General features: G+C 47.1%; 2 protein-coding genes, 3 long non-coding RNA genes and 1 other non-coding gene across 7 annotated transcripts; 5 read left to right on the forward strand and 1 right to left on the reverse strand.

Annotated features, from left to right (window-relative positions):
- The first annotated feature begins 1,532 nt into the window (after positions 1–1,532).
- LOC144311887 (uncharacterized) lies at positions 1,533–4,646 on the forward strand. Its single transcript, XR_013377375.1, has 2 exons — positions 1,533–2,111; positions 2,893–4,646. It is a non-coding gene; the product is annotated as an uncharacterized LOC144311887 (long non-coding RNA).
- Positions 4,647–8,900: 4,254 nt separating this feature from the next.
- Positions 8,901–26,959, forward strand: LOC144311888 (uncharacterized). Its single transcript, XR_013377376.1, has 3 exons — positions 8,901–9,038; positions 23,595–23,728; positions 25,174–26,959. It is a non-coding gene; the product is annotated as an uncharacterized LOC144311888 (long non-coding RNA).
- Positions 26,960–31,341: 4,382 nt separating this feature from the next.
- Positions 31,342–87,365, forward strand: CCNJL (cyclin J like). Of its 2 annotated transcripts, none has more exons than XM_077895667.1 (6): positions 31,342–31,360; positions 32,186–32,300; positions 59,073–59,286; positions 81,086–81,388; positions 83,012–83,171; positions 85,210–87,365. In XM_077895667.1, the coding sequence occupies exons 2-6, from the start codon at positions 32,238–32,240 to the stop codon at positions 85,640–85,642; spliced, it is 1,173 nt and encodes a 390-aa protein (XP_077751793.1). In that variant the 5' UTR covers positions 31,342–31,360; positions 32,186–32,237; the 3' UTR covers positions 85,643–87,365. The 2 variants fall into 2 exon arrangements, with proteins under 2 accessions (XP_077751793.1, XP_077751792.1); XM_077895666.1 differs by lacking the exon at positions 31,342–31,360 and adding an exon at positions 31,687–31,798.
- A 7,810-nt stretch (positions 87,366–95,175) lies between these two features.
- On the reverse strand, positions 95,176–101,135 carry FABP6 (fatty acid binding protein 6). The gene is made up of 4 exons (XM_077895668.1): positions 100,911–101,135; positions 99,638–99,813; positions 97,886–97,975; positions 95,176–95,292 (listed from the first exon to the last, which is right to left on the reverse strand). The coding sequence occupies exons 1-4, from the start codon at positions 100,975–100,977 to the stop codon at positions 95,239–95,241; spliced, it is 387 nt and encodes a 128-aa protein (XP_077751794.1). The 5' UTR covers positions 100,978–101,135; the 3' UTR covers positions 95,176–95,238.
- LOC144312717 (uncharacterized) lies at positions 97,000–103,925 on the forward strand. The gene is made up of 3 exons (XR_013378285.1): positions 97,000–98,405; positions 100,190–100,304; positions 100,662–103,925. It is a non-coding gene; the product is annotated as an uncharacterized LOC144312717 (long non-coding RNA).
- Positions 103,926–113,913: 9,988 nt separating this feature from the next.
- Positions 113,914–114,060, forward strand: LOC144313125 (U4 spliceosomal RNA). The gene has a single exon (XR_013378848.1). It is a non-coding gene; the product is annotated as a U4 spliceosomal RNA (small nuclear RNA).
- The last annotated feature ends 6,066 nt before the right edge of the window (positions 114,061–120,126 follow it).

Below are 120,126 nucleotides of genomic sequence, written 5' to 3' on the forward strand. Positions count from 1 at the left end.
CGGGAACGGAGGGCCCTGATTCGGAAGCGCTCCTGAGTGGTGGAGGGCCTGGGCCCCGCACTTCCCTCCCACAAAGCAGGATGGTGTCTAATGAGGGATCCCGCAGACATCTCCGGAGTTCTTGCCGGGCAAGGCTGGGGAAGGCAGCAGTGGCTCCCAAGTCAGTCAAGGAGTCAGAAGCAACCAGGGCAGGGAGGGGGTGCGGGAGGGGCAGGCAGCTGTACTGCCTCCCAGTCCTCAGTTTCCCTGGTGGGGCCCGCAGGGGGGCATGAGCGGGCTCTGGCAGGTGAACAAGCTCCCGGGCTGATGCTAAGGCGCAGCCTGCTTTGCCCTGCCCGCGGCTGAGGGAAACGCTGCAGCACGAAAGGCTCTGATTCTGCTCTTTAATGGGAGACGTTCCTTTCTCTTCATTTGCCCCTTTGTCCGGGCCACTTCCGCAGCCGTCCTTAGGCTCGGCTGGAGGGTGACTGTCAGGCTCTGAGGAGCCGGAAGGCCTGACTTGCTACCCACGGTGCCGAGGGCTGAGGGCCGAGCTGAGCGAGGGGCTTGCTGGCTCCGGGTGACGTGGCCCGGCCCCTCGCCTTGTCGCGCTTCAGAGACAGAAACCTAGAAAAAACTTCTCTGAAAAGGCACAGAGATGCTTCTTGGCAAGTTGCTTTTTTTTTTTTTTTTCCTTTTGGCAACATTCTTCCCCTCCTTTATTATTTTCCCTCGGATTGGCCCTGATTAAAAATGAAAACGAGGAGTTCACCTTCATCTCTGGGTTTTATTTTCGCTGGTGCCCTTGTAAACTAGCCACCCCCAGTCATGCCAGTCCCTTGCAGTCTTCAAGTTGAGGCTGACAATGACCTAAGGTGGCCTCCCCGTGGAAAAAGTCCATGTTCCACTTGGGGCTCCTGTATCGAATAAAAACCATTTAAGATATGAGCTTAATGACGTGGAGATCCAGGCCTCAGAAGTGAAAGGCTAACAAGGGCATTAAATCTGGAACCATTTCTCAGCTGCCCCATCAGGCAGCAGAACTGTATGGGCGAATCACTCCTGAAAAGCTTCCCGTCCTCTAGTTTTTGTCCCATTCAGGCACCATGCAACCAGAACCTACCCAGGGCGGGATGCACAGGGTCTGGAGGAGCCACCTTCTATGAGGAACAGAGAGGAGAGGAGAACAGGAGTCCTGATGGTGCCTGCCCACCCCTGCATAAATAGAATAAAGAATAAAAGCAAAAGGGTCCTGGGGTCAAGGGTGCAGACCGCTGACTTAGGAACTGGAATACTGGGAGGAGCAAAACACAGATATGGTCTCTGTCTTCCCTGGAGCTCAGAGTCTAGCACAGGTGACAGATGTTGGACAAATGACTACCAAATAAACGTAAAGCGTCAGCTGTGACATAGTGCTATGGGAGTGCCATAGTGAGGATTTGCCCTGATAAGAGGTCAAGAGAGCTTTGCTAGTGGAAGGAAGCCAAAGCTGAGAGCTACAGGGTGAATTAGCCTGGGGGTAGGGGTGGGGGGCCGCAGGGAGGGGAAGGCATTCTAGGGAGGAGCATCTCATTCGAAGGTCCTGTGGTGTGAGAAAGCATGGCAGTTGGAGGCAATCAAAAAAGCCCCCTCCCCAGATCATGGAGGGAAAGGGTATAAGATATGATTGGCAGAGCCTAGATCATAAAGGCTGGTAGGTCAAACTGAAGTCTTTTGTCTTGACCCTGCGAATGACGGAAAACCACAGAACGATTTTAAGTGGGCGGGTGAGAGAAGCAAACTTGTGTTTTGAGAAGATCACTCCTGCAGCCATAAAAACATTTAAACTTAACCTAAAGAACAGCCTTCTGATGAATGCCTGACTTTGGGAAAGTAATAACAATAAACACATTTATTGGCCTCTTACATAGAATGAAGCACTGCCTCATGTGCTTTTCATGGATTAGTACCTTTGGCCTTGAGAATAGCATATAAGACAGGTGTATTACTATGATGCCCTTTTTACAGATGAGGAAATAGAGGCCTGGAAAGTTGGTTGTGGTCACTCAGTGGGAGAAGTTGCAGAGCAAGAGCTAGATCCAAGTCTGTGTGATGGCAGAGGCTCTGCTATATTCACAGCAGCGCTAAGCGCTGTAAGTAACCATAGCCCTGGTCCTCAACCTTGGTTGCACGTTGGCATTACCTGGGTGGGGTGTTAAAAATTGGAGATTTTGTTACAATCAACCTGGACATTGGGAATTTTTGCAAACTCCTCAGGTAGGTTTGCAGATTGTGAGGCCCAGCAGAGACCGCCTGCCTTCAGCCTAGGCAAACACTTGGGAAGCTGGTGCAGCTCCCAGCCAGGTCCTGGCTGAACACTGTGGTCTCAGAGTCCCCTGCCAGCTCAGATAGTCTATGATTTCATGATCCACCAGCTGTGTTGCCAGAAGTCTTTCTCCCAAGGTGAATGGGTTTCTGGAACTGACAGATGGAGGCCGAGGGACCTTGGTAGCACGGCATTGGCTGTAATGGCTAGGCAGCAAGAGCCAAATCCTCAAGGCTGCATCTTGAACCCTGCCAGCTACCTTCCCTCTGGCCCAGACCCAGACTATTGGCAAGCTGAGACAAGAAAACAACAACAACAAAAAAAAAGGTCAGCTAGTCCCAGGTGGGAGTGGCCAGAGCTGGATATTCCTGGCTGTTGGCCCCATTACTGGGGACTGATCTACCCCTTTGAAAGCACCTGGAGCCTTGGGAGGTAGGGGGATCCCTCCAAAGCCAAGGTTTCCCAGAGGTCAGAGGTGACCGTGCCTGAGGGCTGGGTGGTGAAAAGAACTGGGGAACATCCCTCACCTGCCCCCATGGGGCTTCTGGGCTTCTTGGAAGTGCTGCTGCCTGGATGGATATTTGACCTCTTCCCCTTCCTCTCTCCAGCCAGACTGGCCTGCTACCAGTTGAACCTGCCAAGTTTGTTCTCCTATCTACACCCTGCATTTGCTGATCCCTGGGCTTAGCATACCTTCCTCCAGCTATTCCTTTGGCAACTCTGGACCTGAAACCCAGGCCTGGCCACTTGGCAGAGGTTTGAGAGCAGACTCTGAGTTGAGGAGCCCATAGACAGGCCATGCCTGAGCCCCTTGCTCCCCCCAGATGCCTCTTCCCTAACATCTGGGGTGAACCTTCATCTGCCCTCAGGGAGGCCAGGCCCTCCTGAACCACCATCACTTAGCAGTCTGAAGATTCAAGTCACAAATGCTCACCTGACCCTCTCTGAGCCCAGGGACTGCACAACCATGGGAGTTTGGGGCAGCAAAGAATAAAACCACTACTTCACATCTTTGGGCTGCTTTCTGGCTTTTCCAGGCTCTCCTGGACCTATTATCTCATCTATAGACATGGAATCTGACAGCCTCATGGCAACCACATATGTCCCCCTCATAATACAAATAAGAAACTTAGAGGACCAGAGACTTTATGGCTGGTACAAAGTCATGCAGCTTAAACTCTAACCCGAGCCAAATTAGATTCACCTTTCATTTTCAAGATAACTCTGCAAGATCGTCAAAGCAGTACCATCAGCCCATTTGACAGATAAGGAAACAGGGGAGCAGAAATGAATCAGTCTGCCCAAGGTCACACTGGATGTCACTGGCAAACAGAGACCCGAAATCTGCGCTCTGGGCCCCTGATGCCATTATACCGCAGAGCCCTGCTTCAGTGAAGAACAGCGAGAAGGCAGGTGGGAAACAAATGATACCAACTAAAGTGAGTTCTGAGTGGAAAAGTTGCTCTTAGGACTGTGAATTTGTAACTCTTCAGAACTAGAGTTTGCCAGAAAGGTCAAGCTCAGCCCAATATTTTTCCTTCATGTCTCTGAGTCTCAGTGTTTTCACTTATTAAATGACAATAAGCAATAATTCTTACTTCATAGGGTTGTCATGAAGATTCAATGAGATAAAAGCCCCCAAAATGTAGAATCTGTATTTGAGAGACAGTAAAGAATAGTTGCTATTTTTATTTTAATTCCCATTATTATAATTTCCATTATAATCGTAACCATTCTGGAAAACAAACCATCCAGACAGCTTCCTACAGTGATGGGGCCTCACTTCCAAGCTTCTGGGCTCCTAGCTGGCAAAATCACCCCAAAGGGAATCTGACCCTCTTTGCCCTTCCTTTTCTCTTCCTCGAAATAAAGTGGTATGCTGGAGCCAACTTGTACTGGCTTCAGAGGGCCTCTTGTTAAATCTTTAAGAATTTTGTGAGCTAGTAGTTAAACACAGCCATTATTAAAATTAAATTATAGAAACTGTTGGGAGCCAATTCTTCATGGGTCTCTTTCATTTTAGCTGGTCTCTCAAGTGGAGGCGCTTGACTCCTCATTCTGGACTTCTCATTCTCAAAGTTGTTTATACAGTTGTTTCCCTCCAGAACAAAGGACAGATTTGCTTATTATCCAGAATAATAAAAATAATGCCTACCTCTGAGCATGCCAAAAGATGGTAACTTATCTTATAAAAGATTCAGGCCCCTAAGCTCCAGCTTCCTCTGCTATGTTCAACCTGCTGCTCCTGCAAGTGCCACTTTGCAACCCCCCGTTGGAATCGGGGCTCAGGGAACTAGTGCAAGATAATGCTGACACTCTGATTACTGCAGCTGCTGTGAGTAATAAAGGCCTTTGTCTCTGACCTGGGAGTCTCATGTCTTTTGCTGGCACCTGTGAAACTGACAATTTGTTAGCTTATAAGCAGGGTAAACTCTTAGAATTACTAAAGTTATTAATATAAAATTAAACAAATTACACTAAGGACAAAGGTAATAAATATTCCAAACTCCTACTACATTTTTAAATTATCTATACTGCATCTATGTAAGCATGGAAATACTACATATTGGTCTGCCTCTGAGCATCTCTTCCTAATGCTCCATTCAGTGGTATAATGCAGGTAGCTTGAAATCAGCCAGGAAGGTTGTATTTATACCGCAAATTGCCCTTCCCCATCTGGAGCCACTTGTGAAACATTTACCATCACATCACTGTTGAAATCCCACAAATCTCTCCCCAGCAATTCTCAAACCTTCACGTTCCTGAGGAGCTTGTTAAAATGCAGACTTAGAGTGCCTGGGTGGCTCAGTTGGTTATGTGGTTACACATCTGCCTTGAGCTCAGGTCATGATCCCAGGTCCTAGGATAGAGCCCTGTCTCAGGCTCTCTGCTTCTCGGGGAGCCTGCTTCTCCCTCTCCCTCTGTGCTCCCCCTGCTTGTATATTTGCTCTCTCTCTCTCTCTCATAAATAAAGTCTTTTTTTTTTTTTTAAATGCAGACTCTACCTTATACAGAAACTAACCCAAAACTGATCACAGATTTAATTGTAAAACCTTAAAACTTCTAGGAAAAAAGTGTAGGAGAAAATCTTTAGGATCTGGCTAGTGAAAGAATTCTTAGACTTGACATGTAACCATGATCTATATGAGGAAAAAGTGAAAACTCAAAACTAAAAACTTTTATTCTATGAAATATCCCATTAAGAGGATGAGAAAACAGCCTGTAGAGTAGGAGAAAATATTGCAAACCACAATTGAGACAAAGGACTCAATTATTATACTGAAGAAATTCTTTTTTTTTTTTTAAGATTTTATTTATTTATTCATGAGACACACAGAGAGAGAGGCAGACACAGGCAGAGGCAGAGGGAGAAGCAGGCTCCATACAGGGAGCCGGATGTGGGACTCGATCCCAGGTCTCCCGGATCACGCCCTGGACTAAAGGCGGCGCTAAACCACTGAGCAACCAGGGCTGCCCCGAAATTCTTTTTTTAAAGATATTTATTTATTTATTTATTTATTTATTTATTTATTTATTTATTCATGAGAGACAGAGAGAGAGGCAGACACACAGACAGAGGGAGAAGCAGGCTCCATGTAGGGAGCCCAACGTGGGACTCGATCCAGGGACTTGAGGATCACACCCTAAGCTGAAGGCAGACGCTCAACCACTGAGCCACTCAGGCGTCCCTTATTTGTTTATTTAAGAGAGAGAGTGTGCTGAGGAGCAGGGGAGGGGGGAAGGGACAAGCAGATTCCACACTAAGCAGGGAGCCGGACAGGGGGCTCCATCTCATGACTTTGAGATCACGACCTGAACCAAAATCAAGAATCAGACACTTAACTGACAATCACCTAGGGACCCCTATATTGAAGAAATTATTAAAACTCAATAGTAAGAAAGCAAGTGATTCATTTAGACCATGGCCAAAAGACTTTGAGAGATATTTCACCAAAAATAAACAGATGGTATATAAACACACACAAAAAATGATGTTCAAGATCACTAGCTATTAGAGAAGTGCAAATTAAACCCACAATATCAGGGGCACCTGTGGCTCAGTCAGTTAAGGTGTCTGCTTTTAGCTCAAGTCATGATCCCAGAGTCCTGGGGCTGAGCCCCACATCAGGCTCCCTGCTGAGTGAGGAGTCTGCTTCTCCCTCTCCCTCTGCCTACTACTCCTTCTGCTTGTGCTCTCTCTCTTTCTGTGTCAAACAAATAAAATCTTTAAAAAATATAAAGTCAATCACTAAGCGCCTATCAAAACGGCTAAAATAAAAAATAGTGACGATACCAAATTCTGGCAAAGATGCAGAGAAATGATCACTCTTTCATTACTGGTAATGTAAAATGGCACAGTCCCTCTGGAAAACAGTTTGGCAGTTTCTTTTGAAAAGTAAATATAGAACTTCCATACAAGCCAGCAATTGAGCTCATTGGCATTTATCGCAGAAAAGTGAAGATTTGTGTTCACAAGCACATGATTGCCTGTACTTGATGCTTTATGGCAACTTTATTCATAATAGCTCCCAAATGGAAATAGCCCAGATGTCCTTCAATGAGGGAAGGGTTGAACAAACTGTGATACATCCATCCCTTGGAATACTACTCAGCGATAAAAGGTAACAAGCCATTGATACATACAACAACTGAGCAGAAGAACTGTAAAGAAAATACTTCAGTCCTTTGGCCCAGTAGTCCTAACTTGAAGAAGGGGGATGCTAAACATAGAAAGATTAGTTATGTAAATAAATACTTACTAAGTACTTACATGTGCCAGGCTCTGTTCTGGACACTGGGGATAAAACAACAAACAGAATAAAGATTCCTGCCTTCATGCAACTTCCATTCTGATAGAGAGATAGGCAATAAAGCAGGTAAGTAGATGCAATTGTGTGTTGGACACCTCAGAGTACTATTGAGAGAAAATAAAGTGGAGAAGAAAATACGAAGTTGCTTCGAGGGTGGGTTGCAACTTTGGTAAGGTGTTCAGAAAAGGTGTTACTGCAAAAATGACATTTAGTCAAGGCTTTTTATTTATTTATTTTTATTTATTTATTTATTTTTTTAGTCAAGGCCTTTTAGTAGGTGATATGTGAATATCTGAGGGTGTTGTGGGGGAGGGGGACATTCAGGAAGAGGACACAATAAATGCAAAGGCCTGAAACAGTAGCATTCACAGTGTGTATGGCCAAGAAGCCACTGTGGCTAGAATGGAGGGTCAAGCAAATAATGGTGGCACAGATCACGTATGGCATCACGGACAACTGACCTGACATTGGCTTTTACATGGACACGGACAGCCAGCTGGAATGTTTTGAACAGAAGTTTTACATAATGATTTACATGTAAACAAGAAATAAATGTAGGTCCCAACTCCCCCGGCAGAGTGCTGACTGGGTGGGCCAAATCTGACAGTGTTCTCAAGTACGTTTCATAGTGACCAACAAAAAGAAGGGAGTAGGGTAGAAATCAGCTCCAGAGAAATGCAAGTCCTTGAGCCTAGTTACAACACATTACAGATAAGAAATAATCCCACGGAGGAGGAGGGAAGGGATGCTCTCCCTCTCCTTTCTCTTGCTGTGCTCTGCTAGGCTTTGGCTCTGCTGAAGTGACATGAAATCCTCACAGCACGTGGGACAGGGAGGTGGGATGTTAGCAGGCTGCAGCTGCCCCTCCCCACCTCATCTCGACCCCAGGTCCAGACACCCCTACACACCTAAATGCCTTGCATACGACTTCTCATTTCCACTGATGGACGGGTGGATGGATGGATGGCTTTTATTTTTAAGTAGTCTGTATACCCAATGTGAGACTCAGTTCCACTACTTTAATCCTCACAACAACCTCATGAGCCAGGTCCTGTCTGCTTCCTTACGTTTTAAATCGACACAGAGAAAAATAATTCCCTTCCATTTTACACGTTTTCCATTTAAAGATAAGCACTACCTCTTCAAATGGGCCAATTTTAAAACATATTCTCAATACCAGAAATATTTAAAAATGAATGATTAGAATTGAGGAAATTTAGAATTATCACCTCTACTCTGCAGATAAATAAAGTTGAGGCTCCTCCACTTAGAAGTATAAAATCAGGGGGCGTATTAAAAAAAAAAATCAGGGGGGAAGAGGGGAAAGCAGCATGAAATCAGAGACTTGAACACACAACCATTGGCCCTGGCTCCAGTTCCCTCATTTTAGTAACTTACAACCCCATCCACCTAGGTGCTTAGCTCAGAAATGTTGGGAGCATTCCCTCTACCACAGTGCTGACAAGGAGGGTTCAACTTAATCCTAAATTAGCGGGACCCTGGCTTGGCAGATGGAGCCTCCTACCACAACTACCATCTGTTGAATTTTTTGCTCTGTGGCCCAGCTCCTAAATTTTGCTGATATGCTTTAACCTTTAAAATATATGTGACTCTGACATTCTACTTATGAACATCTCTCTATCTGCACAAACATAGAAATAAAATGTTTTCCTTAGCCAAATTTTTAAATACCGTTGAAACTTGAAGGAAAATGGGCCATGGCCTTGGGCACCCAGAACACATTGATAAAGTTGATCCATTTGGTTGTGTGTTTCCAATTACTCAACCACAGCTTGCCGCCTGGCAGATATGGGTAACAGATGAAAAGGCACTTTCTATGTCAGCATTAATGTCTCCCTGAAAGCAAGTCAGTAACGATTTGTAAGATGAGGCCTACATCAAAGAGAATGCCACCATATCATCAGGCTAAAAACTCTTTCAGGGTAAGCAAGGCTTTATGTATTTAAATTGAAGGATGTGTTTGGATGTGTTTTTGGCAGGCTGCTCATTATGAATTCTTAGTGTTGAAAGCAGTTATGACTTTTCACTCTGGCAGTGGTGAACTCAAAAATATACTTTTTATTTACGTATTAAATATATTAAAATAAATTTATTATATATGTATTAAAATATATAATTATATATATTATATATATAAAATATAAAATTAGGTACTTATACCTAAGATACAGGTATACTTGTTAATTATCTTTGTCTTGAATTTAATTGCTCTATTTTCAAAGCTATCTCTTATTTATAGGGACTTAGGTTTAATCACAAATACTGCAGCAGAGTATAGTACTGCAGTTAATTTTGCCAGGTCTTGGGACGCTTGGGTGGCTCAGTGGTTGAGGGTCTGCCTTTGGCTCAGGGTGTGATCCCAGGGCCCCAGGATCGAGTCCCACACTGGGCTCCCTGCGAGGAGTATGCTTCTCCCTCTGCCCCTCTCTCTCTCTCTCATGAATAAATAAATAAATAAAATCTTTTAAAAAAATAATTTTGCCAGGTCTTTCTTAGGTTTTACCATACTTAGGATAAAGACTTGTGGTGATACTAGCTTTTGCTTACTGAGCCCTAACAATGCGTCGGGTCTTATAGTAAGTGCATCCTATTCATCATCTAATCTAATTTCTTCCTATCCAGGTTTGATTTCATGGTCGACAGTATAATCACTCCCTTCCATAAATGGCCTTAATGTCCATATCTTCTCTTCCTATTACTCTTCCTCAGCAAAACTTTACCTGGCCACGCCCAAACCTCTTCTTTCTCCATCCACTTATTCCCAACTGAACGTTGAAGAGACAAAACTGTGACAATCGGTCTCACATTATTATTTTCTTTTTCATTTGGTCTCACTTTAAATTCATGTGTTCAAATCTCAAATAGCACAAAATGCAGCCCAGCACTTCTATGAGCTTCCCTCCCAGACCCTCAGCATTCTCAGTGAAAAGTTCCTGAGGTGGGAAACAACACAGTTGGTTCAAGGAGCCAAGTGATGGGAGGGAGAGGGGTGGGGGGTGATAGAGAGGTTACAGGGGCCCAGATCGTGTAGGCTCTTGTAAGACCTTGGGTTTTTTGTTTGCTTTTGTTTTTGTTCTCTTGTAGGACCTTGTAAAGACTTGGCTTTTATGTTGAGTGAGCTGGAGGACCACTGGAGGGTTTCAAGCAGAGGAGCAGCAAAGTCCGACTTAGATTTTAACAGCATCCCTCCAGTTACTGTTTTGAGAACAGACCATAAGGAGCAAGGACAAAATCAGAGAGATGGAAGATGATTGCAAAAACCCAAGCAAGAGATGATCGTGGCTTGGCTGCAGGTGGTTGCAGGGAAGGAGGTCAGAAGTGACCTGATTTGTTTGATGCTGTCTTTAAAGGTAGAACCAACAGGATTTGCTGATGATATGAATATAGGTTGTGGTAGAAAGTGAAAGGTTTGGCCTGAGCAACTGTAAAGACTAGAATTGCCCTTTTCTGAGGTGGCAGAGGCAGTGTGGGAGGAACAGGTTCAGAGGGTGAGGGGGTGGGAAGGGAAGACTTTGTTCCGGATACATCAAATTGGAGATGTCTATTAGACATCTCTATTAGTTCCATAGGACTGCTATAACAAATTACCACAAACTTGGTGACTTAAAAGAACAGAAATTGGCTCTCTCACAGTTCTGGAGGTCAGAAGTCTGAATATAAGTGTCAGCAAAGCCATGCTCCCTCTGAAATCTCTGGGAGGATCTGCTCTCTGTCTTTTCTAGCTTCTGGTGGCTGGTGGCATTCTTTGCCTTAAGGCCATATTGCCTGTCTCCCATAGAGGCAGAAGAGAACCAATGGACTATGATGCTGGAAGCCAAGTGTCTTAGTCCATTCAGACTACTGTGACCAGGTATCATACGTCAGGTATGTCATAACATAAACAACAGAAATTTTTATCTCATGGTTCTGGAATCTGGAAACCCAAAGATTGAGGTGCCAGCAGATTCAGTGTCTGGTGAGAGCCCACTTCTTGGTTCATAGCCATCTTCCTGCTATGTCCTCACAGAGTAGAAGGGGCAAGGAGCTATTTGGGGTCTCTGTCATAGGGTACTAATCTCAAGTTCATGAGGGCTCCACACTCATGACCTAATCACTTCCCAAAGGCCCCACCTCCAAATACCATCACACTGGGGATTAGGTTTCAACATATGAACTTGAGGGGGGGGATACATTCAGTCTGTAGCACCAAGTGAAGACGCTATTACAAAAAGGAAGACTTGATCAACCATGTCAGATGATGCAACAGGAAAAGTAGGATGAGGACCAAGTGTTGACCATTGGTTTTAGCAAGATGGAGCTCAGGGGAAATTTCAGAAAGAGTCATTTGGGAGGAGGAGCCATTAGAGGCAAAACATGGTTGAAAAAGATTCAAGAGACAACAGGAGGCTGCACCTTTGCTGAATTTCTTGATTAGTTCTAGTAGCTTTCTTGTGGAGTCTTTGGGATTTCCTCTACATAGGAAAAGATTTGCAAACAGTGTTGTGATGGTTGCATAACAGTGTGGATATGATTAATGCCATTGGATCATACACACTAATATATTTATACACTTAAAATATTTAAAAGGGCATATTCTGTGTTACCTATATTTTATCACAATAAAATGTTAAAAAATAAAAGTGATGCTAGGTAAAAAATTACAAGCAGTGACTATTTTGAGAAGTTTTGTTGAGAAAGATTTTGTTGAAAACCAAGAGAGGTAGCAAAGAGAGAGACTTGAAATTTTTTTCCCTAAGATGGAAGAAGTTATAGCATGTTTCTATACTGATGGGGGTGTCCTGGCAGCGAGACAGCTTGTCTATAACAACAGGAGAGAAAGCAACAGATAGGCTAGGAGGAAAACTTGTGCAAGTTCTCTTCTGATGACTCCTGTTTTCCCAGTGAGGTTAGGAGGCCAGGTCAGCATAGCGGTCAAGAGTGAGGATGGGGACAAGGTGTTAGAGGTTGGGAAAAGGTGGGAAATGATGGCCATGGTCCTCACAAGGGTCTTCAGACCAGCAGAGTAGCCTCATCTGGGCACTGTTAGAAATGCAAATGATCCAGCCCACCCCTTCTTATCAGGGATTCAGAACCCCAGGGAATGGGGCCAGTCATCTGTGTTTAACAAGCCCTCCTGGTGCATCTGAAGCCTGGTCTGTCTGGTCTGGTCTGAGACGGCCTGGCCTACTGAAAGGTGGTGATTGCTGTGCATTAGCGGCCCTGTGAAGCGCACAGACCTGAGAGGCCAGTGAAGTAGTTTTGAGTGTGGAGTCTCAAGCTGAACTGCCGGGGTTCCATGATAATTCTTCCACTTGGTTGTGTGATCCTGGGCCAGTCCCTTGATCTTTCTCTGCCACAGTTTCCTCAACTTGAAAATGCAGATGATAATCATTCCCACGAGGATTAAATGACTTATTCTATGGAAACCACTTATACTGGTACCTTTCCATAGAGAGCAGAAAGAATATAGCTTTTATTATCAATTTAAAGTGAGGGTTTCATGAGCTGCCTGGGTGGCTCAGTCAGTTAAAGCATCCAACCCTTGACTTGGGCCCAGGTCATGATCTCAGGGTTGTGAGATCGAGCACCAAGTTGCACTCGGCAGAAGTAGGAAGTCTGCTTGAGATTCTTTCCCTTTGCTCCTCCCTCTGCTCTCTCTCTCTTTCTCTCTCTCAATAAATCTTTAAAGTGAGGTCTTCAGCATGGTTCTTTGTTTTTTATTGCAACATCTAGTTGCCCAGGGGCCGAGTAGATGACAGTTGCATTCTCTGCAAGACTGGAATTTTGCCAGGGGGAAGTCATGAAGTGAGAAAGAGCAGCAGAGTTGAGTGTCTGAACAACAAATAGGCTTAATGATAAGCTGTGGAGTCTGCTGTGTGCAGAAACAAGCATGGGCCTGATAGTGGGTGTGTGGGACAATGAAAAGGTCAATGGATGGAGGGCCCACTGAGATAGAATGGTTGTTGGAGTTGAGGAGCCAGAGGGGAGAGCTGGAAAGATAGGTGGGCAGTTACAGTGTATGATGCCTGAAATGGATGGTTTATGGTTATTAGAAATAACAAAGTCAGGGTCTGGGCTGAGTGTAGAAGATGGGATCATTGGAGAAGATCTCAGGAACTGAGAGTCTTGGGTCTTGGATAATAACCCACAATAATTAAATCAGCAAGAATTATGATAAGGCAGTGGTCAGAATAGTGAGACAGTGAGGCATGGCCTCACGTCCTCAAGAAATGAGGGGAAATGCCCTTGGGCCACAGGACATTGGGACAAGATGGTTTAGTCCAATGATGTGAATTTCTAAGCAGTAGGGGTTTACGGAGGAAGGAATCAGAATGATTCACCTACCCTTTGGTATAAGGGGATTGGAATAGAAAACAAATCCAATCTAAGGAGAAGAAAAATCCAATGTAAGGGAGCTACAGTGGAAGAACATTCTCAGAAAGGAGCCAGGTTTTAGGTAAAGGGTAAACAAGAATACTCAAAGAAATTGATGGGATTAGCTCACTTTCTGTGCCAAACACTCAGCTGGGCACTGAGACAGTGAAAAAAAAAGTGTAAAATATCATGTCCTCACAGACTTTATGTCCCACCTGGGGAGACAGAGTAAACAAGGTTGAAAAAGTCAAATATATAGTCTATCAGTAGTAAATATTAGGAGAAAAAAAAAAAAAAAGCAGTGGAGAGAGATTAAAGTGTCAGTAACTGGGAATTGAAACTATAATAGATGGCCAAGAAAGGCTCCCTGAGAAGGTGAATTGAGTAATGACTTGAAGGATATGGAAAGCTGACCAGATATCTGGGAACAAGAAGAACAGCAAGTGCAAAGGCCCTGAGGTGGGGGTATACCCAGAATGTCTGAGGAAAATGAGGAGGCCCCGTGTGGTAGTAGCAGATGGAGGGAGGGGGAGCATCATGCAGAGGAGACAAGATCAAAGGGGGAAACAGAGAGGTGGGCAAATCATGTAGAGCCTATGAGTATAGGTAGAATTTGGCCTCTACTCTGAGTGAGATGGGGAGCCACTGAAGGTTTTGAGCAAAGGAGAGCTGTGAATTGCCTTTTGATGAGAAGATTCTGGCTGCTGTGTGGATGCAAAGTGGTGGAGCAAGGGCTGATGTAAGGAGACTAGTTGGGAAACTTTCGCCAAAATCCAGCCAAGAGTTAGTGGTGGCTTGAACCAGGGGCAGTGACTGGGCCATGGTCTCAAGAGCCCACACAGGTCTCTGCATCCTTACAAGAGAGAGCAGTTAGGGTGTGGGGACACAGGATCAGTAAGAGGGGACAGAGGTGTGTTGTGGAAGTTCCTGTGATTTCCTCTGGTTCTCAGTGAATAAGAAAGCAAATTGCATGTAAGGTGGGGGAGGAAGTATCATGCCTTTGCAGGAAGAAGACAAAGTATAGTCATCGAGGGAGTGGGAGAGAAGATGGACTCAAGCCTTGGCTCTTAAACTTGAGCACCCACAGCAGACTCACCTGGAGGGCTGCTGATGCAGACCGCTGCCCTACTCCGCTGCCCCAGAGTTTCTGATCCAGTAGGTCTGGGGCGGGGCCTGAGAATTGCATTTCTGACAAGCTCCCAAGTAATGCTGATGCTGTCATCCAGGAACCACCCTTGAGAACCACCCGACAAGCCCAGTACATGCAGGTGGATTTAACTGGGGTTGAAAATTAGCCAAATGGAGGCTACAAATCATGAGAAAGGCAATTGTGTTAAAGATAGATGCAATGGAGTGGTCTGACCGATTGAGTTTGGAACTGAATGTGGACAAGGTGAGAAGAGAGGACATGAGACCGTGGAGAGGTGGCAGGATCCAGGACTTCGAGGATCCCTGGAGGCTGAGTCCTAGAGGGAGTGAACTAGAAGTTGAGGTTATTGGTAGGGTAGGACTCTAGCAAGGGGTGGCCAAGGTAGGGTGGAAGACAGGGTGATCGGAGGACAGAAGATCATAGAATGAGAGTCTTGGAGCAGACATCTGTCTTCTTGGGTGTTGAAAACACCAAGACTTCAAACAGGACCTGGTTAGGAAAGTGACAGTGAGCCAGGAGCTAAGATCCTCAAGCAACAAGGCAGAGACCTGGTGGCAGGTGATGACTGCAAGAAGGAGAGGTGGGGAGAGCTGTACTCTGATGACAGGAGGCTTAAAGCCAGAGGGTTTCATGAATGATGATGGAAAAAGGTCTGGGCAGTGACAAGGGGGAGCAAGGAGGAGCCCCCCACTGCAGGTCCATGGGGCAGAGGCAGGAATGGCAGTGCCATCACTAGAGAGAGCAGCTGGGGAAACTGAGCTCCTGGCAGAGCCAAAGTGTGTCCGTGGTTCTCGAGGTGCAAATTAGAAACAGCTGGCGACTTGGGAGACCAGAGCAGCACCTGGACCCTCTGAGATTTTAATTTATTTAGTCTGGTGAGGTGCCTGGAGTTTGATGTGTTTTCAAGCCCCGGAAGTGATTTTTTTTTAAGATTTTATTTTTTTATTCATATGAGAGAGAGAGGTAGAGACACAGGCAGAGGGAGAAGCAGGCTCCATGCAGGGAGCGCAACATGGGATTCGATCCCAGGTCCCCAGGATCACCCCCTGGGCCGAGGGCGGCGCTAAACCGCTGAGCCACCCGGGCTGCCCGTTGCCCAGAAGTGATTTGAATGTACAGCACAGAAATGACAGCAAGAAGGTGAAGGGGACACTGAGGAGTCTGAGGATGTGTGGGGATCTTGCCCATGACTGGGCAAGGGCCCTGCAGGAGATGGAGAGAGGATTGGGGAGGAGCTGGCATGAGGATCTGAGTCTGGGAAGGGAGGGGACGCCCAGGCTGAAGAGGGCTTAAGTCCTGATGTGGTCCAAGGCAGATCACGATGGTGATGAGGCCGTGAATGTTGGGGAGAGGAGGGATGGAGTCTTGCCTGGAGCACAGAGAGGTCAGTGGCCCCCTCTTCACCAGCAGTGGGGGTCTGGAGGCTGGAGGGACAGGCAGTCCTAACAGAACACCTGAAGCTCTGGGGGCCTGCTGCACTCCAAGCTTCCTCCTCGCCACATCCAATGCCTCAGTGGGCTCCTGTGCATCAGTTAGAGCCTAGCCTGTGGAGCCAGATGGTCTTGGTTCAAATCTTTGGTCTAGGTGACCTTAGACAAGTCACAGTCTTCCTGTGCCTCAGTCTCCCTATCTGTAAAATGGGGCTAAGAATAGTACCCATCTACCCGGGATTTTGTGAACACTGAATTAATTTGTAGAGGGTTGCTAGAAGAGTGTCTGGCAAACAGTAGGCACTATTTGTGTTTGCCATTGTTCTTTGTAAAATGTATCCCAAATTTACTAGTCCAAGCCACCGTCAGCACCCACCATCATGGTTGGGAGTCCTGTTTTCAATCCCTCCCCCCCGACCCCCTCTCTCACAAAACGGCAGATCAATCTGTGTCACTCCTTTGCTTAAAATCTTCCTATGACCTCTCATCCATGGCATTTAGAATAATGTTCCTGGATTATGAGGTCCCTTACCATCTGGCCTCCTCTCCACCTCATTTCCTCACCCACTAAATTCCTAGTTCACTCACCTTCTTCTTTAACAGGCCAAGCACACTTCTGCGTCGGGCTTCTGTACCAGCTGTTCCTTCCATCCCAGATTATTCTTTCTCCTAGACCACGCATGGCTGGATTCTTCTTGTCCTTCAGGTCTCAGCTGAGGCCTTCCATGACCCCAACGTCATGTGGCCTCTGATGACTTCTTTTGTACTGCATGATACTCACTACCTTCTTGTATTTTTTCTTTCTTCTTTTTTTAAAACGTCTGTTCTACTTTGAATTTCCCTGAAAGCCGGGAGTGTGCAACAGGAAAGTGCAAAGTCAGCGTGAGAATGTTAGCCTGACTACTGAGGGGAGGGGTGGGTTCCCACCAGGACTGTGGGAAGCATATGGAATACCTCAGAGTTGTTCTGCTGAAAGGTGGGAGGCTGAAGCCTCCATTAACAGGCTCTCATCCCCATTGGTGGAGGGCTGCCTTTGGAGCATGAACTCCCTGACTGCCAGGTTCTGGAACCTGGCTGCTTTGGGGGCCTGGCAGCCAGGGGCCAGTCAGCACTTCCCAACACAGCTGTGGCTAAACTCAGAGGTGGGCTGCACCACAGGCCCCGAGGTCTGCTGCCTGACCCATTTTCCCCTCTAGACTGTAAGTTCTTGGTGAGTGGAGACTGTCCTTTCTGTTCCCTCTTGCATCCCAAAAGCCCAGCACAGGGCCAGACAGAGAGTAGGTATTAGTAAATACTAGTTGAAGGAATTTAATTCATCCTTTCTCCATTCCAGGGGTAGTTACAGTCATTATCCTCATTTTTAATTTTTTTAAAGAGATTTTATTTATTTATTTATTTATTTATTTATTTATTTATTTATTTATTTATTTGAGAAAGAGAGCACACACACACACACACACACACACACACACACACACGAGCAGGTGGAGGGAGAGAGGGAGAGGGACAAGCAGACTCCCTGCTGAGCAGAGAGCCATACATGGCTCCATCCTGAGATCCAGAGATCATGACTTGAGCTGAAGTCAGATGCTTAACCCACTGAGTGACCAAGGCGCCCGTAAATTTAAAGTAACCTCTATGCCCAACTTGGGGCTTGAGCTCACAACCCTCACAACCCTGACATCAAGAGTCACATGCCCTACAGACTGAGCCAGCCGACTGCCTGTGGTCTGCACTTGTAGGTGAGGAAAGTCAAACTCAGTCTTGCTTATTGGGGTCACCCAGCTCACTGGGGGTACAGCTGGAATATCAACCCTGGGCACATCGGACTTTGGCCCCTAAGCTTTGAACTGCAAGAACTTACTTTATCAGTAGCCTAGTTACTGAGGAATACTCTTAGTCTTGATCATCAAATTTAGTGTTGGCAATGTAATGTTTTTAGGTACTTTTTTTTTTTTTTGAGATCTTATGTATTTATTTAAGAGACAGAGTGAGAGAAAGAGAGCACGAGTAGTTGGGGGGGCAGAGGGAGAAGCAGACTCCCTGCTCAGTGGGAGCCCAATACTGGATCATGACCTGAGCCAAAGGCAGATGCTTCACTGACTGAGCCACCCAGGCACCCTCTAGGTATGTTTTAGAGATTGCCTTGCTTATATGGCATAATGGTTTTCACACCGTGTAGGGTATGATTTAGAGGTTTAATAAGAATGAAAAATGCAATGGTTCAAAAGCCTTAGAGGGTAAGATAAATACTTGCAACTGCCCAGGTTTGATCTAAGGGTGAGTAGTGGATGTCCTGGCAGAAACTGGAGAGTGAGCCATTTAAAGGGAGCCTCAGGGCACCTGGGTGGCTCAGAGATTTAGCATCTGCCTTGTCTGCCTTCGGCTCAGGGCGTGATCCTGGGGTCCTGGGATCGAGTTCCGCATCAGGCTCCTCACGGAGAGCCTGCTTCTCCCTCTACCTCCATCTCTGCCCCTCTCTGTCTTTCATGAATAAATAAATAATTTTTTTTAAAAGGTAGCCTCTATAGTGGCCCACAGTTGGTGCCTTACAGTAGGGTTTAGCAAACCTTTTGTGTAAAAGACCTGATAGTAAATAGGCTTTGTGAGCTATGTCATCTCTGTGGCAGCTACTCACCTCTGCCATTGTGTAGCATAAAAATAGCCACAGAGAATACATACATGAGTGAGTGTGGCTGTGTTCCAATAAAACTTTATTATATAAACAAATGACAGGCCAGATTTGGCCTTTGGACTGTAGTTTGCTGATCCCTGCTCCATAGGACTGTAATCCAAATCTTTTGATTTTTCAAGAGAAATGGAGTTGGGATTTTTATTTTTAAGATTTTTTTTTTTGGGATCCCTGGGTGGCGCAGCGGTTTGGCGCCTGCCTTTGGCCCAGGGCGCGATCCTGGAGACCTGGGATCGAATCCCACGTCGGGCTCCCGGTGCATGGAGCCTGCTTCTCCCTCTGCCTGTGTCTCTGCCTCTCTTTCTCTCTCTGTGACTATCATAAATAAATAAATAAAAAATTAAAAAAAAAAGATTTTTTTTTTAATTCATGAGAGACACACACACAGAGATAGAGAGAGGCAGAGACACAGGCAGAGGGAGAAATAGGCTCCATGCAGGGAGCCCCATGTGGGACTCGATCCCGGGTCTCCAGGATCAGGCCCTGGACTGAAGGCGGCGCTAAACCGCTGAGCCACCCAGGCTGCCCTGGAGTTGGGATTTTATGTGAAATTTCCCAATTCTAAAAATACTATATGGGCTGCCAGTCTGCACTCACTAATTTAGTGGCTGTCATATATTGCCTGGGAAGTTTGTGTGCTTCTGTTCAGGAACTGAGACCTGATATCAATAATCATAATACACATACATGTGGCAGGTGAAAAATACTGTAGTTCAAGAGAGAAAATTTCCTCTGGACCAGGAAATAATTGTTAAAGTCTTTAAGGAGGAGCCGGTGTTTAACTGGAGTTTAAAAGGTAATATTTTTCTATGTAAAATTTATACTGTGGGAGCATTCCCAGCAAAGGCAATGGTATGAGCAAAAATATTTAGAGAACCACAAATATTCATTTGACAGAAAGCACCAGGTGATAAGGCTGGGAAGCAGAAAAGGAGATCAAGGACTACCAAGGAGATGGGGTCCAGCCCAGGGAAGGTTGATGTTAGCAGTACCCATTTAAGATGGGAGCCTGAGGGCACCTGGGTGGCTCAGTGGGTGGAGTGTTTGCCTTCGGCTCAGGTCATGATCTCGGGGTCCTGGGATCCAGCCCCATATTGGGCTCCCTGCTCAGCCGGGAGTCTGCTTTTCCCCCTCCCTCTGCACCTCCCCCCTACCCGTGCTCTCTCAAATAAATAAATAACATCTTTTAAAAAAGTTAAGATTGGAGACTGGAGGGATCAAAAATGGAAAACCAATTTAGACACTGCTCTAGGGCAGCCCTGGTGGCTCAGCAGTTTAGTGCCACCTTTGGCCTAGGGTGTGATCCTAGAGACCCAGGATTGAGTCCCACATCAGGCTCCCTGCATGGAGCCTGCTTCTCCCTCTGCCTGTGTCTCTGCCTCTCTCTCTCTCTCTCTCTCTCTCTCTCGAATAAATAAATAAAATCTTAAAAAAAAAAAAAAGACACTGCTATAGGCTGAACACTTGTATCCTCCCCCAAAATTCATGTGTTAAAGTCCCAATCCCAATGTGATGGTGTTTAGATGTGGGGCCTTTGGGAAGTAATTGAGTTTGAATGAGGTCATAGAAGTGGAGCCCCCATGATGAGATTGGTGCTCTTTTAAGGGGATGAAGAGATCAGAGCTCTCTCTCTCTCTGTACCATGTGAAGATATAGAAAGAAAATAGCTATCTAAAAACCGGGAAGAGAACTCTCAAGAACCCAACCATGATGGCACCCTAATCTCAAACTTCCAGCCTCCAGAGCTGTGAGAAATAAATATCCGTTGTCTGAGGCCCCTAGTCTATGATAATTTGTCACAGAAGCCCAAGACAGAGACTGCTGTAATAGGCAGTAAAGGTTTCTTGCAGTTCTGAGTTCAGAATCAAATTCTAGCTCTAAACCTACAATCATAGAATGCCAGAGCTGGGAGGGATCTCAGAGGTCTAACCGTAACAACCACCCCCCTACACACACGCACACACACACACACACACACACACACACACACACATCATTGAAGCTATGATCTGAAAGGAGATGTCACTTGCCTATGGTCATGCTAGGGCAGAGGCTGGCCTGCAATTGGATTCCCAGGTGCCTTTGAACACGTATACCAACGTGTTCTGGAAGCCTATCTCTCAGGAAGGAAAAAGAGGTTTGACTATACATGTCCTGTAAGTTATAAAAACCCAACATAAAATATAAAGAAAGCAGGAAAAACATTTGCAATAAATCCGACAGACTAATCCTTGTTAGCTTTAGTATATAGCAAAACTTGAATATGCCAACAGAAAGAGAGATAAAGAACAGTTTGCAGAAAAAATACAAATGACAGATAATCACGTTTTTAAATTCCAGTCTCACTGGAAAGCGAAGAAATGTGAACTAAAACAATATATTCAATTTCATAATCAATTTGAAGGAAAATCTAATATATATTTCTTTCCTTGTTTTGTTTGGTTAATGGTGACTTTGTTTTGGTGAGGGGTCATGGAAGCCGTCACTTTCTAACACTGTATTGACAGGAATGTGTTTTGATAGAATCTTCCTGGAAGTTAATTTATAACGTACTTCAGAAGCCATAAAACTGTCTATACCCTTTATCACAGCAATTTCACTTCAAGGAGTATATCCTCAAGATATAACTAGAGAAGCATAAAGAAAGTATGTTTTTAGGATTTTTAACTCAGTGCTGTTCATAACACATGAACACACAGAGAAAAACCGGAAGCGATGTCAGAGTTACCAATAGCTCTTGTTCAGAGTTTAAAATATCCAACAATAAAAGACTGGTTAAATAAATAATGATTTATCCAGATGATAGCATATTATACAGCCATTACAAATATTTTTGAAAGATATTTTTAAGGTATCTCATGAAAAATGCTCATAAGACGATTTGGGGCTTAGAAAGAGCAGGACACACACTATGTATACATGTGATTACAACTTAATAACAAAATAGTAATTTTGGCTCACACTTGTTCAGTGCCCTGTACACACCAGACATTGTATGTACCACTTGATCTTCATATAGCTCTACAAAGGAGGTGCTGTCATTATTCTCATTTTGCTGATGAGGAACCTGGTGTTGAGTCACTGGCTGAGAGCAACAACTAAAAAGAAGTAAGGCCAAGTATAAGGCCAACAGCAGAACTTTTGTGGTGCTGGGATTGAGGTCCTTGTATCAATAAACAAACACTTCAGACTTTAGGTGCTCAGGTTGAAAATCTTGAAGGCCTTCCTGGTTCCCCTCTTTCACACCCCACATCTGGTCTAATAGGCAGGGCCTCCTATTAGCCTTCACTTCGAAATATGTTCCGAACCTGGCCTCTTCTCACCTCCTCCACCACGGCCACCTGGAGTCTCTGATCTGGTTTTCCTTGCCCTCCCAGGCTATGTGCACCCTCCCGCCCCCCCCCCAAGTATATCAACCATGTGATATCACACTGCTGCCTGGTGCTGGGAGGAGGCTGGGGTTGTTGAGGGCCTAAGTAATATTTTAATCATGCTTAGGAGGAGAGTGAAACTTGTGTAATCAAAAAATTTTTAAATAGAAGATGGCCCAGCCTCCCCTCCCCTCCTACCCTCTGGCCTCAGGATCTCCAGGTGAGTGGCTGCTAACCTCATTCTTGGCCCTTCCCCCTGAGCTCTCTGCCCACCTGGAAGCTTAGGAAGCACCTCACAGAAGGTGACCTCCTGGCGCCCTGCTGCTGGCAGCCAGGACCTTCCCATCTTGAAGGCCCCACCTGCAGGCCTCAACAAGCTCGCCTGGTTGCTTTTTACTGTCCCTGGTCTCAGTTTCCTTCCTGCTCATTGTCTGTCAGAGGAGGGGGGTCTGGCAGGCTCAGGGGCTTTGAAGTTAATGGCTGCTTTTATTTCCTCCTCCTGAAGTCTGGGTTGTTCTGAGGGTCTTGCTCCATTGTCCCCCACAGACTCCTAGTCAGTCTGGGGGGCTCCTTACCACACACTCATTCCTGAGTTCACAAACTAGGGCTGATGCCAGGTGTGGCCACATGGCTTTTTTTTTTTTTTTTTTTCCTTTTTTAAAGCCAATGTTGTAAAAATTAAGGGGCATCTCAATTTCTTCTTTCTCTTGAAAAATCTTACAGTCTGGCAATACTAGGCCCAGATACTAGAACTAGAACAATCAGAGGATATTGAAAGGGCTTCTTGGTTTGGATGTGCCACAGGCTCTGTCTTCACAGCAATCCCCCACTCTCTACTGCTTCCCTGCCTCACCCTGGCACCTCAGCCCCTGGCCCTCACAGAGAAAAATAATTCTCGATCCCTATCTCTCTTTCCAAGCATGTCAGGGGTGAGAGGTCAGGGGAGGTAGACCAGGAGAGCTGTGAGACTTTGCTTCTCCTCAGCAAGCTTCTCTCACTTAAGTGTCTTGATCTCGTTAAGCCTTGAGGTCTGTGTTCTTCACCGACCATCCCATTCCATCCCTTCCTTTGATAGGAGAAACTGAGGACCATGGGAAGAAGGCGGCTCACCACATCCCCACAGTTAGTTTACACAGAGCTTCAAGCTCTAAAGAGCAACATTCTAGGAAGTTTCTAGCATGTTTGCTGTTATTCTGAATGACAAACATTAGCAAGCAGTCTGTACTTTCCTTCGTGTTTCTTCTTTTCACAGCCACGACAGTTTTAAGGAAAGAGTAGTTCCTCCCTTTTGCTAATAGGAACAATAGGTTCAAAGAGCATAAATGTCCACAGTCACACAGCTTCCTGGGTCTCACATGAAAAACGGGGATTTACCAACCTGAAGTCTCAGGCCTCATTAGCTCTGCTATCTATATGTCCCTCATTTATATGCTAGCGCAGTAAACCTGTATTGACCACCTCTTTTTTTTTCTTTTTTAAAGATTTTATTTATTTATTCATGAGAGACAGAGAGAGAGAGAGGCAGAGACACAGGCAGAGGGAGAAGCAGGCTCCATGCAGGGAGCCCAACGTGGGACTCGATCCCAGGACTCCAGGATCACGCTCTGAACCAAAGGTAGACGCTTAACTGCTGAGCCACCCAGGCGTCCCAGTCCACCTCCTTTATTTGAGAGAAGGCACAAGCAGCAGTGGGGGGAGTGGTTGGGGTGGCAGAGAGGAAAGGGTAGAGGGAGGGGAAGGGGCTCACTGCCCGCTGAGCAAGGAGCCCTGGGCCTCAATCTCAGGACCCTGAGATCATGACCAGAGCCAAAGGCAAATGAGCCACCCAGGCACTCCAACCATCTCGTTTATTTTATTTATGTATTCATTCATTCATTCATTCATTCATTCATGAGAGACACAGAGAGAGGCAGACACACAGGGAGAGAGAGAAGCAGGCTCCCTGTGGGGAGCCTAATGGGGACTCGATCCCAGGACCCCAGGATCAAAACCTGAGCCAAAGGCAGACAGATGCTCAACCACTGAGCCACTGAGGTACTCCCCAATCACCTCCTTTAAATCAGGCACTGTGCTTGTTGTATTCAAGGAGCCTACACTATATGACGGTAAACAATAATGTTGGGGAGAAATAGGGAAAATTTTCCCTCAAATGTTGCCCATGGAGAGGGAGGGGTGAGTTCAGATTAAATGATAAGCATAGAATATGTTCGGGAGGAAATATAAATGAGTATTTTAGTCCATTTGGGGTGCTCTAACAAATACCACAGACTGGGTCACTTACAAATGATAGGAATTTATTTCTCACAAGTTCTGGAGGCTAGGAACACAGATCAAGATGGTACCAGTATGGTCATGTTCTGTTGAGAGTCTACTTCCTGATTCATAGCCAGCACCTTCTCACTGTGTCTTCACATGGTGGAAGAGGCTAGGGATCTCTCTGGGGTCTCTGATCCCATTCATGAGGGCTCCAGCCTCATGACCTAATCACCAAAGACCCCACCTCCTAATATCATCACTGTTGGGTGTAAGGGTTTCAATATACGAATTGGGGGGTACACAAATATTCAGACCATAGCAGTGGATTTCCTCTGGAGTAGACTTCAGAGGGGTCAGGGGTGGGAGCTAGGTCAACTACACAATTTGCAGTACCCCGTGTAAAATGAAAATAGGGGGCCCCTGCTCAGAAAGCAGGGAAATGTACTACTAAAGGCAGTAAAATATGAAGGTTTCTCCTTTCTCCTGCCATCTCTCAACTTGTCATAGATTTTCTTAGTTGCCAGTTAATGTTCTAAACAAAGAAAAATGTAAACTATTAGCATGAGTTTTACTATTCATCTTTATACGGGCAATGTCACTTTTCAATGCAAAAATAATAGTATTTAATTTATATGCAGATCCCTGAAATTATACAATTCATGTTTCATAGCTTATGTGCACTCATGTGTATTTAGTTCCTACAATAACAGTAGAAATGCTGCAGAAAGTTAACTTAACGGTTCCTAATTTCACTGCATTTGTTCTTGTTTGACTACAATCACAGTATTACACTTTTTTTCTAAGGTCTTATTTATTTATTCATGAGAGACACAGAGAGACAGAGAGAGGCAGAGACACAGGCAGAGGGAGAAGCAGGCTCCATGCAGGGAGCCCGACGTGGGACTTGATCCCGGGCTCCAGGATCACGCCCTGAGCCTCTCGCAGAAGGCCCTGAGCTTCACGGATTCGTTCCTTAAGGACATCTTCGAGCGCATCCGTCGAGGCCTCTCGCCTGGCCTGCTCCACCAAGCGCTCCACCATCACCCTCAGGGAGACCCAGACCGCTGTGCACCTGCTGCTGCCGGGGGTGCGGGGCCGGGGGGGGGGGGCGCGAGGGATTAGCAAACACACCGTGTCCCAGGCCTCCAAGGCCATCATCCGGTACACTGGATGCCAATGAACAGCTGCCTCAGGGCCCTCTGACCACCCCATAAACCAAAGGCTCTTTTCAGAGCTACCTCATTTGGTGGGAAAAGACCTGTAGCTCCCCACAGTGCCACGTACTCCCGCGTTTGGCCCTATGCCATTCTGCCCATCCTTAAAGCATGTTTACCATGTATTAAACATTACCAAATGTAAAAAAAAAAAAAAGAAAGAAAGAAAAAAAAATAAAAGAAAAGTGACTTCTCCAGAAGCAGAGAGAATACATTTTTGTTGTTTTAGGCCACCTTGTTTGTGTACTTTGTTACAGCAGCCCTAGGAAACTGGTATACTTTCTTTCTGTGTTCAGAGCAAGTTCTAGTTCAAGTGGAAAGCATGGCCTCTGGGGGTTGCCTCCAGGAACTCCCATGCCTCGTAGGTCCACTGGAATTCTGTGCTCTGGGACACAGAGAGCATCGTATGTGAAGGGCAGCAAGGAACAGCAGTCTCCTCGGGCTCGTGTGCATGCTCCACTGTCCACTCACGCTTCATTTACAAACAGGGCTTTGAAGGTAAAACTTAAGAATTTCCAGTGGTGATGGTAGAGCATTAAACCAAGCACAAGCCCTTCTGAGCACAGGCCTGTACGACCGCATAGGTCACACACATGTGAACTGGTCTCCAGTAGGAGAGGGATTCATTTCATTTTTTACTTTTTCATCTTCTCCCTTTCCTTTTTAGTTAAAAGCAGTGATATGGGCCAGCTTTACAAATGTCCTAGGTTTTGAGCTCTGTTTGCAAAATGCTGCCTTTTATTCTTCCTGCCTGGTTCTCAGGCCTAATCTGTAGAACTGTATCTCAAGAATTTCTAGTCAAAAAATCAAAAACAAACAAACAAACAAAAAAGAATTTCTAGTCAAGGAACATAAAGGATTTAGCCAATGTTCTTCTGACTATGTACAGCACACAGCTAGAACCAGTCTGAAGGTGTTGGCATGGTTTCTGGTAAAAGACCAGCGTGGTAAGTAAACACGGCTTATGTCTCTAGGTTTATGGTCCAGATGTCTTCCTTCTGTCCCTATAAACAGAGCCAGCCTTCATGAGTTAGGTCCTAAATGGAGCAAAGCACACCATTAAGTCCCAAAGGAAACACTACTCAAAGTATATGCTTATCTGCCCCTGAAAAGCTGAGTACTTCAAGAATTTATATCACTGACTCCCCTGCCACTGCAGGGTGGTCATGGCAGCAAAAGGCTGGAAACAACCTAAATGCCCAGGAGAAGATTGGTTACATATCTTATGATGGATCCATTCTCTGGGACATGGGATAACTGTGCAGCTCTGTGGCCACAGCCATGGAACCAAAAGGAAATAACAAGGTGTAGAAGGATGTGTACCATATGGTGTCATTTGTGTACAAGGAAAAAGGCAGAAATGCCTATGTTAATAAATGCACAGATCACTTGTGGAAAGAACCATAAGGCTCCAGTTTTCCTTGGGGAAGAGAATGAGCCCTGGAACCAGAGTGAGAAGATGTTCAATTCACCATATATACTTGTAATGTGAGAGCTTGTATCCTATGGAAAAAAGAGAGAGAGAAAGAAAAGTTAAAGTGAGCACTTGATAATATTAGATTGACTTGTCCTCTGAGGAAGATGGAAAATGTCAGAGAAATTTTCTTTTTCCTTATTTTATACCTGGGCAAGTTGTAGGTAGACGATAGTCTTGCCCTGAATATCTGGGTCCCAGCCTGTGAGCTTCAGAGATTCGGGAAGATAGGGCCTTTTTTTTTTTTTTTTTTTTAAGATTTTATTTATTTATGCATGAAAGACACAGAGAAAGGCAGAGACTTAGGCAGAAGGAAAAGCAGGCTCCCTGCGGGGAGCCCAATGTGGGACTCCATTCCAGGACCCTGGGATCACACCCTGAGCCGAAGATAAGCGCTCAACCACTGAGCAACCCAGGTGTCCTGGGATGAGAAGGTCTTAATTGGCTCAGAGTAAAGCCCTTGATGAAAGTTTGGTTTTGAATGAATGAATGAATGAATGAATGAACAAATGAATCCTTCTTGGCATGGGTGGGGTGTGGTGGCGGGAAGAGAACATTCCAGTAGCATTGCTCCCCTGCCAGGCACCAGAGGGGGGCACTGACACCATTTCTACCTGTGGACAGTGACTCACCACCCAAACCATCAGTGCAATGTCTCTTTATTCTTCAGAGATCCTGGGAAAACGAGAGTCTCCTGAGGATGATACACCAAGGAGAGCAGAGTATGCATGCTTTTTTAGAGTCCTCTTAAAATTGTTCCTGGAGAAAAGCCAAGCTTCTACTTCCCTCTGTCTCATCTATCTGAACTCCTGGTAAGCGAGAGCTAAAGTTTAGGAAAAGAGGAGTCCAAATTAGTGAAGAAGAAAGGCCTTTATTCTTTCACTGGACCCTGCATAGAGAGGTGATAACACCGCTATGCAGAACAGTAACAGCAACAAAAAAGCAGCACAGTACTGTGAGTTGTTACTCAATGGAAGGTCACTCTCGGAAGTAAGTATATAATGCGACGTAAAAAAATAAAATAACATTGGCTTCTTTTTTTGATTATAAAAGGAATGCACATTTCTTACAGAAAACTTAGAAAATACAGATATCCTAGAATAACAAGTAACAGAAAATTTCCCATAATCCTACCACTCTGATGACACAGTTAATACTTTTATGGATAGTCTTCAGTTTCTTTTACATGTGTGTTGAACCAGTCCATTCTGATAGTTCACTATAATAAAAAGGCATTGTGATGAAACCCCCTACAAATAAATCTTTCTTTGTACTCATCTGCTTATTTTTTAAAATAAATTTCCAGAAGTGGAATAGTTAGATCAAAGGATACATTTAAAATTTTTTTTCAGTTACATCTTTTAGTAAGATGGTATTAATTTATACTCCCAACAACACTTAAATTTATCAAGCTTGCGTATTGTGTTTTTAAAAATCCTCAACAAGGATGTTCTTTTCTTTTCTTTTTTGATGTTACTTATTTGAGAGTAAAAGCGAGGGTGAGAGAGAGAGCTTCAGTAGGGGAGGGGAGGAGGGGCAGAGAGAAAAGCAGACTCCTAGCTGAGCAGGGAGCCCGACAGCCCAAAATGGAGCTTGATCTCATGACCCAAGCCAAAGGCAAATGCTTAACTGAGCCACCCAGGAGCCCCATACTGCACTATTTCTAAAATAATAATAATAATAATAATAATAATAATAATAATAATACTGTCTTTGCTAGCTAGTATGAATATTTTCAAAATGATACTAATCCATTTGAATTTCTTCTTTCATGGCATGCCTGTTCATCCATTTCTGAATTTTGGTGTTGGTGTCTTATGTAGTATTGATTTATAAGAGATCCAGATAGGGGCAGCCTGGGTGGCTCAGCGGTTTAGCACCGCCTTCCGCCCAGGATGTGATCCTGGAGACCTGGGATCGAGTCCCACAAGGGCTCCCTGCATGGAGCCTGCTTCTCCCTCTGCCCGTGTCTCTCTCTTTCTCTCTCTCTCTCTCTCTCTCTCTCTCTCTCTGTGTGTGTGTCTCATGAATAAATAGAGCAAATCTTTTAAAAAAAAAAAAAGAGGTCCAGATAGTAGGATCAACCTTTCGTCACATTTGTTAAAAACATTTTCTCCAAATTGTCATTTGCCTTTTCGATGATACTCGATATGTCTAAGTCTTGTACATTTACTCAAACATAGATACTCATCCTTTGGTTTCTTCCTGTGCTTTGTATCTGGGCTTTCTCCTCTGAAATAATTCACCTATATTTTCCTATATTGTCTTGTGATTTTGTTGTTGCTGTTGTTTGTTTGTAGTAGTTCTTTGGGCTTGATAAAAACTAATGTATAGCTAGGAACTCATAACATGGACGCCACCTTAGTAGCCTGTCCCACACCACAAATCTAAACCTAAGTCAGCCTGTACTTTTCTGGAAACACTTGGCAAGGAAACCTAACATACACCAATCACAAATCTCCAAATTAGCTTTAGCTAGTTTACCTTACCTTAGAAAATAGGACCTGCTAGTCTTGTAAGGAAATTCCTAACCTCCAACTAGCCAGTCATGCTCTCTTCTGCATTGCCTTTTTTAACATTCTAGAAAACTTCCTCTTGTCCAAAATCCCTCTGGAATAGAGCTCCACTGCTGAGACCCTGTATTCCCCCAATCCATGGACTGTCTTCCCTTGAATAAGGGATATCAGACTTGTTACTAAATTGTTCTGCCATTTAACAGGTTCTCATATTTATATTGGTGATGGTTTAAATAAATATCTAGTTTTACTTGTTCCTCCAATTAATTAATTTCCCCAGCCTAATTTATTGAAGAATTTATTCTTTTTCCCTCAAAAGTGAAATACCACATTTATCCTAAGGTTAATTTTTAAGTATCTTGTATAGATATCTAGACCTCAATTATTCCACTGATGCTTATCCATTCATTTTTTTATCAGCGTCACACTGTTATAATTACAGCTTGGCAATATGTTTTTTAAGATTTGGTAATGCAACTCTATTCTCCATTTTTAAAATATAAAAATCTTAGGTTTTCTCACAGATACTCTTCCATTTGAATGTTAACAAAAAGTGTTGTGTGTCATCCCTCACCCACCCCTATCTATCTGCAATCATTAGAATTTTATTACAAGAGCCAATTTGAGGGGCGCCTGAGTGGCTGGCTCAGTTGATTGACCATCAGACGCTTGGTCTCAGCTCAGGCCTTCATCTCAGGGTTCTGAGTTCAAGCACCGAGTATGGAGCCTACTTAAAAAAAAAAGTTAATTTGAGTAAAGTTGGTATTTTCACCTCCTTCTATTTCTTCAAGCCTTTCTTATGTTTTAACTTTGTAACTTCTTTATTAAGAACCTGCACTTATCAGTAAGTTTTTTCCTAGGTATTTCATTCTTTTACAAGAGCATATGGATACACACACACACACACACACACACACAATTCTTTCAACATTAAAATTTCTCTCTGTAAGCTCCAGTTGAAACTTATGAAAGCTGACTTTTACATTTTTTTTCCAGGTGGGCATGTGTTTGGAGGATATCAGTCAGAAACTAAAGGTTCCTTAGTAGTGGTTATTTATTGTTTTTTTTTTTTTTATATATACCTGCCACTTCGATTATCCCTTTACACGAATTATCTTATTTAATGATACACCATCTCCAGCAGGCTGGTGCCATTTTTATCCCCATTTACACAAGGAGGTTCCCAGTCTGAGAGTGTGTGAGGAACTTGGCAAAAATCACGTAGTTTGTAGGTGGATTTGAAACAGGTCTGTGATCTCCAAAAGTATCAGGGGGGGGGGAAACCAATCTGCCAGGAGGAGAGCCCACCAGTGTGCCAATAGATCAGCTGATTCAAGGGAGTGCCTTTCCTAAAACAATCAGCTGCACTGAAATGATCATGCTTTCCACCCACCGTACCCTTCAAAAAGACTGGTTTTCCGCCAACCTGGGACGCAGATCTACAATCTGCAGGAACACAATAAATACCAGTTTTATTCCCTCGATCCTCTTTTAGAATTAATGAGTCGTGGATAACCAGGGCGGCTCTTCTGGAGCTTTCGTGGGAATTGGAGACCCACCTCCCCAACGCAGGACAAGTTTAAAAAAAAGAAGAAAGAAAGAAAAAAACAAAAAAACAGGTGGAACCTACGTGGGACAGGCTCCGGCTGCGCGGGCGGGAGACCGGACTTGGGGGAGCCGCGCGCCTCCCGCGTGGTGCGCGCAGGTGGCGCCACGGGGCCTGCGCTCCCGCCCGCCGCCCGCCCGCCCGCCGCGCGCCCGGGAGGCCACCCCGAGTCCCCGCGAAGGTGAGAGGAGGCTTTCCACCCGGGCGGGGGAGGAGGGCGGGCAGGAAGCCGAGCCAGCGCCGGCGAAAGAAAAGACTCCAGTTCCCAGCCCCCCGCCCCCCGCCCCGCGGGGTGCGGGCCGGCGGCGCATGCGCGGCGCCCGGCCCCCAATTCCCCCAGCGAGGGAGGGAGGCCCCCGGCGGCCGGGAGGCTGCGAGCCGCGGCGGGACCCGGGCGCACGGGCAGGGGCGCGGCGGCGGCGGCGGCGGCGGGAGCGGGGAGCGGGGAGCGGGGAGCGGGGAGCGCCCGGTTCGCGCGCGGACGCGTGCGGGCGGCGGAGGGCTCCGAGGGCTCCGCGGGCTCCCCGGGCTCCGCAGGCTCCGCAGGCTCCGCAGGCTCCGCAGGCTCGGCCCTCCCGGGGCCCGCGCGCCCCCGCCCCCCACGCCCGGAGAGGGATGCGTGAGTCTCGCCCCGGCTCCGGGGCAGGATGTGGGAGCAGGACAAAGGCTGGGCGGCGGGGGAGGAGCTGGGGACGGCGAGCCGGTGGCCGCGGCCGGAGCCCCGGGCTCGGGCGGACCTAGCGCGGTCCACAACTTTCGCGGCAACTTTTGCGAAAAGGGAGATAGAAATTCCGCCAAGTTGCTGCACGGCGCCGGGTCGGCCCGGCTCCCGCGGGCGGAGGGCAGAGGGCAGAGGGGACCCGCAGCTCCGCGCGCCGGCCGGGGCCCCGGGGCCGAGCCCGGGTAGGGACGCGGGGGGTGGGCGCCCGGGGGCCGGGCTGCGGCTGCGGCTGCGGCTGCGGCTGCGGCTGCGGCTGCGGCTGCTCAAGTTGCCGTGTCCACGCAGGGAGCGCCCCGAGAGCCCGGTAGCGTCGGCTCGCGGCGCCGCGTCCCCGAGGATGGATGAGCCGTGGTGGGAAGGGCGCGTCGCCTCGGACGTCCATTGCACCCTGCGTGAGAAGGTCAGTTCCTCCCGCCGCGGTCCTGGGGCGCGTCCTTAGTGGGGTCTGGATCCGATGTCCGCGTAGGCACTGGACACTCCCGGCGCCTCGCTTTCTTGCAGCCCTTACCTCTCTCCCCGAGTGTCGGGGTGGGGTGCGGGGAGGGGGGCAAACCGGAGACTGGGAGTGCTTTAACTGGTTTTAGGAACCCAGACCTCTACACGGAGATGGTCACTGTACTCCCTAAAGCCGTATTTCCCGCAGTATTGACACCTGAGATGATTTTAAATAGTACATTTTTTTAAAAAAAAGTGATTGTGCGTTTATTTTTAATGTGAAACTTAAAAATGCATACCTAGCAAGTTCTGCATAGGATAAATCATGCTGATTCCCACCGACTATAAAGATGTAGCAGTTTCTTTTAAGATAATAAAAGTTGTGACTCGGTAGAAAGACGTGTGGTAAGTGACAGTGTAAGGTATGTACAGTTATGCCCCCCCCTCAAAAAAAGAAATCTCTAGGATGGAACTGAATACAGTTTAAGAAACACTAGTCTAAATGAGAGGCTATGAAACTGGGAGGAAGTGGGGAGAAAACAAACTCTCCCCTGCCCCTGCCAGTGTGTCTCTGGGGACAGCTGAAATGTGATCCCTGCACTCACTCCCCTCACTTAAAGGAAAAGGAAAATGTGCCGATGGGCACTGCGGAAGGTAGATACCCCCAAGCGGATTGGTGACATGGCCTTTGTGTCTTGCCTTCTGCCTCTGGACTGAGACTGGGAAGGGTGGTTTGAGAAACAGGTGTGATATTAAGGAGTGTATTGGTTTTCTAGGGCTACTGTGACAAGGGGACTTAAGAACACCCGAAATGGGTTCTCTCACAATTGTGAAGGCCAGGCGTCCAAAATCAAGGTGTTGGCAGGGCCACCCTAATCTTTGCTGCTCCTTGGCTTCTAGATGCCTCATTCCGACCCTGGCTTGGTTGTCACAGGGCATTCTATCTGCGTGTCTGTTTTCTCTCCATTTAAGGACACTAGTCATTGGAATAGGATCTACTTTAATCACATATGATCTCTTGTTAACTAATTACATCTGAAAAGACCCTATTTCCAGGTAAGGTCTCCTTCAGAGATTCTAGGTAGACATGAATTGGCACTGGGCTAGGTGGGGGATGGATATTATTCAGCCCAACATAGGGAGGGAGACGTCTTCCTGGTGGGATACCGGGGTCCCTACACCAACAGGTCCCGCATCCAGTGCATTTGTATCCAGTGTCTATGGAGTTCTGCTTAAAAAGTCACCAGCTATCCAGGCTTTTTTTTTTTTTTTAAGATTTTTATTTATTTATTCATGATGAGACACAGAGAGAGAGGCAGAGACATAGGCAGAGGGAGAAGCAGGCTCACTGCAAGGAGCCTGATGTGGGACCCGATTCCGGAATCCCGGGACAACACCCTGAGCCAAAGGTAGATGCTCAATCGCTGAGCCACCCAGGCATCCCATATCCAGAGTTTTCCACCCCCTCATCAGGGAGTAGCTGTCTTCCAGCCAAATTATGTTTTCTTTTTTTCTGTACCTCCTAGTCTACCTCTGTCTTGCGTTGGTTACCGCGCTGTAGCTTTTTTCTGCTTCCTTTGGTCTTCTTCTTGGAACAGAATGGCCAAGGCACAGCTCATTCTGGGCATCTGGAGAAGAAATCAAAGTCTTGGTGTGAAGTTAGAAAGCAGGGATAGTGGGTTGGTAGACCAGGCAGTGTAGTCTTGGTCCTTTTCTGGAGGTGGTGGCTAAGTGAAGTAGTGAGAACTGCCATGGAACCTGGGCTTCCGTGTTTATGGTGCTTGTCAGTTCTGCTCTTAGGTTAGCAGCAATGACTTTGACCTAATTTGTCCCTTTGTAGCAGGAAGGATTTCTGAGAGCAGTATAAACTAAATCAGCTCAGTCACCTGAGAATCCCCAATCTTTATGAGTCTCCCAGCCACTCAGGAGCAGGGGCAGGCAGTCCCCCGTTGTGTCTCACCATGCCAGAGCGCTTAGTTTCCTCTGGGCTGCCCACCTCAGAGGGAGGGCAGCTTTGTCCAGGGTTTACAGATTAGAAATAAAAACCTCACCCAGGGCTTGATGCCCAGGGTCATCTGTGGTCTTGAAGTTAATCTTATAAGGGGAAATCCCATGTTCCTTTGGCTATAGTGTCCCGCCTTCCCAATATGTTAACTATTTTTCTTCTTTATTTCCTGTCTCTGTTCAAAGAAGCAGATAGTTTGAGACAATTTGGCTTCATGGAGAGTTTGCAGAGAAATGTGTGGACAGGGGGAAGCTGGTATCCATACCAGCCTCACCTCTCTTAAGGATTGAGGGCTGGCCTTTTATTTTTCCCAGAGCAGTATTTTAGTAAATATCTGTTAGGCTCACTCGATTAACGCAGGAAACAAGGCTGGATCACAGAGAGAATGGGAGCCGCACTTTGTCAGATGTGCGATTCCAGAATAGCATTATACTACCGAATGTAAAATGCGACACGTGGAAATGAACTGTGGTGTTGAACGCAAACTAGTTACGGGGATCAAACTCTGAGCTGGTTGTTTAAACTCTCTGAAATTCTTTGAACCTGGTGCCCCCATTGTCCATTCTTCCCACTAATACTGGAACTTAGATCGTGTCAGTTCCCTGCTTAAAGACCTCCAGTGTCATCCCATTGCACTCACAGTTACTTCTACCTGTAATACCTGACACAGTTGGGCCCTGGCCTGCTCTCCTACCTTGCCTCCCACTCTTTCCTCCTTTCTCTTACCTGAATGAGTCAAGCTCATTTTGTGTCTCAGGGCCTTTGCACTGGCTGTTCCCTCTATTTGAAGTCTGCTTTTCTCTATTACTATTCCTTTGTGTCTCTCTTATCAACTCATCCTGTCTTGTTTTCTTGATAGTATTTACCAGTATCTGGAATTATTTTCTGCTTATCATCTTTCCCCCATGCTAGAATGTGTGCTCTGTAAGAACAGGCCTGTGTCTGTCTTGTTCAGTGCCAGGTGTCAGTGTCCAGAATAGAGTCCTCTGATCTGAGTGGAGTGGTGAAAAGAATGAATCTTCTTTAGTTTTCTCTTCTGTAACGGGGGGGGGGGGGGGGGGGGTGTAGTTGATAGGAAGATAGGAATGTTAGGAGGGAGTGAGAGGACTGGAGGACTATGGGAGATTCGTGGTAGGCACGTGACAGGCATTGTGCCTCTTCCACTTAACGATTGTTAAATGTGAGGCCGAATGTGAAACCGACAGTCACTTTCATGTAGCGTGTGGTTAGAGTAAGGCTTGGGGTTTGTGACCACCCTTAGAAGGCTTCACAAGTGCGACAGGTAGTCCTTGTGAAGAAAGGCATCATTATCCCATTGGGCTATTGGATCGTGAGGGTTTTGAGGCTGGGAAAGGCATCAGTTTGCCTAAAGTCACGCACCTGGGACCCAGCAGCTAGACACCCATCAGCAAAATCTAAGCAGCTAGTCTCAAGCATCCTGACTGTGAAGCAACCCTCCTCCTACCCATTAGGCTCTGAAGAACGGTCTCCTTCTCAAGCTGCCTTTACTCCATGCTCAGCCTTCAGTTGCCCCCTTTGTCATCCTTCCTGGTCGTATTGCTTCTGTTGAAACTGACCTAGAACCCCTTTCTCCAGCTACTTTCTGGGGCCAGGGGCTACCAACCAATACAGTGGGGTTAGGTTTCTTACTTGTAACACCTGTGCCCTTGAACTCCTTCAGTGAACCTGAGGGGAGGAACAGATCCTTCAGTGAACCTGAGGGGAGGAACAGATCCTCACTGCCAGTGGTGACAGTGAGGCTGTTGGTGGTGTTTCCTCGGTAACCAGTTGCATGTCCCCATGAGTATTCAGATTAAAGCTGAGAGTCACCTTTTCTTTCTTCCCCCCAAAGAGGAACGCACCTTAAGTTTAAAGTGAGCTTTAGAACTAGTTTAAAATTTAAGATCCTGGGTGCTGGGTTGGCTCAGTGGTTGAGCGTCTGCTTTCGGCTCAGGTCGCGATCCCGGGGTCCTGTGATCGAGTCCTGCATCGGGCTCTCTGCAGGGAGCCTGCTTCTCCCTCTGCCTATGTCTCTGCCTCTCTCTCTGTGCCTCTCATGAATAAATAAATAAAATCTTAAATAAAATAAAATTAAACTAAATTTAATATCCCATCCTCCCAAAGTCATGTCGACAAGCCCTACTTGGCATAATCTGGTAGCTTTATCTTCAGGAGTCCTGGGGAGCCTGTGTGCCAGATGTTCTCTCCTTCATCCTATTCGCCTCCTCCTGGAATCGGGTGTCACATGATACCTTGGGGGTCTTCTTGCCCTGCCCCAGATCTGCAGAGCAATCAGCCTACTTCTGAAGCTTGCTTCGTTGCACTCTTAGAGAACTTTAGCTACGTAAGACCATGTTTCTTAAACCAGTAGACTGATAAAGGACATTTTTATTGATTTGTGGCTGAATTTATACAAAGATCTTCCTAAATACCATCAACAGATGACATTTAGTGATGATAACGTTGGCAGCTACTGTCTATTGAGCAATTACTGTTGCAGGCGGTGTGCCAAGCATGCCCCCCATGTGCTGTCTCATTTACATCTCATATCTGCCCTAGTGCTGGCATTGACCTTGTTTTATGGATGGGAAACTAGAAGACTCGGGGGGTGTAGGTAACTGTGGAGAGCAACCAGATCATTGGATCAGAGCTTGAACATAAATTCATTTGCAAAAACACCCATTTTAACAAAGATTGGAAACGAGTGTCAGGAGACAATCAAGGCTCTGCCGTCTAGAGCACTGAAGGCTCTGCGGTTTAATCTATGTTACAACGGCTCTCTTGGATTTTCTAGAAACCACCCTGAGAAGCTAGCAGTCCTGGGCTCTGGCCTGACTCTGGGCATTGGAAGGGCTGAGTGCCTGGCCAGGGCCTTCCTTATTGAGTTCTGGTACCTCACCTGTGTGTGGTGCTTCTCAGCCTCAAGTGATGTGGCCTCTCCTATTGCCTGTCCCTGGGGTGGACATGATGGTGTTCTCACTTCTCAGAGCAGGGGAGGGGACACCTCCAGGCCTCCTTCTCTTACCTGAGCCCTGACAGCCGCAGGTGGTAGGATCTCACCCCAGCTCGGTCCCCTGCCCCTGGGTTAAGGCCACACCATTTTCTAGTGGCTTCTAAAGCTTTCATATCCTTTTATTTATCCCTTCCAATATCAATGTTTTTTTTCTTCTCACTCTTCTCCCGAAATTCCTTTAACTTCCCTACTGCAAGGCTGAACATTTATACAAAGTGCTGATCTAAGTCCATGCTTCACACCGTAATTGGTTTTCTATTTCCTTCCCCTCCTTTTGGGTTTCTGCATACTCAGGAGACAGTTGTTCCCAAATCATGCAGACAAAACTGGATCTGCCAATAAGAAAATGCTCTAAGGGCACCTGTGTGGCTCAGTAAGTTAAGTGTCTGCATTGAGCTCAGGTCGTGATCCTAGGGTCCTGGGATCGAGCCCTGTGTTGGGCTCTGGGGCTCCCTACTCAGCAGGCAGTCTGCTTTTCCCTCTACCCTTTCCCCTCCTGCTCTAGCTCATTTGTGTCCTCTCTCTCTCTCTCTCTCTAGTAAATAAAATCTTTACCAAGAGATGTAGCAGTGGCCTAGACTTACAGAACAAGGAGGGAGGGAGGGAGGGAGGGAGGGAGGAAGGAAGGAAGGAAGGAAGGAAGGAAGGAAGGAAGTGGGGAGGGAGGGAGAAGAAGGAAGGAGGGAAGGAAAGAAAAAGAAAATGCTCTAGACACTAGTGATGGGATATGTCTGCCCGGCTTAATTCCAGAAAGGTGTCCTTTAAGCCTTTCAGACCCCAGTTGCTGGTTTTGACATGCCCTTACCTGTCAACAGGGCTGCTTTCTGGTTATGGTCTTCAAGGGAGACCTGATGCTGCTGGGGAAAGTGAGGCTTTTTTGTCTCAGCAGGGTTTCCCACAGGCCTGTTTGCAAGCCTGATCTGGGCTGCCCCCAGGGGTTGTATAGTGAGGATGGAAGGTGGGTTGGTTGTATAGTGAGGATGGAAGGTGGGTTGGGAAATGGGGTGGGGTGGGGAGCTTGGTGAGACGTCCTTCATAGAGGCCTCAGCTCTGAGGCTCTGTGACACCAGCACCCCCACCTGTTTTCTGAAGGGAGCCAGGGACAAAACTGAATCAGAACTCCTGCTTTCTCCGGAGCCGCCCTGGTCTTAGATGACAGAAGCGCTCAGTGTGCCCACAGCACCCACTTGAGACTTGGTCTCCGTGCATCTTACCAGTGGAAGAAGCAAATTATCTTGGAGCCTTCCTTTCATCTGCACCTCAAGGGAGTGCGATCCCTGCTGCACCTGTCTCTCAGGTGTCCCGGGGGGAATGCATGGGTATGGGCCTCCTTGGGCAGCCTTTGGGACCTCTGGATTTGGGGGTGGGGTGGAGGGTTGGCGGGCACCCCTGTTGGCTTGGGAAGCCTCTGCTGAGTGAGGGGAGGATGTTTAAGGCTTTGAGCTGGCCCTGTGCCTTTGCCCTTGACTTGTTCTTTGTCTTCCTAAACCACATAGCCCCTTGGGGAAAGGGAGTGCAGCCAACGATTCTCTGGTGTATCTGGGCACCTGGCAGAAAGAGGTGACACTGTGGGTCTGCTGTTTTCTCTCTTCTCGGTTTTTTTTTTTTTAAGTTATTAAACATACACATACACACAAAGTAGGGTGGGGTTGTATTTTGTTTTGGGGGTTTTTTTGCTTGTTTGTTTAGGAGACTGCAAAAATAAATACAAGCAAACAGAAGAAAGTAAAATTCCTCCTACAGTCCCAGCACTTGGAAGTAATCTCTGTTGATATTTTGGGTTAGATTCTTCTGTTCCTTTGTCTGCATGCCATCATGATACATTTTTATTTTGGTTTTTGGTTTTTGGTTTTTTTTTTAGTAAAAATGGAAAATATCTTGTCTCAAAACACTCTGCTCATTTCACAGTATATCATGCACACACTTCTGCATTATTGTTCTGCACCCAATTCCTGGTTATTGGACATGAGCAAAAAAAAAAAATGAGAAACAAGCAATTGTGCTTATTTAGAATGAGTAATATGAAAACATGATTAAAAACTAAGCTATATAAAAAGGTAGATGGTGAATAGGTTTCCTTCCACCCTGTTCCATGCCCCTAGCTTCCCATCCTAAAAGATACCACTGAGTTCAGCTTCTCGTGAATCCTTCCAGTTATTCTATGCATAAGCAAACACACATGTGTATGTGTGTTCTAACACAAGTGTAGTATAATTTATACTTTCTTGTACCATTTGATTTTTTAAATATGTTTAGGAATTTAAATATTTCCTGTGAGGCCAGTGAACAGAATCTCCATGACCAGAAGGAATTTTTTTTGGTCTTTTCTGCTCATTGTAACTATAAAGGTATATAGTAGATACTCAAATTTTTACTGAACAAATGGATGGAATATTCCTTCTTGGTCATTTTTTACCTAAATATATATATTTTTATCTTACAAAATGCTATTGTAGTATGTATATTATAGTTAGGAAAAAAAGTATAGTTATAGTATAGGTAAGAAAAAAAGTACATACTATTGTACTATAAAAAAAGTACTATACTATAGTATATTAAGAAAAAAAAGTACAAAAAAAAGAGAAAAAGTACATACTATTGTAGTATGTATATATAGTTTTTAAAAAGCTATCTATAGCTTTTATAGTTATATCATTTACTATTTTTCTACAATATCATGTATCATGTTTTATTGTGTGGACATACCAGGATTTAATTGGCTCATCTCCTTGTTGGATATTTAAGTAGGTCTGCTTATTCCTTTTTTAAAATTGTATGATGTAGAGATCTTAAGTGTGCATACAGTTTACAGTGCACAGTGAGTTTTGATAAATGTATGCACTCATGTAACTACCACCATATTCAAGATATGAAACATTGCCATAGTACCTGGTTGGCTCAGTTGGTAGAGCAAGTGACTCTTGATTTTTCTGGGTCATGAGTTCAAGCCTCACTTTGGGTACAGAGATTGCTTGAATAAATAAACTTGAAAAAAGATCTTAAAAAAAGTTACAGGACATTGCCATCAACCTAGAAAGCTCCCCTGTGCTCCATCCTGCTCCCAACCCCAGGCAAGGATCTGCTATTTGTGGACTGTATTTGTCTTTTCTGGAGTTTCATATAAGTAGAGTTACCCATATGTACTCTTTTTCTGTCTGCCTTTTTATACTTCACATAATGTGTTTGAAATTTGTCCATGTTGTTGTGTCTATTAGGAGTTCTTTTTCCTGCTGAGTAGTAGTCCATTTGCTTATGTATATAACACAGCTCTTTCATCCATTTCTCTCTTGTCCTCTGAGGCATTTCTAGTGTACCGTTTGATTTTAAATTGCACCGTGGTAGTGACTCTAGTCTGTCTGTGAGTGTGGTTGTGGGAATAAATTCCTAAAATGAAATTGTTGTTCACAACAATTTCAGAAGAACTTTGCATATCACCAGTTAATAAATTCCTGAAAGGTTGCATCTGCTTGTACTTCCACTAATGGTGTGGGAGAGTGCCTGCTTCCCAGCAGCTTTGCTAGGCCTAGATATTGCTTAAAAAAAAAAAAAAAATCAGTGGCCTTTAGATAGGTCAAAATGGCATCTCCTGACTGTGTTTGAAAGGAATCAGAACCCAGAGTGGGAACAGCACTGGAGGCTGGAGGGGTATGAGAAGGGAACTCTCAGTATCTTCCAGGACCTGGGGAGCCCCATCTGCAGCAGGGATCTAGCCTGGGATGCATGTCAGGCTGGATGAGGGCTGTGGGGGTAATCTTCCACTCTGACCAGAAAACTCCCAATGCTCTCTCTTAGCCCCCTCAGCTTGGGCTGCTCCCTACCCTCAAGTGGCACGTACTTAGAAACTGAATCCTTGGGGCACCTGGGTGGCTGGGTGGCTGCCTTTGGCCCAGGTCATGATCCCAGGGTCCTGGGATCGAGCCCCACGTCGGGCTCTTGGCTCAGTGGAGAGTCTCCTCCCTCTGCTTCTCCTGTTCATGCCCTCTCTCTCTCTCTCAAATAAATAAAATCTTTTTTTTAAAAAAAGAAACTGGGGGATCCCTGGGTGGCTCAGCGGTTTAGCGCCTGCCTTTGGCCCAGGGTGTGATCCTGGAGTCCCGGGATCGAGTCCCACGTCGGGCTCCCGGCATGGCGCCTGCTTCTCCCTCCTCCTGTGTCTCTGCCTCTCTCTTTCTCTCTCTGTCTATCATAAATAAATAAATAAATCTTTAAAAAAAAAAAAAAAAAAAAGAAACTGAATCCTTCTTGAAGCTCAGGACATTTGATTGTCCTGAGACATCGGCTCCCTTGGAGGTCACAGGAGCAGGTGGTGCCAGAGCCTAGGCATTCTTTGTGATGGAGACATCCTCACTGGTACCATGAGCTACTTAGTCCAGAACTTGACCATCCAGTGACTTGGGTAGGGGGCTGGGGGTTACGAGAATGGGGGGGAGGGTCATTAGAAGAATCAGGAACTAGATTCAATAACTAAGGAAAAGTTGGAAAGAACCTAAATGACCATCAGAAGGGAATTGGTTTTGTTGTGGTTCATCTAATACACTAAAATATGTTGGACCTATTAGATCTAATGCTGTGAAAGACAGCTTTGCACATAATGGCTATTGATTTTTCTGGTCATTGTGAAAAACCCAGACAACTACGTGCACGTCTGACTCTGGAGCATATCTCTGTCTTTTTAACTTTTTATGATAGAAATTTTTAAAGATACACAAAAATAGTAAAACGAATCCCTATGTATCTTCCACCAAGCATAGTACTTATTCCCTCTATTTCCCAGACAGCGTGTCATTTTACCTATAAATACTGCTAACAGATCTTTTTTTTAATATAACAACTATGCCATTATCACATCTCGCAAAATTAATAATTCATTAATATCTATTTTTGTCCAGTCCATATATAGCTTCTCCACTTGTCTCAAAAATGGCTTTTATCATTGGTTTATTCAAAACATTATCCAGATAAGGTCCACATACTACATTTCTTTAAAAATTATTCTTGAGGCACCTGGGTGGCTCAGTCGGTTGAACGTCTGACTCTTGAGTTTGGCTCAAGTCATGATCACAGGATTGTGGGATCAAGCCATGCATTGGGCTCCACACTCAGTGGTGAGTCTGCTTGGGATTCTCTCTCCCTCTGTGCCCCCCTAAATAAATAAATAAATACATACATACATACATACATACATACATACATATTTTTTAAAAATTACTTTTAAGTGTTTTATTCTCTGGTAGTGTTCCTGCCCCCTCACCAGTGGCCTCACCATTCCCTTACATTTTTTACCCATAACATTGATTTTTTTTGGAGAAGCCAGGTCATTTGTTCTGATAAATGTCCCCTACCCTTGATTTGGCCTGTTACTTCCTCATGGTATTATTTGCCTTGAGTTCGCTGTCAACAATTTGTTTTCTATACTTCCCTACTCTTGTGGGATTTTAATATGCTCTAACCTACTTATTGTCGAGCTGACTGTGCAAACATCATTTCCTCAGAGAAGCCTTCCCTTACTCCCAGACAAGGTCAGGCCTGGGACCATTGTTATGTTCTCAGACCCGCCCCCTGTTATTCCTTCAGCACTCGGCACAATTTGTAATTATACACTTATTAAAGGGATTATTTGATTTAGAACTGGCTTCCCCCTCGTAAAGGGTAGGCTGGGGCTGTGCCTCTTCAGTTCCAAGCAGGATGGCTACTGCACATCACGGACACCTTATCTGGAGTCTGTGCCCCACAGCCCACACATTGCCTTCCTGAACTTGGCTGTTGAAACGGGCTTATAGGGTGGGCCATGGGCTTATGGGGTAGGGCGCGTGGCTCCCAGTAACTCCATCCTGCTGCTGGGAGCTTAAATGCTTGGCCAGAGTTTCCCTATTCAGTGGGAGAGGTGGGGCTTTAAAGCCCTGTGATCTGCTGTCCAGAGTCTTACTTAGGACAAGCAGAAGAGTTGCAGCCAGCCTTGAAGTTGGTGATGGTGAAACACACTTCCCCTGAGTGACGTGAGAAGGCAGGAGTTAGTGATACAAAGCTGTTGGCTCGCAGTTGATCTCTCTTGATAGTCTCTCCTTTTGTGCTCACTTTCTGTTTTGAAATAATATCAGACTTACAGAAGAGTTGCCAGCATGGTACACAATTGTGATCATTTTATTTTTTTTTTAAGATTTTTATTTATTTATTCATGAGAATAAATAGACACGGGCAGAGGGAGAAGCAGAGGCTCCATGCAGGGAGCCCGACCTGGGACTCGAGGGTCTCCAGGATCAGGCCCTGGGCTGAAGGTGGTGCTAAACCACTGAAGCTCCCAGGCTGCCCGGTTGTGAACATTTTAATGCATTTGCATTATTGTTCTCTTCTTCCATCTTTATTCATTTTTTTTTTTCCTGGAACCAATTTGCAGGCATAATACCCCATTATCCCTCAACACTTCAGGGTTTATTTTGCATGGTTACTTTTGAGATTGGCCATGAAGTGGTTTCAGGGGGTAATTTTTGTCAGACCCCTAGGGACATCTTCTCAGGTGTTAGGAACTTCCCTTGGAGGCCTGTTTGGGAAGGAAGGGATTTTAGCATTCTGGGGAGAAAGGAGGAAGCCTAGTGGCCACAGACAGCCTTTCTAAACCTTGAGTCTGGGCAAGGCAAAATTCTGGCTCATTTCCTTGGACCATCTCCAGTGGCCTCATTGGCAGACAGCCTCTTTATCCACCACTTACTCAGCCCCAAGTATAACCTGACTTTGGGGGGGCACTGTGAGCAGTGTGGACTCAACCATGCCCTGGGGACCCTCAGCAGTAGTAACAAGAGTCCACATTACTGTACATTAATGGGTGCTTGCTTGACAAACATTCCCTTCCATGATTGTAGTCCTCAGGCAGCCCCCTCTAGTATGTACTGTACTTATCCCCATTTTACAGATGGAGACATCCTCAGGTTTAGATAGTTAAATGACTTACCTAAGGCCATACAGCTAAGAAGGTGGCAGAGCCAGGATTTGAAGTCAAGCAGCCTGGCACCAAAACTCACGTTGTTAACCACTGTACAGATGGTGACACCTTGTTGCCTAGAGATGTGTGAAAAGCTTCAAAGAGGAGGTGTGGTTTGGGCTGGGTTCAAAGGATAAGCAGAAGCTTGCTAGGCAGAGAGAAGTGTGGAGGAAGTTCATCTCCCGGGGTCCAGGGCATCGTGTGATGGCCACGCTGTGATGGCTATGCTGTGATGGCCACACTGTGATAGCCACGTGGTGAGCTGCGAAGGGCTGACCGGTGAGTGAGGGAGGGGAGGGAGAGGACCCAGGAGCATTGGCTCTGGGGATGTGGGGCTCCCAAATGTGTACCTGTATCCTGTGAGCATAGGGAGTACTAGGAGGAGGGAGTGCTGGATCACTGGAAATGACCTTGGCAACCTGTGTCTTCAGTGTTGGTGGTTTTATCCAAAGAAATGGCATCTGAACGAGGGTGGGAAGTTGGGAGACTTGAGAGTTTAGGAAATAGAGTCAAAGGACCAGATAACAAAGGAGGGAAGGGCTTCAGGTTTCTTCCTAGTTGGAATAAAGTAAATTTCTATTGCTGAGCACAATTGGCTTTTTTCATGGTGAACATGGTTCTTAGAAAACTCCTCCTAGCATGTGCTGGTTTCTGTGTTCTCTTTAAAGACTCCCGCTAAGTTAAGGGATTTGATGTTTATTGGGTGCCTGTAAGAGGCCAGATGATGTTAAATGCGTGATGTATATTATGTCATTGATTATTAATGTTGCTCTAAAAAAAGGACAAGTTAGTTGTCCCGACCTAGGCACTGGTAATTCTTGAATGTTGGTGCACATTCATTCTTGCATTCAACATATGTGTGTGTGTGTGTGTGGGTGTGTGTATTAAAGATTTTATTTATTTATTTGACAGAGAGAGAGAGAGAGAGAGAGAGAGCAAGCACAAGAAGGGGGAGCGGCAGGGAGCCCAGGGCAGGGCTCAATCCCAGGATCCTGGGAGCATGACCTTAGCTGAAGGTAGATACGCCTAACCAACTGAGCCACCTTGGTGCCCCTAACATATTTTTTTAAAAGCTGACCACATGGCAAGCACTGCCAGCTGCTGGGAATAGAAGTGTGAACAAAACAAAGTCTCTGCCTTCATGGAGCATATAGTCAGGCATCAGGCTCAAATGAAGCACATGGAAGACACAGATGGGCGCCCAGCTGCATCCCCAGGAAGTCTGATACAGTAAGTCTGCATCTGGGGAATGTAGAAGACAGCTAGGGCTGCCTCCAATTGGGTGGCTTAAAACAGAATTTTATATTCTCGCAGTTCTGGAGGCTAGAAGTTCAAAATCAAGGTGTCTGCAGGGCTGTGCTCCTTCCAGAGGTTCTTAGGGGAGGATCCCACCTTGCTTCTTCCTTGGCGCTCCTTGGCTTGTAGCTGCTTTAGACCATTCTCTGTCTCACTTTCACCTGGTCTTCTTCCTGTGTCCATCTATACCTTGTCTTTCCTCTATGTCTGTCGTGTTTCTGTTTTCTGTTCCCATGAAGATGCCAGTCATTGGTTCAGGGCCCACCCTAATCCAGTACAACCTCACTGTACCTTGATAATATCTGTAAAGACCCAATTTCCAAAAAAAAAAAAAAAAGTCACATTCTGAGGTTCTGAGTAGATATGGATTTTGGGGAGACATTATCCAACTCAGCACAGGAGGAGGCCTTGATTTTTCTGTGAATTCTCAGAAGATTCCAGTGCCCATGATCAGCTAAGTACAGTTGCAGAAACCCTGAACTATAAATCCTCAGGGGAAATGGAGTCCCAGCTGGAGAGACTCAGGGGTAGTGGGAGTGGCTCCCCTACTGACCTGTGTCAGGCTGCGTGGTGGGGTCAGGGTGCCCAGGTGTGAGGGATGTGGTCACATCAGGAAGTGCCGAAATGAGCTTGGGGACAGTTTTTTAAAAGCCTGTGAGGGTTGTCTGTGGGGGCGTTGGGAGGTCTCAGGGGGCAGGGGGGTAGGAAGGGACCACGGAGAGGTAGGCACACATGTCTTTGACCACAGTTGGATGCCCAGCAGCTGTGGCCGGGCCTGTCACAGAGTATACCCTGAAGGGCAGTGGCTCCTGGGAATGAGGACGAATGTGTCCAGAGCTGGCCCTTTCCTGAGTTCAAGGGGCCAGTGAGAGATGTGGTGGCTTGAGGTGACCTTTCTGTCCTCTAGAAATAAACTACAAGCTTACGGGTCAACAGGAGGGGATGTCACCGACATTGTTGGCTCCCTGTGCCGCAAGACACCCCCTCCTGAGTGTTGAAATAGTATTCTCGCCGAGATGTTGGTTGTTTACCGAAAATACCTCCTAGGGCTTTATGAAGCAATTGGGGCAGAGAGGGGAAGGAGGGTGATCTTCGAGCCTCGCAGGGCCTCTCAGGTCAGTGGTGTGTTCTCCTGAGGCCTCTGAAGAACCAACCTACGCCCCTCCCCTTTCTTTCTCCCTTTTAATTTGCAAGTCTCCACTTCCTGTTGGTCACCTTGGTTACACATGGTGTTTCTTCATGTCTTGCTACTCTTTGTTCTCAGGCAGACACGATCCTTCAAGCTGTTTCCCAACCAGCTGGCCCAGTGCCTGGAGGCCCAGCCTCCCTAGGGAGGCAGCAGTTGGCAGCCCTGAGCATGGTGGGAAGCACAGAGGAGACCGGTGTGGTTTTCCTTCAGTGGTTGGTGTGGGGGAGCAGCTCAGCCCTGCTTTTGCACCTTGGGCCATTCATGAAGTGGTTGTCACACTCGGTGCAGTGTCACAGCCCACGCCCAGCCAGTTCCTCTGATGTCTAAGTCCAAGATTTGCCACTTAGGTGCAGCATGGCTTCAGTTCTCTGGGTGCCAACCAGTACCGGTGGTGGTCCCACTGACTGTGTCCACCTCAACAGAGTGAGTGCTGGGCTGGAGAGCCCAGAAGGAGTTACAGTTGTCAGGAGGGTGATCAGATGATGGGAGAGAGAACTGGGGGCATGTGTGTGTGTGGAGAAACGAGACTGGAGGGGCATATACCCACCTGTGTAGCTGTTCACATTTACCTCTCAGTGGTGGGATTCCTGCTGAATTTAATTTTCTTTGTACTCATATATGTGTTTTCTATAATTCCTATAGTAATCAGATATTTTATAATCAGTTAAATATGACATTACTTTGGAAGGAAAACACAAACCTAAACTATCCCATGGAAGCTACAGAACAGCATTAGAAGCATGGAGTCAGAAAGGCCAGATTCAGATCCATCCATCACTTATTAATGGGGTGAGGTGACCGTAAGCAAGTTGCATAGCCTCTCTGAGCTGTCCTTGTCTGGAATACTGGGACGAAGATAATCTCCACCTTGTCGGCCTGTTGGAGGATGAGAGGACAATGCATGGGACACAGTACCTGGCAAATGAGATACATATGTATTTAAAATTATGTATATAACACATGCATATAAAATGGGAGGTTGTATAGAGTTGTTCATCACAATGGGTGATTCTAGATATGCAGGAAGACCAGAGAGGAGGTATATAAGCCTGGGGATGCTGAATTCTAGGGAAAAGAGAAAGCTCTGTCCTTGCCTTGGGGTGGTGGCATGTGCCTCAGTCTACCCAATGTAATAGATGGTTTCCAAGTGTTTGCAGAGGGTTGGGAGTTGCCAAAATTGTTAAATAAATACGTATATATTTATATATATTACATATATATGTATTTAGGAATTTATATATATTTTTTCCAGGAAAAAAAAATATAATATATGAGGTAGGGCAGTTGTAAGGAGGATTTAATTTGGAGCCCAGTCCCTAGACCTCACAAGGCAGGGCACTCAGCTCCTGGCTGCCTGGGTGAGCTGGCATCTGTACCCTCTTGTGCCATTCCTAGGCTCCTAATACCATAGCTGTGTGGAAATTCTTACCAGGGCAATTCTGCAGGTGGAAGCAGTGGTTTTTTTGTTTGTTTGTTTTCTTTTTTTTCTTATCTCCATGAGCTTTTCAGTAAATCTTTTGCTTCACATCATCAACTTGGAGTTGAGCCAGGGATTTTCTCTGGAGTTTCACCTTGCAGACACATTGGGGTTTGATGTTCCCAGAATACCAGTGCCCAGCTGCCAGCACCCTAAAGTACCTCTCCCAGAATGTGCTCTCTGGGATGTTACTCTGCACTTCCCCCCGGCCCCCACCACCAAAAGTGATGGTGGTGATGGTGATCTGTGGTTAAACAGATTTAACCTTGAGTTTCCTAAAACTATGTTTTTTCCTGAACATGTTTCAGGGCTTCCAGTGAGCTGATAAATGATTCCTTTTAGGAAGGAACAAAGTAGTACGCAGTATATAGTATGGCTCGAAGATCCCTTCGAGCGAACCTTGGGTCTGGGATGTCACAGAACACACATTGGGAAACATTGCCTCTGAAATATCTGAGTATAGAGTGTATAATTTATCACTTTGAAGTTCCCAGTCCCTTGTAAAACACTACCGGCTTCCTCTCTGTTCACTCTCTATTGCTATTGGGTAGACTGAGGCACATGCCACCACCCCAAGGCAAGGACAGAGCTTTCTGTCACCCCTAGAATTCAGTATCCCCAGGCTTTTATACCTCCTCTCTGGTCTCCATGAGTATTTGGAATTGTACGCTATGATCGTTTCATTCAATCTAAGATCAGGAACAACTTATTTTTACTTACCTTTTCATTTCAAGTATTTGCCTTTGTCCAAATTGGAACATTTTGGTAATTATAAAGTGTCTCTTTTGTGTCAAGTAGTGGGGTCACAGAGTTGAGCAAAATGAACCCATCCCTTTCTTCCTGATTGTTTACAGTTGAGGAGTGAAAAAAGACACTAAAAGTGAACGGATGGATGGATGGACGGACGGATGGAGCAAAGTTCTAGATGCTTAGAGAATATGTGACAGGGGCATGACCAGGAAACACTTTTCAGAAGTGACTTCTCAGCTAGATCTGAAGGAAGAGTGGGTTAACAATGAGAAGTAGAACCATAAGGCAGTTAGAGAACAACACAGTGCAGGACACCAGGGGTTAAAACGAAGACTTCCCTTCCTCCCTTAATAGTAGAAAACAGGGGTGACTGGCTGAGCTTTTACAGTGCACGTGACCTCCAAACTCCTCTGAGGTTAGCCTCAAAATGCCGGCAGAACCTGTGTGTGAAGAGCACAGGCTGAATTTTCTCCCCCATCTGTCTGTCCTGCAGCAGTGACAGGCCAGGGTCCTTGCCCAGCTGTCCTGGCCATGGGCTGGGGCCTGTTGAACTGCACTTCAGCCTGGCCTCACTGGTTCTCCGGGGCATATCTGAGCCCAGCCAGGTGGAGAGTGTTTGCTGCCTCTGGCAAGGTCACTGCCTCTGTGGGGGAGGGGAGACACAGGCCTGCAGGCTTCCGAAGCCTGTCCAGGCAGCCCGCTGCCTCTGCGTGCGTCCCAGCTTGGGCTTTGCAGGCCTTGTGATTCACTTGTCCTTGGCCTTTCTCGGAGCACTATCCTTCTCAGATAATCCTCTTTCAGCTTTGGAACCCCCAGACAGAGCTCTTGGTCAGCAAGCAGAGTGGTTTCTAAAGCCTTTCTGGACGTGTACCACCTTCCTTTCCCCCAGAATGGTGCCTCTAGTCATAGAAGTGTCCCTCATCACAGCGGAGTTTCCCACTCAGGGCAGTCCCCGCGACACACTCCTCATTAGTCCCCCCAGGAAAGATACAGGACTGGACAAGGGTGTCAGGGGTGGGGCTGGGATGGCCACAGGCAAAGAAAGCATTCCTCCAGCAGGTGTTGGCTGGGGTCACACCTGTATTCATCACGAAGAACACTCCATTCCATTCGTGTGTTCATATATTCATTCACTCATTCGGTAGGTATTCATTAACCCTTTCTGTGTGCCACATGCCGGGGGTACAGCCGAGACCTGGAGAGAAAAGTGGCTCCTTCTCTCACAGAGATCACTTTCTGCAGGTGGAAGGAGGAGGACAGTTAATAAGCAGGTAGACCGTTTACTTGACAGCCACTGTGCAGTGTGGGAACACGTGGGCTGCTGTGGCATGGAGGGAGGTCAGGGAAGGCCTGTCTGATGAGTTCCAGAACAGACCCTGCAAGGAAGAGAAATGGCCCAAATGTCCAGAATGGAGGTCTGGTGGAGTCACAACACAACCTTACTAGGATGAAAGGCTCAGCTGCTATTCATGGTTTCCATGCCATCTGAAAGGGGAAGTGGATTATGATCCACTTGTAGATTATGATTCCACTTTGTGGAAGTTTGCACAGAGAAAAACAGCCGAATAAGACCTCTCTGTGCATGAGAGATCAGTAGTGATATTTGTTATTTTTTTCTACGTTCAAAAATTTGTCAGTGAATATATAATTTATGACTAGTAAAAAGCAAAAAAAAAAAAAAAGAAAAGAGAAAGAACACTACTGAGTTGGACCTGAGTGAGACCTTGCATCTTGTAAGGACAAGGTGGGAGATTTAGCACGGGGCTCGCATGGGGCATGTTCTTAGAAACGGTGATTTTCTCATGGTGATGATGTGGGGTTGCCCAGGCATCCTTGGGGATACATTGTGAGCTGGGCCTTAATATGGTAAGTATCCAGGCCCTCCCTGCTTTTCTTTTCAGACTGGAAACACAGTAATTAAAAATTCATATCGGTTACACATTGAATGTTTTTTTAAGTTTCAGTCTTTTCTTTTTAATGTTATTTACTTTTTTTTTTAAGATTTTATTTATTTGAGAGAGAGCATGTGCGAGAGAGCACAAGCAAGGGGAAGAGCAGAGGGAGAGGGAGAAACAGACTGCCTGTTAAGTAGGGAGCCTGACATGGGCCTTGACGTGGGGCTCAATCCCAGGACCTTGGGATCATGACCTGAACCGAACCGAAGGCAGACGCTTAACTGACTGAGCCATCCAGGCACCCTAATTTGTTTTTATTAAAAAATAATTGACATGCAATGTTATATTAGTTTCAGGTGTCTAACATGGTCATTAGACAATTCTATACATTAAGCTGTGCTCACCATAAATATAGTTACCATATGTCACCATGCAGTGTTATTACAGTATAGTGACTGTATTCCCCATGCTCTAGTTTTCATCCCTGAAACAATCTATTTTTTAATTGACGTAACATTATATTAGTTTCAGGTGTACAACATAAGGATTGAATATTTTTATACATTGGGAAATGATCACCACATCAAGTGTAGTTATTAGCATTTTCACTTCACAGTTACATTTTTTTTCTTGTGATGAGAACTTTTAAGATCAACTTTCAGCAACTTTCAAATGTACTACAATACCGTATTCCTAACTATAGGCACCACGCTGCACGTTACCCCCCAGCATTCATTTACTTTATACTTGTAAGTTTGTACCTTTTGACTGTCTTCACCCATTTCGCCCATCTCCCACCTCGGACACTCCTCTGACACCTCTGACACCTCTGACACCTCTGACAACTCCGACAACTCCCAGTCTGTTCTTTGAGTTTGTTTACTTTGGGTGTTTTTTAAAAAATCCACAAAGTCGAAAGCATGAAAATAAAAATCACACAAGATCCGAGCCCTCCAAGATACCGCTGTTAACATTTTGTTGTATATATAACAATTTTTTCTTGTCTGTTGTTACTGTTTTGTTTTTGTTTTTGTTTTTGTTTTTTACTATTACTCTTTTTAAAAACCAAAATGAACTACTTTGATAACATAAGCAGTTTTCTGTAGGGCAGATTCCACCCCCACAGCTGAACTGCATCATGGCCACCTGTCCCCGTGTCCCTGGATGGCTCCTGTCCAGATGTAGCAGAGGAGCCGTTTTCTCCCGTCAGGTCCAGGTGATAAAGGGCCAGTGGCTTGGGAGAGAGTTTCTGGAAGCCTCTGCCTGTGCCGCTGCCTCTAGTCATCGGTGCCCCCCCCCCCTTTCTGATGTTGCCCCTGCCCTGCTGGGAGGAAGGTCACTGCCTGGCCCGGTTCCTGCCCCTTCCCGCCCACACTGGCTGCTGAGCGCCTGCCAAGTGCCTGCCTAATCCGGGAGGGCTTTATAGGCCGCCCCTCGCAGGCTGCTCTTTTGTTTCTGGAATCCAGGCCCCTGGATAGGAGGGGTGGCTTCGTTCACCCCGGCTGCTGCTGGCTGCCTAGGACTTTAAGCCGACTTAGGTCAAAAGTGTTTGGGGAGGAATGCGGATCTTTAGAGCAAAGCCTTTATAATGAAGGCCTTTCCCCCCCTAATTGGGTTACAGAAGGATTCAGCCGGGCTCTCAAACTAAACACGGTAGGTAGGCGTGCTGGCGTTCCACGTTGTTGGTTTGCGAAGGAATCACCCTTCTCAGCACCAGAAGCTGAGGCCGGGAGCCCCTCATTCCATTTGGCTTGGGGGTTCTCTGAAGACCTGGGCTGGGTAGGTTTCCTTTCCTGCGGAAGCCCTCGGGCCCAGCTGTGAACCCTCAGGTAGAAAGCTTCAGTCCACCCAACAAAACGTGTTCCTTTGAGAGTCCAAAGAGCTTTTGACAGAGGCAGATAAGCTCAGTTTATCTCAAGTTTGATTGCCTAGCTTGAGGAAGAGGCCACTAAAGCTTGCTGATTGCTATTAAGTGCCAAATACTTTACAGTTGTGGCAGCGTGACCCCCGATTTTCAGATGAGGGCACCGAGGTTCAGAATTCACATGGCCAAGGTTAATAAATAGTGGAGTTCAGATTCCGTCCCGGAGCTGCCTAACGTAAGTCTGTGCCAAGCCGCTCCCCAGTATGTGGAGAGAGGAGTGTATTTGGTACAGGGAGTATATTACTGCATTCATTCTTTTTTTTTAAGTGACTGTTTTAGAGCAGTATCACAGCAGTATCTTTTTTAAAAGATTTTGTTTATTTGACAGAGCAAGAGTGTACAAGCAGGGGGAGCAGCAGAGGGAGAAGGAGAAGCAGGCTCCCCACTGAGCAGGGACCCTCCTGCCACCCATATGGGGCTCGATCCCAGGACCCAGGATCGTGACCTGAGCCAAAGGCAGACGCTTAGCTAACTGAGCCACTCAGGCACCCCTTGGTTCACAGCAACATTGAGCAGAAGGTACAGAGATATATAATATACCACCATATATATCCATATACCACCTGCTCCCACATTTGCACAGCCTCCCTCGTATCCACGTGCCCCACCACACCACAGTGGTACATTGGTTACAATTGATGAACCTCAGTGACACATCATTGTCACCTCAAGGTCTGCATTAGGGTTCAGTCTTGCTGTACATTCTGTGGGTTTTGACAAATGTATAATGACACGTATCCACCATTGTAATATTATACAGAGAAGTTTCGTTGCCCTGAAAATCTTCTGTCCCTCACCCACCCAACCCCCCGGCAACCACCACTCTTTTTACCCTCTCCATTGTTTTGCCTTTTTCAGAATGTCCTAGAGTTGGAATCATATAATATGAAGCCTTTTCAGATTGGCTTCTTGCACATAGTAATTTAAGGTTCCTCCTGCCTTTTCCTGACTACTCATTCTTTTTTCACCCGCACACATAGTTCTTGAGCACCTGCCCCTGTGTCAGGCACACACTGGGCATGGGGTAAATGGTGCAGGCAAAACGGACACGGCCCCCACCCTCAGGAGCAAGAGTCAGTACGAAGACACACATAAATAAGTAAATATTTGGCCATGAGGAACAGCTTGCTATGAGAACCAGGGGGACCTGATGTGAAATGATGAGGGGTCAGAGAAAACCTCTTTTAGGAAATGACGTTGAAACCAGTATCTGAGCAATGAGCAGAAATGGGGATGGAGAAACGGGGATAAACAGCCGTTCTAGCTTTCAGAATCCTGGCCACTTCTGACGCCAGCGTCTTCTGGGAAGCCCTATCTGCTTACTCCTCCTTGACATGTATTGTTGCCCGTTCCAAAGGTCCATAACTTTTTTATTTCTTTTATGCACGAATTCTTCCTTTGAGAATCGGCTCAAGCCAGTGGTTCCTTTTCCCAGAGAAGTATACAGAGGGAAGAACTACAGTGTGTTGCTTTGAGCACTCTTCTCCCAATTAACCCAAGAGAAATGTCCAGAAGCATTAAGTTTGGCTGAGTTGAGCAGGGAGGGAAGTTAGGACTTTGCATATCTTCCTTGTTGTGTTTTGGGACTTTGAACTGCCCTGATGAGGGCCAGGCAGCCTGGGACAAAGGTTAGTTGTCTGATTTCCGGCAGCTGCTGCCTTGGAACACCAAGGATCTGTGATTGTGATTGCTTCTTGTCAACAGCCTCTGAGCCCTCTGTCAAGAAGAAATACCCCAGTAGCCTGCAAGCTTGTGGGGGCTGCTGGAGGGTGGAAAGGGAGGCTGCTTTTGGAGCTATAGCTGCCCCACTGGCCGCAGCTACCAGCTGTCTGGCCATAGTCTTAGAGGATCCCAGCTGAGAGGTCTTCATGTATAGCCACCCTGCCTTTGTTGATGCCCTGCTCTAAGCCCTTCAGCGGCTCTCTCTGTTGCCCTTAGGGCAGGCTAGATATCTTAGCAGGACACGCAAGATAGGACTGTGCCCACCACCCCCACCTGCCCTGTCCAGGGACACCCTACCTGTCTCTGTAGAGTGCTCCAGATTCCCTGGGGGGAACACCTGGGTAACTTTGCAAGTGCTGTCTTTACTGCTGAGCTTCTTTACTTCCTGCATCTTCAACAGGTCAATTCCTAGACATCCTTCCAAATCTTGCCTGGATACATCTCTCCTTTTTTTTTTTTTTTTTTTTAAAAAAAGATTTTATTTATTTATTCATGAGAGACAGAGAGAGAGGCAGAGACATAGACAGAGGGAGAAGCAGGCTCCCTGCAGGGAGCCTGATGCAGAACTCTATCCCAGGACCCAGGGATCACAATCTGAGCCAAAGGCAGATACTCAACCACTGAGCCACGGGCCACCCAGGTGTCCCACATCTCTCCTTCTTGATGTTCCCACTGACCACTCCTCTAGACCAGTGGGGCCAGGGCATTCGCTACTCACTACCAGGACCAGGATGCAGTTCCTCTTTCCATCCCCGTCCTCCCCATCCCTGTTGTCATTTCTTCCACAACTGGTTATTGGGCACCTGACAATGTTCCCTAGTCACCCTAGGGTGCTGACCAAATGGTAAGGAGCCAATCAGACCCAAACCCTGCCCATAAGGACTTTGAGATCCTACGTTGACCACATAAATTCATCAAACACTGGAGATAAATAATACACAGAGAAGTCAAGGTTCTTCTTTAAAGAAGTTAAACTGACGATAAAAGATCTTCTCCATGATTTAAACAACAACAAAAAATCAGGGGAGACTGGCTGGCCCAGTTGTTGCATCTTGTGACTCATGATGTCCAGGTTGTGAGTTCAAGCCCCATATTGGGTGTAGAGGTTACTTAAAATGAAGGGTTGAGAAAGTCTTGTGGTCTCAGATCAGTTGCACTTAAGTAAAGCCTGGGGTCTCGAGACTTTTTCAAACTCAGTTTCTTTATATGTAAACAAAAGGGAGAGGCAGTAATTTATTCACCATGGAGTACCTTCCATGAGCAAAGCTCTAGGGTTACCAAGAGAGCCATCCTGGCCTCCATAGGGGAATAAGCCAGAAGAGAAGAGATCCCAGCAGGAAATCTCAGGTCAGCCTTCACTTCCCCAGAGAAGGCCTCACTCTCACTCCCTCTAAGATGCGGTGCTTTCACTGCATGTAGCCTTCCTTTGTAGTGTTGATCACAGTTTGGACTTGTGTAATTGCCTTATTATTTGATTTCTAGCTCTCTTACTGGGCCATAAACTCTGTGTGAATGGGTGATGTGTCCATCTTATTGTTTTTACAACAGCTTTATTGAGATATAATTCATATGCCATAAAATCACTCTTTTAAAGGATACAGTTCAGTTGCCTTTAGTGCATTCAGAGTTGTGCAGCCATTAACACTATCTAATTTCAGAATATTTTCATGATCCCAAAGAGAAACCCCGTATCCATTAGCAGTCACCCCCCATTAACCTCCACCCAGCCCTAGCTCCCAGCAACCACTAACGTTATTTTCTGTTTGTGTGGATTTGCCTATACCAGACATTTCATATAAATAGGATCACAATATGTGGCCTTTTATGACTGGCTTTTCTTCACATAGCATGTTTGCAAGGATCATGTTCATGTCCTTTCTTTTTTATGGCCAAATAATATTGTGTTGTATGGATATGCTACATTTTGTTTATCCCTTGATTCCCTGATGCACGTTTGGGTTGTTTCCGTTTGGAGGCTGTTATTGATGCAGACTAGCTGGGTCCAAGGACCCAGAAGGGGTCCTGCAGAGCCAGCCAAGAGGGTCCTTGGCTTCTCACAGGATAGAAATTAAATGTGAGCCAAGAGGAAGTGAGAGCAGTTTGTTGAAGACAGAGCAGATACAGACAGAGCATCTGGGAGGCTCAGAAAGGAAAGAAGAGTGAGTCTCCTCTTTGCTTGGGGCCTGGGGTTTTTATTGACGATGGTGGTCTGGTGCAGTGTCTTCTCAGGCATCCAGGAACAAAGAGGGGTGTTTAGGTGTCCATAAGTCATTATGCCCTGAGGCCAGGGGTCTTGGTGAGTCATTGGTCTTGAAAAATGTTCATGATGACCCTGCCCCATCACTCCTTAGATGTTATCTGTTGGGCTCAAAGATTCCAAAGAGATTATTAACTCCTCGATCTTTACAAGAAGGACAAATGTTATCTGTACCATAATGCGTCCGTAGGGCAGGAGTGTAGGTCCTAGGAAGGATAGAGACAACAAAAAAGTAGTCTCTCTTGGGATCTCTTCAGTGTCTCTGTCCTGTGAGGGATAATGCTGCCAGAAACATTCTTATACATGTTTTGTGTGGGCATATTGTGGAATTTGTTCGCATCCTCACCAACACTTGTTTATTTTCTGATTTTGTTTTTATAATGGCCATTGTAATGGATGTGAGGTGGTATCTCATGGTGGTTTTGATTTGCATTTCCTAGTGATTAAGTGTTGCACATCTTTTCATGTGCTTATTGGCCATTTCTGTGTCATCTTTGCAGAAATACCTAGTCAGTCCTCTGCCCATTTTTAAATTGGGTTGTCTTTTTATTGTTGAGTTGTAAGAGTTCTTTATATATTCTGGATACCGCCTCTTACTGATACATGATTTCCGAACATTTTCTCCCATTCTGTGGGTTGTCTTTTCACTCTCTTGAAGTCTTTTGAAGCATGAAGATTTTAAGTTTTGAAGTCCTTTGGGACACCTGGGTGGCTCAGTGGTTGGGCGTCTGCCTTCAGCTCAGGACCTGATCCCAGGATCCAGGATTGACTCCCACATCGGGCTCCCTGCATGGAGCCTGCTTCTCCCTCTGCCTGTGTTTCTCCCTTTCTCTCTGTGTGTTTCTCATGAATAAATAAATAAATCTTTAAAAAAATAAGTTTTGAAGTCCAATTTAGATTTTTTTGTTGTTGTTTCGACTTTTGTGTCATATCAAAACCATTGCCTAAGCCATAAAGATTTGTTTTTGTTTTCTTCTAAGAGTCTTACAGTCTTAATCTTACAACTAGGTCTGTGTCTGTCTTTTACTAGATTATATCCTCAGTGCCTGGAATAATGTCTGATATACAGAAGGTACTCGATACTGAGTTAAATGAATGAATTGATATCTCTTGAATGAATGAATGAATGAATGAATGAACAGATATCACTTGTCCCAGAACTGTTGCTACCTAAGTAGAGCCCAGGGCTGTGAAAGTAGCATTGTACAGACAAGGGACTCCAGTTTGTTTTACTCTCACCCCCGTGAACCTACCATGAGCGAGCTCCCACAGTTATTTTTCTGCCAGATCTTTGTTTCCAGTTTTTCCTCGATTTTGCGTCTCTTTAGTTTATGTACTCGCCCGAATGTAGCTATGGCATTTCCTAAATTAACCATGTTGGGCCTACTTTGGTTCAATTGCAAATAGAATAGATATATAAGAAAATCTTTCCTGTCATAAAAATCTTGGTTGGTTTGATATTTCTCTTGTTGGCTTTTCTTGTGTTAGAGAAATAAATTGGGATAACGTGGCAGTACACAAATTACAAAGTGAAAGTTGCTTCCTGGTGGAGAAGTATGTTTGGAATTTACTTTTAGGAAAAAAGTGTACATGTAAGCAGAGAGCGGAAAGGTAAAATGAAAGCCAAGGAATCTGGATGAAGGTTATTTTAGGAATTCTTTATACTATTATTTTAACAGCTTTTTGTACCTTAAATATTTTTTAAAAATCATCTCTCGCAGTCTCACCTACAGAGAAAATTAAGCTGGGGACCCTGAGAGGTGCCTGTGTGCTGGTGTTTACATTCATCTTTCATTTAATCCTCAACCGTTGAAAAGTGACAAAAGTGAAGGCAGGTGACCAGGCTGGCACAACTTGGTTGATAGTACAACCGGAATTTGGATGCTGGTCTCTGACCTCCAGTCCTGTGCTCCTGTACATGCTAATCTTTTCCCCAGGGAATGACTGGGGTCGTTGGCACCTGTTACCTCCTTCACCTGCCTCTGCCATCCTATCCTTGACACTTCATAAACCTGTGCTCATTGAGGGCAGATGGGAGATGGTCCGGGAGTTTCTGGAATGGGGGCGCGGGACTACCATCCTGGGACTGGAAGGAAAACAAACAGGGTGTGGAGGGAATCTCTGCCCTTTAACCAGCCAGCAGATAGGCCCCCCCGTGTCTTGCTTTCCTGGGGCATCTGAGGCTCTCGAGGGGCAGCCCTGACCCCCTCCTTCTGTCCTGCCTGTCCTCCAGGAGCTGAAGCTGCCCGCCTTCCGAGCCCACTCCCCACTCTTGAAGAGCCGCCGGTTCTTTGTCGACATCTTGACCCTGCTGAGCAGCCACTGCCAGCTGTGCCCCGCGGCCCGGCACCTGGCCGTCTACCTGCTGGACCACTTCCTCGACCGCTATAACATCACCACCTCCAAGCAGCTGTACGCCGTGGCGGTCTCCTGCCTCCTGCTTGCAAGTATGTGCACTCACTGCTTCCTGCTGCCCCCCTCCTTGGAGCCTGGGTGCTCCCGAGTCATTTTACATTTCTGAGGTCTTTGCACGTCTTCTGTGTCCATCCTTTGCTGAGTGCGAACTATAGTGGTAATAATCAACATTTTCTTTAGCATTGGTTATGTACCAGGCTAAGTGATGAGGATTTTAGCCACTTGGTCTTAATAAATCCGCACCGTAACCCTAGGAGATGGACATTTGATGGTACCCCCATTTAACCGAGGCACGGAGAGATTAAGAAGCTTGCCTTGGGTCATCTAGCTTAGTAGATAGCAGGTAAAATTTGAACCCAGAACTGCGAGAGCCAGAACCTGTGCTCTTTTGGTCCGTGTTACCTGTTTCCTTGCATGAGGCCTCTGAACGTGCTAGAAGGAGAATCTCTGTTCTTCGGGGTATTTGGAAATGTGACTGCTTGACTGGGGCCAAGCAGGGCCCACTGTGTTGTCACCAGGCCTGGACACTGGCCTCCTAGGGTTTGCATCTTCCAGCAAGGCCTCACAAAACACACAACATACCTTTGACAGTCCGTCTACCTGCCTTGGTAGAGACTACCACATGACTATGCTGCTCAGGGGATGTGCTTAAAACACGGTTCTGTCCTGTCATCCTACCATCCTGCCGCTTAGAATCCACCCCCTGGTTTACTGGCAGTCTGAGGGTAGGGATCAGCTGTCAAGGTCCTGTCTCTCTGACCTGGTGCATCTCTAGCCAAGCCCCCTGCTGTCACAGAACTTTGCATGCACTGTCTCTTCTGCCTGGAGAACTTCCCTATCCCACCCCACCCCACCTGTCTGGTCCTAGTTAAATGTCACCCAGGCCCTGCATCCCTGAGAAAGCCTTCCCCCGTTGCCCTAGGCAGGTGAGGTCTCCCTGATAACACATTTCCATGGCATCCTGTATTTTAATTAACATCCATCTCCAGGGCAGCCCCAGTGGCGCAGTGGTTTAGCACCGCCTGCAGCCTGGGGTGTGATCCTGGAGACCCAGCATCGAGTCCCACGTCGGGCTCCCTGCATGGAGCCTGCTTCTCCCTCTGCCTGTGTCTCTGCCTCTCTCTCTCTCTCTCTCTCTCTCTCCCTGTGTCGCTCATGAATAAATAAATAAAATCTTTAAAAAAAAAAAAAAACCATCCATCTCCCCCACTAAACAGTGAGTTTAAGGAAAAGTAGGGAACCTAGTACATAATAAGACCTCAGAAAAAATATTGGTGGAATAAAGGAATGAATGAAGCTAGGGCCCCGCACTTCTCCAAGGCGCCTTGACGCAGAGGGGCAATATGCCCCAAAGTGGCTAGCTGTAGTCATGACATTTCCTTGACATCTCTTTCTTTCTCCTTAAAATTCAGCCAGAGTTGATATTCCCCTCCACAATAAGTTGCTGTCCTGTTTTATTAAATCGGCTCCTCCCCAGTCCTTGAGTCTCACAGGTGCTGCGAGGAGATGGTACCCACTTTCTCCTGTGGCTTTGTCTGCTCTTGGCACGCTGCCATGAACCCCTATGGGCACGATCACCTAGTTCTAGAAGCATGGCTTTTGAGTTTTAAACACTCTGTATTGTTTTCCACCATGGCACCATCCACCTGCTGTGGTGTGTAATCCCTTTCACTGCTTAGAGTTTACAGCCGCCCAGTTTGTCATTTGCTCTACGTTGGGCCAGCTGGATTTCCTGTGTTCTACAGAGAAAGCAGTCTTGCTGGGCGGGAATCCAGCCTGCCTAGTACTTCAAAGTCCCAAATCAACACGCAGCTCTCTTCCGTCTTAGGCTCACAAGACATCCCCATCAGCTTCAGCCGAGGGCAGAATGGGCATCGCGTTTCAGGCGGCCCAGGAGAAGTCTGCACCGTGGCCTTTGGCCTGCTGCTGTCTGTGATCTATGGGCTGCATCGAGGCCCCATGGGGGCAGGGGACTTAGATTTCCATGGGGCCATGGAGGCTGTCCCCCAGCATCTGTCTGGGGAGCCGGGACGTGAGGCGCACACTGGAGACGCCTTTGTGCAGCTGCCGCCATGGCAGAGGGAAGGGGGCCTTGCAGACGGGGCGGCAGACGCCCTCACCCACATGTCTGAGGGCAGCAGCCAGCCTGGGGCGGCAGGAACGGATTTTTCAGGACACCTGCCATATGCTCAGAGGCCTCAGGAAAGAAAAGTTTCCATGACAGCCTGAAATCCTATTGAATGCTCCTTCCCCTCTCCCCAAGCTGACTGTAAGCCACAAGGGGGGTCACCTTGCCTCAGAAAGCTTTGAGTTCTGCTAATTCAGTACCAAATAATTCCTCAATAAGAAGAGCTACAGTTCTTGCCCCCACCTGTCAGGTCTTCAGGCTTTAGAGCTTCCTCCAGATAAAGGCCTTTGCACAGATGCAACCTTGTACCTATGTACAGCCCCTCTGCCCCTTCAAAGTAAGGGTCAGTCAAGGGGTCTGTGTACAGGCCAATGGAAAAGGCGGGGGGGGGGGGAGCAAGAACTTATAGGTTGTTCCGTGGTGGACAAGTGGCAAAGCCACCCCTTGGTCTTCCAATGACTGAGTTAACTGTCTGCATTTCCTACACAGGATGGCATCCTACTCTAAATATAGTCTAGATATAAATATACTATAAGAATAGGAGAGCCACTCTCTCTACCCTCTGCTCCATCTTCTACAGCTTCCCTCCCCCTCTGTCTTTTTGCAGTTGTAGTAGTTGCTTAATTGAAAGGATAATTTGGCAGGATGGAGACCTTACAACTCCCAGGTGAGTTGGCTTTGACAGTGTGCCATGCCTGTCATCCCTGCAGCAACAGCTTTGTTACTTACTGGTCCCTCTCTGTGCACCCAGCCCTGTGCCAGGAACTTAACACTCATGTCATGTGGAATCCTCTCAACCAGCTTATGTACTTGAGCTGTCATCTGCCCATTCTGTAGGCTCAGAGAGGCTGAGTAACTTGCCGAGGGTCACACAGCTCAGAGTTTTGTTTATTTTTAATTGCAGTAAAATTCCTATCACAACATGAAATTTACCATTGTAACCAATGTAAAGCGTACAGTTTCAGGGCATGTAGTACATTCACACTGGTGTACAACCATCCCCTCTCTAGTTCCAGAACATTTTCATCACCTTAAAAGGTACCCTTGTATCCATTAAGTGGCCACTTCCCATTCCTTCCCACTCCTAGCCCTGGCAACCACTAATCTATATGGATTTGCCTATTCTGGATATTTCATATGAAAGAGTCACATAATAGTGAGCTTTAGTGTCTGGTTTCTTTTACTTAACATTTTCAAAGCTTATCCAAGTTGTAGCACACGTGAGTACTCCCTTCCTTGTCAAGGCCGAATGACGTCCTGTTGTATGGATATACCACAATTTGTTTAGCCTTTGTCTTTTGATGGACATTTGGGTTGTTTCTGCCATTTGGCTATTATGATCAGTGGTGCTATGAACATTCACCACCAGCTTTGTTTGGACACCTGTTTTCAGTTCTCTTAGGTATAAACCTGAGAGTGGAATTGCTGATTAGAATTGGCTCTTCGGGATCCCTGGGTGGCGCAGCGGTTTAGCGCCTGCCTTTGTCCCAGGGCGCGATCCTGGAGACCCGGGATCAAATCCCACGTCAGGCTCCCGGTGCATGGAGCCTGCTTCTCCCTCTGCCTGTGTCTCTGCCTCTCTCTCTCTCTCTCTCTCACTGTGTGCCTATCATAAATAAATAAAAAAAATTTAAAAAAAAAAAAAAAAGAATTGGCTCTTCAGTGCAGCCCAGGTGGCTCAGTGGTTTAGCGCCGCCTTCAGCTCAGGGCATGATCCTGGAGGCCCCGGATCGAGTCCCATGTCGGGCTCCCTGCATGGAGCCTGCTTCTCCCTCTGCCTGTGTCTCTCATGAATAAATAAATAAAATCTTAAAAAAAAAAATTGGCTCTTCAACGTTGAACTTTTTAAGGAAACTCAAGAGTTTTGCTGTTGCCTGGCTGTTGCTGCTCAGAGATGACTGGGTGTTGACTCCTTGGCCCCAGGACAAGGAGCAAACTGAGGCAGGAGGAAGGGTGGGAGGGGCGCCTGGGTGACTCCGTCGGTTAAGCCACTGACTATTGATTTCAGCTCCGATCATGATCTCAGGGTCCTGGGATCAAGCCCTGCCATGGCTATGTACTGATTGTGGAGCCTGCTTAAGATCCTCTCTCTCTCTTCCTGTTCCTCTCCCCCTCCACACTCATCTGTGTGCTTTCTCTCTCTAAAAAAATATTTTTTTTAAAGGAGAGAGTGTGGGAAAGAAAACCAGAAAGGCCAGAGGCATGACCAGGATGGTCTTTTTGCTAGGGCAGCATGGCCTTAAATGCAAGACATTGTTATTATGATAAAAAAAAAAAGTATGAAATACATTTTTATTGTTAAAAAATCCAAATGAGGGGCACCTGGGTGGCTCAGTGGTTGAGTGTCTGCCTTTGGCTCAGGTTGTGATCCCAGGGTCCTGGTATCTAGTCCCACATCAGGCTCCCTGTAGAGAGCCTGCTTCTGCCTCTCCTGCCGTGTCTCTCATGAAGAAATAAATAAAATCTAAAAAAAAAAAAAAAAAAAAAAAATCCACATGAGTAGCACTTATATAAAAAAAAATTTCTTTCCCCCAAACCTGTGGTCCTTTTGCTACAGTTTGATCTGTATACTTCCAGACCCAGACTTATTTATGTGTTTTCATAATTGGGAAAATAAATCTATTTTCATTTATAAGGAGGAAAAATGAATCCTATATTATACCCATATGAACTGCCCAGTAAACAAAATTGTAAGATTCTCCCCTTCCCCCTGCCTTTTTTATTTTCTCTTCCTCTCTCTCTATAGAGATATAGATGAAATAGATTAGATAGATAGATAGATAGATAGATAGATAGATAGATAGATAGGTAGGTATAGATATAGATATAGATATAGATAACCCCAGCTCCATCATACTTTCTCTTCTGGACTGTAAGTCCTATCCTGTCCTTCACTGATTGCTTCTGGTACATGAAAGGCAGGAAAAGCTAAGGGTGACAAGTCTGTTTCTTGGGCGTAAAGTCCTGACTTTCAGGTTTTCGTAGGTGAGGCTGAGTCCTCTGCTAGCCTTCATCTCAGCTCTCCTCCTCCTCCAGGAGAGGGGAGCATCAAGCAGGGGGTGGTCACATGGCCTTTCTGCAAGGCACTGGCCCTCTAGCAGGCCAGGATCCTTTAGCCCAGAGTGAATCTGTCATGTTCTGCTGCATGTACTTGGAGAAAGGCTCATCTTCCTACTGTATATTTTTTATTTTTACTTATTTCTTTTTTCTTTTTTTTTTTTTTTACTTATTTTTTTTTTAAAGATTTTACTATTAGAGACAGAGAGAGCACGCACACAGGAGTGAGGGAGGAGCTAGGGGAAGAGCAGAGGGAAAACTAATCTCCAACAGACTCCACACACTGAACACAGGACTCAACGTGGGGCTCAATCCCACGACCCCAAGATCACGACCCAAGCTGAAACCAATAGTTGGACACTTAACCTTCTGAGCCACCCAGGTGCCCCCCTCCCGTAGATTTTTAAAACTAGAAATGGTATACTCACTTGGATAGTGAGATTCAGAGGATAAAGGAGAAAATCCGCTACCCATCCCATGTGTCAAAGATAGCTTCTGGCAGTAGTTTCTTACATCTTTTTCCCAAATTGACCTGTATTTTCTAGAAATGTTCTGTGCATATAGAGACATAGAGTTAATCCTCATAATTCAAGGATTCTGTACTTGCAAATTGACCCATTCACTAAAATGTATCTGCAACCTCAAAATCAGCACCCACCGAACTTTGGCGGTCATTCACGGACTCTGCAGAGTCACTCCCTGTGCATTTCCCGGCTGAGGTGGAACAAGGCAACCCTGTGCCTTCTTGTTTTCAGAAGAAAACAAAGGTCCTTAAAAAGGGTCGTGCTTAAAAACAAGGGTTCTTTGCTTAGTCTCTTTAGCGCCACATTTTCTCATTTTTCTGCTTTTGGCAGTTTACTGTTTAAAATGGCCCTCAAGGGGTGCCTGGTTGGCTCGGTCAGTTGAGCATCCAAGTGTTGTTTTCAGCTGAAGTCATGATCTCAGGGTTCTCAGATCGAGCCCCCACCTGCTCCGCATCTCTCCTCCTCGCTCGTCCTCTGCCCCCCCCCACGCAGGTGCGCTTATGTGCTCTCCCTCTCTCCCCACCCCCCCAAATAAATATATCTTTTTAAAAAGTAAATGAAACAGTTCTCATACTGAAGTACTGTCTCACGTTCCTGAGCACAAGGCTGTGATGTGCCATAGAAAGAAAATACGTGTGCTGGGTGAGGTTTATTCAGGCATGAGTTCTCACGCTGCTGGCTGGGAGTTTGGTGATAATGAATTGACAGTATGTTGAACAGAAACTCACAGGTTTTGTATTGACCGATTAAGGAAAACGTGACCAGAGGCTCACAGGAACCTAACCCCATACTTCCCCCCTAGGAATATGGTTCTGTGTCTACTTGTTCAGTGTCCCCAGTGACTTTATAGAACATAGCTTCTGCAGAATGACCAGAATCAACTGTGTATTTACATAGGTGGGTTCATACCAAAAGTGCTTCCTTCGTAGTACACCAGGGACCATCTTTCCTGTCAGTCTGCAGGGTTTTACCTTACTCTGTATTGATGGTAGAGTTCACCATATCATAAACACTGCCGTCTGTTTGACGACTCCTCAATCAGTGGGCATCTAGATTGCCATCGGGTTTTTTTCATTACTGTAAATAATATGACAACAACTATCCTTTTTGCACACGTAAGTATGTCTGTGAGAAAAATGCCCAGAGGTGGAGTTGCTTTGGTCAAAGGTGTGTGCATTTAAGATTTTGAGAGGTAGCAGTAAATTGCTTTGCAGAGGCTTTAACCAACAGGTGAGCTCCCTTTTTTCTTTTTCCTTTCCTTTCCTTTCCTTTCCTTTCCTTTCCTTTCCTTTCCTTTCCTTTCCTTTCCTTTCCTTTCCTTTCCTTTCTTTTTTCTTTTTCTTTCTTTCTTTCTTTCTTTCTTTCTTTCTTTCTTTCTTTCTTTCTTTCTTTCTTTCTTTTCTATCTATCTGTCTGTCTGTCTATTTGACACAGAGAACAAGTACAAGCAGGGGAGCAACAGAGTAGAGGGAGAAGCAGACTTCCCACTGAGCAGGAAGCCTGACTCGGGACTCGATCCCAGAACCCGGGGATCATGACCTGAACCAAAGGCAGATTCTTAACTGACTGAGCCACTCAGGGACCCTAAGATCCCTTTTTTCTTAAATTCAACTTAATTTGTGGGAGCCTTTGGCACCACACTTCTCTATCTAAATAAACTATCAGAAGAGGAGCAGTGTGCCTCCCCCATGTTGGCCCCTCACAGGTGTCTACTTGTGGCTGTTCTTCTGTGCTCCCAGCAGGGAGTGCATTTGCATCCCGCCTTTCTGCCTTGTCCTGTCCAGGATGCTCAGATGAGAAACTAATTCCCCAGACCAATTGCTTTTAAGACTCCATAAGCCAGAAAAATCAATAGCCTCATCTCTTTTCAAAGGCACCGATTGAAGCCATTGGCTGTCTGGTACTTATGCTCTGGGCCTCAGGAAATTCTAGGAGAGGCCTGTCTCCCAGTAAAACACCTTCACTCCCCCTCAGTCGCCAAAAATCCCTTCCCTTCCCTCCCCCTGCTTTGACTACTTAGCAACTGCTGCTTCTGAAGAGCAGCTTCCTTGACAGCAGGGAGGGTAGGATGGGGTCTCTCTTGGAGATTTGGAAACTTGAAAGCATTGAAAGCAGTCTTAATCCCCCCGTAGACCCTAGACCCTAGACCCTAGACCCGGATGGAGGAAGGCCTAGGGAAGTTAAGCACACTAGCTCTCCCCAAAACTGGGAGTGCTTGAAATGCCTCTAGGGCACTAATTATAGCCAGCAGATGCAAAGGGGGCCATTTTTCCAGGTGGCCTTTTTAGGGGTGTTACTTTGGACAAAGCATGAGATTTATTGATTTTATTTACAGGATTATACCCAAATCTGCAAGGAAAGAAATATGGCAGCCCCCATGCAGGAGGTAATTTGTGCAAGGGGGGCTAGGAGGGAGCACTACCATTTCCTCCCTGCCACAGTCTCACATTTCAGAAATTGGCATGGGTCTTCCATTTGATGTGTGCCCTTAATATGACAGTCATTGATTATTTCCTCCAGAAAGCTGCTGCAGCATCAATGGTGCATCTTCTAATCAGTGACGTTTTGGTGGTGGCCACGCAACACAGCCTGGGGTGGACTGGAAAAAGTGGTCTGTTCTGTCACATGAGGGCCACACCAAGTACATCCGGGCTTGGGGCTCTGATGTTGCAGTGCAGTGAGTGAGGAAGGACTTGGTGATTTTCCATTTCCTTTTCCCATCTCTGCAGACTGGCAGGCTTAGAGCTATTTTCAGGGAAAGGATTTTGTGTGACGCGTCAGTCAGGAAGCTGGCTGGGCCGGAAACTCAGAAATGTAGTTTGCTTTAGCAACTGTAGTGCTCAGGCCTACTTGTCCAGGGCCTGGAGTTCTGGGATCCAAGTGGGGGTTTTTTGTTTTTGGGGGGTTTTTTGTTTTGTTTTGTTTTGTTTTGTGGCTGGTGAGAATAAGGGAGGAATCTTAAAATGCATGGGTTAATTAAAGATGCAATTAACCTTGACCCCATATGGGTGAGTCACTCAAAAGACCTTGATTTGACCTCTGCTGTATACCAGAAGCTATATACCTGGGGAGGCAGTAGCAAACAGAAAGAATATCTACAGGCCTTGCCACTGAAGACAAATCATTTCACACACATGTACTTAATATGCACTGAGCCTGGGAGACAGCAGGGCACGAAACGATCAAGTCCCCGTCCTCATGTTGCTTATGATCTGGAGGCATGTTCTAAAGAAGGAGCCTCCCAGCCAGGGATCACCAGCAGGTCTCTGGGCACGTGCCAAGCACGGGCTAGTGGCTTCTATGAAAATCTCAGTGTCTTGACTTTCAGGAGAATAGCCTGACCCACTTCTTCGTGGGATAATGACCAAGACATTGACGTCAGGCACCCTGTCTGGTCTTCACACTTATCTGCAGCTTGTGCTGGGAGCTAGGCCTTCATCTTTCTTTTCTTTTCATTTATTTTAACCTTGAACCCTCTCTGAATCCTTGTGTCTTACCGACCGAACTTTGTCCCCTGTTACATCCAGGATTGCCTTATACACATTCTCTTGTTAATGCTGACGTGGAGGAGGGCAGAGCTGTCAAGTTTTTATTCATCCAGGGCCCCTTCCCCTGAGGGAGAGCCACTGCCGAGTTTTCCAGATTATATGTCTTCCTTGCCTCACCTCGGAGGCCCCGGCTCTCAGTGGTGGAGGGAGTTTGCTCCCCTGTTCACAGCAGCCTCCCCTTCACTGGGCACCCACCACCTAGTCAGTGAGACTTGTAATACTACCAGCAGGGCAGCTTTGGTTCCTTTAAAACTTTCAGATCCAGAGAGGAACTAGGCCAGCCCATTATACCCCAAGTGGTGAGATTAGAGATGATTTTTAGGTTAGGTGTCTTTGCCTGGATTTTCGAGATTGTCTTGAAGGAGTATCTGTTGCCTCTCCCTGCCTCCTGAGTCTTTGTTTTAATTACAAGCATTTCAATGTCTAGACAGGAAAAGTGTCGTCTTTGTCACTGACGTGTTAGGGTTCCTGGAACTCTTCTAGGGCACTCCGATTTGTGAGTACTTGTAAAGCAGATTCTCACTGGGATAGTCTTGGACTAGGACAGACACACATGTTCTGGAGCCTTCTTTGGTAGTTACTCTGCCAATTCTGGCTTCTAGGTTCCCATCAGTGGCATCTTTTAAGAATTTTAAACTGTTTTTCTTCAGTGGGAGAATGATATTAGTTCCTTGTAGAAAATTAGAAAATAGAGAAAGGAATAAAGGAATAAAATAAAGGGGGCCTGGCTGGCTAAGTCAGTAGAGCATACAACTCTTGATCGCAGAGTCATGAGTTTGAACCCTGCATTGGACGTGGAGCCAACTTAATTAAAAAAAAAAGAAAGAAAGAAAAAGAAAAAAAAAAGAATAAAATAAAAATTACTTGCAAACTTACTACATTTTTTTTTTCTGTAATCAAAATTTGGGGTGGAGGGCAGACCTTGCCTGACCCCAGTGATCACGGAATGGCTAATAGGTTGTTGATATGCCAGGCAGTCTTCTGAGTTCTTTGCATGGATTTACTCATTTGATCCTCAGAACAATCCTATAAAATAGGCAGTATTATTTTCTCCACTTGCTAGAGGAGAAAGCTGAGGCCCAGTAAGGTGGGTGACTTACCCAAGGGAGTGTGAATGGGGATCCAGGTAGCCGTGTCCCTGAGTCCTTGCTCTCAGCCACCACACCACAGTGGCCTTTGTCCTACAGCTGGATCGCTTCCTTCGTTGGCCACACCAGGGAAGACAGACAAGCAGCTGGCGAGGTTGCTAGGAGACTCCCAGCTCTCTCTTCGGAGCCTGCAGACCACATGTTAGCTGACCTGGTTGAACACCTCAGTCTTTAGGACCAAGTTACAGATTTGGAAGACGCTCCCCTTCTAACCTTGAAAGAAGTGGCCACCTCCTCCTTTTCCCTGCTCCAGCAGAGGTGCCAGGACCCCTGATGTCCACACCTATAGCACTGCCATCCAGAAGGATTCATTCTCTGCTCTTGCTGCAGCTGCGGCCCCATCAGGCCTGGTCCAGAGCAGCCCCTGGCAAGCTGGGATGAGCATTCTACAAGGCAGTGACCTCTGTCATCAGAGAGGACTCCATTCCTCCGCATGAAGTACTTGCTCAGCCCTGGCCCCAGATGCCCACCGTGTACCTGAAAGGGCCCCCCACCCCGCAGCCCCTGCTTTTAGATAGGCAATGAAATTATTCATGAAGCAGAGCACAAAGGAGTCCAGGATTTCCAGGGGCCACTGCGTGAAGTCATTGTACCAGTTGCTCCATTCTGAGACAGGGAAGTCCTGTGTCAGAAGCCAGAAGGGAAGCCAATGTGTGACTCGGCTGGCCAAATGCCACCTCTGACCTGGGAGGCATTTTTACAATTTCCTCCCGAAGAAAACAACCACCCACAACCTCACCTCTTGTCTGTTTCCAAAGTTGGACTTAGGAATTGACTCAGCCTGTCAGAAATGTGCTTACTTTTATTCATTTATTATTCACTCATTCATTGATTCATTCTTCCCTACTCTGTGTCAGACTAGAGGTGCAGCCATCGGTGGAGCAACCTGCTTTTAAGAGAGGAAGGAGGGGCGCCTGGGTGGCTCAGTCAGTTTAATCACTGCCTTCAGCTCGGGTTATGATCCCAAGGTCCTGGGATCGAGCCCCCTCATCCTGCTCTGGGAGCAGGGAGTCTGCTTCTCCCTCTCCCTCTGCCGCTCCCCCTGCTTGTGCTCCCTCTCTCTCTCTCTCTCTCTCAAATAAATAAGGTCTAAAAAAGCGGGGGGAGGGGGAGCTAGGCCCTGGGAGGAGGGACACACTGTAAGGCAACCTGTGGAGGGGGACTCGGTTTGTGCTCCACCATCTCCAAGGCTCAGTGCATAGGAGGTATATCTGCAGAATGAGTCCTCTTCAGGGACAGGGACTGTCGACACTGCTTCCACTTAGGCCGTCTCTTTGGGGCTGTAAGACACCCACCCCGTAAAGACCTTTCTTTGTGTCCTGAGGAAAGATGGGACCCACCCAGGGAAGGTCCCAGATCCACCTTCATGTCAGGTCTCCCCAGCTGGCCCCTAAGATCAGAGGGTTTTTCTCTGGGACGTTTTCTAACCTCTAGATCCCTGCAGCACGTTAAGGGCAGAGTGGGGGCGGGGTGGGGGGGCACGCCCTGCTGCCTCACCTCCTGTGGTCTTCACAGCTTCTGCCCTCCCTGGAAGAGCACCAATGCCCTGTCTTTAGCTAAAGGCTTCTCGTGCTCTCTCCCTAGCTTTCTGTGTCCCCCATATCAGATCCTATCCAGAAACTAACCTGTCATCCCCGTGACTACAATTGCACAGTTGGCCCCAAATCGACAGAATTTCACAAAGAAGAGCAAGGTCCAGTGTTGGCAGAGCACTGGGCACCATTCCAGAATGCTGAGTTCTCACGCTACCTTTGCCAGTCCCACCTCTGTTGTTACCATCACAGGGGCCAAGATTCTGAGACCTGCCCAGCCCTCTGCCAGCAAGTGGCTGCGCCTCTGTAGAACCCCAGGGGAGTCGTCATCAGAGTGCCCTCTGCCCTCCGTGCTGCATTGCCAAGTACAACAGCCTTGGAGAGGGTGCTGTCTTCAGAGTAGTGTCCTGGCTTCTCTGTCACATTGCTCACAGTCTGTCTCCCATGGCTCCTCAGAAAGACACTGCCTGCTGGATAGATGAACAGTGTCCCCTAGGGATACCAGTGGGAAGCCCCCGTCTGGCCTCCAGTAACTACAGAACGCCAAAGAATTTTTAACTTTTTTTTTTTTTCAAGATTTTATTTCTTTATTCATGAGAAACCTAGAGAGAGAGGCAAAGACATAGGCAGAGGGAGAAGCAAGCTCCTTGGAGGGAGCCTGATGTGGGACTCAATCCCGGATCCCAGGATCACAACCTGAGCTGAAGGCAGGCGCCCAACTGCTGAGTCACCCAGGTGTCCCATCTGCCAAATTTTTTTAATGAAAAAGCTGGTTTGGGTGGATGGGGGGGTGGGGGTGGTCCTTTATCACAGAAGGCATCCCCTTATAGATACACTCTTGAATCCCCACTCTATCATTGGGGTAAAGTAGGTCCTGTTGATCCTACAGATCTTCAGTGGAAAGGCTCAGGCATCAAAGTGCTAACTAGCATAAGCAGAGAGGAGGATGAAGATGAGTGTGTGTGGAGAACAGGGCCATTGGGTGGGGAGGGGCACAGCCGACCTCATACCCACGTCCACGGGAATCCCTGCACCCACAACTCTCTGAGATGCTCTGGACTTCGGAGCCATTTATTTATCATTTAAAAAAACTAATCTTTAACCAGTTTATGCCAGATGCTGTGCTGGGTGGAGGGGTTCTGTGATATTCTACAAAGCACAGTTGACCCCTACCCTCATGGAGCAAATAGGCATATTTCCAGTTTTCCTTTGTCTCTTACCCCTGGGTGATTGGAGCAACTCACTCAATCCTTCTGAGCTTCTGATTCCAAGTGGGAGACACTCCCAGCCTCCAGGCTTGTTACCAGAATGGGCTGAGAGGGCAGCCACAGGGAGACTTCCCCTCCACGGGGGCTGCCTGTGTTTCTTGATGCCAGCTATTCTGTGGTGGAACCTGGCAGGCGGTGCAAACGTGGGAGTCCCTATGTTCCCAGAGCTCACACCCTGGTGTGTGCACATCCTGCCTCTTGCTGACTAGCTCAGTGACCTGGAAGTGCCCCACCCCCTTTGGGGAGGACCCATCCAGAAAGGCTGTGGACCCATACTCCCCTTTGCCTCCCCTTACATGAACCTTGGAACCTGCAGCCCCAGAGTGGAGTTCAAGGTCATAGTCCAGAGGAAGGAGACTGGAGCCACTCCAGCGTCCAGCACAGCCCGGCCGGTGGCATTGGGTGGGGGAACCTTTTATTGAGCTTGTTTCTACCCCTTTATCAGAGCCTGTAAGAAAACGTAGCACTGGCTACCAGCTTTGGTTCATCTGTACCTAATTAACAGGACTTTAGAAGAATATCCCAGGTTTGGGGAGCAAAGGATAAATACTGTGTTCTGTAATCCATAGAGCAGCAGCTGCTGCCATTTACAGGGTGCTCTCTGCACCTGAGGCCCGGTGCCAGTCACGTTACCTGTGCTGTGTCCTGAGCCTGTCTACCATCCTTGGAGGTATGGGTTTCCAGGTGATGGCCTGAAATCACAGAATGTATATGTGTGTATCACAGAGTTAAGGATGGAACACTAGCACCTGAGCCTGAACTTGACTGAGGCTTTTGCGGAGGGCGTTCTCACCCTATTTCCCGTCAGGACCTCCCACAGAATCTGGGTTCCCCCAGGTCACAGAATTCTCAGCCCTCTTTAAATCTTCTCAGCTCACATTAAACATTTGCCCTCCTGGTGGCCACTTCTCTGCCCTCCAGTGAAGGAAGAATCTGAGAAGGAAAGAATGAGCATCGGAAAGGTCTGCCTGCATTCAGCCGGGCGCTGCCGGGAACTAATGAGCCAAAGTACCTGGAGAGAAAGCTCTCCACCAGAGTTTCCTCTGGCCTCTCAGGCTCCCTCTAACCCTAACTGCCCAGCCCTTCCCACTGTCCCTCCGAAGCTGGCAGATGCCCCCTGAGGGCCAGGCAAGGCTGGGAAGTCACTGGAGCCACTTTCTATGCCCCTGCCCTGCCTCTCTTTCCTCCTCATCTGCACTTCACAGATTAGGATGGGGGCTCCTGGGGGCTGTGGGACAGCCATGGGGGTCTCAGTTCCTAATCTGATTTTGTTCTCGTTCTCAGATGACAAGATGGGGGGAGAGCTTTAAAATAGGAGAGTGGCCCTTCTTGGGGAACAGTAGCTTTGCCTGTTTTTAAAAGCATTGCATTTCAAGGCACCTGGGTGGTTCAGTCCCTTAAGCATCTGAATCTTGATCTCAGCTCAGGTCTGGATCTCAGGGTTGTGAGTTCAAGCCTACCCAAAAAAAATTTTTTTAAGCATTGCATTTCTTTAGGTAAGAAGAGGTGCCAGCCGTTGCTTTAAAACCTGGTTCTCCTTGGCCAAGAAATTGTGGCCTCATATCAGAGCCTAAGTATAGCTCCTGAATGGGCAGCAGGTAACCCTGAATGAGTCTGTAAACAGGCCTCTTGCTGGGCCTGAAGGTCTGACTGTGGGAAGGTCACGGGGAGCGGTAAAGCAACCGCTTAGGAGCACGTGAGTAGCCCTGGGCCTGGACTTCAGGTGAGGCAGCACTGGCTTTTTATAGAATTCTACTCCCCTACGTGCACCTTTTTGTTTAGGAATTTTTCCAAAGGCAGTATAAATGTTGATGATTGTTGGAGATGGGTAATGTATCAGGGGTTCATTATAGAATTTCTTTTCTTTTTTTTTTTGTATATTTTAAATTTTCCAAAATAAAACATTTTTTAAGCAATTAAAAAAATATTGTTTCTCTTGGCCCCAATTCAGAAAAGTCAGGAATCCCGTTTGGCCTGCTTAAGGCTTGTTTGCTAGGACCATAGGTGGAAGAAGAAAAGCCAGTCTCTAGAGTAGTCAGTTCGTAGAGAAAGAAAATAGAATGGTGGTTACCAGCCGAGGGGGAGCCAGGGACAGTGAGTTACTGTTTCATGGGTATACAGTTTCAGTTTTGCAAGATGAAAGGAGTTCTGGTGATTGTTGCACAACAGTGTGAATGTACTGAATGCCACTGAACTGTATGGTTAAAATGATAAATTTTATGTTATGTGCATTTTACCACAACAAACAAAAATGCTATTTAAAAAAGAGAGGGACCCAAAAAAGCCTGTCTGCAAGAGCCCCCCCTGAGGCTTGCTGGATTGACAGCGTCCTGCCTCTGTGGTTGAGTTAGGCTGCTTGGTTGGACTTGTGGTCGTCAGTCCAATAATTGTGTGACCCCAGGGATTGCTGGGGTTCACTGGGTTGGTTGTGTACCAGCCCCTGGGAGTACCAGGAGGAACTGTCATCCGGGTGTGCAAGAGGGTCCTCAAGGGCATTATTTGCAGGCTTCACCACCACCCCTACATTCAGGGCTTATGTGCCTCTGCCTGAACTCCAGACCCTGGGTATGTGCTTCAGTGGTGTTAGGATTTTTTTTTTAATCTTACAGGTATGTTAATATGACTCTCACCACTTTGGGGCGGTGTGAACATCCAAAAAAGAAAAATGTAGATAGAACGATAGAATTGTGAAAAATTCTTTTTCAACCCCTAAGTAATTGTTTATTCAGGGAAAAATCATTTGTGGATGCCAAATCATTGAGTTAAAGGTTGTTGGGAGACAGGATATTCAGTCTGAAGGTGTCACCTCACAGATTACTTATTAATTTCGCAGGAAAGTGGTACCTTTAAAATGGAGAGATCTGGGGTCACCACCTTAACCAAGCGATCAAACGTAGCATCGCTAATGCTGGGACAAACTGATGTCATCCGGTAAGAAGGACAAAACATTGCCTCTGTAGTTTCCTTACTCAAATTGTCTGATTGTGAGGAGACAATCCAGAATACGGGGCATTTTTTAAAAGATTTTATTTATTTATTCATGAGACATGCAGAGAGAGGCAGAGACACAGGCAGAGGGAGAAGCAGGTTCTCCGTGGGGACCCTGATGTGGGACTCTATCCCAGGACCCCAAGGATCACACCCTGAGCCAAAGGCAGACACTCAACCACTGAGTGACACAAGTGTCCCGGGGCTTTTTTTTTTTTTTTTTTTTTTTTTTTTTTAAGTTCTAGGCCCAACGCAGAACTTATGACCCCAAGATCAAGAATTGCATGCTCCACCAACTGAGCCAGCCAAGCACCCCCAGAATTGGGGCATTTTAGAAGAAAACTGGCATCAATTCATCCAGAGTCAGTGTCATGAAAAACAAAGAATGGGACTAAAGAGATATAACAGACACCATGTGTGAGCCTTTGAATCTGGATCCAAAAAAACAAAAGTTATAAAAGACATTTTGAGGATTCCTGGGGAGGAAGTCCAATGTGGATTGAATGTTAGAAAATGTTATTGCAGGGGCGCCTGGCTGGCTCAGTCGGTGGAGCGTGCAGCCCTTGATCTCAGGGTTGTGAGTTTAAGCTCCACGTTGAGTGTAGAGCCTACTTTAAAAAAAAAGAAAAAAAGAAAAAGAAAAAAAGGAAAGGAAATATTATCGCATTAATGCTGATGTTCTTAGGATTGGTAATAGCATTATGATTATATAGGAAAATGGCTTCAGGGATGGATGCTGTCCAGGGGTGGCACGTCACATCTGCATCTTAATTAAGAATGGTCCAGCGAAACCAGTATGTACACACACACACACACACACACACATACACACACACAGAACAAATGTGGCTCAGAGTCAGCAGTGGTGAATCTAGCTGAAGGGTCATCTGTGTTTACTGTTAACATCATTTCATCTCCTCTGTGGATTTGAACATTTTCCAAATAAAACGTACATTGAAGGAGTCAAAAGAGAGTCTTTGAGTCTGTGGCTCTGGCCTGACTTGGAAAGACTCAAACGTCTGTCCCCCACACCTCCCGGGGGACCTGCCTGAAGACTTCCAGGCATCTGGTGTCAATACAGTTTGTTGATAAGGAGCAAGCAGCTGAGTGGCTGCGCTTGGTGGCAGCGGCAGCCCCGAGGACAAAGGGCTGGCCCCGCTCACGGTCACGGGAGGAGGGGAGGAAGTGTCTACCAGGCGCGTGCAATGTCAGGAAACTCATAAAACCTTTTCTGGCCTCGAAATGTACCGTGCTGGGGATAGTCGCTAAGCTGGGGTCCGCTGGCCAGCAGTCAAGAGCAGGTGCTCCAAGGTCGCTCCTGGATGTGGAACAAAATTCCTGAGCTTTTTCTCTGAGCCCCTGGGGGTCGGAACAGACCCTCCCTGGGGGATCCAGTGCCCGGCCCAGTGTGAGGACACTGTCCGTTTCCGTGTGCCGGGCACTACTGAAGCACATTGCTCTCTGCATGGCCATTTCATCTCCACAGGGGCCTCTTCCTAACGAGGGAACAAACAGCCTGTAGGGTTTAGCGCTTTTAGTCCAGAGCAAACTCACTGAGGATTCAGACCCCACTCTGCCTGGCTCTGGCCTGCAGAAGCTTCCCCAGCCTGGGGAGCTGGTGAATTCTGATTCCTTAGTAATCCGTGGCCCCTTCCCTTAGAGGGTAATCCTCTTGGGCCTGGTGGCTGGGGGAGGCAGAGCTCTGAAAGGTCTGAAAAGCTCTGAGGCCAGAGAGGAGACGAATCTCACTGAGCACATCTGCCAGTTAGGATAGATTGCTGGCTGCCAGCAATGGTGTGGACAGCTCTTACTGCCCCTCCCAGTAGGACACACATTTTTGCCAGGGCAGTGACCTTCGCCATGCCACCTTTTGCCCTGGGGAAGAAAAGAGCCACTTGTATCTCAGTGTCTGAGAACAGTGTTGGCTTAGTTCAGCACAGGATTCAGGAAAAATTTCACAACCTTGCAAAAATGTTTTTTCTTTCTTTTTAATTTGCACAAAGATATGATCATTGAAGAAAAAAATTAGGGATTACAGATCATCTGAGGTCATCAGAGAACAATTGAAATGGCCTAAGATTCAACTATCAGGAGAGTGCTATCCTTCTTTCAGTGAATATTCATTGGGCAGTTACTGTGTACCAGGCACAGTCCTGGGAACTGGGGGGCACAGCTGCAAATGGGTCAGATGTGATTCTTGTCCTCACAGCCTGAGATCTATTGATGACCTGTGGGTCAGGTGCTAGCCATTAATACTGAGTTGTTGGATATTAAGCAGTCTGAGCGTGAGAAATGCCTTGATGACATCCAGTGACCTCTGAACTGAGCGCTGGGGGACACATGATGAGGTGAGTGAAGGGATGAGCACTCCCAGCTTGGGGAGCAGTCCTGGGCTTAGGGAGGGTGTGGGGGCCTGGCAAGGCTCCATCGGCCAGGCCCCGCCACAGGATTTCCAGCCATACAAGAGACTCTTCACCCTTGGGCGGCATCGCCCATGCCTTTCCTGCCTGAGTAGCCCATGCATGCAAGACAAGAGAAGGTGTATGCCCTGGAGGTGGTGCCATGCAGGCTTAGGCCCTGGTGGGCAGGGCTCTGGAAGGAGAGGGTCTAGGCCTACCCTAAGTGTGTGGGGCTGGTCAGCCATCAGTCTGCACTCCTCACCGTTTTTTCTGCTCAGCTCCTACCCATCAAAGACCAGAGCTTCATGTCACACCATCTTTGCCCACTTAGTGGGCTCTTTAAGGCTCGAGGAGAAGATGGAGGCTGGCTTCCCAGAGTCCAAGTTTCATTTCTCTGACATTTTTGGAGGCCTTCCTGAGGAATGCATTGTATCTGCTGCAAGGCAGCCTGAAGTGGTTACTTCCTTATCCCTCCTAAGAAGGGCAGAAGTCTGATGGGAACTGGGTCGCGGGGTGTTCACCGTTGTGCACAGGTGTGTGGACGCCTTGCCGTTCTTTTCATCGGCGCAGACAGACAGATGCATGCTTTCTGAGCTCAGCTGGGCTGCACACTGTCTCTCCTAGTACTCACTCAGCAGTTTCTGCTTCTTGTGGGGTTGGGCTCAGAGGCTACAGGTGACCACTCTGAGGCCGGCCGCAGGACTCACCATGTGATGTGGAGTCACACAGCACGGGGACTGCAGTGGGAGGAGGCTTCCAAGGCACAGGGACTTTGGGATGAGAGAGAGGGAAAGGTTGGTGGAGCGAAGGGGAAGGGTGCTCCATGCAGAGGGCTGCGTAGATGAAGGCTCGTGGGCCAGGGGGGCAAGGGGCCTTCAGAGAAGTGTAGAGATGGAGGCCACAGCCAGGTGTGCGTGTGGGTGATGGCTGGGAGGCCCATAGCTGCCCCACCTGCAGACCCTCCCACAGTGGGGGCAGCCACTGGAGCTATCCACCACTGGTGACTGCCACGGTTTGCTGTATAAATAAAATATAAGTAAATAAATATAAACCTCAGTTCCCTTGACCCATGAGTGGGATGATGAAGGCTCAGTTTAATTTTTGTGTCTTGCTCTGTGTGGCTCTATGTCATGTGGTTTACTTCCAGGACCTTCCAGTATTTATTCATTTTTCCTCCAGTGCCTTCCGTGGCACTGTTTGATGTGCCTATTTGTGGGGTTTCACATCTTTTTGCCACGACCATTGATACGAATATATCCCAGTTATCTATTCCTGCCAAATGAATCCTGCCCAAGCTTGGTGATCTAAAACAACAGTGATGTGGGTTGCATGGCATTTCCTCTGCTGGCTTCACCTGTGCTCATTCATACAGCTGCTGGAGGGTCTGGGACGGTCTCATTCATGTGGCTGAGAGTTGGTGCTGGCTGTAGCCTGGGCACCTCTCTTCTCCTTATGGCCTCTCCACCTCCACCAGGCTAGATCTGCTCCCTTACATGGTGGTCCAGCATGGCACTCTGAGGGAGGAGGGTGGAAGTTGCAAGGCCTCCTGTGGCCTCACCTCGGAAGACATACACATAGACCCAGTGTTATTGAGATATAATTGACATATATTAGTTTAAAGTATATAAAAATTGGGATGCCTGGGTGACTCAGTAGCTGAGCATCTGCCTGTGGCTCAGGTCGTGATCCTGGAGTCCCGAGATCGAGTCCTGCATCGGGTTCCCCGCAGGGAGTCTGCTTCTCCCTCTGCCTATGTCTCTGCCTCTCTCTCTGTGTTTCTCGTGAGTAAATAAATAAAATCTAAAGATAATAAAGTGTATAAAAATCATTTGATACATGTACATACTGTTAAATGATCATCACAGTAAGTTTAGTTAACATCCATCACCTTTACTATATTTTTTCTAGTGATGAGAACTAAGGTCTACTCATTCAGCAGCTGTCAGATGTAGAATATGTTGTTAACTACAGTCACCATGCTGTACATTACATCTCGGGACCAATTTATAGCTGGAAGTTTGTGCCTTTTTTTTAAAGATTGTATTTATTTGAAAGAGAGACAGAGAGCATGAGTGGGGAGGGAGGCAGAGGGAGAGGGAGAAGCAGACTCCCTGCAGAGCAGGGAGCCCGACCTGGGGCTGGATCCTAGGACCTCAAGTCTATGACCTGAGCCAAAGGCAGACACCTAACCGACTGAGCCACCAGGTGCCCCTGGAAGTTTGTACTTTTGACCACCTTCACAAGTGTCACCCACCCCTGTCTCTGGTAACTACCAGTCTGTTCTTTGTGTCTATGAGTTCGGCTTTTTTAGATTCCACATGTAAGAGGGATCATACAGCATTTGTCTTTTTCTGCCTGGTTTTTTTCACTGAGCGTAATGCCCTCAAGGTTTATCCATGTTGTTGCGAATGGCAGGATGTCCTTCTTCATACGGCTGAATATTATTCTGTTGTATATAAATACCATCTCTTCTTTATCCTTTCATCTCTCAGTGGACACTGGGGTTATTTCCCTGTCTTGTCTGTTGTAATTAATGCTGCAGTGCACGTGGGGGTATGGATAACTTCAAGATAATGTTCCCTTCTTGGTTTTCCTCCCTTTCCTGCCTTCTCCCACTTACCAGTCTTTCCTTGGCTCACCTCCCAAGCAAACTGTTTCTGAGGGAATCCAAGCTAACAGCCTGTTGATGGGGTTTAAACCCAGTGCTGAGGGCAGTGGGGAGCCATTGTAGGGCTTTTCTACATGTGGGGGGACAGGATCAAATTTGCAAGATCATTCTGACTCTGGCTGTCTGACCCCTGACCAGTCTTGAGATTGAATCAGGGAGGGCCAGAGAGGGGGAGAGGGTTGGGGAGAGGGCTCCCATATTCCCCAGGCCCCCACTGCTGTCGCTGACTGCCGTTAAACACCTTCTATGTTGTACATGCTGGCCTGGATATCGGATATGCATTCTCTTGTCGTCTCTGACAAAAACCTTATGAGGTTTAGGTTCCGTTTTACAGGTATAAGCACTGAGGCACAGAAAGGGTGAGACACCTGTGCACGATCACACAGCTGGAAGTGATGGCTTGGAGATTCAAGCCCAGGTGAGTCAGATCCAGAATGTAGGCAGTTAGTCCCCTTGGCAGTGGGGCCTTTTGGCTTTCTGTCCTCCCTGCCAACACTGTCCAGGCATTTTAAGATGGGCCTTTCCCCCCTGGCGAAGTGCCGTCTTCTAATAACCTCTGCTTCTCCCCCAGGTAAGTTCGAGGACAGGGAAGACCATGTACCCAAGCTGGAGCAGATAAACAGTACGAGGATCCTGAGCGGCCAGAACTTCACCCTCACCAAGAAGGAGCTGCTTAACACGGAGCTGCTGCTCCTGGAGGCGTTCGGCTGGAACCTCTGCCTGCCCACGCCCGCCCATTTCCTGGATTACTACCTCTTGGCCTCCGTCAGCCAGAAGGACCACCACTGCCACAGCTGGCCCACCGCCTGCCCCCGCAAGACCAAAGAGTGCCTCAAGGAGTATGCCCACTACTTCCTAGAGGTCACCCTGCGAGGTGAGGCCTGACAGCGGGGCCTGTTACCCCTTCCCCACCCACACAGGGCTGGGATCACTTGGCACTGACAGACACGTCCACCCACGGAGTCCCTATGGACCAGGGCCCGTCCACCCAGAGCACTGCCACTTTGCAGGGCATACACAAAGGAGGGGCAACAATTTTCCCAGTGTGTTGCCAATACTATGTAAAAGACAGTTGGCAGCTTATGTACTACAGTTGGCACCCTACAAACTTACTAATCACCTGCTGATTTTTCTTACAGTAACTTGGTCCATTGCAAATGATCTAAATAGGACAGATTTGCCAGTAGGTTGTCCCAGAAAAGCTATCATACAGATAGGGTGGGGCAGGGGTTATGTTTTAGTAATAAAGTTTAGCAATAAAGTTACCCTTTTAAAGTTTGGGACTTTATTTGAATCCCCGTCTTCCCACTGTCTTAAAATCTAGGTATTAGGTAAAATACAAGGTCAGAAATAGCATCGATGCAACCACCCGATAACTCACCACAAACCAAAATGGTCCCGAGTAACAAGACAATCATCAATTATGATATCAAGCATTAATTGAGCATTTACATGCACCAGCCACCTTATTTTAGTTCTTTGGGTATGGGTATATGATGTCATTTGAATTTCACAATGACTCCACATGCAAATCACTTCTGTTATTTTCATTTTACAAATCCGTTTCCTTAACGGATGCTCAAGAGCTGAAGTAACTTGAAGTACCCGAGGTCATTGCTAAGATTTGAATCTGAGGAGTCTGAGTTGGTGACGGTGCCCATAACCATAACGCCACCCTGCTTGACTCCTGCTTTAACAGGCAAACGTTGAAGTCATCAGAAATCATGAGCAATGTAAGATGGAACGATAGATAATACACTGATAACCAGCGTCATTCACGAAAATCATGGGAATTTGAACAATTTGCCTTTGCACACAAGTAGTGCCAGCTTTGCTGTGTTGCTGGACATCTTTGTAGGACATTGAGATTCATTTCACAACATACACACATACTGAAACATCACGGTGTACACCTTAAATATATATCATTTCTATTTGCCAGTCATATGTCAGAAAAGCAGGGGGTGGGGGACCTGACGGAAGGTCCTCCGTAAACATAAGTTCAGTGCTAGTTTTAGTTGGGAATATCAGATGCTTGTGACCATGCATTCATCATTCATTCATTCAACAGATTTTTATTACGTGCCGACTGTAGGCCAAGCTTTGTTACTATTAGTAAGTAGCCTGTAGTCATCACCCGAAACAGAAGCCACTGCAATGGTGTGTCATTCCCCCTAACAGCCCAAGAAAGGACATGTGTTTTGTGGTGCTGTTCCTAGCCCATCAGCGAGCCCCTTGCAGCTCCCTGGAAGCTCTGGGTGAAATTTTGAAAATCATTAGACTGGCACTAGAAATCCCAGACTGAGCACCAAGGTGTTTAAGATTCAGGAGTGGAACTTCACGCTGTTTCTGATTTTTCATCTGTGCGTGTGTGGCAGTAATGAACAACCTTGAACCTAATCCTTTGTCTGCCAGTTCTCAGGAGGTGCAGGGCAGGAGGGGCATTGGGACCCTAGAGCGAGGCTTTATGATGCCGACTCCTATGGTTCTCTTTCAGATCATATTTTCTACAAATTCCAGCCTTCTGTGGTTGCTGCAGCCTGTGTTGGGGCCTCTAGGATCTGCCTTCAGCTTTCTCCCTACTGGACCAGAGACCTACAGAGGATCTCAAATTACTCTCTGGAACATCTCAGCACGTGCATTGAAATCCTGCTGGTGTAAGTTGCGTCCCTAATCTTTCTGTGTTTCTAAAATATCGAGACACTTGCTCTGGAGACCCACCTTAGGCAATTTTTCAGGGTTGAAGGGTCATGGTGTTTCCTCCGGATAGCGTGTCACGTAAAGTCAGCCATGACGACTCCTGATAGAAGTGAGGTTTGCAGAGTTGGTCCTTCCTATTTTGGGCAGCTTTTGGGTTTGCAATTTTAAGGTCAAGGGGTTGGAGAGGAGAGAGGCTATGTGCGTACCCTTCTGACAATCTGGGCTGTCTGCTCTGAGTCCCATTGTATCAGTCCTATGGATGATTACACTGAGTGATTACACTCATAAGCTACTTTTCTCTCTCTCTTTCTTTTTTAAAGATTTTACCTATTTACTCATGAGGGACATAGAGAGGCAGAGACACAGGCAAAGGGAGAAGCAGGCTCTCTGCAGGGAGTCCAATGTGCGACTCGATCCCAGAACTCCAGGATCACACCCTGAGCCGAAGGCATACTCTCAGCTGCCGAGCCACCCAGGCACCCCTAAGCTGCTTTTCTCAGACACGGCCACAAAGCTGACCTCTTAGCCAGCTAAGCCCAAAGTGGCTTAACATAAGAAGCCACAGCCTCCTTGCAGGGGTCCCTGGGAATCTTGGTGAGGACATGTTGAGTGTATCAGAGAAGGTGCATAAGGGCAGCAGGACCCAACACCATGAAGGTGTTCAGCGGTGACCACAGGGAGGAGACAGAGGGGACAGAGAACTCCAGGCTGGCTGCACCCTGTCCCTCTTCCACCCAACAGGTGGCAGCATCTTCTAGATGCCAGCCCTCCTCACCACGGGGCGGCCCCTTTGGAAAGCTGCCTCCCTGTGTGGGAGGCTTTGCCTGTGGCTAGCTGCCTTTGTCTCATTACCCGCCCTGCTCCCTGGGCCTTGTTTTAAATCTGCGTTTGCTGTATAAGACTGATGGATCACTGACCTCTATCTCGGAAACCAGTAATAAATTATATGTTCATTAATTGAATTTAAATACATTTTTTAAAAATTGAAAAAATAAATAAATGAATAAATAAAAGCCGTGTTTATTGAAGGTGCCTAAAACTAGGGCATATATGGTCTGATCTGAATGCAGATAGGTGCCCCCAGATTCTTAGCCACCAGTCCTGCCTCTTCACCGTGGTGGTGGCTCCGGGCTGGCCGCCGTCTCAGAGGCACAGCCTCAGTGTCCTCCTGTCTGAACCTAAGCCTCTAATGGATGAATGGATTTGTTATTTCAGAAAGCTTTATGGGGGCAGCCCCAGTGGCTCAGCGGTTCAGCGCCACCTTCAGCCCAGGACCTGATCCTGGAGTCCTGGGATCAAGTCCAACATCAGGCTCCCTGCATGGAACCTGCTTCTCCCTCTGCGTGTCTGTGCCTCACTCTCTCTCTCTCTCGCTCTCTCTCTCTTTCTCTGTCGCTCATGAATAAATAAATAAATAAAATCTTTGGAAAAAAAAGCTTTATGGGAAGCTTTTTTTTTTGTTTTTTGGATGGAAGTAAACCTGTTGTCCCGTTTTCAGAAGGTGACACTTAGGCCCCCCGGGTGGCTTGCTTAAATCTGTTTAGAGGTGCCTTGAAGGCAGAGACTGTGCTCACCTAAGTGCCAGGCCCTGTGTTGGGTGCTGGGGATGCAGTGATGAGCAAGAGCAGAGGGCCCCTCCCCCCTGGAGCTTGCGCTTGGCACGAGAGGCTGGGAGATAACCCAGAAATTATCATCTGGGAGGTTGACCCCTGAGATGGTGCAGTGTAGCGGCTTGAAGAACAGCTAGGCTAGACTCGAGGGGCCAGAAAGGGTTTCCATAGGAAGCAGATCCAGGCGTGGGATCCAGACCCAAGCCTGGATCTGCGGTCTCAGTCCAGTGAGAGAGCAGCAGGGGCAGTGCTGTAGGCAGAGAGCATGGGCTGGACCAGCCCTGAGGTCCTGACACCCAGATCTCAAATCCCACTTAGGGGCAACCTCAGGGGTCTCCTGCTATGGCCTTTGACCGCAAGTCTCACCCAGGTCCTTTCCTTTCAGAGCTTATGACAACGTCTTCAAGGACGCCGTCGCGGTCAAAAGTCAGTCCCTGACAATGGTGCCCAGCAGAAGCCCTGCGCCCACCCAGGTGCTGTTCCAGCCGCCCACCTACCCCACCCTCAGCCAGCCAGCAACGACGCCAGCCCTCGCCCAGTTCCAGACCCAGACCCCCGTGCAGGACCTCTGCTTGGCCTATCGGGACTCGCTGCAGGCCCACCGCTCCGGGAGCCTGCTCTCGGGAGGCTCTGGCTTATCCCTCCACACCCTGTACCCCACTCTCCAGCCCCTGGACGTGTGTCCCATGTCCCTCCCCGCGCCCCTCAGCGTGCAGATGGCCATCACGGCGGAGCCCAGGCACTGCCTTGCCACCGCCTACGGAAGCAGCTACTTCAGCGGAAGCCACGCGTTCCCCACAGGCTGTTTCGACAGATAGGGCACCTCCGGGCCACACAGGGAGGTCTTGGAGACTCACCTGGGCAGAGGAAGAGGACACAGGTGAGGGGAGCTCAGCCGAGTGAGGCAGTGGGGAGGCCATCCCCACAGAACCTCGTTGACCTTGGACACAGGGTTCATGTTCTTTTTAAATAAAGCTGACCCAGAGCAAAAGTCAATGACACCCCTCCCCTGAGAGAATTCTGAAAAATGTCTTCCACGTGTGTAGCTGGGGTGCAGGAGGACTGGCTCAGCCACCATCCTCTGGAGGAGAGGCCCGGTGATTGAGAAAGACCTGGGAAAACAGATGCCAGGAGACTGGAAACTGGATGCAGACCACCGGCCCATGCACGTGTTTGGTTTTTAGCATTAGAGACATCTTTATTCCTTGCCAGCGGCAGCTACACTGAAAAAAGAAGGGACTGCCTGATGTGTTCTCAGGACCCCCAGCAGATGCTGTATTGGGTGCTCTTTCCCTGGCTCCCTCCAGCGGAGCCTGCGTGCGTGCGTATGCCTGAGTGTCTGCCCTCCGAGGCGTGGGGTGGGTGGCTGTCTTGCCTTTGTTGTCAAACCTAAGACCTTATTTGGCCTTTTAGATATTTCACATGCTGCTGCTTCCTGAAGTGACCTAGCTTTCTGTTCAGTAAGATATCTTGTTTACATACTGTATCAGGGATTTTGTGATACTTGAAAATTCCTTAGGAGAAAAAAAAACAAAAACAAAAACGTCGATTGCCACACTGCCTGTCCCACACAAGGGCTGTAAGTTTGAACCCAGCTTGTGACAACAGTTTTGTTCTCAAAAGCATATGATTGGGAAGAGCCACTTTCCAGGCTCTTAGTTCCAGAAGATTACATGTCTTGGATGCCATGTTCACCTTCGAACTTCAGCAACCACCCAGAGGAAAAGGTGGTTGAAAGGGAGACAAAGGTTTATAACTAACGACCCCCACCTCCCTCCCTCCCTCCACAGCGTGCTTATGGTGCATGAGGTTAAACCTAGCCTTGGCTTTGAGTTTGGCTAATAGGGAAGGCTAAAAATGTAGAATATTTGCTCTCTGCCAGCTGGATTTGGGGAGCAGGGCATGTACGTGGGTACATGTCACAACCACTGATGGGGCATGTGATTGGTTGGATCGAAAGCCAGTATTTGGGTACCCGCAGCGAAAGGGCTCTCAGGAAGACTCTTGTATCCATGTGCAATATGTTTTTATGCTGACTTGTGGCTTGTGCTCGTTGTATTTTTTTGGTTGGTTCGGGGTCAGGGGGACACATTGTTCACCCATCAGAACTGGGAGGTGCAAAGAACCATAGAAGCATTTTTTTGTTTGTTTGAAGAAGAACCATCTTGATTTTCTTGGCTGATTTGCCAGTCCAGGAGACTGGCTCGGGGACTGCCAGGAAGGCGGCTGCTGAATTGGATCCGAAGGTGATTTTCAGAGCAAATGAAAGCTTCAACATGGAAGCAGAATTAAGAAGAGGTGACGTGGATGAGGTGCTACTGCCACTTTGTCGCACGAGTGTGGAAAAACCACACGTTCATTTGTTGCTTATCTCTTTTTTTCCTTTGCCAACCTTCTATTTATGTGAGACTAGTTTGGATTCCAAGTTAATGTGTCTGTCTATTCTGGGACTGGGGCTTGTGAGGGGGACCCCCACCGTAGAACCTCACAGCCAGCCCAGCACCCAGAAAAAGGCATCCTGCAATAAACATATCACCTGCTCTTGGTCTCTGTTCTCTTCTTGGCCTTGTCCTCTCAGCTAGCCCCATGGGTGTCTTCTGCTCCTGCCCAGAGGTTGTGTGGGGCTGGACAACACAACACTGGCTCCAGGGGAGCTGGGTGCTGCTCTCTGAGCCGGAGCTGGGCCTCGCTGGCGACACCCGCAGCAGCAGTAAGGCTCGACAGCCCAGTTCTACCACTGTTCAAGGTTCTCTCTCCACAGAAACAGAACCCATTCTATCGGTAGCCAGAGATCTATTTTAAGGAATTGGCTCACAGGGTTGGGGCTGACAGGTTAGGAATTTGTAGGGCAGGCCAACAGGCTGGAAATTCAGGTAAGAGTTGGATGTTTCAACTGAGTCCAAAATCTAGGGTAAGCCAGAAACTCAGGACTTCTGTTACATGCTTTGGGGGCAAAACTCCTCCAGGGAACCTGTTTTTGCTCTTACAGCCTTCACCTGACTGCATGAGAACCCCCTCCCCACCCCCAATGTGGAAAGTAGTCTCCTTTATTTAAGGCCTGCTGATCATAAATGTTCATTGCATCTACAAAATGCCTTCACAGCAACATCTGGACTAGTGTTTGATTAAACTGTATACACAGCCTAGCCAAGCTACCATGTAAGATTCACCACAACCACTTACTAGTTGTCAGGAGGCAGTTGACTCAACTGCTCTGAGCCTCAGTCTTCTCACCTGTTAAAATGGGGTTGCTAACACTTGCTTCATAGGGGTTCTCATGAGGGTTAAGCAACATAATGCACGTCAAAACCAAACGTAAAGTCTACTTCAGGATGCACCATTATTTTATGTACCTGTAAGAATTAAAGAATTTTCCTTGCCAGGGAAACTGGCACAGTGCTTAAGATACTGCTGATTAAATATTGCATTCTTTTTTCAAGAATGTTAAAATGTAAATCTATGTGTATCACAGAATCCGTGGATCATGATGTCAGCAATTATGGAAAGTGTCAGACTCTTTCTGCAAGAAAAAGAGCCCCACCCTCCGCTCTCCCAGGTTCCTGCAGGAGAACCATCCTGGGGACATGATGCCAGTGTGGAGTCGAGTGGCTCTCGCTAAGCACCAATGCCTTTAGTTGGGACGGGGAGGTGTGGGGAGATGCCACTGAGGGCAGGCAGCTCATGTCCAGCCCCAGGAGGTGTTTGGGAACGGCGTGTGTTAGCAGGCAGGGCAGGGCTGGGGGCAGTACTCATGTTTGCCATGTGCAGGCCAGGTGAGGCAGGAGACTCTAGGTTTGGGGGGGTATTCGGTGACAAGGCAGGTCACAGATTTACCAAGAACATCCACTTCACTACCCCTCTGTGTTAAGGCCTCGGTTTCTCCACCTGTTCCCATAGAGCTGGTTGAGTTGGGTGGTTTTGAGCTTAGGAGGGAAACTGAGCCACAGAGGGCCCCCTGCCCTTCCTCCACCAGAGGGATCCACTTGTCCTTCCACACACGGGCATTCCTTGTTCGGTTTTGTTAGTTCCCGTGCTGGCCAGTAGTTCGGAAAGCTTGAAAAGGCACAGAGATGACCTTAAAGGCCTCTCTAGGACTGACTTTTCCTACTTCAGAGATTTTCAAACCACTGAGCAAGCTGCGCAATGACCTGGAGCCCTCTCCGAGAGGAGCAGGGCCTGGGGGTCTGCATTTCTAGCTGGCTTCCCGGTGATTCAGATGCAGGTTTTCTTTGAAGTTCCAGTGGAGGACTTCATACGGGACCTGGTTTCTGGCCTGAAGGACAGAGTAAGGAAACTGCATCCCAGTCAGTTTCTGAGCCACCTGAGCTCCGGACGTAGACTTAATTCCATACTTCGTTGCTCTTTGTTCTATGCAGTATTTCTTTTGCCGAGCCGTGTGAAGGGCTGGGACGGGCTGGGACGTGCAGACCGTTTTCCAGGGAGAGCCTGCTTGCCTTCTGGTTTAACATCCTAAGCGCCTGGATGAGGGTCGGGGGTCAAGGTTCCACTTCCTCGTGCCTTTTGGGTTTATAGTCCATCTCTCCAAAGCCACCTACCTGTTCTGTCATTTCTCTTCTCCCTTGATCCCTCGAGGACACGTGGCAATGTCTGGAGACATTTTTGGTTGTCACCACTGGGGTGGGGGGTGGAAGGCATACAGTGGGTAGAGGCCAGGGATGCTGCTGAATACCCTACAACCCAGGACGGCCCCCACAATAAAGAACTGTTGAGCCCCAAATAACAACACTAGGAATATTAAGAAACCTCAACACATTACCTCCCAAAGAGATCTCTGTAATAACCTTAGTCACTCATTACCCTTTTTATTTTCTTCATAGCTGTTAAACCCATCTGAAATGATCTTGTTAGTTTTCTTTACTTGGTTTGATGGCTCTGCCCGAAATTACTTTCCCTCAATAGAATATAAAGAATATTACCACCTGGTGATGGTGGCATTAATCATAGCAGCTGGTATTTACTGAGTGTTTACTGTGTATAAAGTGCTACGCTAAGGAATTTGCTCCAATTTTTGATAATCACCCGAGTAACACTAAAAGGTAGGATTGTTATTAGCTGTGTTGTACAGAACAGAGAATAGGGGGCGTGGAGAAGTTATTTGCAGCAGAGCAGGAAGGAGCCACACCCTGGGACGCCTGGGTGGCTCAGTGGTTGACCATCTGCCTTTGGCTCAGGGTGTGATCCTGGGGTCCTGGGATTGAGTCCCGCATCAGGCTCCCTGTAGGGAGCCTGCTTCTCCCTCTGCCTGTGTCTCTCATGAATAAATAAATAAAATCTTTAAAAAAAAAAAAAAAGAAGAAGAAGAAGAAGCCACAACTCATACCCAGGCAGTCTGCATCTGCCCTGTCGCCTTGTTGTACCTCAGTCAAGGGTTTTGAATGAGTGAAAGGCTCCGTGACTGTCCCAGCTGGCCATCTCACTCACCTGGTAGGAAAGACATGACAGGATAATGGATACGGGTTCATAAAAGAAAAGAGTTGCCAGGCATTCATGCTCCTGATTTACGGGGTGGCAGGCGTGCTCTCAGAGCGTGCTCACCAACGGGCAGAAATGCAGGAACAGAGCTTCTTGTACATCTGCCACAGGCTAACGTGATTTACGGCTCCATCTGTCTCCTCCAGCAAGCTCTGGTCTGGGAGGGGTTCCCTGAACCCCATCTGTGAAGGTGGTGATCTCGGGCTGACTCTAGCGGTCCCTGGCCCCAAATGCCTAGCAAAGACTTACCAGCCTCATTCACCCCATTCTCGGTTCCTAAGGGAAGACCTCTGTGACTTGAATTTCAGCAGCAAGGCCAGAGCATTTCGCAGGAGTCTCAAATCCAAATACACACTAGGATCGGGCAGGAAGGTAGTGAATCCAGCTGGGTGATCAAGAGTGACCTGGTGGTTGCTGCACTGAAACCAGTATCTCCCTAGAGGATATGGCTTCTACTCAGCTGTGGTCAACTATTACTTTCTAGGGGCATATGCTCTGCAGTGCTGAACCTTCAGATGTCCAGAGCAACTAGAAATCTATACTTTCCAGGAAAACTACTAATTTTTCACTTAATTTCAAAATTAAATTTAAAAAAAACACAAGAGAAGATCAGTAAAACACATTGTTAAGTTAGAATAGTTCTTGGTCTGGAAGAAGCATGAAACTTCTAGTATATAGACAAGAACACTGGGCCTGGGGTGCCTGGATGGCTCAGTGGTTGAGCATCTGCCTTTGGTTCAGGTTGTGGGATCAAGTCCCGCATCAGGCTCCCTGCATGGAGCCTGCTTCTCCCTCTGCCTGTGTCTCTGCCTCTGTGTGTGTGTGTCTCTCATGAATAAATAAATAAAATCTTAAAAAAAAAAAAAAAAGAACATTGGGCCTCAAAGGTGGAAGGTCTGAGCTTGCTCTTAGCTTGATGACCTTGGAAAAAGCCACCTCCCTATTCTCAGCCTCTGTGTCCTCATTTATAAGGTGGAATGGCTGTCAGCTTGGGCTACGCTTCAGGTTTATGGTAACAAAGCATGGAATACATAGTATCATTATTCAAGGGTGAATTCTATGAGAAAGAGTGTAAATAAGGGGGCCTCTCCCTCCTCTGGGGACTCGGGTGAGTCTCTGAGCTTCTCTTCTGACCTAGCTCTAGCTTCTAAGGAAAAACACAAGTGGTCTGGCTTCTGCTGGGCCAGCTCTGACCAGTGTTCTCCCAGAGGCACAACGGGCTGGACACACAGAAAGGCATGCCTTCTGCAAAAATGGGAGCACTGGGACTGGAACAGTGTCCAAAGTCATGTGTGGCTGGGGAGCACTTCACAGTGAGAGTTCTCTGGTCTTCCTACCGAAGAGCACAGTCCAGCATGTCTAGGGTAGCGCCTGGGCTATCCTTTTAGGAGGACCCTCAGGAGATGCTCGTGCACAGGCAGGTTTGGATACTTCTCCCTCCTTTAAATCTCTGACCCTGTGTGTGCCCCTTCTCCCCAGTAGAACCACCAAGAGGAGCCCTTATAGCTGTTTAGTGAACACTTACGACATTCTAGGGCCTGTATATATGTGACACTTAAATCATGCTCTCTCCCCCTCCCCCCCCCCCCCCCCCCCAGTCTTTTCCCATTCTCACACCACCACCAAGAGCTAGTATTGCTACTACCATTTTCCAGAAGAAGACACAGGGGTTCAGGAAGGCTCCGGGTCTGAATATGAGCGAGGGGTAGGGATTGGTCTCAAATTTAGAAATGCCTGATTGAGGAGTGCCCTGTAGCCACCAATGCCATGTCATCCCTACATGACACATACACTCTGCCACCAAAGCCCAACCACTCAGGATCTCATTGTCCACCCTTCGCCCCGCCTCCAACAAACACTCACTCCTCCGTGTTCCCAGGGCAGCAGCTGGGGTGTGTGGAGCACCACCCAGTGGTGTTTGTTCTTTAAAGTTGCTTTGGAAAGCTCCTGCTTCACCAGATGACTTGGAGGGAGCGGAGCAGTTGCCCTGGCAGAGTGAAAGAGACGACTCCCAAGAGTCAGAGTGAAGGTCACCACGAGCCTGGGGTAAAGGGCACCCGGACTGAGGCCTGTGGAGTGGGGAGTCACCACGGCATCTTGAACAGTGCAGCAAAATGATGGGGCTCCTCTAACTTTTTGGAAGCCAGGAACATGGGTTTTCACCCTTTATCCTTGCATCCCCCTCATGACCCAGAAAGGAAAGGTCTTATTGGTCCGTTGTACACACGGACAAAGTAAGACTTCCAGAAATCCAGCAGCTGGTGCACGTGACTTGAGTCAGTGAAGGAGGCAGCTAACCCTCTCATCACGCTGGTTGAGAATGGTGGTGATGATGGAGGTGATGGCGGTTGGTCACGGTGGCAGCAGCTAATATGTCGTGAGCTTGCAGGGTGACAGCTCTATCAGGCAAGTACAATTACCCCTATTTTCAGATGAGGAAACAGGCTCATAGGAATGGATGAACATACCCCAAGGTGACACAGCTTCCAGGCAGTAGAAAAGGGATTCGAACCCTGGCAATGTGTCTCCAGAGTCCAAGCTCTTAACCGCTGTCCCTTCTACTGGCTGAGGACACTTCCCCACCAAGATGCCAGCAAAATGGATGCTTTACTCCAGCTCACCTTACTCCATCTACCCACACTGTTCTCAGAGACTCACTCTCTGCTGTGTACTGTAGACACGTCTTCCCCTCTCTGAGCCTCTGTTTCCATGTCTGTGCAATAGAATTTAAACTAGCTGAGCTCTGAGGTCCTCTGAGATCCTATGCGTCTGTGACTCTCTAACAATAGTGGCTTAAGGATTTCTCTCTTGCTAACAATTTGAATTTGTCCTTGAATCAGTTGCCAGAGTAAAAACAGTCTCAACTCTCCTCTCCTCTACCTCCTCCTCTTTCTCCCTCTCCCTACCTCCCTCTCTCCCCTCCCCTTCTCTTCTTCTCTTCTCTCTCCTCTCCCTTCCTCCTCCTCCCTCTCTCTCTCAATCTCTCAATTTTCAGCCTAATTATGGTTAACTCTCTGTTATTTAGAGACTTATTATCCAAGCTCATTATGAGTAATTATTCAGTCTGGAGGGGAAACAGCAACACTGCTAGTTTAATTTAATGCTTACCTAGTTCACTTAATTAGCAATAGGTCTTGGCAAAACGATGGAATGTACGGGGTCCTGGCTTGGTGGGGGTTGGGGAAGGCTGAGTGCTGTTCTTGGGAAGATAAACAAGTTTCAGGGCAGAATGTGGGAGGAGTCAGGAGTGAGCTGCCAGCGAGCTGGGCCATGCCACCTGTCCAGGCTGAGGACGGCCTGTGACACTGGAGGACTGCACATTCCACGGGCTGGAAGGGCCTTGGGTCAGGTAGCACTTACGAAGCACCTGCTATGTGCCAGGCCCTGGGCAAGGCGCTGAGCAAACCTTATTTATTTATTTTTTTTTTTATGATAGTTACAGAGAGAGAGAGAGGGAGGCAGAGACACAGGCAGAGGGAGAAGCAGGCTCCATGCACCGGGAGCCTGACGTGGGATTCGATCCCGGGTCTCCAGGATCGCGCCCTGGACCAAAGGCAGGCGCCAAACCGCTGCGCCACCCAGGGATCCCCAAACCTTATTTCTAATGCCCCATATCTGGGACTTGGGCATTCAAGATAATTGAGATAATCAGCTCTCAGAGCGAGTATGTTCTGTTTTCGGTAGCCTGGCAGTAACTTGATTTCGTCAAGGAAAATGTTGCGCACTTGATGCTGCTCTGTTACATCTCTGTCCTCACCAAGGGAGGCCACAGGCTCAGGGTTTTGGGCAGGCAACGGGATCTAGCTTTGTTCAGTTTTGGCTTTTCTGATAGTTTTCATCTATTTATGGCAAATGATGTTGAAATATAGAAGTGATGTAAAGTTTCCATTGCAGAAAAAATAAGTGAATTGTCATACAGAAAAATATGACGTAAGAAGTCAAGGTGGTGTCGTTGCCAGGGAGGAAGGAGAACAGAAAAAGGACCGTTGGGTGCTCGGGGTGAGGGATTTATCTAGCCAGGGGGCAAGCTGCGCCCCCTCCACTCCCATGCCCCCAACAGACATAATCAAGCAGGGATGACCGAAATCCTGGGTCAGAATCCTGCACTCGGCACCAGGCTCCCACCAGGAGGTCAGAAGGACCCTGTGGACCATCCTTCCCAGCCAGCCAAAGCGCCTTGCAGCTTCTCCCAGGCACCCCTGTGCAAACCAGGACCTTCCAGTCCCTTCTTGTCCCTCTTGTCACTCCCATGGCCCCTTTGCCATCTAATACTCTCTCATTTCTCCTTGGTCCCTCATTCGTCTTTGTGGCCCTCCTTTGTACCACTAGGTAAACTGAGGCCAGAAGGATGCCTCCACAGCCAATTAACAGCAGAGCCACGGCCGTGCTAAAATGCCTTTCTGGCTCAGCCCTGGTATGTTTCTCCTTTGTCTGCCAGCCATGGGGTCCAGCAGCAGGGCCCTTTCCTGGAAGTGCCACTTCTACTCCTACCCACCATCTAATACACCTGTCCTGTGGCCCGTGTGAGAGTCCGTGTGTTACCCTTCCCAAGTGACATGTGTCTCTTTAAATCAAGAGACACAGCTCTGTGTCTCTACCCACAGAGAGGTGGGTGGCAAGGAGGGGTAAGGGTGTATGGAAGTGTGCCCACCGTGCTTCTCGAACACCGCCTTTGGCTACTTCCAGAGGGTCGGGAGTATTGCAGTCCCCAGTCAAGCCTCCCTCTGCCCTGTTGCAGAGCCTACAAGGTTTGGCCTGAGTAGCCATCCTTGGGCCTTTTGCACCCCTTCCCAGCTAGAAACTGCCCCAAGATACCAGAAAACAAAAACAAAGACAAAGAGGTTCAGAGCCAACAGAATGTCTGTTCTTATCCCAGCTTTACTAGTGGCTTTGTGGTCCCGGGGCAGCCCCGCATGCTTGCTCAGGCCAGCCTCTTGCTCACACGCTCATAGGTCACGTTTCCAATGGTGGAGATCTGAAAGAGCAACCAGAACACAGGGAGTCAGTGTGGGAGACCCTAAGTGAGATGGAGCACAGCTGGGGAAGACGGGTGTCCAGTCCCAGCCCTGAGTGGAAGTCAGCAGGTTGCACCATATCTATGAACCTCAGTTTCTCAATTTGTGACACAAGCCTCTGTGCAGACTCAGTGTGGCAAAAGTTCTAAACAGATGTTAGGCTGATGTGGCTCTTCGTAGTATAATCTTCCACCTGTCTGTTCATTGAAGTTCACCTACTCCCAGCACTTCCCATGTGTTCTCCCATTTACTTCTCCCAACAATGCTGTAGGATTATACCCATTGTACAGATGAGAAAACTGAAGTCTAGAGGAGTCAAGTAACCCCTTTAAGATCAAGAGGCCACACTCAGCCTCTGCACCACATAGCATTTACGGGGTCCCTGTATTTGGTGATGGGAAGATAGAGTCCCTGTCCTGGGGGAAGTGTAAGATTTTATGGGAGGTGCAGGCAAGGGGGTGCTGTTTAGTGAAGGCCCACTGTGTGCTGTGTTCCGGGCCCGAGGCCATCAAGACCCACTGGCATGGGACACACAAATACCCTATCGTGAGTTGATCCTGATACCCAACAGAGGAAGCAGCCTTCTCATGGGAAGTAAGTGGGTGGCTGCAAAACATGGAGTTTTGTGTAAGCAGTTTTGTCAAGGGCAGCAGTGTGAAGTGGTGTGTGAAATTGCAAATGGAGCAAGATAGAGTAGAGTGGGGGCTGCAAGCAGGGAGGAGGCTGAGACTTGGTCTAGAGAGAGATGATGAGAGCATGGTGAGCCCGGCCAGGGAGGAGGGATGCCCACCTAATGCACTCCCCATTGGTAGAGAAGGACAGAGGTGACCGGGAAGATTCTGGGCCTCTAGGAATGGGGGATGTGCAACCAAAACAGCTTCTCTCTGGTGCCCAATCTGTGTGCATGTGTGCATATGTACGCACACGCGTGTTCGTGTGTGTGTGTGTGTTGGTGACAACCCTGAGCTCTGGGCACTGCTCATACCATGCAGGCTCCAGAGTCAGGAGCCTCTAGGAATCAGTAAACAGGTTTGTTCAGTTTGGGAAGATTGATCCTCCTTTTGGGCACAACCTACTTCTGGTTCCCCTGTCCTGGGTTCTCCCCACATACTTCACAGGCCACGAGCTTTGCTTCTGGGAGTCAGAACCCACTGGCTGACATTTAATGTAAAAATGTGTCCAAAGCTTTTATCAGATATTCTAAGAGGTCAATTTCTATTGACCTGGCTTATTTCTGACGTGGGACTTGATCCTAGGACTCCAGGATCATGCCCTGGGCTGAAGGCAGACTCTCAACTGCTAAGCCACTCAGGCATCCCAGATTTGTATTTTTTAATTAAAGACCCACTGGGGGACACCTGGGTGGCTCAGTGGTTTAGCGCCTGCCTTCGGCCCAGGGCATGATCCTGGAGCCCAGAGATCGAGTCCTGCATCGGGCTCCCTGCATGGAGCCTGCTTCTCCCTCTGCCTGTGTCTTGCCTCTCTCTGTGTGTGTCTCTCATGAATAAATAAATAATATCTTAAAAAAAAAAAAAAGACCCACTGGCCTGGGAAGAGCTGGCAGAGAGCCTGGTCCTGAAGCCAGCCAGTGGGACCTGCCTCCACCATGAACTAGCTGTGTGGCTTTGGACAAGTTACTTGTTATCTCTGAGCCTCTATGGCCTCTGTGTAAAATGGGAATAATGGGAGGTCACTGAGTCTCTTGGGCCCCTAGACTGGGTTTGAGATGAGGAAAACGAGAAAACAAGAGGGAGAGAAAAAGAGAGAGGGGGGATTGGGGAGCCTTGCGAGGGTAGGCTAGACCCCAGGGAGCTCGGACTCACAAGGGGAGAATGAAGTGTGGAAGAACCTACCTTTTGCTTTTGACTTCACATCCATTTCTTTCACCTGGGGAAAATTCTGGAGCCCCAGGAGAGGAAATGGAAGTGAGGTGAGAGCAGCACCTCCAGTCTGTGTTTATAGAGCAGCAAGTGTGGGAAGGGTCCATCCACAGGGGTGTGTGTGTGTGTGTGTGTGTGTGTGTGTAGATTTCTTAATCCACTTCTTTTAAAAGGTTTGATTCATTGCCAATGTTTAGCAGTCTGGAGATTTGCACAGAAAAGTGCAAATTTCCAGCTTCTCTAGAAAAATCAGAAGGCCAGGCAGGAAGGGCCTGAAGTCCCTTGGGGAAGTGCAACAGCAGGGCCGCTGCCCTTGCAGGGCCCACCGGGACTCTGGGGAGGGGCCCTCGGGCTTCTGCACTCGTGCCCCCAAGGTGGCAGAGTCACTGGCGAGCGTGCATTCCCAGCACTGGCAGAGAGGCTAGGTGGCCTCCAGCTAAGCATTAGCTCCCAGTGCCTCAGTCCCCCCACCTGGAAGATGCAGATAACAATTGCCTCCCTAACAGGTTTATTGTGAAGAGCCAACAAGATGATGTACACTGGGTGCTCAGCACAGAGCCCAGTGCATGGGAAGTGCCCAGAAGCCAGGGCCCAGAGGCCCGTCTCTCAGGGGCCATGGCTGGAGGCAGAAACTTGTTCTCATCACTGTCCCAAGAACCAGCAGGACACTCACCTCCACCAGTTTGTCACCCACAACCTCCGAGGTCTGGTGATAGTTGGGGAAGTCCACCACGATCTTCCCCCCGTCCATGTGCACGGTGGCCTGGAAGAGAAGCAAAACGCTGACCCTTGCTTGGCAGAGGGCCCCCCACAGGCCAGCCCGGGAGGGAGGAAGGGTTCCCAGCAGCTCTCCCAGCTGTCCCCTCTGGGATTTAATTTGCCATGTGGATGTACGATGACATATATCCAAAGATAGAGATAGCACGCACAAGTCACTCAGCCTTGCCGTGCCTCAGCTTTGTCACCTCTAAAATGGGGATGGCAACTGGACCTGCTGCAGAGTTCTTACGAGGATTGGACGATTTCATATGACATGTGGGAAGTGCTTAGAGCGTGGTGAGCCCTCCTTGTCGACTGTGGAGTTAGTTCTATGATCCTCATTGCTAGGATGATGGTGATGTCGCCCAGGATGTGGATTGCGGCATTGTTTGTAATTGTAAACAACCTAAACATCCAGCCTGGACTCTCCACCGGTAAGTAACCTGAATATCTATCAAAGAGGGACTGTCAAATGAATGATAGCCTTTCCTTACTTTAGGATACCGTGCGAGCATTGAAAAGAATAAGGCAAGTCAATACTTGCTGACACAGAACGACATCATGAGAAATTGTTAAATTTTTTTTTAAGATTTATTTATTTATTTATTTATTTATTTATTTATTTATTTAATGATAGAGAGAGAGAGAGAGAGGCAGAGACACAGGCAGAGAGAGAAGCAGGCTCCATGTCGGGAGCCTGACGTGGGACTCGATCCCGGGACTCCAGGATCATGCCCTGGGCCGAAGGCAGGCGCTAAACCACTGAGCCACCCAGGGATCCCCGAAATTGTTAAATTTTTAAAATACACAAGTGACAGGGCACCTGGGTGGCTCAGTGGGTTAAGTGGCTGCCTGCAGCTCAGGTCCTGACCCCAGGGTCCTGGGATGAAGCCCTGCATCAGGCTCCCTGCTCCGTGGGGAGGCTGCTTCTCCCTCTGCCCTTCCTCCCTGGCTCCTTCTCGTTCTCTCGGTCTCTCTCTCTCAAAAATAAATAAATAAAATCTTTAAGAAATAAAATACACAAGAGACAGAATAGGAACATTATGACCACTTATTCTCCACCGTGGCAGCCTACGGGGCAGAATATTCACGGTCACGGTCAGGGGGGATAGAGGGGACCCAGAATGGGTGGGAGACCCGAGGGACCAGGCTCAGGAGGATGAGGAGGGCACCTTCAACTTCTTTCTTAGGTAAGATTGCGGTTTCGAACGCGCATGAATCCGGTTCTAGGGCTGTTCATGTCTAGCCTACACGGAGGTCACGCTGTCTGGAGCCAGGCTGCCTGGGTGTGAAGGCCTGTTGGGCCGTGGGGCCGGGGCAAGCCACCAAGCCCGTGGCTCAGCCCAGCTCCCTCATCTGTAAAATGGGTCCGTAATTGTAGCGACTCGGTAGGAGTCCCCGCATTAACACGTGTGACGTATTCAGCAGGAGTCTGGGCTACACGAAGTGGTAGGCAAATGTTCATTAACATCTTGAACAGTTTCTCTACAGCGTCTGTTATTGATGTAGTGTCAAAAAACTGGGGGGGGGGGTTAAGTTGCCGGGTAATTCAGGCACTTAAGGCTGGAGGCTGGAGGCTGGGTGGGAGAACAGAGGCTCGGCTTGGGGTGCAGCCCCAGGGGACACGCTTGAGACCAGGAAGGGGGGGTGGCCAGTGGCCTCTCACCTTGAACTTCTTGCCCCCCATGGTCTCCATGTCACACTCCGTGCCGATGGTGAACCTGTTGGTCATGGAGTGGCCCCCCGGGTAGTGCTGGGACCAGGTGAAGTTCTGTCCATCCTGCTGCACCTCCGTGACAATCTTGAAGTTTCGGCCCCTTTCGATAGCGTCGCTGGGGAGCCCTGGCCCGGGGACAAGGAGAGGGGTCACGTGGGAGCCGCCTGCCACCGGGGCCCTGGGAGAGGGCTTCCTCCGTGGGGCAGGCCGCGCGCTGGGAGGAGCACATCCCAGCTCCACCAGGCCCCGGGAGCTGGGAGGAGCCACTGCCTCCCTGAGCCTCAGTGTTCCCATCCACAAGATGGGAGATAATAAGGCCCATCTCACGGGGCTGTTGCAGGGATGGAATTAAAGTGATTGTGTCTTGGAAAACTCCTGGTGTACAGCTGACAATACCAGCCGTCCCGCTAACGCAATAACAGACAACTGACACTGTCAAGGTCACAAGGTCTGGAATGAACGGGAGCATCAAGACTGTCTTCTAACGCTCTTGTTTCACAGATTAGGCAGTGAGGACCCCGAGCGGGAAAGGGGCTCCGGGGAGGCTCACAGCAGCCCCTCGTCTACAACGGAGGCTGGCGCCCTTTCAGCACCACCGGGTTGGAGGCGAAGCCAGGTAACTGTTCCTTCGGGGCCACTCCCAGAACTGACTCTTGTCTCCCCAGGGCCCCGGGGCACACCTGCCCTGCTGTCACGGCCTCTCTGCCCACTCGGAGGACCTGTGCTCCCCGCCCCCCCCCCCAGCCCAGGGCCGTCCCCTGACTCTCTACAATGGCACTGCCTTAGACTTAGAGCATCAGGATTTGTGCGGGATTGTCAGGGCCATGGACCCATGTTTGTTGAATGGCCCGATGAACGCATGGCTGGTCTAACCTGGTCTCTGTACTAAACCCTTGGTCCCCTCTCCCCGGGTACCACTCATCATCTCATCGTTGAGTCCTGGGTTCTAATGATCTCTGCCCCTATTTTACAGTGTGACCCTGGGCATGTCGTGCTGAGGCAGCCCATCAGCAGCGTCAGGTTGGCCCTTGCATATAGCAGGTGTTCCCTATACGTCTGAATGAATAAGTTAAACCAATCAAGTCTTCAGCTCACCCACTACCAGCTGTGCGACCTTGGACTAGTAACTCAGCTTCTCTGGGCCTCAAGGAGTTTGGATTCGCGGCCCCAGGCTGGCTGTGACAAACCAGCCCAGGGAAGGGGTGCTCGTGTACTCACTCACCGAGGCGCTTCATGAACTCGTCATAATTCTTGTCACTCTCGAACTCGTACTTGCCGTTGAAGGCCATGCTGCTGGGAGAGCCGGAGGCCAGAGAGCACGGGGACGAGAAAGAATGGCCTTGCGCTGAGGAGCCCAGTGCCCCAGCTTATAAACCCTTCCACATGCTGGGGCTGGGCCCCTAAGTCACCCCATCTCTCCCTGCAGCCCTGAAGAGGAAGCGCTTGCTGTTTTATGACGTGGGCAGGACCTAGAGGAGCAGAGCCCCGAGGTTATTCACCCCGGGGAAGTGCTGGCTGTAAGCACTGCCACTCCCAGCAAGAGCGGTGGCAATGCCATAGCATCTGAGGCCTCATCCACCTCTCCCTCCTGCCTTCCCTCTGTCTTTGCCCTGCCATGCTCCCAACATTCCTTATTTTCTTGTTCACCCCCTACCCCCATTTATCCACCAAAGTGCTTCGAGCACCTACTGCATACAGGACTGGCACTGAGGCAACACGGGTGAATGCAACGTACACCCTCCCCCAGAGAGCAGCCAGTCTAGTCCAGAGACAAAACGCAGGCCTGCAGAGAACCCTCATGCACACTGGATGTGCTGAGTCCCTAGACAAATGCAGATGTGTGACCTGGGGCCCAGGGAAGGAGCAGACCCTGCAGCTGGGGGCAGGGGCATCTTTGTATAGGAGATGGCATTTGATGCGGGTCTGGAAAGAACCATAGGACTTGCATGTTTAGAGAAACAGGGCTGGAGAAGGCAGGGAACACAAGGAAACAATATTCTAGGATGAGGGAACAGTGTGATTAAGCTGGGAAGGGCCATGATGAAAGGAAAAATGAGTCTGGTTGCAGCAAAGAGCGCTTGAAGGAGAAGAGACACAAGCAGGCTGCAGATACTGCCAGCAAGGCGAAGCAGCAGCCCAGGGGCACAAGGAGCAGCTTGGCGCAGGAGCTGCCGGGGTCCACTGGAGACCCGCCACATGCCAGGCTCAGGCCAGGAGCTCCATGTATTCGGACTTCACAACTGGGAGGGCGGGGGTTCAGACCCCAGACCTCCAGCACCGCTACACGCTGGGCCTCCATCTCCCCCTCGAGAACTCCTGCCCTGCCTGTTCGATGGGACTGCTCCCTGGGTCAGACTGACTGACCATGCCTTCTATAAGGACTCTCCTTTTTCTTATTATTAATGATGGAAATTTCTGCGAGTCTGTCACCTTTGGCAGAATCAGCTCTTCATGAACCCCCATCATTTCTTTGGGACTGAGTGGTTCCTGAACTGGTGAAATCCACTTTGCCCCATTTTGCCGATGTTCAATCTCCAGTCTTAGAATTCCTTTCTCCTGCCAGGGTCTTATTTTTAAAAAGTCATAAACACACACACATACACACACCCACATCCTCCTCATCATTATCGTGATCACAGATTTTCTGATAAGTTATATATATTAACATTTCATGAGCCAGAGCAACTAAGTCCTATCAGTTGATACAGATGGCCCTTGATAATGGTTTTTTATCTATCCTACTAAACTTAAAAATGTATACATATGGGGGATCCCTGGGTGGCTCAGTAGTTTAGCGCCTGCCTTTGGCCCAGGGCGCAATCCTGGAGTCCCGAGATCGAGTCCCGCATCGGGCTCCCGGTGGGAGCCTGCTTCTCCCTTTGCCTGTGTCTCTGCCTCTCTCTCTCTATGTCTATCATGAATAAATAAATAAAATCTTTTAAAAAATGTATACATATACTTCTTACATAAATGAGACTATATTGTTCTGTAACCTCATCTTTATACAATGATATGGGTACATGTCTGTATCATGACATATTTCACATCCCTTTTGATAGCTCCAGAATGTTCATATTCTATTGTATGTCACAATTTACATAACCATTGCTGGATCTTCAGGTCATTTATAATCTTTTTCTATGACAAATAACTGAGATAAACTTTTTTTTTTCAATTTTATACCTCTATTTGACAATCAGCAATTAGTTCTTATCTACATTAACTGTCTATAGATTTTCAAAAGTGGTGACAGGTACCCACTTAGGTAACCCACATATAGAGCTTGTTTGGTGAATTTTCCTCCTCATGATGTTTTTTGGACAACCGTACAAAGGATTCGAGGAGATGGAACATTCCTTATTCCCTTGGCCCAGACAGCTTTGTTGAGCTTGGTATCAGTGCACACATCTGGAATTCCCATCTCCTTCATGGCAAATTTCTGGATCTTTTTGAGTGCCCAAGGGGCATGCTTCTCGAAACCCACTCTATGGATGCATTCGTGAATGTCAACGGTGTGTTCTTTGGTAACTACCTTGATGATGGCAAATGGCCCTTCTTGCCATCCTTCTTTGCAGGAGTCATTCTGCCTGGCTCAGGGTTGGAAAGTTAAGATAAACATTCTCACTCACACCTCAGTGTACATGTCAGATTATTTACTAAGGATGAATTTATAGACATGAAACCCCTGGAACAAAGGGGTTTTTGTATTCATATTCATATCTGTAACTCTACCACCTGTCCAAAAGGCTATAGTGGTGTCCATTCAACCTAGAGCATGTGAGGATTTCTCCTCTTTGATACTAATGACGGCGTAACAACAGCAGTAGTAGCTAACATTTATCAGGTGTTTATTATGCATTGGGTACCCTGCTGAGTGTTGTTACACAGATTATCTCATTTATTCTTCAGAAGGACCCTATGAAGTCAGCACCATCATTGTCATCATTTTGCCAAGGAGGAAACAGGGCTTCAGAGAAGTAACTTGCCCAAAGCCACAGAGCCCCTGTGTGTAGTTTCTACTTATTACCAAATGCTTACTACTTAACAGCATTTAAAGACACTTCTGAAAACACTCCATCACTCATCATCCTAACACAGTGTTAATTTTTTTTCTATTTTCCTCCTCCCTCTTTTCACTCTTCTCTTGTCTCTTCTCTCATCCTTGCTTTCTTACCCTAATTATGGCAGAAAAATAATAGCCATAATCACCACCTAAATGCTATATTCCACTCCATTTTTCTTTTTTTTTTTTTTCTTTTTTTTTTTTATTTTTATTTTATTTTTTTCCACTCCATTTTTCTTTGCTCAGCATTAATTTGCAAACACAGTCCCATGTTTCCATAAAGCTGCCATGTTTATTATTAAAAACAGCTGCAGGGCACCTGGGTGGCTCAGATGGTTAAGCATCTACCTTTGGCTCAGGTCATGATCTCCAGGTCCTAGGATCAAGCCTCATGTTGGGGTCCCTGCTCAGTGGGAAGTCCTCTTCTCCCTCTCCCTCTCCCCCTGCTTGTGTTCTGTCTCTCCCTCTCAAATGAATAAATAAAATCTTTTTTAAAAATGGCTGCATAATGTTTGCTGTTGGACTTCTGGGAGGGGAAGTTTACCCCACTAAATGTGAGGCCACAGTGAGCTTCTGATGTAATTTTAATTTTTTTAAGATTTTATTTATTTATTCATGAGAGACACACAGAGAGAGGCAGAGACATAGGCAGAGGGAGAAGCAGTCTCCCCAGAGGGAGCCTGATGCAGGACTTGATACCAAGACCCCGGGATCATTCCCTGAGCCAAAGGCAGACACTCAACCACTGAGCCACCCAGGTGCCCCTGTATATGATTTTTTAAAAAGCATTCCCTTCAACTAAAGTCTCAGGATGGGATTCAAAGTTATGGTATCTGGAACTTTTTTTTTTTTTTAAGATAGATGATGATAGATAGATGATAGATATAGATAGATAGATAGATAGATAGATAGATAGATAGATAGATAATAGGGATGGTGCCTGGGTGGTTCAGCAATTGAGTGCCTGCCTTCAGCGCAGGGAGTGATCCTGGAGTCCTGGGATCGAGTCCCACATCCGGCTCCCTGCATGAAGCCTGCTTCTCCCTCTGCCTGTGCCTCTGCCTCTTTCTGTGTGTGTCTCATGAATAAATAAATAAAACCTTAAAAAAAAAAAGATAGATGATAGATAGATAGTGGCAGTGGGCAGAGGGACAAGAGAAGGAGAAAAGCAGACTCCCCACTGAGCACAGGGGCAGGGCAGGGGCTCGATCCCAGGATTACAAGACCATGATCTGAGCTGAAATCAAGAGTCTGATGTTTAACCAACCAACTGAACCACCCAGTACCCTGGGATTTGGAACATTTTTATAGCTCTTAACATGTTTTGCCAAGTTGTAACTCAACTGGTTTTATATCCAGCTTGTCTGGGTGCTGAATTTGGGAGGATGCAGAGTTTAGACGGTTTTTGGTACTTTCCCCAAACATACTGTCCCCCAACATTTCAAACTATGCCATCTTGAAAATCTATCTCTTTTCATTTTAATAAACTTTATGGTGGAAAGGGCTTTTAATTTTCTTATTATAAAAGTAATTGATGTTCATAGTAGAGAATTTGGGAGGAGCTAATCACAGATAAATTAAGAACTACCTAGATCCCACCAAAGGTTCTTTTTTTAAAATAATAAAATTAATACATATTCATTGTTTAAAAAGACAAACACTCAAAACTGGGTAAAGTAAAAGTGAACGTCCCATATCCCAGTACATTCTCATTTTCAAGAATCAGTTGCTGTTAAATTCAGAGTATAGTCTTCTAGACATTTCCCAGATGCACACAAAAATACTTTTCTTTTTAACAAAAATGAAATCCTAGGATAGTGTTTTATCTTGCTTTTTTTCCATCTAGCAATATATCGTGGACATTAATGGATGTTATTTCTTCATGGAAACTCAAAAATATCCCACTATTAAGAAGGACTTTCCGGGGATCCCTGGGTGGCGCAGCGGTTTAGCGCCTGCCTTTGGCCCAGGGCGCGATCCTGGAGACCCGGGATCGAATCCCACGTCGGACTCCCGGTGTATGGAGCCTGCTTCTCTCTCTGCCTATGTCTCTGCCTCTCTCTCTCTGTGACTATCATAAAAAATAAATAAATAAATAAATAAATAAATAAATAAAAGAAGGACTTTCCAAGGACATCTGGGTGGCTCAGTGGTTGAGGTCTGCCTTCGGCTCAGATAAGATCCTGGGGTCCGGGGATCAAGTCCCGCATCAAGCTCCCTGCAGGGAGCCTGCTTCTCCCTCTGCCTATGTCTCTGACTCTCTCTCATGAATAAATAAATAAAATCTTTAAAAAAAAAAAAAAGGACTTCCCAAATGGATAACTCCACTAATAGAATACCTTATGTCACCTGGCCTAGGTAGGGGAAAACAAAGGAGCATTTGCCATCTTCCTATAAACCTGGGAGGAAAATAATTTCACTGCAGTAATTGGCATGTAAGTTAGATAGAAGGTGACAGCTGGTTGGTGAGCTAGAGAGGCTTAGGGGATGGAGTATAGACTCCTGGACTCCCTTGAGGTCTCTAGTACTGGAGGAAGTATGTACTTTATAGAGTCCCACCTTCATGCCTTTGGCCTGCCTGGAATGACAGCTCACCTTTCATCTGTCTTTCCAAATTCTGTCCTTCCAATTCTACCTCCACTAGGGAGCCTTCTCTTATGATACTGACTTCTAGAGCGTCCCTTGCAGGAATCCCCATAATGTGTACCATCTGCTTGTAATGGCTCACGGGGAGACCTGAGCTTCAGTGTTACCTGCATGAGTCTTCATGTATTAGCTCTGAGACTTTAGATACGCAACTTTCATTCACTCAGCAAACTTAAGCTGAGCACCTGCTGTGCTCTATACTCTGGAAACACCAAGTATCTGCCTTCAAGTCTTGTGGGAGACTCAGGCTAGGAAACAGGTAGTTACAACACAGTGTAATAAATAAGATAAAGGGAGGATATTGTGGGAAAACAGAGCTAGCACACTGACCACCTCCTAAAGATTAGGGAAAGTTGTTCTGAGAGGAATTGGTCCAATCAACCAGGCTTAACTTACTCATTATTAAATGTGGATTTAAAATAAAAACCGTATCTCAGAGTTTTAATGAAATTAAATTAATTTATAAATAAAGTGCTTAGCACAGGATTCAGTATCTCCTAAATGCTCATTGAATGACAGTATTATTCCCACTCATTGGCAATTTGTCCAGCTTATGTGCCTACTGTTTCAAATTAATAAATATTTATTATAGCATTAATTTAACTCTTCACAAAATGTGTCTTTTATTGCCCAATTAGATTGTAATCCCTTCAAGAAAAGAAGCTGCATGTCATCCCTCCTTGTAGATTTGTACCTAGGAGACTGGGATACCATTGATTTCATTTTATTTGTTCAGATCAGTCTGCAATAGACTATGAGGCTGTGTTCTTTAAAAAAAAAAAAAAAGCTTTATTTTATTTATTTATTTGAAAGAGAGAGCTGGGGGAGGGGCTAAGGGAGAGGAAGAGAGAAAATCTCAAGCACTTCATGTTGGGCTCAGAGCCCAACTCGGGGCTAGGTCTCATGATCCTGAAATCATGACCTGAACCAAAATAAAGAGTCAGACGCCCAACTGACTGAGCCACCCAGGTGTCCAGGAGAGTGTGTTCTTTATTTTTTTAAAGATTTTATTTATTTATTTGAGAGAGACCGAGCATGGGCAAGGGTGGAGGGGCAGAGGTAGAGGGAAAAGCAGGCTCCCTGCCAAGCAGAGAACCCCACACAGGGCTCCATCCCAGGACCCCAAGATCATGACATGAGCTGAAGGTAGATGCTTAACCAACTGAGCTACCCATGTGCCCTGAGGTTGTGTTCTTTACAGTGTGGTCTTCATCATACACTGCTGAGGGTACAGGCAAGGGAGACTTGTGAAAAATGGGCTCCTAGGCTCTAACCCCCAGAAGTTCTGACTTGGTAGGTCTGTGTGGGGCCCCAGAATCTGCATTTGCCATACTCCTGGTGGTTGAGCTGCAGTTACCTGAGAAGCTCCAGGCGAGGGGACATGGAAAAGAGTGGGTAGGATGGACCAGACAGCCTCTCCAGGGCCCCACTTAAATTTCTTACCCATTGACTTCCTTCTGCAGGTCAGAATTGCTTTCTCCTCAATAGCTACTAACTCAAGGTCAGCATCAAAGGCAGGATGGGTGCGGTGGGGGTGTGGGACAGGACAACGTTGGCACCGGGATGCCTGACTCAGCAGCCCTCCTCTCCCCTTCACTGCAGTTTATGAGTGCATCTGGCCCTCCATCCCTCCTCTCAACTGTGCCCTGCCTCTTCCCTCTTCAGCTGCGGTTCGCCTATTTGCTCAGATATTTATTGAGAACCTTCCAAGAGGGGTAAATGAACTCAAACTGCCTCCATATCACAATGAGTTTTTATGGAGCAATTGAGCTAATAGAGCAACTCTAACCCAATGGAGATCAAGAAGAGCCTCAAGGCTAATGCCCCTGGGCCACCCCAACTTCCCACCTGGCCTCTGGCTCCTGCTTCAAATCAGCCACCATTATTCTGAGAGTAACTAGCCTAGGGAGTGAGAAATGCAGGTGCTTTAGTCCATGGTTGGAAGACAAGTCCTCCTCCTAACCTCCCCACCCCAGGACCTTCCAGCACCTTACATGGAGTAAGTGATTGATCAGGGTTACACATTCCTTAATCAAACCTCCCTCTTCTTCTTTGCTCAACCAAAACTCTGAAATGCTAGTTGGGGTTGATCCTAGAGCATCAAGGCTAGATGAGATCTCTGAGGGGCAACTTATTCCATGATGATTTTCCTAGCTCTGCTCTCAGGTGTCGGAAGCTAAGAAATTCAGCATTCCCTTGGAACAGTCATTATCTTGTTAACCCACAATTTGAAGCAGAAGTGATGGAGACTCTGAGACCCAGAGGCCAGGGTTTGAATCCCAGATCTGATATTCACTGTCTGGGTGACCTTGGTTAAGTCATTTATCTTCCTGTGTTTCTGTTTTCTCATGAGCTAATTAAATAAGTTAATTTCGGTAAAGCATTTTTCACAGAGCCTAACATACCTTGTTTCGTTACCCTTTGCTTTATTCTGCTTTGCAGATGCTGCATTCTTTACAAAACAGTCGAGCAAGTCTACTGGCCCTATTTTTCCAACAGCATTTGTTTGCTTTGTGTCTCTGTGCCACATTTTGGTAATTCTAGCAATATTTCAAACTTTTCTATTACCATTATATTTGTGACAGTGAACTGTGATCAGTAATTATGAGTCACTGGAAGCTAAGGTGATGGTTAGCACTTGCAGCAATAAAACGTTTTTTCAGACATAATGCTACTACACACTTAGTAGATTGCAGCATAGTGTAAACATAACTTTTTTTTTAAAGATTTTATTTATTTATTCATGAAAGACACAGAGAGAGGCAGAGACATAGGCAGAGGGAGAAGCAAGCTCCCCATAGGGAGCCTGATGTGGGGCTCGATCCCAAGATCCTGGGATCATGACCTGAGCCAAAGCCAGACACTCAACCACTGAGCCACCCAGGTGCTCCTGAACATTTATATGCACTAGGAAGCCGAAAACTTCATTCAACTCACTTTGTTTTGATATCCGCTTTTTTTGCAGTGGTCTGGGATTGAACCTGCAATATCTCTGAAGGTTGCCTGTATATAAAAGAGTGTTATGTAAATGTTGCTGGGGCAGGCCAGCTGTGTAGTTTCAATGCTGCTATGTCTGGTCACCAGCTTTGTAAAAAAACAATCATCTCCATCTTTGCTAAGCGTCAGAAGCCCCAGAGTTTGGTCCTCATTCTTGTCTGTTCACTGAGCACTCACTCCCCTGGTGAGCTCTCCCTGTCCAAGGCTTTAAATACCTTCTATGCAGATGACTCTCCAACTATCTTCTCATCTTAGACCACCCCCTGTGACTTATATCCAACTGACTATCCAATGGCTCCACCTCATGTCTTGTGCCATCTCAAACTTAACCTGTCTAAAACCCTTGTTCTTCAGACCTCAGCAAAGCCTCCTCCTCCCCTGTACTTCTTCAGCTCCATTGATAGGGAATCTCAGGAGCCAACATCCATTCCCAACCTTTAAGGTGCTAAATACTTTACAAGAATTACCACTCAATTCTCCCAACCAATCGGTTAGATAGGTTCTGATATTATCCCCACTACTTAGATGAGGAAACGGAGGTTCAGAAATGTCACACTCAGGTGGTAAGTGGAGATGACAGTCTGGCTTCAGGTCCTGCCCTTGTGTCCTCTCACTAAATGCAGCAATTTGGTTTGGATGCAGGCTCCAGAACCAACCAATTCTTGGAGACCATTACTGCCCCTGCAATACTTATGGAGGGATCCCAAAGTGCCAGACCCTGTGCTGAGTGTTGGACACATGGCATCTTGAATTCCCAAAAGAGCTGTTATTATCCCTATATACAGAAGAGAAAATCTAGGCTCAGAAAGATTAGATGACTTATCCAAGATCACAGAGCTTGTTGTTGATGACACTTGGATTTGAATTCAGTTCACTCTGACCTGAAGTGGTACTTAACACCACTATGGATCCTCTCAGACCTCTGATGAAAGCAGAATGTCAGTCTCTGGTTCTAACAGAGTTATGACCCATGCGTTCATTAATTAATTCATTCAACATACATTTCCTGAGCACCAGGGTAGGTGTTAGAGAGCAGAGATACACAGCAAAACAGTCCCCACCCCAATAAATGAAGCTCTACCCTTATAGATCATCCCCTTTGCCCTACTGCACCTTCCAATTTTAGCCTTACTTTCTTTCCTATCCAGCCCACTGATGCATCACTTCCTCTGCTGGGACCCTCAATGTTCATTGGTTACTTTGGCTTCATAGGCCCCATCCTTGGGCCTCTTCTGCCCCAAATTGTCTTTCCACCCACCCATCTCCAGGACTGCTGACTACAATCAGGAGAGAAAGCCCAGTGCAAGGGAAGAGAGGGTGACACCACCACAAATTCATGATCTTCCCTCAGCCAGGTTTTGAATACTCAGTAGTCCTTCCCGTCATCACTGGGTGGTCATCACCTCTTACCAAGTCTTCTACATCATTCTCACCACCCAAGTCCACTCCAGTCCCAGCCATCACTTTAATGACCACATAGTAATCCACAGTGTGGGTGTATTGCAACTTATTCAACCAGTCCTCATTGTTGGACAATTAGGTTAGGTAGGAACAAATACATACATGAATAGGAAACACCACAATGTGGAGAAGACAAAACAAAAGCATTATTCAAGGCTACCAATGAACATGAATAGTATTATTTGAGGCAGGTGGGATGGGGCTGAAGTTCTGGTAGATGTTCATGGATCATGAGATTTATGGCAGAGTGGGCTTCATAACCATCCATGAATGGAACCAGGAGGCAACATTTTATACATATACGTGAATGTTTTGGAGCAGGTTTATGGCTTTCATCAGGTGCTCTAGGGGGCCTCCCCAAAAGTGAAAGGCCACGAGTGTGGTCTATAATTTGTAACAAGCACTGATCAGAAGGGCCCAGAGAATTTATTAAAAAGATCAGTGAAGTAAAAACGTGAGTCTAAATCCCACACAGACCAGGGGATAAAGCCTGACTCTTCAATTTCATTTATATACCTTTGAGTAACTTACTAAAAACATTTGAGCCTTTAAAACAGGAATTTAAGGGGCACCTGGCTGGCTCAGTCCATAGATCACACGACTCTTGATCTTGAGATTATAAGACCAAGCCCCAAGATGTAGATAGAGATTACTTTAAAAAAAAATCTAGGGGGGATCCCTGGGTGGCGCAGCGGTTTGGCGCCTGCCTTTGGCCCAGGGCGTGATCCTGGAGACCCGGGATCGAATCCCACATTGGGCTCCTGGTGCATGAAGCACCTGCTTCTCCCTCTGCCTCTCTCTCTGTGACTATCATAAATAAATAAATAAATAAATAAATAAATAAATAAATAAATATTAAAATTTTTTAAAAAAATCTAGGGATGCCTGGGTGGCTCAGCAGTTGAACATCTGCCTTCAGCCCAGGGTGTGATCCCGGAATCCCTGCAGGGAGCCTGTTTCTCTCTCTGCCTGTGTCTCTGCCTCTCTCTCTCTGCATCTCTCATGAATAAATAAATAAAATATTTAAATAAATAAATTAAAATTTTTTTAAATCTAAAAAAAAAGTGTTCATAGGTCATACAACCGTACAGGAAGAGTGACCTCAGAGACAGTACCCAGAGATGTGATGGGAAGTCCTGTAGCCTTTGGTCTGCAGGGCAGCCTCCTCCCTGGAGACAGTATTTGCCAGACAAGGAAAACCCTTGTTTTCTGTTTCTGCTCCATGTCTCTGTTCCACTCTCTTTTTGAGCTGATGGAATGTCTGACTGTTGTAGGCACAGCCCTTCAGATTACAAGTAAAGAAACCCACTTGAGAGAGGCTTGGCCTCTTTAGGTTAAAATAAACTATACATACTTGTTAATATTTGATCTTCTAGACTTTCTAAAACAACAATTCCACATGGTTCAATCTAATGTAAGGATGCAGGGCCAACTTAGGGAACCCAAGGGGTGTAAATGGAGTTGGGTGTCATGAGGACCTAGGACCAGGAACTGGAGAGCATCAGGAATCAGCTTCTCTGCTGTCATGTGCAGCTTCTCTCTCTGTGTCTACTTGATTCTTGCTTCCTGCTGTCCTTTCTCTGCTGTCCACGTGCACACACACCCGGGGGCTTTCAGAGCAACCAACAGACGCTGCTGAGTGGGGAGAGAGAATCTGATTGGTCTATCGTGAGTCAGGTGTCTGCCTCTCCCACCCCACCCCACCCCATCATCTGTGGGCAGGGAGGCAGGGGTCTTTATTGCAAGCAATGGAAACAGATGTGAGCAGAAAAGAAATTTATTGGAAGGATAGAGATTAGATCACAGAATTTTCAGAGTTGGAAAACAAGCCAGGACAGGAGAGGGTAATCAGCTAGAACTATGGCCTCAGTTGCATCACAGAAGTGGTTTTGTTGGGGGACGCCTGGGTGGCTCAGAGGCTGAGTGCCTGCCTTCAGCCCAGGGTCTGATCCTGGAGTCCTGGGATCGAGTCCCACGTTGGGCTCCCTGCATGGAGCCTGCTTCTCCCTCTGCCTGTGTCTCTGCCTCTATCTCTCTCTCTGTGTGTCTCTAATGAATGAATAAATAAAATATTTCAAAAAAAGAAGTGGTTTTGTTGGGATGTTGTTGCCAGTACCTCCAAAAGCTGGACTGGGCAGTTTGCATCCCTATCAATGGTGAGACGGCTCACTGGCATTGTAGCCAACATTCCCCTGGGCAGTGGGTATGTCCCCCTAACTCCTTCCCACTCCCAACAGATACCAGAATGGATTCTCTTGTCCCTGCTTCTTTGTATCACCAGCTGCAGAGGAAATGTCCCAGTGGGAATGTCTGATTGGTTGAGCTGAAGTCATAAGCAGGCACCTCATTGCCACTGGATGATGAGAACATGAGGCCCATCTGGCCTTTGCTGCTTCATACTGGGAAGTGGACCCCACCTTCCACCAGAACCCGTGCTGTGGGGAGTTCTCTAAACATAGGCAAGAGTGCAGATACCCACCAATGTGTCCACTGCTCAGGTGGACAGGGACAGTTTTGAAGAAGGTGCTGCGGGATGAGCAGACACCCAGAAAGTCTCCACAACAGTGACCTCTCTCCCAGGATCCTGCCCAGCTCACGTGCCATGCCCTCCAAGAAGCCTTTTTCTCCTTCCAGTCTAGTCCATCCAGGTTTGGTTCTCTTCTGCTTAGAATCTGCATAGGAGGACACAGGATTGAATTGTTACTGTTACTTTTCTACCAGAGATTGAAGCAGAGGAGGGCAGGAAGTCTACCCTGTGCGCTTCTCTGTGCCCCATACAGCGGCTGACCCAGGGTGGCCTTGTAGTACGAACGGTTGCCAGTACTTGTTGGTTGCCTCAGTCGGGGCTTTTCCGGATGTAACAGACACTGATTCTTAGTGATAAACAAAAAGGGAATTTCTTGGGAGGGCATGGGCAGCTCGTAGAAAGGATAGAAAAGCTAAACCACCAGACACCTCAAGATGCCACATAGCGCCAGGGAGCAAGAAGGAAAGACCAGTGAATCACCTTCGACCAACCTCCATCCTTACAACACTCCACTTAAGACTCAAATTCACAAGCTCTGTGCAGTGGTAGCATCATAGCCAATGAGGTTTATCTCAGGAGCGATTATTGCTAATTGAAAGACTCAAAATTCCCAGCTTGGCTAACTACTGGCTGTATCATTTGGGCAGGTGACTAAATTTCTGTGCTTGGGTTTCCACATCGGCAGAATGGGGCTAACAAGTCAACCCACCTCCTGGGAGGATGGGATAACACCATGCGCTAAGGTACTCAGAAAGGGGATGGCACCTGCTCTTACAGGAAAGGGGAATGTATGTTCTTACAAGACCTACAGGTCCTCTCTCCGATTTCTTAGCTACCTAAGACTGGAAAAGAAGATTGCTCACCCCACCTCCACTGGTCTAATCCTGACTTGGGGCTCTAGCCAGGAAGGAGGAGGAAGTGTAGGAGGTAGATCCAACAACATCCAGGCAAACTCACCTCCACACTCACAACCAAAGCAGCCCATGACCCTCAGAAGATACTGCTTCGGGCCAAAGTCAGGTGCCAAAAGGTCTTCATCCAGTTCCCTGTGCAATTATTCATCCCCCACTCTCCTGCCTCTGGCTAACTGTGATTAATTCCTGTGGCAGTCACAGGAATCACTCCTAATGAATTTCTAATGAACTCATTTGGTGTTAATGCAGTATGTAATTCCGCAGGACACTCATTATAATTTAGCCTTATTAAGTCTCCAGTTATTGGGAACCACTATTGCTCTAAGCTCATAAGCAAGAGAAAAGTAATTATCCAGAGCAGGCAGTTAAATTATGGAAAGGATTGGACATTCAGAGAAGGCCAGGAAGTGGCTACTCCTAATTTCTTTTTTTCTCCTTTGGGGTGTACAGCTCTGCAGAGAAGAACCGGCTGTGCAGGTCTTTGAGCTGAGGCAAGAGTGTCCTCCCTGACTTTATATTCTGTAATGTCAGAGCTGTGCGGGCTGCAGCCTGCATGGTGGGATTTTTAGGGCCCCTCCAAAGCTGGCCCCGCCCCTCAACGGTGCACTTGCCTACTGCCTGGATCTGAATGGGCACCACAGGGACGGATTCCTTTGCTTCGGAGGCGCTGTTGCACGTTGGGAAGGTGACCTATGACGCACCTCAGAGTTCATAAAGTGATTACAGATAAGCTATCTTATCTGAACATCACAGCATCCCGGTTATTGTCATTAAACTCCTCTGACAGATAAGAAGATTGAAGTTCACAGAGGTGAAGCCACTTGCCCAAGGCCACCAGGTGCCAGAGTGGCAACAGAATCGGAATCTCCAGACCCCTGGGTGAGTTCTCTCTCCAGTTTACCTCTCATTTAGCACCTGGCACGCTTCTCATGCACATGTGACACCTATTCCCCCCTCCATCAGACGTCCCTTGAGGTTGGAGCTGTGTCTGTGACCCTTTTACCTGGGTTCAGATGATGGGCTGCAAGGCTCCCTTGATAAGAGCTGGGCGGCCCCCTGAAGACACCCAGAAGATTCACGCACAAGCTGATTCATTTTTCTTCCCGCTTCTCCCTCTAATTTTCTCGCCGTTTCTCACAATCGGCTGTATACTTTTAGCTAAAATGTAGATTACACTTTTTTTGAAGTTTGAAATCATTTTCTTCTGGAGACAAAAGTAACCCATGCTATTTGCATAAAATTCAGAAACATGCAGAAAAGTCTAAAGAACATAAGGATCATCTGTAACCCTATCACTCAGATACAACTATTGGTTAACAGTTGGTATATATATATCCTTTCAGACCTTATGGTATGCACGTATCAACACACGTACGAACATTTTATTCATAACAGGATTCTACTCTATGGACTTGTATATACTATATGTATATGAACTATTTGGGAAATTGCTTGGTTTTTTTTTAAGCTTTTATTTTTAAATCATCTCTTCCCTCAACGTGGGGCCTGCATTCACAACCCCAAGAACAAGAGTCACACACTCCACTGACTGGGCCAGCCAGATACCCCTGGAAATTGCTTTCTTTCTTTTTGAGAGAGAGAGAGCACAGCAGGGTGAGGGCAGAGGGAGAAGCAGACTGCCCGCTGAGCAGAGAGCCCTGTGCGGGACTCGATCCCAGGACTCCGGGATCATGATCTGAGCTGAAGGCAGATGCTTAACTAACTGAGCCACCCAGGCACCCCAGCAAATGGCTTCTTATTAAACTTAGGAACATGAAATTTCTGAAAAGATGAATTTACATTGTCAAAGAATAAAAGCTAACTCTAGAATATTCTTGGTAACTGCTCTAGGTTATGAGAAGATACCAAAGAAGGGAAATTGAGAGAATATAACCCAAATCACCTCATACACAAGCCAGAAAGGAAATATACTTTTTTTAAAAAAGATTTTATTTATTTATTCATGAGAGACACAGAGAGAGGCAGAGACACAGGCAGAGGGAGAAGCAGGCTCCATGCAGGGAGCCCGATGCAGGACTCAATCCCCGGGACTCCGGGATCACACCACACCCTGAGCCTTAGGCAGGCGCGCAGGCGCTCAACCACTGAGCTATCTTATCTTCCACAACATCTTGTTAATCATTGTGCATATCAATGGCACAAAAAGAGCAATGGATGGAAGACGAAGGTCTGAGTGCAAAGTCACAGGGCACCAGGGGTCAGGGTGAGTGGGTGGGCCATGGGAGTTTAAAGGTAAACCCAGAAGCCTGATGAGATCCTCACCCAACTCCCCAGCCTCATTTTCTGTTATGCCCTCACTCTCTGCCACAAACTCATTATCACTTGGACCCACACACACACACACACACACACACACACACACACACTATGTTATTTTGCACCACCTTGCCTTTACACATACTTTCCTCTCTCTCTACAATGCCCAGTGGCAGAAATAGTGAGAACTCATTTTTGTGCGATACCTAACTCAGTTGTTTGCCTAGGAAGTAAAATAAAGAGAGCTCCTTGGAGAGCCAAGTAGGTCTTGTGTCAGTAGGGACAAAAGTGCTGGGTGGGTGGTGGAAAGGTTTTCTTTCCCATGTGAGGTGGAAACAGACTCATCCCAGCCTTCCTTAGTGCTGTGTTTAGTTCAGTCTCCATGACCATGGAGCTGCTGTGCACACCCAAGCCACCCTCACAGCCAAGCAGACCCCTTCAGCTGTGGGTATGTTCACCGTGGCTATTCATACATGGGAAGGAATGGGGCAAATTCATGTTTTTTTTTTTTAATTTATTTTTAAATTCATGTTAATATCAGTGTGACCAGTATGTGTGGCTCCGTGCCTCTGTACAAAAATGCGCATTGCCCAGGTTTCTTTATGTCTGTGAATAGGAATAATAGGAATTGCATGCATCTGTGAGAAAGTGTATATATACACATATCAGTGCCCCTGTAGCTATGTGTGTAGGAGGATGTGTGCTTTCCCTGAGCATAGGTGTGTATACATGTGGAGTGTTACGTACTTGTGCATACATACAAAGCACAGTACACAGGTGCTCAGCTGTGGTTTTCTGTGAGTGGCTCTGGAACTGTTTCCATATGGGCATGGAGAAGTGTTTATTTACTGAAGGGAAGGGAGAAATTAGTTGGATGCCTAGACTACAAATAAAAACAAACAAAGCAAGGAAAATAAAAACCCTCAAACAATAGAGTTATTATCTCACATAACTGGAGTTCCGACACAAGGAGGAAAGGACTCTCTAGTGGACAGATTGCATTGATCAAGAGTTCTTTAAGAACCTATTCTTTCCACCTCTCTACTATGTTTGATTCTGTATCCTTCTGGTCACAAAGTGTCTGCAGCATTTCCAAATCCCACATACAGACATGAAGAATCTGTTAACAAATAAATGCATCTTTGTTTTTGGGGTGACTTTCCTAAGAAGGAGGAGCCCTTCCTTTTTCCAAGGAGCCCCAATCCTACTTCCCCCCCATGTCTCATTGGTGAGAACGTGGTCACATGGTCAAAGCTAACCCAATCTCTGTTAAGAGGCCCAAGACCACCAAGTTCCACTTAAACTAATCAGGAGCCCCCTCCTGGAGCTGAGGATGGAATTAGCTTTTTAAAGCACAAAGCTTAGGATGCCTGGGTGGCTCAGCAGTTGAGCATCTGCCTTTGGCTCAGGGTGTGATCCCGGAGTCCTGGGATGGAGTCCCGCATGGGGCTTCCTTCATGGAGCCTGCTTCTCTCTCTGCCTATGTCTCTGCCTCTCTGTCTGTCTCTCATGAATAAATTAATAAAATCTTAAAAAAAAATAAAGTACAAGACTGCTTAGAGGAATGGCAGTCATTTGACAGATTTCTGTCAGGACGATTAAGGGGTGGGGCACCTGGCTGGCTCAGTTGCTAGACTCTTCATTTCCAGGGAGTGAGTTTGAGTCCCATGTTGGGTGTAGCGATTACGTTAAAAAATAAAAAAACAATGTTAAAAAAAAAAGAAGAAGACAAATGGAAATGCATGTTGGGTAGACAGTCAACAGTGTCTAGTACAAAGGTGTGTGTATGCAAGCATGTCTATAAGTGTACGTGAGTTTGTGTGTGTGTGAACATAGGTGAGTATATGATAGGTATGGGTGTTTTAATTACATATTGTTCCATAACAAACCATTCCAAAACATAGTGGCTTAAAACAACAAAAACTTTCTCAGTTCTCATGATTCTGTGAGTCAGGAATTTGGGCATGCCTGAGTGCTCATCTCCACACGGCATCATCTATGGTCTCTCAGATAGCTCAGCTGTATTCCGCTAGTCGCTAGGCTGAGCTGGAGGGCCCAGGCTTCCCTCCCATGTTTGACACAGTGCTTCTCTGCACAGCTCCTCTCCCTCCTCACATGACTAGTTTGGGCTTCCTCATAGCATGGTGGCCTCAGGAAGGCTGAACTTCCAAGGAGGAAGCAAATGGCTGCCAGTCCTCTTAAAGCCTGGATTTAGAAATCTCAGAATGTTACTTCTACCACAAATATTCAAGAGGAGGGAGATAAAAGGTGGTGCTTTTCCACCTGCTGAGGTGGAAAAGCATGCACATGCAGAGAAGAAAGGAATCCACGGCAGCCATCTCTGGAAATGATCTACAACAGGAGTATGTATTGAACATGAGGGGGGGTGTATCTAAGTGTGTGCATTTTTGTCTGTGGACTTTAAGAGTGTGCGTGTGTGTGCGTGTGCCTGTCAGTTAACACCTGACACATGTACACTGCATGTCCGTTTATGTGCATATATGTACAGGCAGGTGGGTTTGTGTGGAGGGATGTGCATGCACACACAGGAGAGGTGTACATGTGTACAGGTGCAAGTGTCCACCGGAGCTAGCGGCTGCAGTATGTGTGCATGCACAGCAGAAAAAGCTGATAGAGTTGACCTGCCCTAGCTCTGGCCTTCCTGGGTAGATACGCTGAGCTTGCAAATTCTGGCCAAGGTAACAATCTGATCATTACTAGGATTTTGTCCTTGCCTGGGAGGATGTGTGGGTCCCAAGCCAGGCAAAAGCCTCAGCCTTTACCAGAACCCTACTAAAGCCACACTGCTAGCAGTGGAAAGGACACCCTCTACATTGTTTTGATTTCCTGAGATCCTGGGGATTTCTACCTGTGGAACCAATTACTCCAAGATCCCCACCCTATCCTAGCCCTGCCCTGGGGGCTGTAAACCTCAAGACAGGATTTCAGAGTCAGTGGGAAGCCCAAGCTCAAGGCTGCTCGCAGGGTGGCCTTGAACCTTGGCTTCTCTTTCAAAGCATATTTCCCAGTAAAGAAAATATGACCATGGGACAGGAAGCAGGGAGGAAAAGAGGTGGATTGCGTACTCCCTTGTGCTACCACTATGAGTCCTCTATGGAATCTCAGTTGCCACAATGAGCTCTGAAGCAAGGACTCAGTGGGTCTTTTTACAGGGAAGGGAAAGGATGCTCAGAGACGTCCCACAGTCACACCTTATAAAGAGCCAATGGGAGTGAAGAACAGGGGGACGGAAAGGAGAGAAGGTATATCATTTTTCTTTGGCCACCATTTCCTTTTCATTAAGGAGAGCTTTAAAAATTGGGGCTCCTTGCTCGTTCATGCCGTAAAGCAAGTGACTCTTGATCTCAGGGTCATGAGCTCAAGCCCCACATTGGGCGTGGAGCCTACTTAAAATAAACGAATGAATAAATAAAAATAATATTTGGAGTAGGTATTACATGCCAATGTTTCAATAATCAAGAGTAAGGAAAGGGCTACAAAGAAAATCTCCCCCTCATCCCTTGACCCCTCTGCCATTCTGATCCCCATGCCC

This window comes from Canis aureus, chromosome 4, assembly GCF_053574225.1.
Source record: "Canis aureus isolate CA01 chromosome 4, VMU_Caureus_v.1.0, whole genome shotgun sequence".
In the NCBI taxonomy this organism is placed as follows: domain Eukaryota; kingdom Metazoa; phylum Chordata; class Mammalia; order Carnivora; family Canidae; genus Canis; species Canis aureus.

Coding starts and splice junctions, on each gene's coding strand:
- CCNJL (XM_077895667.1), top strand. CDS start 32,238: ATGGATGAGCCGTGGTGGGAAGGGCGCGTCGCCTCGGACGTCCATTGC. Junction 59,287..81,085: donor CTCCTGCCTCCTGCTTGCAA/GTATGTGCACTC, acceptor CTTCTCCCCCAG/GTAAGTTCGAGGACAGGGAA. Junction 83,172..85,209: donor TGCATTGAAATCCTGCTGGT/GTAAGTTGCGTC, acceptor CTTTCCTTTCAG/AGCTTATGACAACGTCTTCA.
- FABP6 (XM_077895668.1), bottom strand. CDS start 100,977: ATGGCCTTCAACGGCAAGTACGAGTTCGAGAGTGACAAGAATTATGAC. Junction 97,976..99,637: donor TGGGGGGCAAGAAGTTCAAG/GTGAGAGGCCAC, acceptor CTTCTCTTCCAG/GCCACCGTGCACATGGACGG. Junction 95,293..97,885: donor TGGGTGACAAACTGGTGGAG/GTGAGTGTCCTG, acceptor TTGCTCTTTCAG/ATCTCCACCATTGGAAACGT.